At 41.4% G+C, this 141802-nt stretch overlaps 15 protein-coding genes, 2 non-coding genes and 1 pseudogene across 19 annotated transcripts; 8 read left to right on the top strand and 10 right to left on the bottom strand.

Annotated features, from left to right (window-relative positions):
- Positions 1 to 26479: 26479 nt before the first annotated feature.
- LOC128310894 (alkaline phosphatase 4-like) lies at positions 26480 to 30786 on the top strand. The gene is made up of 3 exons (XM_053047642.1): positions 26480 to 26999; positions 28999 to 30135; positions 30198 to 30786. Exons 1-3 carry the CDS (start codon positions 26882 to 26884, stop codon positions 30653 to 30655), a joined length of 1713 nt encoding a protein of 570 aa, XP_052903602.1. The 5' UTR covers positions 26480 to 26881; the 3' UTR covers positions 30656 to 30786.
- Positions 30787 to 46965: 16179 nt separating this feature from the next.
- On the bottom strand, positions 46966 to 48213 carry LOC128298200 (uncharacterized). The gene is made up of 4 exons (XM_053033946.1): positions 47965 to 48213; positions 47658 to 47834; positions 47346 to 47471; positions 46966 to 47215 (listed from the first exon to the last, which is right to left on the bottom strand). Exons 1-4 carry the CDS (start codon positions 48050 to 48052, stop codon positions 46971 to 46973), a joined length of 636 nt encoding a protein of 211 aa, XP_052889906.1. The 5' UTR covers positions 48053 to 48213; the 3' UTR covers positions 46966 to 46970.
- Positions 48214 to 49600: 1387 nt separating this feature from the next.
- On the top strand, positions 49601 to 50465 carry LOC128309343 (protein CWC15 homolog). Its single transcript, XM_053045700.1, has one exon. It carries the CDS (start codon positions 49696 to 49698, stop codon positions 50377 to 50379), a length of 684 nt encoding a protein of 227 aa, XP_052901660.1. The 5' UTR covers positions 49601 to 49695; the 3' UTR covers positions 50380 to 50465.
- Positions 50466 to 50586: 121 nt separating this feature from the next.
- LOC128309342 (zinc finger protein 649-like) lies at positions 50587 to 53325 on the bottom strand. The gene is made up of 3 exons (XM_053045699.1): positions 53282 to 53325; positions 52983 to 53205; positions 50587 to 52907 (listed from the first exon to the last, which is right to left on the bottom strand). Exons 1-3 carry the CDS (start codon positions 53323 to 53325, stop codon positions 52080 to 52082), a joined length of 1095 nt encoding a protein of 364 aa, XP_052901659.1. The 3' UTR covers positions 50587 to 52079.
- A 5323-nt stretch (positions 53326 to 58648) lies between these two features.
- LOC128296896 (dynein axonemal heavy chain 7-like) lies at positions 58649 to 63648 on the bottom strand (annotated as a pseudogene).
- A 3100-nt stretch (positions 63649 to 66748) lies between these two features.
- On the bottom strand, positions 66749 to 67590 carry LOC128297840 (gametocyte-specific factor 1 homolog). Its single transcript, XM_053033543.1, has one exon. It carries the CDS (start codon positions 67410 to 67412, stop codon positions 66888 to 66890), a length of 525 nt encoding a protein of 174 aa, XP_052889503.1. The 5' UTR covers positions 67413 to 67590; the 3' UTR covers positions 66749 to 66887.
- A 1930-nt stretch (positions 67591 to 69520) lies between these two features.
- Positions 69521 to 71011, bottom strand: LOC128302277 (40S ribosomal protein S7). The gene is made up of 4 exons (XM_053039068.1): positions 70889 to 71011; positions 70377 to 70544; positions 69980 to 70312; positions 69521 to 69760 (listed from the first exon to the last, which is right to left on the bottom strand). Exons 2-4 carry the CDS (start codon positions 70542 to 70544, stop codon positions 69683 to 69685), a joined length of 579 nt encoding a protein of 192 aa, XP_052895028.1. The 5' UTR covers positions 70889 to 71011; the 3' UTR covers positions 69521 to 69682.
- Positions 71012 to 71394: 383 nt separating this feature from the next.
- Positions 71395 to 72718, top strand: LOC128308006 (40S ribosomal protein S20). Its single transcript, XM_053045451.1, has 4 exons — positions 71395 to 71535; positions 71732 to 71887; positions 71956 to 72045; positions 72308 to 72718. The coding sequence occupies exons 1-4, from the start codon at positions 71533 to 71535 to the stop codon at positions 72422 to 72424; spliced, it is 366 nt and encodes a 121-aa protein (XP_052901411.1). The 5' UTR covers positions 71395 to 71532; the 3' UTR covers positions 72425 to 72718.
- A 94-nt stretch (positions 72719 to 72812) lies between these two features.
- On the top strand, positions 72813 to 74987 carry LOC128307990 (myotubularin-related protein DDB_G0290005). Its single transcript, XM_053045450.1, has one exon. It carries the CDS (start codon positions 73150 to 73152, stop codon positions 74899 to 74901), a length of 1752 nt encoding a protein of 583 aa, XP_052901410.1. The 5' UTR covers positions 72813 to 73149; the 3' UTR covers positions 74902 to 74987.
- Positions 74988 to 75743: 756 nt separating this feature from the next.
- LOC128299938 (U4 spliceosomal RNA) lies at positions 75744 to 75884 on the top strand. Its single transcript, XR_008287316.1, has one exon. It is a non-coding gene; the product is annotated as a U4 spliceosomal RNA (small nuclear RNA).
- Positions 75885 to 76851: 967 nt separating this feature from the next.
- LOC128298001 (uncharacterized) lies at positions 76852 to 77678 on the top strand. The gene is made up of 3 exons (XM_053033724.1): positions 76852 to 77048; positions 77120 to 77252; positions 77332 to 77678. Exons 1-3 carry the CDS (start codon positions 76909 to 76911, stop codon positions 77626 to 77628), a joined length of 570 nt encoding a protein of 189 aa, XP_052889684.1. The 5' UTR covers positions 76852 to 76908; the 3' UTR covers positions 77629 to 77678.
- Positions 77679 to 77795: 117 nt separating this feature from the next.
- On the bottom strand, positions 77796 to 79483 carry LOC128309781 (guanine nucleotide-binding protein subunit gamma-1). Its single transcript, XM_053046250.1, has one exon. It carries the CDS (start codon positions 79219 to 79221, stop codon positions 79009 to 79011), a length of 213 nt encoding a protein of 70 aa, XP_052902210.1. The 5' UTR covers positions 79222 to 79483; the 3' UTR covers positions 77796 to 79008.
- Positions 79484 to 79814: 331 nt separating this feature from the next.
- LOC128309423 (T-complex protein 1 subunit theta) lies at positions 79815 to 82069 on the top strand. The gene is made up of 2 exons (XM_053045804.1): positions 79815 to 79955; positions 80109 to 82069. The coding sequence occupies exons 1-2, from the start codon at positions 79896 to 79898 to the stop codon at positions 81687 to 81689; spliced, it is 1641 nt and encodes a 546-aa protein (XP_052901764.1). The 5' UTR covers positions 79815 to 79895; the 3' UTR covers positions 81690 to 82069.
- An 86-nt stretch (positions 82070 to 82155) lies between these two features.
- On the bottom strand, positions 82156 to 85730 carry LOC128304063 (tetratricopeptide repeat protein 7B). 2 transcript variants are annotated; one of them, XM_053041193.1, is made up of 6 exons: positions 85475 to 85730; positions 85129 to 85408; positions 83570 to 85056; positions 83266 to 83504; positions 83001 to 83197; positions 82156 to 82938 (listed from the first exon to the last, which is right to left on the bottom strand). In XM_053041193.1, the coding sequence occupies exons 1-6, from the start codon at positions 85596 to 85598 to the stop codon at positions 82806 to 82808; spliced, it is 2460 nt and encodes an 819-aa protein (XP_052897153.1). In that variant the 5' UTR covers positions 85599 to 85730; the 3' UTR covers positions 82156 to 82805. The 2 variants fall into 2 exon arrangements, with proteins under 2 accessions (XP_052897153.1, XP_052897161.1); XM_053041201.1 differs by having other exon boundaries at positions 83266 to 83477.
- A 107-nt stretch (positions 85731 to 85837) lies between these two features.
- LOC128304078 (aminoacyl tRNA synthase complex-interacting multifunctional protein 1) lies at positions 85838 to 87287 on the top strand. Of its 2 annotated transcripts, XM_053041221.1 has the most exons (3): positions 85838 to 86279; positions 86363 to 86602; positions 86633 to 87287. In XM_053041221.1, the coding sequence occupies exons 1-3, from the start codon at positions 86145 to 86147 to the stop codon at positions 87215 to 87217; spliced, it is 960 nt and encodes a 319-aa protein (XP_052897181.1). In that variant the 5' UTR covers positions 85838 to 86144; the 3' UTR covers positions 87218 to 87287. The 2 variants fall into 2 exon arrangements, with proteins under 2 accessions (XP_052897181.1, XP_052897173.1); XM_053041213.1 differs by having other exon boundaries at positions 86363 to 87287.
- Positions 87288 to 87375: 88 nt separating this feature from the next.
- Positions 87376 to 117624, bottom strand: LOC128297463 (DNA fragmentation factor subunit alpha-like). Its single transcript, XM_053033106.1, has 4 exons — positions 117295 to 117624; positions 92299 to 92511; positions 90468 to 90700; positions 87376 to 89780 (listed from the first exon to the last, which is right to left on the bottom strand). The coding sequence occupies exons 1-4, from the start codon at positions 117322 to 117324 to the stop codon at positions 89351 to 89353; spliced, it is 906 nt and encodes a 301-aa protein (XP_052889066.1). The 5' UTR covers positions 117325 to 117624; the 3' UTR covers positions 87376 to 89350.
- Positions 117625 to 121887: 4263 nt separating this feature from the next.
- On the bottom strand, positions 121888 to 121959 carry Trnam-cau (transfer RNA methionine (anticodon CAU)). The gene has a single exon. It is a non-coding gene; the product is annotated as a tRNA-Met (tRNA).
- Positions 121960 to 125681: 3722 nt separating this feature from the next.
- Positions 125682 to 133901, bottom strand: LOC128299043 (glucosylceramide transporter ABCA12). The gene is made up of 15 exons (XM_053034885.1): positions 133802 to 133901; positions 132421 to 132787; positions 131973 to 132337; positions 130778 to 131865; positions 130384 to 130695; positions 129943 to 130280; positions 129685 to 129871; positions 129135 to 129618; positions 128830 to 129056; positions 127994 to 128755; positions 127744 to 127924; positions 126820 to 127683; positions 126256 to 126759; positions 125922 to 126191; positions 125682 to 125850 (listed from the first exon to the last, which is right to left on the bottom strand). The coding sequence occupies exons 1-15, from the start codon at positions 133880 to 133882 to the stop codon at positions 125785 to 125787; spliced, it is 6096 nt and encodes a 2031-aa protein (XP_052890845.1). The 5' UTR covers positions 133883 to 133901; the 3' UTR covers positions 125682 to 125784.
- Between the last annotated feature and the right edge of the window lie 7901 nt (positions 133902 to 141802).

Here is a 141802-nt window from a genome sequence, read left to right as displayed (position 1 = left end):
GTCGCAGGACATCCGATGGGTGTGCGCCCCACCAAAATCCTGTGACTGTCCTTAGAAAGTTGATTCTTTTCGAGCATTTTTTTATCAGCTGGGTGATGTGTACGCTCCAGTTGAGCCTGGAGTTGAACCAAACACCAAGGTATCGAAAATTGTCGGTGATTGATATCTTTTCCCCGTATAAAAAGACATCAATGTTTGGTTCATATAGTCTTTTCTCCCTATTTTTTTCGGTGTCGCTAAAAGGAGAAAAGACTACCATTTCAGTTTTCGTTGTAGAGAACTTGATACCAAGGTTATCGGACCACTCGGCAAGATTGTCCAGAGTGGTTTGTAAAGCCTGTTGTATTTCGACGGCGTCCCTGCTAGCGACTGAAATGACGCCGTCGTCTGCCAATTGTCTAATACTGCAGTTGGGTGCTAGACAAGAATCTATTTCACTCACATAAAAATTATATAGCAGGGGGCTCAGACAGGACCCTTGTGCCAGTCCGTGGTAGCTGGTTCGTTTTAATTGAACGTGACCATTGTTAAAATTCATAGCTTTTTCCGACAAAAGATTGAATAGGAAATTATTCAATTTTGGTCCCAGCCCGGCAGTTTGCAGTTTTTGGCTCAGTTTGTGCGGAGAAACTGAATCAAACGCCCCCTGTATATCTAGAAAAATAGACCCCATGTTTTGCTTGCGAGCACGAGCAAGTTCAATTTCTGTTACCAGAAGCGCTAAACAGTCATTAGTACCCTTAGCTTTACGGAAACCAAACTGGGTATTTGAAAGAAGGTTGTGTGATTCCAACCATTCTTCTAATCGGAAAAGAATCATTCTTTCTAGGAGTTTCCTCAGACACGACAACAAAGATATCGGACGATATGAGTCGTGTCTTGATGGCGGTTTGCCAGGCTTCAAAATAGTGACAACTTTCACTTCTCTCCATTCCTGCGGGACGATGTTGAGTTCCAACATATTGTTGAAGATTCTCAACAGTCGTTTCTTGCCCACGTCTGGTAGGTTTTGAAGCAGTTTGCTACTAACCTGGTCCAGACCTGGGGTCGAATTTTTGCATGAAAGAAGAGCCAGAGATAGCTCCATCATGGTGAATGGTGAGTCCAACATTGGATCACTACCAGGCGCATCTTGGAAGAAGTTTTGCGCTGGAACGAAATCGGGGCAAAACTTGTGAGCAAACTCGTTAAGCCATTCGCCAGAAAAACATTCGTTCTCGTTGGTGTTGTTGCTGTTTCGCATCCTTCTAGCCATTTTCCAAAGCGAATTTAGAGAAGTGGAAGGATCAAGATTATTGACGTATTGGCGCCAATAACCCTTTTTCTTCGCCTTCAGGAGGTTTTTGCACAATCTCTCCAGTCCTTTATATTTGTCATATAATGACCTGGAACCTGTGTCTCTGAAGGCTTTAAATGCCTTCCGCTTCTTGTTAAAAGCCGCTTGGCAGTCCTTGTCCCACCAAGGAGTGGGAGGTCTTTTGAATTTCCTTGCTTGGTGGGTGCCCCTTGTTTGAGCTTCAAGGGCGCACTTGTTTATTATTAAAACAAGGTTTTCATACTCCTTTACAGGGAGCAAATTTTCTCCTACAAGAGAAAGCGAAGCGGCTACTAATTCACCGTATCTTGTCCAGTCAATGTTCCTCGTCAAGTCACATTTGACGGGATTTGCATTAACTGGACATCCCTTGACATAGGAAATTTCTATCGGTAAGTGATCACTTCCGATAGGGTCCTGGATGACCTTCCAACTAAAATCCAGGGCCATAGCTAAAGGACATAGAGACAGATCCAGTGCACTTGCTCTACTTTTCGGCGTCGGCATCCTAGTTGCCTCTCCTGAGTTTAGGATAGAAAACGCAAACCTGTCGCAGAACTCACGAATGATGGGAGCGCGGATATCATCCTTATCGCTCCCCCATTCGATTCCATGGGAGTTAAAATCTCCCAGGATCAAAAGCGGTCCAGGCAAGTCCGTTGCTAAATTTCCAAGATCCTCTTTGAACTTTTCAATTTTGTCTTTTTCATTATTGGCTATCGGGGGGATATAAACAGATGCAATTGTCACGTGAAGACCCCCAAGTTTTGCCTTTATTGCGACAGTTTCAATATATTGTTGATTTGGGGTTGGTATTCTGGAAAAGCTGTGACTCTTTCCTATACCGATCAATACCCCCCCACCCCTGGAGATTCGGTCTTCACGGATTATGTTATACCCCGGGAAGGTTAGATTTATGTCTTCCGATAGCCAAGTTTCACAGAGGGCGAACACATCACAATTATGTTCGCCTACTAGTGCTTTAAAAGAGTCTAATTTTCCCAACAAACTTCTACAGTTCCATTGTATGATGGTAGCCATTGGAAGACTAGTCGTCCAGGCGCACCATCATACTTAGGCACGGCCATTGCGCCAGCCACTGTTTAATCATCCCCTTCAGGTAAGGAAGGGCCCAAGTAGCGATCAGTTGCAATGGTTGCGGTAGGTTTAGGGTCATGAGGAGGGACTGGAGGATCTCGGTTAAGGATGGGGTAGGTATCCTCGGGAAGCTTTTAGGCTCCTTAGAGAAAGCCAGGCTTTCCAAAGGAACCTCGGTCCGAGGGGATCGCTTAGGCTTGGGTTTCCTGGGATTAGGATCAGGGGTAGAAGGAGCAGCGTCCCGTGTCGGAATGATGGGAGATGGATTTTTTTTGGTCATGGAACGCTGTGGAGCCAAAGGTTTCTTTTTTGCCTTTAAGACTTTTCGCTGCACTTTTTTATAAAGTACCCTCCGGTTCTTAATCGGTCTCATGGCCACCTGTGTCAGGACAGCCGGTGTTGATGCATCGTTTGCATCCGAGCTGGACAACGCCGCAAAGGGATTAGCGACATTTGCCCCTTTTAGGGCATCGCTGTATGAGCCGCGTGCCCGCTCGGCTACCGTCTTAACTTGCTCCCTTTGTAGCTTCCGGTACACGGGGCACTGCGCAACCTCATGCCACTCGTCTCGGCAATGCGAACATTTCTGAGACGCAGCTTTGCACTCCTCAGTGGCGTGCGCCCCTTTGCACTTTCCGCAGCACGTTTTGCGGGTGCAAAACGCTTCGGCATGACCAATCCGGCTGCACTTCGAACAGGTGGCCACCTTTGGTACGTATGGTCGGTCAATGGGTATCCGGAGACCTTCGATAACGAGGGCCTGCGGAAGTACCGTTCCCTCAAACGTAACTCGGATTGACGAGGTAGGAACAAAACTCTTTTCTGTTGCTGAAGCGTCAAGCTTATAAAGCTTTTTCGCTTCCAGCACCTTCACTTTGGGCGAATCAGGGGATGAAAATACGCCCAAGCCCATTCTAACAACATCCTCCTCGGGATAGTTAAAATCCTCGATCACGCCAGTGACCTCAACCAAACTACCGGGGATATAAACACGATAGTGCTCCGTATAATCTGGGTCAGCCGCAATAACGTTGGCTTGAGCCCGGTCCTTTGCGGTTACCCTTATCTTGTTCGGGCGCATCCGAAACACATCGGTAACACCCGGATACTTTTTAAAGATCGATGATGCGATCGATCTAACGTCGAGCTGTTTGGTCCGCGGCATGAAATACACGAGCGGCTTACCTTCCCAGGAGGAAGGGTAAGCACGTGCTCTGTGCTGTGTTTCAAGCGTGGTTTCTTCGTTTTGTTTGTCCTTCGAAGTTGAAGGACGAACATCAAGCGCCACCTTTTTAGAGCCAGGAGCGGTTTTAGGCCGTCCCGGTTTACGCTTCGCGCTGGTTTCGATCTCCTTTTCGGAGTCCGAACTCTCTTGCTCTACCGCCATGGTAGAGCCGGAGGTAACGGTCAAGGAAGGAACGGGAGGACAAACTTACCGTTACACACGATAGACAGTTACAGAACAGATACACGCACTACACCACACTCGACAAACCTCGATCGAAACGAAAGCGTCGCTCCGCAACGTATGCGTACGCTTGCTTATCGCTGTTGATCGATAACACTCACAACACAATTGTCTACCGAGCGAAGATCGGAGACAGACGGAGACACCGATTAGCACGCTACAGCCAAAACGAGTAGACACGCTGAGTACGCAATCGCACTTCGGGGTAATGACCATTGGCTGCCGTATGCAAAATCTCCGTAGGTACGCTTTCAAACGAAATACGTCCTCTCGCTACGGAAGCTGGAGGCAGACTGTACATATATTAATGATACATTTATTTATGTATTAGTACCGCATATTCTATAAGATATGTAATTTGAACCTTCTATAAGAAGTACCCTATTTTCTATTATGAAACTGGAACAAGAAAATAAGAATGTTATTTTAATATTTTTTCAAATAATCTATAAAAATAAGTAAAATGCTTCTTTTTTATCGGCATAATAGCCTCAAAAGGTCTAAGCCTAACAGGTGGGCTGATAATTGTTTGGCCTATGACAGTAAAACACTTTTTTTTGGCCAAATTATTTTTTTGTATTCAACATACGTCCCTTCAAGGGCGATACACCAATTATAGCGGTCTTTCAATTTTTCGATACCATTTTTGTAGTAGTATTTGTCTTTTGCCTCAAAAAAGGCCTCAATTTCGGCGAACACCTCTTTATCCGACGAAAATTTCTTCTCAGAGGACATCCTTTTGGGATCTGAGGAATGGGGTTAGTCACTGGGAGTCAGATCTATGAAATACTGTAGGTGTTGAAGCATTTTATGGCCTAATTCATGAATTTTTGCCATTGTTTTCACTGATTTGTGGCACGGTGCGTTGTCTTCATGAAACAAAACTATTTTTCTTCCAATGTGGCCGTTTTTTGGCGATTTCGTCCTTCAAACGCTCCAATAACTTGATTTAGTAGTCGCAATTAATGGTCTTTCCTTTCTCAAGATGGTCGATGAAAATTATTCCTTGCGAATCCCAAAAAATTGACGCCAAATCCTTGCCAACTGATTGTTGCGATTTCCCCGATTTGGGGCAGGTTCATCGCTTCCTGTCCACTCGGATTATTGTCTATTGGACTTTGGAGTGAAGTGGAGAAGCCAAGACTCATCCACAGTAACATACTGACGCAAAAACTCGGATTTATTTCGCTCAAACAGCTCCAAACACTGCTCCGATTCATCAAATCGTTGTTGTTTTTGGTCAAATGTGAGCTCGCGCGGCAGCCATTTTGCACAGAGCTATCTCATATCCAAATACTCGTGAACGATATGTCCAACACGTTCCTTAGACATCTTTAGGGTGTCAGCTTTCTCGATCAGCTTCACATTATGGGTGTTCTTTATAATTTTGTGACTTTTTTTAATGTTTTCGTCAGTAACCACCTCTTTTGGGCGTCCACTGTGTTCACCACCTTCAGTGCTCATTTTACCACTTTTAAATGTAGCATACCAATATCTGATGGTTGATTTTGGTAGAGCAGTGTCCAAAGACTTTTCATCAAGCCAATTTTTGGCTTTAACTATATGTTTCCCCTTCAAAAACTAATAAGTTATCATCACGCGAAATTCCTTCTTTTCCATGATTACTCAAAGCACAAAAGTTGCGTCACACAAAATGCTCTAGCTCATTAGGTTGTGGCCCGAGTGCTGTCAAATTTGGACAGAATTCGTTTGAAGGTTGGTACAAACGAAATTTGATATGGATAAAAATTTTCTAGTGCTATAAATTCGTTAGGCCAAACAATTATCAGCCCACCTGTTAACATTTTTGATTCTCTTTTACCCTTTCTTTTTTTTAACTTTATTTATCCGTAGTCGGATAGCCCGTCCTGCGAACGAATGATAGATCCGAATGGGAATATGGAGCGGTCCTGTCGTGTAAATACTGGCACCGCTACCATTACCAAGAATAAAACAAACACAATTTAATTTGAATAGTTTAAATTAAACAAAAACATTTACAAACACAATCAAAATTAAGCTTACTAAAGTTTACAACTCAATCAACGTCTGATATATGACCGCAAGGTAACATAAACGTAGCCACTTTGCAGACACGATATGTTTTAATCGATCTTTACGATGACCATTTCCTTGGTAGACATAAATCCTCAATCTGCAATCAATAAATCTGCAACGCATGCGAACGAAAAGATCCAAATGGTTTATCCAAACTACATCCTGTTTCATTCGATACATCGAACCAAAAACATTGGACTACCATTACTTCCTCGATTCACTTGACACGTTTCGGATAATATACACATGTGAACGCTTAATTTGCGACCATTAACACCTTAGAACAGACGTGATGCTTAAAATAATACAAAAAAAAAACCTTTATTTAAGGCCCCTATAGGTGGTAAACAAAAATTATCGCAAAAAAATCCCTCCCCTTCAGACACAACTCAATACACATTGCAGAAACGGTTCGACAACACTAGCCGACAGGTGCGTTTTAATTCATGCCCCAAATCGATTTCGCATTTGATCGTCGATATCCTCGTCAAGTATTACCGTAGTTGCAACCAGCAAAAAACCGTTCTCAGGAAACGCAGCACAGGGGTGCGCATATCGGCATATCGTACGATCATGTGGCATCGTTTCACACGCTGCACAACATTGTTCGCTGCTGTCAAGAACCGTCAAAACTGCGGCGCACCTTAAGACATTCGAATCGTTAAGAAATTGGAGTGGAGTAGAAAAAAAACTAATACACATAAACGCACAAGGGACGCATGAAAATGGGAGCAGCCGTTAAGGTACAAATTCGGTCGATTTCAATCGACATAAGACGGTTTCGGTTCAGATCCTCTAGAGTAAATCCGATTATAACTTTACGCAGGTTTGCAAATATCCGACCCCGAAAGTGATGGTACACAATTTAACCCTGACAGTTACTGTGAATAATCGTGCGTTTCTTTGTAAAAGTGTTGTTGAGAATTCATGGCATTATTCATGGCATGGAGATGATAATGGAATGGGTGGAATGAACAACACTATTATGATTCAGTTGAAATCTTGTCGTAAACGATGCAAATAGAAAGTGATAATAAAAAATATCTTTGTTTTAAACTACCGCTTTACCGTTTCCAATAGATTGGTGTAAATGATGCAAATGAGAACGAGTAACGCTTTTACAGTAACTTGAGGATCATGCACAGATATATTACAATCGTTATCATTATCATTACCTATAACACGAATGAATTGAACAGTTGAATGGTTCAATCATAAATACATTTTTTTTTACTAAGTCAGTTTCTTGTAATGTTAACATTAGCAATACCATCGCGGACCACACGAGAATTTTCTCGAGGATTGCATGCGGCCTACTTGCCGTAGTTTAAAGACCTCGGCTTTAGACACACTACTAAGAATAGGATCATGCAAAACGAAAAATTAATCAAAAGCTGGTTAAATCATAAATACATTTTGATCATTGTTAGATTTGTAGGATTTCGTGAATTTGTCAAGTGATTGCTTTTGTGTATTGTTTATATTCATCATACCATTAACTTTAGTAAGTCTAAATGTTAACAGGACCTACAATGTAAGGCATATGAGCTGTGATAAAATAAGATAAACTGTAAATGAACTAAAACTATGAACTAAAAAGACTAAACCAAGAGCTAAACATTGATATGGGTCAACTACGCTATATATCACAAGCTTTCCTCTCTTTGGCGATCAGTGAAATTATTAACGTTAAATGTTATATCTTTACATAACATCAAAAGCCATATCTACTATTAAATAATTATTCGCATCATATTCTATTTAGTTATTTGTATATCTTTTATACTGTAGTACTATGTACATATGTAGTAACTAGAAAATGCTATAAAAACTCCCTGATTGTTACAGAATAACTTGTCAAAAGGAATACTAAGACAAATTAAACATTTCATTATATGATTCGTGAAAAATCGATTTTTGTCACACAATACATTTGAGCAATACATTTAATATGATCAACACAATGAGCCCTGTTTGAACGCGCAACCACGTCGAAGCATGTGAATATTGAATTCTTAATGTGCTTTGCTAAATCTTCTCCAAGAAGATGTACCTGCGAACCCTTTATTCGTTGTGACGCCAAAAAGACTGTGATTCAAATGGAGAGCCTTCATGGAATCGCTTCTAATAACCTCACGTTATACTTAGTTTTAATTAGTTATAATCATAATATTTCTTGATCTGTGGCGTTCTTATGGTACAAGATACACAATAATTGCATACATCTGCAACAATCCACGGATCATGTCACTTCTGTTCAAGGAAATGCTTAACAACTACGATGCGTACTGCACCATACCATTTATCAACATACAACAAAAATGTTTTCATTTTTATAATAAATAAGAATTATTTACCATATCCATCAAACCCAAACGGCGTTTGTGCTGTACTGGGCACGTTAATAAATCATGGCTTTTATTGCTAACCCTTTTGTTACACAAATTTAGAAACTCGATCAGCAAATAACAAATAGCACTAGAGCTACTTTGCTGATCCTAACGAAAGGAAACGATCGTAAGATAAAACAGTGCCCAAGGAAAAGAGTTCAACAAACTTCAAGCCTTCACGAAGGTGTACCTTTCTGCAATCCATGGCCTTCAAGTAATCGTGCAAAATCTAATGACCAATATATTACCTGCCTAACAAGAAACTGAAACCAAGCAAACGTGAAAGAACAAACTGCACGCTAACTAGTGCATTCTTTCGACGCTCAGGCATTGGAGGCCTTGCATCGGATTTGGGTGGAAAACCGTTCCACTTACCTTGACACTCTCAGAATAAATCTCGCAAGCGATCGAAATTTACGTCAATCCATTAGAATTTGAGCGTTCTTTCATTGGCCTTCCTTTCGGATATCGGATTCTGTTTTTTCCCTTTTTCGTTCACCGTGTTTCAGCAAGATCGCATATTTAAAGTTGGGTTCAGCGCAAGGTGTTACGGTTCACATGTTGAGCGATCATGCTTTTTCACTTGTAATCAATTATATTTAAAAATTGAAATTAAACATACTCCTACAATTAAAAAAAAAACACATCAACCAACATTAGAAAAAAAAACATATTACATGAGATTATTTATCGTTGAGAAATTGTTTTCCTTGTTTTTTTTTTTCAATTTCCAAATAGAGCAGCAAACATCCACCTACCACTTTTCGGTGGGTTGCACTCGTTATGCTAATTATTTGTGACATTACTTCACTTGCCCAAACGCACGTGTTATCGGGGAAACATCGAACATGTGGCACTCGCACGAAAATTAAACCAAGAAGCAAAACTACACCACCAACCACTCGCATATTTGTAACACGCAACACGCACAACGTACGAGAACAGTTTCCTTGCTGACATTAAAATATGTTCCCAGCGGTAAGCTGGGAGCATGGCATGTGGATGGCAAATATTGTACCTCCGTTTCCGACTAATGGTGACCATTTAGGAACACGCAGCCATTTTACCGGTGATCATGCATTCGGTATCTTGCAACCGTGCGATATTTGCGAACGAAAAAAATACATATAACTAAAATAAAATGCAATAACGATGGTGCACCGGTTAGAATTGGCACCTTTTTAAACGGGGTAGTGTGTGCAGACCATGCACGATAACGCTGTCTACCGTGAGCGAGAGCGGATTTGCGTTAAAGTGCTTCGTTAAATGGAGGCGTTTGCGTTGCACAGACTAGAACGGTCATAAACGGTGGCAAACGCGTGTACCGAATGGGTCGTTATTTTAATCGATTCTGTGGTTTCCGAAATTTATCCAACCGCTTCCTTTTTGCTTTCAGCTTATTCATTACAATGTTAGCAGATTGCTATGCATCGGTATGGTAATAGTTATTATTGTCCAAATGGTAAAATTGCAGAGACGATTTTAACTTCGTGGCGATGTGCTCCTTTGCAATTAAACAATTTATAAAGAACCTATCAAACAGAGCATCAATGATTGAACGTTGTTATTCGGATTGAAATGATTCAACATCAAAGATAGGCATTTTCTCACTAAATTATAATAAAAAAGAAATGTTTTCTACTTGCAAAAAAAAAATTGATTCATTATGTTTTTCTATAAAATACTATAAAAATATCACATATTTTTACTGTTTTAAACGTTTTAATCTTGGATGTATTGCTAACAATTTACAATACAGCTTCATAGCCCTATTGTAAATATTTATAAAGGTGAATTTTGCACTGAGAACAATGAGGATAGTATAAAAAAAACATCGTTCTTAAAGATTTTAGCGTCTAATAAAGATAGCTCAAAATATGCCAACAAAACCAAGCAAACAAATTTAAGCTATTCGTCAACAACCACTTAAGGTTTAGCTTTCCACCTACGACTAAACCGCTAATTTATTACACTCCTCAACTAAGAATTGATTTACGTTCTCTTTTCCATTCGTTAAACCTCCAAAGCTTTGTGTTTCCCGACATCAGTCTCTTTCATCCTACCTTAAAAAAGAACTATTGAGATCAAAGGACAAATGCTTTCCTATTGCATTATGAGTAATAGTCGGGTGACATTCTTTTCAATGGGTTTCGTTTTCTTACCTCCAATCCGATTGAGTGTCTTCGACAGTGTCGATATAACACACTGGTCCATATCTCCTTCAAGCTTTTCAATGTTTGGTGCAAACCGATGCATAGCTAACGTACCTTCTACACACGTGGATATTATTTATTTATCCAATTCTAAACTGAGTTATTGACTGTTTGATTGCTTTGGAAACTTTTCGTTCCACAAAAAGGCTTATATTATTCACCATTAAAAAAGACACCAGTACACCAAATATCGGCACATAATCTTAACCAGACTGCCACTAGGCTTGCACAATATTGTCCGCCGATGGAATTCGAACCAGTTCCCATCGATAGTTCGTTCACCACTGTCCACTGTCCACGGTAGGGTGGAAGCAACCCTCATAACTCTTTTCCAGCCCATAATTTGCATCGTTCCGAATTGCGGTGCCCTTCCTTTTCCCTATCAGACGGCAGGGAAGGCAAGTTTATGGCACAAATTATGGGACACCTACAACACGTTGGTCGCTTTGGCTGGACATACCGAACATTCGCTTCTTGCACCCGATCGGTTGGAAGGGGATTTGTTTGAGAGATTTTTGACACACGGATAATGCACTTAAATTGCATTTACCCTTACCCACAGCATAGACGGAGCATAGACTAATCGATCTTAAACGGCCCGTACAGTGTGTGTTTGGCTTTAAAGCAGGAAGCTTAGTTAGAGTGTCAGATTGGCTTTAACATTTACCTAATTTTACACTAATTGGATGACGTGAATCTCGCAGCTTTTAACACTGTTTAATGATGCATGATACCATTGTTTGTGTATTTTACCTTTTACATTTATTTCACTTTCTTCAAAAGACACTAAGGTAGACTGGATAATGCCAACGTATTACACAGTCCATACTTACATGGAAATGTCTAATCATAAAGATTAGACTCTTGCACGAAAAGGAATAGTTTTTACATAGGGTTGCGTAAAAATTACTACAATAACTGAAGTATCTTCTGCACATGCATTAGACAAGTATCTTGAAACTCTCTGTACAAATTAACCATCGTAAGCAAACATTCAATTATCCGATGTAATAAGTGCTTTCATTTCATATTTCATAAATGTAGAAACAATTAACAAATAGTCGTTTAATAACAATGTCATTAAACGGTCTATCACGTTTTTAGCTATTCTTTAATTTCAGACATCATTTAAGGGCTAGTATTTATTTATGCATGCTTCTCCAGAGCAATTACCCAACAACAACATACTTTTGTAATGCAAATACCGACCGGTAACTCCTACCATACCAGGTAAGTAAAGATGACCGACTGGAAGCTCTTTTTGCATTTTTACCCCCAGGCTATCAAATAAAACCTTTCAACAAAACGAAGAACTACAACGCCACCGTTGGTGCGCAAGCGACGAACCCCATTGCACGAAGCGTCTTTACGATCTACGGTAGCTAAATCACGGTGGTGGGTTATTTGTGATCGCCGATGGGGAAGCCCTTTTGTTCCCAGAAACGAACCAACGTTCGACGGGAAAAATCGTGCACACCTGTTTTGACCTTGGGCCACGGTATTAGTCCCAACGAAAGCATGCTCACAACACGCCTGATGACATTTATAAAGTGTCTCTAAAAAACACTGTGGATGTGGAAAATCAAGGGAACGGCAGTGTAGCATAGACTGAACTCTAACACACATCCGCTCACACGCCATCGATTTCAAGCGTACGATGGCTTTTAATCAAACCTTTTTGAAAAATGATTTTTCTCCCGCATCACGTTTTAACGGGCACAAAGGAAACCCTACCTCTTCTATCTATCATTACACCACACGCGTTGCGTCCATGTGTCGCGATGATATTCGTCGGTCCAAACTACAACCGAGCGGGCGGAACAGTGATTAATACAGTACCAAAGGGGCATTCCCTTCAATTATCGGTGGATGGAACTGAACTGCATCTCGTGCGATACGCGCAGTCCTAATTGTATCTGTAAAACAGTACACGGCCACCGCGGCTATTCATCATTGGCCAACGTGTTGCGCTGCTTGAACTTAGCTACTCTCAATGTGCCCATTTTTGGGATCACATTTGCAGATCAGCTCACGATCAACGTACGGATCGATGTGCATTACATGAGTGACAGTGAACTTGAGTTGTGACATTTCTCTTTCACGCTCCGCTTTTGGGAGCATTGTAAATCATCCATTTCATGAGCCACCGTTGCTAAACGATCGTTCAAATAATGTAATTGACGTTGCTACTAGCAAGGAAAGCGATAAGTTTCAAAAGAAATAAAGAAATGCGTACAGCTCAAAATGGTTTTAACGATAAAGTGCCGTTGTTTATCACCTTTGCATAAGGCACTTCACCTATAAGGAAATCGTGCAATGATGAAGGTAGTTTGCTAGTTTTGCTGATGAGTTTTCCAGACGTTATAACAAATGGCAGCAAAATCAATCTTATTGTATTATTGCAGCATCTCAACGCTACCACTTCATTATGCTGCACTGAAACAACGCTTTACTTCACATGAAATTAAATTAAATCTGTGCACAAATTTAATCATTGAAAACACTCATCACCCAATTCACAGCGTGCACTTGAACGGCCGGCTAACGACATACGTAAAGAAACCCTCGCCTGTGATTAATCACCGCAAATGAGGTTCGATTCTATAGACACACACACTCACACATATATTCGCTCAAGCTATTTTACAACCACCGGGAAGGAAAGAAACGTTTAACCAGTGCAAGGTTGCCATTGTGACGGATGTTGGCGCTCCTCAATTTTAAAGTTGCTCAGAAAAATAGAACCTAAAATATGGTCCACCATCTCGTGTGTTTGATGTTTGGTTCCGTGATTTGTATGCTGGACCATAAATCATGCGTAACAGATTTGATCTTTTTTGTGTATGTGACCGCGCTGACGCTTTGTGACATTCAGAGCGTTTTTATGTATCGCTAAGCAATTACAAACTGCGTCTAAGTGATAGGTGTGAACATCGAGATTAATTTTTAAATCCCCCGTTTAGGTCGATTTCAGTGCTTAATATAAAAATTCTTTGTATTAAAAAAGCCCCTTAAAATTCACACTCCTGTCAAGAGGAAATTTCTTTATAAAAAAAACATCACTTTTTTATTAACTATTGCTAAACAGATAGAAACACCGGCACCACGAAATTGTAACGCAAAAAAAACGTCCGAAAGCGAAAAAAAACTTGCTGGCAAACATCTAACAACTTACTCACCACCATTAAGCGAGCGCGAATGAGAAAACTCACCACTAACAGATAACCGACGCAGCAGTTGTTGGCGCCTTAATTTATGCTAACACTCCAACACCTACCCCAAACGCTTGCTCACACTAACCAAAGGCGCAAAAATGACAATTTTCCCATCCACCTCGAATTCTTACAATCTCCTGACCCAAAAGGCTGGACCAAAGTGCTCCAAGAGGCTGCACATGGTGCCAATGGTAATTTTTCTCACTTTCCACCATCTCGTGCAATGAGTAGAACTTTTTCTTCTATCCTACATCCTTCTGGCTGATGGCCTTCAGCGGATCCGGGCGAAAAACTTTTGCCCGTTAGGGTACCGTGCGACAAAATTTACCACCTTATCCGGTAAAATAAATTATCTCATAATTTTTACTCACTGTCGTTACGTATAAAGCTACGGATTTGTGTTGTCGCGTGTGTTTCCCCCCAAAGGAAAGCGACAAATGAAACGGAGTTTCCCCACGCTCCAGCACAATGTATCTGGGTGTGTGTGGTTATAAATTAAAACCTGCTGGAGAACGTTGGAAGGACATTTGAGCCGGCGCTTCAGAACGTCTGCTTGGCGCTTGAAATATACTCCCCATACCATCTCCCCAGCACAATCCCAAACTCTCTTCACCGGTGATATTTTTTCTCATTGCCCACCGCATCCACAAGCCAACGCCATAAGAACATTCAGAATCGAAGCTTTGCCACCGCGACAAAGGTCTTAAAGCCAGACGGTGAAAGATGGTGATTTGTACCGGAATAAGTTCGGGCTGAAAAATTATCTCCCCCTACCGGCTGGACTTAATGGGAAACGCAAACGGAAGCGTCTCAGTCGAGCAGTCGTCACTGTAGCAGTATTGAAGATTATTATCATCCTGCGCTTTCTCTTCCGTAAGAACTTCCGGACGTCTTTAAGTGGGCTGCTTCCGAGATGAATTAGTTCGACGACGAGGAAACAGAGCCAACAAACCACTTGCTATGGTTACGAGTGTACTTAGCGATCGTGTCCACAATTCATCATACGCTATGTGTATGCCATTCTTTATCTTTTAATCGTTTCTTCAGTTCTGTAGCGTTTTGAACGTTTCGTTCTTTGAGTTTAGCTTCCATTATACTGATCATAATTTGTCACTTTCAGATGTAACAAAATACAATTTTTTCCGCACCAATACGATAACACATTAGAGCACAAGACATTATTTTGTAAATCTTTGCGCAAAACATAAACATAAATAGATTATATAATCCTAACAAAACATAGCTCAACAATCGATGCGAGCCGGGTGGTGTATTTTGTAAGGGCGCTTTTTTCACACGACACGTGCCTAAAACAAAATCCCATCCGGACTGTTACCCAGAAGAAAGGGCCTACTATAAGGCTGCGCGATGAAATGAGTCTACTAAGTCAGACATAAGACGTTAGACGAGTAAGACGTTAGACCAAACATAAAAAGAGTCTTAACAGTTTAATAATAAAACAATGAACATACACATAACAAATACACCAACTATTCACAACATACAGTCTCTTTACTAAACTTTAGGTTTTACTTAAGATTTTTATGATTTATTAAATATTAAGTATTTTTAACTTAATTTGTGCTTCATGCATTGCATGCTCAAACACATTTTACTAAGATACTAAGTACCTAGACTCATTTAGATCTCATCTTGCTTGTATGAAAAAGTTCGCAAGGTATGAAAGTTTTAACTATATTGTTAATAATAATTGTTAATTAATTATTATTGTTAATTAATTATTGTTAATAAGTAAGAAATATCTTCAAACGAATGTAAATTGTATACTAGATTAAGTTACCTTTTGTTCTAAGCAAGACGGCCTGGTCGTTCTTCTTGTATAAAAAAAGAAGCTATTAATAAGTGAAATTTAATGTTATCCCTACATTAACAAAATTGACAAAATATAATACAGCCATTGTTGTGTGTCATCATGATAAATGCTAAACAAGCATCCGAGAAACAATTACTTTGACACCCGGTTGGGGCAGCGAACAGTTTAATAATATGCACTTACACAGCATCAAAACAATGAATAAATAATAATTCGATAGGTTTAAAATGGGCTCGCTTGTCTACATCACACAATAGTTAATAAAAAATATTCAAAGTTCAATTCAATACCTTTACCTTATTTTCTTGCTGTTCACCACACGCTGCAATTCTCGATCCTTTTTTCCAAATAACACCATTCTATTATTCATTCGAGTGGCAATATCAGAACAAAAGAAAGCTTTAGTCATCATCTCATTTGGAATTTCAGATTACATACGAGAATGAGTTTGATGGACAATCAAATAGGATTCTTTCAGTCCAGCCACAAAAAGAGTTGGTCGCTCAATAATCGCTCTACGAGCTCATGCATTATCATATCGAAATCGAATGCCAGATGCAACAGACTGGTACATCGGGTTGTGTTTGAGTCCTTATCTGTTTCATGAAATGCAGGAAAAATGACAATTCTTATCCTCTTTCCACGAAATGAGTACTACTAGAGTTTATTCCATATCCGGCTGTCCATTTGTTTCCCATCGAACGAAAAAGCTTGTTGCGTGGGCTTTTCTTTAAGCCAGACGCTTTCATAAGAGAATCCTTCACATTTACCCTCCACTTAGGGCCATCAACAATGCTTACACATACCGATGGTATCGCAACAATGGGCCTCCAGTACTGGTTTGGACGCTAAGCAAACGTCTTCATGATAAGACACCCTAATGAATTCATTGGCACGTACTGAGAAACTGTTAAAATGCACCCGCACACTCATACACACGCAGAAAGGCTTCGAAAACAAAGGGGAGTACTTATCGACATAAACATATCGAGCTGACCACCGGGCATGTTTGCTTCCGAACATCATAATCCTACAGTGCAATATATTAACACACTCACTCACAGCCTCAGTGGTAAATGCTGGGCTAGAAACGCCAGAAACGAAATGGAAAAAAAAAGATGTGCCCCGGCACAATGAATGCTGGACAGCACCGTCACCCTACTGAAAGTGCCACACAAAAGGGTCACACTACGTAAATTTTACCATCTTCATTTAAGGATTAGTACCGTCCTAAAACATTCAGCTAAGCGCTCTGCCGCATTAGCTCCAAAGAAACGACGTACAATGAAGCTTTTGTGCTTGTGGTACGATAATCCTTTGGTTGCAATGTGTCCTATACCATGGTGAAATGGATGAGTAGAGCAAGTGCAGCACCTTGGTAGTTCAAATTGATTGAAATGTCTTACTCAATATGTCCGTTCGGTAAAACTTCATGGATTCTGGGGCAATAAATTGAAAATTAACATTATGAAACATTTTCCACTGTTTGTGTTTTGTTACTAATCTTTATGTACATCATTTTTTCATCTAATATACATATGTTATTGAAGCATCCAGAAAATAATCAAAAATATTTTTTTTCAAAGAAAAATCAATAAATTGTAAATTAAACAGTAAAACTAAGCAGCGCAAAATGATTTTTAATATGACACAAAAATGCAAACCACAAACGTATAGTGCACTCTTCCAACCACAAAGAGAAAAAAACTTAAACAATAGAACATATTTTTCCCATTTGACGCAGTTTGGCTTTCCCACTAACTGGTGCGCTTTATCAGATTCACTTTTCGTCTACTGCTGTTCCCATGGATGAGGCAAAATAATTCATCCCTCTGTCTTTGCTCACAAACATCGAGAAGGCGTTCTCCACCATCGATTGTTTAGCAGATGGCGCAATAAACTATAACAAACGTATGGCCATTTTTATGGCCGATACAAAACAAATTTTCCGATCGATTGCACATTTTTATTAAGACTTGGGCCAAGCCAAACCACCCCGAAGGGCAGTGGCCTTACCGAGGACCTCGTTGCGGAGACCATACAAAACCAATTAGCAGTAAAGTTCATAGACTTGGGAAGGGTCTGAGTGCGAACTGAAACGCAACAATAAAAATTCCCCGAAACAAAACTTCCGGTATGATTAGTTTCTACACTTTTGCTTCAAGCATACATTACTGCAATACTTTTCCCCCGAAACGACACACTGAAACTCACTGAAAGCGAGACAGAACTCCGAAAAATCATTCATCACAGCGTGGAATTCTTACCAGCAGCCACAAAAGCGAAACGAGATTGGCCGGTCGTTGGGTGGCTAGAATAGAATTCAAACACATTTCTGGTATCCATAAATCTACGCACAGTGCGTTTCTTGTTTAATGTCTGGAAAACAAGCTGTCGTTTCTTAACATTACTACTGTGCCCATGTTAGCCGAGCATAACTTAATAAAAGTACAATCCCTTCGTCCATACAGTGTGTGGAAGTAGAAGGATAGCAAATGAGTTATTAAAATAAAACAAGTTGTGACTATGATTTACAAACCTATTATTGTCAAAAGATAAATTGCAGAATATTACCAGTTGAATTTAGACTATAATAAATAATGTGGAAAACACAATTATAGATATTCAGTTCATGGTCACTGTATTTCTTTTCAGTAGTACGATATATGCTGTAAAACAATTTGTTTTATTAAATACATAGTTTTCGTCGACTTTTAGTATACTAAAGACACAATCTTTCTAGACAGCTAGTCCACCATCAAATCCTCCTAGGGAAAAACTTCTCTTCTTCTCAGATGCTAAGAATAAGGAAAACGTACCGATCGGTTATTTATGATTCTGTCAAAGATTTATGTTCTGTTCGGCCGTTTCGCTGATTCACTGCGTGGAAAGCAATAAACAAACCAGACACCCGTAGCCGCTTCAAAAACAATACGCCACAAAAGCCCTAAACCTTAAGGTTGGCCCCATTTATGCTTCGCAGGCCAACTTATGCTTCGCAGGCGCAGACGATGTGGTATAGGGATTTCCCAAGGCCTTCTAACCCGGCGGACGACAAGTCTTTAATGTCGTACGAAAAAAAACACAAGGATTTTCAATAACAAAGGAATTGCTTCGAAAAATTGGTGCGAAATGCGGTGGCCTTATCAAACATGTTGTCGTTTCGGAATTGATTTTTATTTTCCACCTCAATTAACACCAATTCCCTAAATCAGTTTGCTTCATTGTAGTTGCTGTCTAACGTCAACGCTCATAACCAGGGGGCAAGTAAATAATGTAATATACGATTTTTATTACATGGAAATTTTAATATTCTTTTTTTTACCAGCACAACAACCTCAAGAGGTGTAGGCTTGCCATTTCTGCTTTTCTTTGACATTTATTTAGTAAGTCCTACGTGCGGCGGATTGATCCGGATAAGATTTTGGAAAGGTCCTTTCATATGAAGACCGTCACCAGTACTAAACACACCACCGGCATTCCCGGTGATCTTACTACTCGTACACAAATGTTGTGAGTTTGGTTATTTGCATCACACCGATTAAGCTTTTAAGACTTCTGAAAAAAACTGTTAAGGGCTTTGAAAAAAATTATCGTTGATAGAACTTGTGAAGAATAATACAATAATTAGAATTCACAATATATTCTAATATATTAAATAATGATTATGTAAAATCATATAATATAGGAATCTTAAAATTTTCAGTAGGTTCAACAAATTGGCAATGTTCGTTCCGTCTATTCCAGAAAAGAACTGTTCCCTCAACAAAACATAGAACTTTTCCATAACAACACTGCAATAAAGCATCGCAATAGGTTCACGCTATATTTTCTTATAAACTGATTAGTTGTTGGCCCATGAACATATGAAACAGATATGTTTTTTTTTATGTTCTTTCTTAATATTCTAAATCTTAAAAGGGTACATGAAACAACTGGTGTGGAAGCTTCACTCAGTGTTGCATACTAACCATTAGTTTATTGAAATTCCCCATCTCATTGTAAACACCTCAAACACATCCGATTCCCTTTTCTCCATTCCAAATCTTGGGCTTTCATCGAACTGCAGGATGACCACAAACAAACTCGACCCTGATTAATCACTCCCGAGACGTTCGATTGTATTGCTACGGCCTACGCGTGCGGTAGCGTACAGTGAAAATTCAATTACACCGACCCCGTGGGAGATCTCGGGCAGGCATTAAAGTGTTTAATGAGGCATAGAAGGAATCTCTCTGCCCACAGTGAGATCCCATAAGACCCTTCGGTTCCGGGTGAAAGAGATTTGTGGTTGAGAGAATAATTCGGATAAGCAACGAATGATCGGAAGAGTGACATAAAAAAAAGATGAAAAAGGACATTCCTCGTTCCAGACCGGGGACAACTTCTGAAGCGAAAAGAATGTGAAACCTTCCACAAAACGGATGAAAAGGAGCAACGCAATGATTCAATGCGACCATTAGGCTTTCAAACGATGAAAATATTGTATAGGAATTATACCAAATCATTTCACGGAAACCTCGAATCAACCGATCCCGGTTCTGTCTGCGTCGAAATTTGACCGCGTAGCTTCGGTGGCGTTTATTAAATTGTTCATCGATATGATTAAGGAATTTAATTAAATCAACAGCTTCAACCACCGCGACACGGTTGCACGATTATATGCGGATGGTGCCGGTGAGGATAATGCCGTGCGACCACCGTTAACGATAAACTGCGCTAACGAACGAGCTCCTAAATCCCGCCATATAAACAGACACACCGAGAGGTAGTAAACACTGCGTCATAAAATTTGTGCGTTGGCGGTTTTAGCATCGCAACATATTCCGCTCATCAGCACGAACACTTGCATCCCTTTTTGGCCGTAAGGTAAGGGGAACGATGTTTCTAATTAAAACGGAAACATATCCTCGAACACTGGGCGATCATAAATCTTACCACTAAGGTCTGACGACCGGCTGTATCGGCTGAGGGATGCTCCAGAACGGATGCTGTAATAGCAACACCAGCTTCTTAAGTTGGCTCTCTCTCTCTGTTGCTCTGTGCCATCACGTTTGGATTGTTGTTATAGGGACGCCCGATTTACTATGCGCCCGTGCGCCATTTTGTGGACGGTAGTAAATCAATTATCGAGCCGCTGTGTCGAGGTGAGAGACTCGTTTGCTGGCGCTTGCTTTAATGAGATATACGGCCATTCAAGCGTAAAGCTCACCTAAATCTATTTCCCTGCGGGAGTTCAATAAACTCAGGATGATGATGAAATTTTTCAAATATTGTGTGAAAATATGCATTAAATTTAGAAATATTTGCTAACATAATTACTTACCAATAATTTTTTCATGCGACGAAGCATTTTGTTTAGATAATATTGTTTTTTTTTTAATATTACTTATTTAACCATTAATTTTGTTTGAATCACTACCGGACCATTCTGCACGTGATTAACCCATCACATCCTACAGTATGAAATCTCATACGCAAAAATACCCAGCTCTAGTAATCCAATTCCGTAATTCAGTAATTAGTATTGTAATAACAGCTGTAGTAATCCAATTTCTATTTGTTTTAGATGACTCTCGATTGTAATTGTAATACTGTCAGTGTCAGTGATACTTCGTGGATCAACTTCAGTCGATTAGTTGTAGTTTGTTTTTGTGATTCTCAAAATTAACCATTCGATTCGGCCTGGCCGTTCCAATGAAAATTTAAAAAAAAATAACCATTGTAATTTTCAGCAATTTAATTTTTAAAGCATTCTGTATTGTTTTAATTCGTAATGTAATGACGCTAGAAAACTATTAAAATTGCTAATGTTCTAGTTTTTTAGTAACAATGAATGATGCAATAATTTTTAATCCATCTCGGTGGCAGCGGAACGAGAAAAGATGACGTTGACGAGATGAGATGACGATTTAAGATTTGATCCCACTCCGGCGATGCGATTCAGTCGACGATGTTCTCGTTACCTGTCCTGGAAATTAGCGATTGAAGAAGAAATCAAATTTAAGGAGAAATCATGCAAAGACAAAACATAAATTACTGATATACTGAATTTCATGAGCACTTCATATATTTTCACTAGCATGAATACAATCCGTCGATGTACTCTCTTATTGCTTTCGAATGTGCTTAGTAAATGCCTACAAACGACTTCCCTTCCACGTGCTAAACACATTAATGAAATTGTTACACATTCACCATCAATTACTTATCACTTTTACTGCATTGTCCCATCACGAGAACGTAACCGTGTGTTGACTCGCATTCCCATGATCTTGATCTTAAACTGTTCGTTGTACTGATTTATGAATAATCATGGTCAACATGACGGTGGTCGGCAGCGGAATGAACACCGTGCAAGTGACACACAATTAGCGACCGCCCGCTAACATGAAGTAATAAATACATCCGCTAACGTGTGATGCTGAAATAGCTCACGTCAATAGCTGGAAAAAAGCAAAACGCCGACCGTTCATCAAACGATAAGCACAAACAGATGGATTCTGGCTCGGTACTTTGCTGATAGGCTTCTCGGCGGCATATACACACACAAACAATCCCTTTACTGTTATCGTTTGCATCGTTTACGTCTTCAAGATGAGTTTCATCTTGCTCTTGAAGGACGCTTTACAAACTATACGGCGATGCACGTGAATTGTCGCCGACTCGAGACCGATTCTATTTTATTTTCTCACCTCATATGATGACTTTGATACAGCTTAAATTGTAATAAACTCGCTCCCTCGGAACGTTCCTCTCACGTTTGGCTCACGTGTAGTAAGCGTTCCGCCAAGTTCTTCCACCCCTCGATCGATGCTCTAGTCTAGTCAGATTCGCATTTTCGCGCCAAAGAGCAGGCTGCTCTATCTGTTTGCTGCCATTCCTGAGCATGGCCAGATCGTGTCAACAAACGGTTAATAGTAGGTCATAATGACATAAAAATGGCAAGCAACTCGACATGCAATTGTTGTTTTGGAGTTGTATCTATAGACCACGATGTGATGAAGTAAGGAGAGAGCTTCATCTGTAGCATGAAAAGTTTGAAAAGTTTGACAATTTTTCGTTTTAAAATGTTCTTAAAAATTTCCATTTCATTTCCATTTGACACCCCTCCAAATAAAGAACTATACCACTGTCCCTCTTTAGAGACTTCTTTGAGGAAGAACTCGTGTGATGATTTAGTTGTAAATCAAAAATAAATATTGATGGATTGCTTAGAAATAAAACACAAATTTAAGGTGAATGGCTCTACCGTTTGCTTACACAAACCGAATTTGGCTTCAAGCTGTCGGACGCTCTTTCTCTTCTTGGCATAACGATCTAATACGTCATGGCTGCCATTTCTGGCTTACAAAACTTATTTTACCACGTAGCCGGATAGTCAGTCCTTGCTACGGGGGGTCATCATGGCACCGGACCGCTTCACTCGTTGTGGGGTTATCACAATCGAATTGGTGTTGAGATAAAATGATTGAAGACTGATAAAGGTGATAAAATCACGTTTGCTAAAGATGTAGGGTACTTATTATACTGTATTTCGTTTATTTGTTTTTTTGTTCTTTGTTTTTAAATATTGTTTGCCTCATCGACTATACAACAATACTGAAACTAGAACTACAATGACACATACAAATTAGACCAAATCTTAATAATGAACAGTACACAGGCCAAGGCATAAGTATGGAATAAACAGAAAACAACAACAGAAAAGGAAGTGCCTTTAGAAAAAATAGTCAGACGAAGAAAAACGAAGACGGAGGAAAGAAACAAAAAAAAATAAATCAAAGTGGTAAGAATAGACAGTAAAATGCCGAAGGTAAGACAGAAGAGGATAGTTTAAACCATAACGCATGTGACAAGAAGCGATAAAAAGAAAGAATAATAATAATGTTATAAAAGTTTAATTGTATACACTAACAAATATTCAATGCAGATTTTTCCATTCTGTGATTAAAAACACAATGAAACTACTCCAGAAACTTTTCAACGTACACAATTAATTAGACATTCCACATTTATTCTCGCTCACTTCACAATGTGACATGTTCCTTCAGCGGCAAAAGCATTACCTGCGCTGATCACGTTCCCGCAAATACTACAGATTGCATCCACCGCGCGGCCTAGAGCAATTGCTGTTTGTTGGCCGAACCATCATACATTCTGACAGCTTCAAAACGAAAGCTCCGGCATGCTTACTGCAATTGACAGCCAATTGAACAAACGTCACTGCGAATCCGTAGCGCGGACGCATCCACTAAGCTCTCTCCGGCTCGTTATCGGTGAAGCGTCAGTGAGATGTGGCGTTTTCTTCGCGTGGTCCACTATGAAGCTGATACCAATGCCAAACAGTGACCATATCCAAGTGCTTAAACCTGTCAATGTCGACGAATGCACAGCTTTCTCCATGCGTAGCGTGGAAATATTGCACCATTCTGCGCTCGTTCTGCTTCTCGTCGAACAAAATACACTTATGCCCGACGGTGGAAGTGCACTGGGAGAACATCAAATCCGTCTCATGCTGTATTAGCACCATTTAGAGAGGAAAGGATTTTCACAACCGATTCCAAACGCTGTCTGCTCATTTCAAACTATGGTATCGTCCTTGCCGGTTTTCTCCTGCGGTCTTGTATGGCTTTCGAATAAACATTTAAGCTTCGATTACGTTCTGGCATTCCGGTGCGATACTCGGCGGTTTTAATAGTGTGACAAATTTGAGGTTTAGAATTAGCGGTTTTTACGAGCTGTCAAAGATTCAACTGCCGGTACCGTGCGTTGCTTGTACTCGGTCAATTTGTCTGCAATTAGCAACGGTAACGTGGCCACTTCGGGTAGATTTATCGAAAATGTACTCTGAAGAACTCCATGGCCCATATTATGGGACTAACGCTGATTGTACGATTTACCTTTTCCAGGTAGTCACAAACACCAGGCATTAAGGGGATGTTCAACTTCAAAGGTTATTGCATCGTTTACGATGCATTATATAGGTGCTACAGTTTGTAATACTTTGTATCGGGTAATTAGTGCGAGTTTGAATACAGAACGGGATAGAGGGTACTTTATGTTGACCACAACAAGGGACAATTAATTGTATGTTAAGTTTATTCATGTTTCATTAAATTAACGATTAAACCCCAAAAGGTTTTGATATGTACCTTGCAGTTCTATTTGCATGTTCATAGAATTATTTTATTAGATGAACTTTATTGTATTAACAAAGTCCAAAGCTTGGCATCGTAGATCGTGAAAAACCAACATTGGACAACCATTGTCGATATACTGGACACCACCTTGCTACCGGTTGGCGATAAAATTCTTTTGCTAATGTGCTTGTCCCACACAAAATATCCCCCTACCGGTCGTTAATGACCGGTACATCCCCCGAAAACCATATACACCTGTTTTCAATATTCAAATCACGTTCTCCGACCGGTGCACTCGTGGGCCACTGCAACTAGCAAACATTGCAAACCCTATTGTTTATTATTTCGTTTTACTCGGCCACCAACTCCACTCGGCCTAACAGCCACCCTTCCCAAGACAGCTCAGACCTTGCCGAGGGAAAATGGTAAGGGAAATGGAAAATGCAATCAGGGAAGGGGTGTGGCGTAGGGTGGAATATTTTCAATGGCGAAACAACCTTTCCAACACGTTTGCATTAAAACCGTTCCGAACTGAAACTTGTTCCAGTAGCACGGTCATTATCAGGGTCTTTTCTACCGTCACGAGTAAAAGATCGGCAACGTTCATTTACACTACACATTCGTCACCGAACGACGTTAATAATTCGTCACTAGCCATCGATCAACGGACAGTTTCAATCTGTTCACCACCACGTGATCATGTTTACCGCCACTCAATGACGTCACGCGAAGGGCACGCACCGTACACGAGCCATAGTGGCGCCCTGAACAAAAGGCACCGCGATGCTTGTCACTTCAAACCGGTGCCGCTTCCAAAAAAATGAAGCGCCAGTTACTATAGAGGGTATATCCCTAAGTATTTAAGTTTAGATACCAACCAACTGCAACGAACGAGCTCGCAGGTTTACTCAGTTTTATTGCCGATCGTTAATGTTCGTAGACGTATGGGAGCAACGAAAAAAACCTGTCCCCTCTTCATTTCTACTGATCCCGATTCCCCAGACGATTGGTACGATCATCGTCGCATCTGCTACTGTCAACCACACAGGTTGTTCAGTTGATAAGCGCCATAAACATGCGTGACACTGGCGGTTGTCTAGCCATATGCGAATAGGGAGAAGGTCGATGTGAACGAAATTTGCGTTATTTGCTAGTATCGGTGCGATACGACTGTACTGTACTAGTACACGATCGTACGCATCTATAAAATTTGTGTTGCATCTCTCTCCCTGTCTCTCTATTTTATTTTCATCTCTCCTTACTTATCTCCTCATGTGGCTGCACATGTTTTCGCTCTTTCTAGTCTAATCAAACGCATCGTGCATCGATCGGGGACCGTTTGATTGGAGCTTTTGTACCGCACCTACACAAAAGCTTTTCGGACAATCGAGGTTGGTGCGCTGTAAACAGCATGTGCCGCACGTGAGTAGCGGACCAAACCACCAAAAGAGAGCAAAATTTCGTCACGGCCATCCATCCGGTCGGTCGGTCTCGATTGTCAAGACTATTGCTTATTGCCCTCCCCTTCTTATCTCGTCTATTTGTATGTGTACGCTCCCTTCCCTACGTGTACGCACTGCAACCCTACTTACCTAACCGTGCACGATCATCGTACAACCCCACTGTTCCCTTTGCTGCTCCCTTTGGCACAGCCAGAACCGTGGCTGCTGCTGCTGGTTCACATACACCATCGGTACAACGTTTTCAGTATTTAAGCACGATCGGGCCTACGAGAAGGTCAGCAGACAGCATTCGGCGATCGTTTCGGGCTGCGGCTACTCGATCGGACACAGTGAAAGTGTGCGCCACGAAATCGAGCAGACGCCAACCAAACTTTACCTGCAGTAGCACCGAGTGACAGTCAGTGCGTTTGTCACATGTATTAAGATCAAACAAAACACGACCAACCGGTTAAATTGATACCGCAGGTATCGATCGGAACCGATCATTTATAGTCGACGATGGCCTGCTGAGTGGTTGTATTAAAGTTCCCGCTCAAACAATAGTGCTGTGCTGGCGCCTTGGCATCGTTCCTAGTGAAAGTGTCGTGCACCACAGCTATCGAAGTTTAACATTGTACACCTTTGCCGAACACGTTCTACACGTTGCTTCCACATTTACACTTGCTTCCTCCGCAAACTATCATCATGGTGCTTTCTATGTGTCGGTGCGTGTTATTGCTGCTAAGTGGCCTATTGTTCGTCCTAATCTGTGATATTGATCGTGCACAGGGTGCTTCCGTCTACAAATCACCTAATCTCGACGGTACGTATCAAGGAGTGCGCAAAAATGTTTCGGTCACTTTGAAGGTGAAATGTGTGCAGTGGTAGTATAAGTTTTGTTCATAAATCGAATCACTAATCGATGCACAAGTTACGAATATAGTTTCGACCGCATTATTCTACTTCATTGTCGGACACAACAACTTCAAAAGATGTAGGCCTGCTATACTCGACTTTCTTTGATTTTATTTACCAACATGATAGTCAGTCCGGGTGTGATTTTAGACCAGTCCTGTCGTTTGAAAATCGTCATTGCTACGAGTACGCTATCGGTAGTCGCCGCTACGCCATATTAAGCCAACGGTTTTGCACTGCGTCATAATAATGAAGGCATGTTGCAATGTTTCAATCTGCATCAAACACATGTGTTTGGTAATATCTAGCACGTATGACATTGTTTATACAATTGGCTTCGTAATTTATTTCACATCTTTTTATGTGTTCCGTAAAATACGAAACTTCTTAAATCAAAACAAGTAACTGCATTTTTGAAAACAATTCAATTTCATGAATATCTTTTTAAGTTTTTACATTAATTGGTGATTGAGCTTGCCTATTTAAATTTTATTAAAGTCGTTTTCGTAAAAAGAAACTGTCTTACAAGAACAATGATTTGACCCCCATTATGGTGTTTTGTTTATTACTACGTAATCAAATATTAAACATTCTGGCTTTGTAAAAATTCCATTATCGGTATTTTAGCTATATAAACTGTAATTCAATTAATTTTTTTTTTAATCTGAACTACAAACAACCCATTTCTGAGTGCTGTAAGAAGAAAAAACCAGTCACGGTCACATGCTTACATTCAATGTTTTGCGGCTTTCAGGTTTCCAATCAAACAATTGTTCGCGGCCGTGACACTAGCCGTCAATTTGGCGTAGTCTGGGGAGCAATTGGGGGATTGTGCTTTTGCAAGCGTAAACGTAAATCTATATACAGATAATAGCTTTAACTATCAGGTTAGTTTTTCTCTTCTACTGTGATAAAATGCCAAAGGCATAGCTAAATAACTTGTTGTAAATTCCTATTTCTTCAATTTTCGCAAATAACCACCGCCATGTACTGTTAACAAAAAAAAATTGCAGTAAGAATCACCACTATTCAGCCTTTAGTTCGTCCCACCTAATAGCCGGTTTGGGCCGGCCGAATGCCATATGAATGGTAATTAATTGCCTACCTCACAGCAGGTCCACGCGCTAACCCAGATAGCAACAGTGTGTTGTGGGCTTCAGTCACTCGGTCGTTGAACAGCTGGTACAACCCATAGAAAAACGTGACCACTGTCGCCTGATTGAACCGATCCGAGCCGGTCGCAAACCGATCATAATCGTATCTCCATTTTCACATCACCTTCGGACACTAATTTCACCGAGCAGAGAAAACATTCCCCTTTTGCAATCATGTGCACAGTATATTGGCATTACATTGACCGGGGAACTCCTTAGCTTATTGCATAACGTTCGCCATTTCCGCCACACTTACATAGGTGCAGCTGGAGTCTTGAAACTAGTTTTACCACCAGTAACGAAATCCATCATGCTGCGGCACGTGCTGGACACCAATGTTGGGCCTATTTTTAGATCGAAAAACTGAGGCTCGTCTTTGATGCTATGGATACTAGACCGGTTTTGTTTTTATTTTTAAAAGCGAAACAAATTGAGCAAGATCGTAACGGGGCAATAGTGCCGGTGCCGGGTGCTGATTGCAGCATCAACATTTAGTTCCAGTATCGCACAATTAATGTAGTTCAATTGCACAATCGTTATCACACATGTAGTACAAGGAAGCAAACAGATGATCTTTGGTATAGTTGTGTAAATAATCAGCTTTAATCTTTGTTCAGGGTCCCTATTTTGAAATCCAACACAAGACATACACAATACCCATTGGCAGTAAACTAATCTCAATTAGTTGTTTTTACTCTCACTTGTTACTCAAAATTAATCATTCTCTCCCCCTGCTTTATATGTCTCTTCCAGATGCACGTTTCTGGCGACGAAATGCTGAATCCTACCTCAAGAAAGTCTTAACGTACGACGAAAACCGTCGTATGATACCCTCGATGGCGAAAAACATTATCATCTTCGTGGGCGACGGAATGGGAATTGCCTCACTATCAACGGGGCGCATCTTCAAGGGCCAACGAGCTGGACGATCGGGCGAGGAAGAACAGTTGAGCTTCGATAACTTCCCGAACACGGGCATGTCAAAAACATACAACACCGACCGACAGGTACCGGACTCTGCCGGTACCGCTACTGCCATGTTCTCTGGCATCAAAACGAAGTACGGTGTGCTTGGGGTGGATTATACGATTACCGAGACAAATTTGGAGGCAGCCAAGGTGCCATCGTTCATAGACTGGGCACAGGCAGAGGGTAAGCGAACGGGCATAGTGACAACGACACGTGTCACACACGCAACGCCCGCCGCCTGTTACGCTCACACCATTAACCGGAATTATGAGTGTGGTGCAAAGATTCCTGTACATCTGAAGAATCGCATCAAGGACATCGCTCGTCAGATGATGGAGGATGCACCGGGAAGGAATCTAAATGTTGTGCTTGGCGGAGGTAGAAACCATTTTGGAGCATCCATGCCAGCACATCTGAAGCCGGAGTATAAATTCCAAGGTGCCATGGAGAAGACGTGTATTCGCACCGATGGACGTAACCTGGTTGAGGAGTGGAAGCAACGCTGGAATGGTACAAATGCTGCATACGCCTGGAAAACCTCCGATCTGAGAGCAGCTGAGTTGGATAAGGTAGAACATCTGCTCGGTCTGTTCAATGACGATCATCTTAGCTACGATTCGGTACGAGACCGATCTCCAGATGGAGAACCGTCACTGAGTGAGATGACAGAGGCCGCGATCAAGGTACTGCAGCGACCCGATTCACCTGGGTTTGCGCTCATGGTTGAAGGAGGCCGCATCGATCACGCACATCATCAGAACCATGCTCATCTTGCGTTGGCCGAGGTTGTTGAGCTAGACAAAGCCGTCGAAACAGCACTCAATATGGTCGATCTTGACGAAACGCTTATCATCGTAACAGCGGACCATTCACACGCGATGACCTTCAACGGCTATCCAGACCGGGGGAACGACATACTGGGTAAGCACTTTTAACCTTCAGTTTTTAGCTCTTTTATACTCAACTCCTCCATTTTGTCGTAGGCTTCGGTAATCGACCCAACGCAACACCTTATGAAACGATTACCTATGCAAACGGACCCGGTTTCCTGCAGCACCGGTTTAACGCCAGTATACTGACCGAAGAGTCTACCGATTGGGCGACCTGGGTTAAGCTGAATCTGCTCAACAGAAGCGAAGTCACCTACCGGCATCTCTCAGCATTCCCATTGCCGGATGAAACGCACGGCGGTGAAGACGTGGCCGTGTTTGCTGCCGGTCCCGGTGCTAATCTCGTTCGCGGTACGTTCGAGCAGAACTATATCGCGTACGTAATGAGTTACGCTGGATGCATGGGTCCGGCCAAACGGCTCAATGTTGCCTGTGACGACGACTTCCGACAGGAGTATACTAAAGCGTCCAGTGCGCAACGTGCCGCCTGCAGTATTGCGCTAGTCATCGTCTTCATGCATGCCATCTTAGGATTAGTCAGGCGAATGTAATATTTAACTGTTAACGTATTGTACCGTTTAAATACTGTCTATAATATTGATCGATGCTGGCGTCAAAATCTTAGAAACAAAATATGCAAACATTAGCATAAAAATAAACTAAACGGTTAAAATAAAGAAAAAAGTGTGAATAAATTCCAATATTTTACTTGAGGAAACCTTCCACTGATAATCAACCAGATAATTCAGCACATATTCTGTACAGTGAAACTTCACAGTGCTTTCTCACGATGGACTTAATAATACTTGTTCAAACATATTTTATCTTAAAGTTGTTGCTTCGCTGTAACAATTATTACCACGAATGCACTGACACTCCGTGTTGTTCATCACCTGGCTTTGCACATTTGTGTCCCATTTTTCCATTTGCCCATCCTCTTTAAAAAGATGAGATCCTTTTTTTCATTTCACCCTTTGGAAGTACGCGCAAAATGCGTTGGTATTTATTTCCAGCATCCCATAAAAGCCACTCCTGGTTCACACATTTGCCCACCAAGGAAAGCGATACTTTATCATGTGCCGCACGCTTCTTCGAAACTGTAACACCATTTATCACACGTTTCGCTTCATAAATAAGGCACCAAGCGGTGCAAGAAATAAATGCACGCATACACTTCCAACTGATGTGAGGGTACGCCACGATGCACAAAAAAAACAATTCCACGCTTTCCTTCTAGCGGTGTCAAGATGATTATAAAGGTGTTGATGCATTGATATTCTCGACGACAAAAGATGCTGGTGTCTTGCACCCAGCTCCATAAGGGTTCTTTAGTTTTCAACCTATAAACATGGTGCAGTAGAATGCGTTCGCTTATGCTCTACTGAACCATTTTCCGCTATCTTCATACAATATCGCGGAGTTTTTCGCGCTTTTTCGAACCGTTCCACAACATCATTTTCCCTCACGGACCGTACCGACAAACTCATTAGTCTAAAGGTCGTATGATAAACAGGTGCATGAACAATTGATAACACTTGCAGTGTGAGAATTTGTATGGTGGTAAGAGTGCTAGTTAGCCTATACACTACATGCTATAGGTTAGCAGAGTTCATAATAACGCTAATTATGCTAGTTGAACGATGTGGAACAGATAAGTGTGTTATTTAGTAGCATTCCAACAATAAATGGTTTCTATTGATGGACAATTTACAATGTGTACAATAATTTTACAATGTCTCTTTATAAAGTATGGCAAACGGAATAATAGGGTCAATAATTTGGCGAACTTCTCTGGAAACAATATACATAACACATATTATGCATTATGTAAGCTATGCGGTATAATGTATCAACTACTTCGAGGAACGAAATGAAATATTTCCATAGTAATTCAGTTCTGGTCTGAGTGAAAATTAATATGAATAAACATGAGAAATACTGATGCACTGAGTGCGGATAATTATTACATTCATACCTTTGCTGTTAGTCCAGGCTGAGTACCACTATATTTTAATAATATTCATACAAAAATATTAAAAACCATTAATTGTCAAATATAGGTCGTAAGAGAAAAATAAATATTCGACCTCTAAATAACAAACGTAAGCAACCCGTTATACGATATTCGACGTAAGCTGAAATTTAGGATACCCGTTTATTCTGTACAGCGCATTAACCGCGTATCTCGGGAAACGGCTGTAGGTGCAATATCTTCTGTAATTGTATCATAACGTTTGTTGAGTGAATTATTGCGCTGTGGAGCGGGAGTGAGAATAGATGAATTATTGCGTTTTTATAGCAACTGGTATGGAACACTATCAAACTCGTCGACCAGCGAACTTAAACAGTCGACCAGCGAACTTAGTTGTATTTGTGAGAAATAAACGAGAGTAGTCATCGTTATACGAACCTGAAAGCACGCAGTTTTGGCTGTTATTACAAAAGTTGAGAAAACTCGTGTTTTACCCTACAACGTTAATTTTGCATTCCTTTAAGGAGCAGAGCGCCTAGTTTAAGAAAGTAATTCTAAAAACATGTGACGTGTTACTTTAACGAAATTTATAAAAATTCTGATCTAAATAACATTAAATTCTGAATATAAAGTAAGTGTACCAATAGTAGTGGAATATATAAACATACATACGTTTGTAACTTGTTGAAGGTGTTTGGAAGGATCTAATATCGTTGTTTCAACTAACTGTGATAGAAAATACATTTCTTTCTTTAAAAAACAACGATAACCACCATTTAACATAGCGAATGAAAAAAAACCTTTTTTGTAAATGTTATATTTTGCCTATGGTGGTATGGTTCTTATTGTGGTGGTTTTCTATGCCAATGTTCGTACGAACAACTACAATCGAATCACCTGCTTTTGGTTCCTCTAGTAGTGCTATAATCAACAATACTGATTAAATTACACTCAAATACCGCATATTCACAAACATCAACAAGTTTTTAGCATATTCGTGAAGACTTCATAAGATTTTTTTCATTTTCTTGTCTTTTATAGCCTTAAGAAAACGGTGTCTTTCCTTTTACAATCCTAAGAAATTCTGCATAATGCTGCAGCCTGTTTAAAAAAGTTGAATATTAAAGCCAATTTAACACAGAATAATGTCGTTAGTGTTTTAAACGATTCGTAGAAGACCAACAAAAAGATCATATTATTGGAAATATATGTATTGCGTTTAGTTTGTCGTAGTGATGGTATTTTATTCCACTACCACCACTATTGGTACACTTACCCTATCTATTCTAAATAGCAACAATTAAATAGTATTGCTAAGATGCTGTTCGTTTGTTCGATCGTTCGTTCGCAAATTGAGAAATTTTTTATAATGTTTTTAATTTGCAATTTTCTTGGTAACAGATCTTCGTCATAGCTATGTTACAATTATAGATGATGTTTGTTTGGCTTAACGACTCCAGAAACCCACCGTTTGATATTAAATATTATATAATTGATGATATTAAAAATTCCTTTAGAAATTATCCACAGAAAATAAAGTTAGATTTTTTTTCGCTAACTACGTTTACATAAATAGTCGCTCTCGATTGTTAATTTTAGAAAAATCTACTCTCGTCACTTGCAATTATTAAGTTCTTGTTAGCAGAATTCAGGTTTTATTATAACATTGCTGCATGAACGTATACAGCTCTATAGAGCTAATAGTAATAGACGATCCCTGTATATCAAAATGTTTGAACCTCAGTCCAACAAGATGATGAAATCTTGTTATCCAAAAAACCGATATAAAAACAATTCTAATTTAAATATTTACATCCTGCTTTATATTTTATGTTTATGTTCCACAAGAAAAGGACCAAATACACTATAATAACCACACCATCAACGTGTTCTATATTTACAACGAACCTCAATCAAATATGAATATACGCGAATCGCATTACAAGTCAGTCGATAAGTCATCTTTTCTTCCTAATTATCAATACTCATTCCAGTTCTTCCCATTTTCGGATATAATTCCATAGACTGTCTGAACAACGAAAACTATAATCATGTGTTCTCTCCCATACTCCAACTGCTACTCCCATTGCTACTAGTTGCGTGCATTCAACGGTAAAATCGCATATAATAGCAATCAACCTACGCTCTACCCAACGTTTGGAGGAATCTTCCCATGGAGCGTTTGTAAATCACATAACCTAGCAATCATTGAAATTTAGCCTCCACCACAGAGGGCATTATTTTCCTCACACCATTTATACTCGATCTACAGTAAGAAACTATAAAAGCTTTTAAAGTGGAAAGAAAGAAAATAGACTGTACGAAAGCAGAAAGTCTCACTCTCACTATTCTTTCCCCTCTGCAAAACAACAAAATTTGCCCATTTTGCTTTCTAATCCTAGATTGGATGCTATTAATTCTCTACAATTTGTATTAACTTTCCTTTCCAACCTCAGAGCTACAATCTGATCGAATGATGCGCCCCGAATGAGAGTCTTTCAACAACAGCGAATCCTCTTTTTGTCGATTGCCATACAGTAAACCTGGCTCCACTGGAGCGTAACAGCACAAAGCCAGGTCGGTAGATAAGATAAGCTTTTCTAAGGCATTTATCATGGTTTTTCTAATCCGAAAGCCATCCCATCCAGAACTCGATAACCGTTTGGTCACTGAAAATGGCAAACCATATTCGAACGCATTCGCAGTACGAACGATTGCCCAAGATTCGGACGTCCCATTCGGCATGGTGGTGCTTATCGTTACAACAACGAAAGATTTAGCGGATCAGCGCACCGTACGAGCGGGACACGATTACGAGCTTCTACCGGTGGTTATTGGAGAATGGACTAAATTCTCGATTGTCGATTTTATCTCATTGCTCGTGTTACTGATGGTTTCATGTTGTTTCTTTTCGCTTTTTGTAACACTAAATATTTGAACGGAATATTCACACGCACCGACTGTCTATTTTGCCCGAAATGGCTAATAGACCTCACCGTAAATGGTGATTGGAAAACGGCATATCGAAGGTTTTAAATGGCTAATGGGGGGAAAAATACAATTTCATTTATCGACAGAACGCTAACAAGATTCGCTAGAAAGAAAAGGTATTTTTGCTAGCTGATAGGTTTTGAACATCGTTTGGGCTGCATTACCTGTTTGCAGGTTGAATGTTTTTCGATCATTGATCGAACAGGAGTGGATTTTAAATAGCCGTAAGCAGAAAAAAACGCTGGATATATCAATGGGAATCAGCATCGATAAAATGAACATTGATAGTTCGATTTTCGACCTTAGGATCCATTAGAACGCGACCTTTTTTCACGTTGGTTTTTAAAGCCTCTTATCATTAAAGGCGATTTTCTGGCAGGCAAAGGAGCATGTAGCCGAACGATTGATTGCATACTCCCCAGAGGCCTTCACTATTTCGAACTCGATCCGCTCTTACTCTACTGGTGTACCGCAAACGTTTGCCAAACGTTTCGGATTCGATTCAATCAACAAACAGCTGTAAACGTATGCCCTCAGGGGCGTTACAAGAACCAAAACGGCCGGTTGTTTGCAGTGATTTTAATCTTGTTTGACCAGATTTCGTCACGTATCCTTCTAATCCCCGGGTGAGGTATCTGTTTCTACTATGTTTCGTCCCAGGTGGAAAGGATAGCGTAAGGGTTAGTGATGGTTTTGTAAACAGCCCTAGATTCGATAGTGTAATAGACGTCTGAAAATGTATTTTTGTATGCAAAGTTTATAAACTTCACTACGGATTATTTGAAAGTTAAGCGTTGTTATTCAACAACATAAATAGTACATTAAATATTAAGTTTATAAGCTATTAAGAAGTATGAATTTGAATATCAACATATTAGATATCGACGAGATATCATATTAGATATCGACATATTTATTATATTGTTGTTTATTATTGTAATGTATTTTCTCTTTTGTTATAATGAACGTATTGTTATAGTAAACATACATTTTTTTCTCTATTATACTTTAATGTTTGTTATCACAGCATGTGTGCTGCATTTCTCATTAATCCATTACGCTTCTAAGGATTTTTTTTTATAATCGTTCCCTATATTTTTCCCCACACTCATCATTCGATGCCAGAAGTGCTTATGATGAATACAACTCGCATAATAAACCCACAACAAAGGCGAACAAAACTCGAACACACTCAATAGCAAACTCAACGATTTTCTATTAATCAACGAGACCGATCAGTCTCGGTACAGCGTGAAGTGAAAACAAAAACTCCTACACGTCCGCTGAAACAATAAAACAGCTGCCGGGTGAGTCTGTGATTGAAAGTATGTAGATTAAAATCGCTGAAAAGCTTCATCGTGAAAACCTATCCATGCGTTGGGTTTCATTGAATCGCACACTTGGAAGCATCACGGTTTTCCGCATTTGGATCGACAGACGTATACAACATCCCTTCCCCCAAGCCTACCGATACAGCTGCATTATATAGCTGCGGGAAAGCGCAACACGTATTCTTCGGCCACCATTTCCGGTCAGCCGGTCAGTTCGCACGTGAACATAAGTGCTACGGATCAACTGTCGGACGGCATGGGACGCGTGAGCAATAGCACTGAGTGGTGAACGAAAAGTCTACCTTATGAAGAGTGTTTTTGTACTTCTACTGCACAGCCATCACTATTTCTCCTATGGCGTGATGAATGCCCAATGCGTTAGTTGAATGGTCAAAAGCCCTTCGATTGCATGCATGCATCACGAGTAGGCACATTGTATACGATTTTCCTGCACTGGTGTTTTTTTTTCCTGACCACAATTCAAAAGAGATATTTAGGTGAAAGTGTAGTGCAGTGTAACAAAATGCATTTTTTTACCATAAAAGATAACAATAGCAACTCTAACGATAAACATAAAAATACAAATGACACACTACAGTGTACAAAGAAAGTAAAAACAGTGTATTCAAACACTCGTGTGTAAAAGCAATTATGTTATCAGCACGTTATCATTCGAGAACAAAAGAATACATTTTCCTGATGGCTAATGCAGACCACAAAATACTGAAGGAGGCGCATGGTCCTTCACGTTCGCCTAAGGAATATATTAGAAAGTTTAAAAAAATCCTGAGTGAAGAGTGAAATATTACATGTTTTGAAACAGTTCAGTTTATCTAATTTTTTTGTATATTTTCTATGAATTGTCTAAAATGTGGATACTTTTGTTTGATTTTTGGTTCAGTTGGTTTGCTTCGATTGGATGATTTGCGTTTGGTAACCTTACCTAGGACGGTTTCCTATTTCTATTTACACTCTCTTTCTCGTATAATTTTTCCCCGTCACACCCTGCTTCGCTGCTCTTATAGCAGCATTTGCTCGTTATAGCAGCATTTGCAGCAATCGTTGTTTTGAGTGCGTATTCTCATCTTAATAGTCGTCGTCGTTACTAGTCAAAAGGCGTCAAAAGTACAATTCCACCTTTTTTTAATCATTGTTATAGCAGTTTGGTTTTTCCTCTCATACAATTCCAAAGGGGTTTGAAGCGAAATTTCGAAAAAAAATATTTTTCATCGCACCGATTAATTCGATATTCTTTAACAATACATTAGAAGTAGCATTACAACTTAAATATTAACACCGATGAACCTACAACATATGTACAACATATGTATCTACATAATGTAAATCGATGGTAAAAACTGGTTAATTCTCGATGTTCGAATTCGCTTCAAATGCATATAGAGCAGCTGAAAATCTGACGTAAAATTAAGAAAAGAAATAGATATCTTCTAGAATATTGAGATGGAGCGGCCCGGCGGAGCCGGTCTTCACACGAACGGACCGGACCAGTCCCCCGTAGCAAATACTGACTATCCAGCTACGTGGTAAAATAAGTCGATACGGCCAGGCCGTTCTTATGAAAAAAATAATAAATAAATAATAGAATATTGAGACAAAATTTGATCACTGCAGAGAGGATTTTTTGTAGTTTTTTTTTTTCAGATATACAGTATATGTTACGTTAGTATATTATATTATATGTTGTTTTGTATACAAGTTGTTATATTTGTTAAATTTAAATTATTGTAAGCTAAATTAGTATGTGTAAAAGGATAAAGTGAATTAGATCAGAACTAAGAAGTGGCCATAATCCTAATTGATTTCTTCAATACGTCAATGTATTCCTGGCTTCATGATTGTATCAAATAATCACAGAGAAATTTTAAATTCCAAACGTTGGAACATCTGCGGTGTGTTAGGATTAGAATGATAAAGGTAGACTACCGCGCAAAGATTTTCTAGTAGTTGCATATAAGACTCAACCATGTTGATTTATGCTATCGATATTCAAAGAAATCTCTTCGCATTAAAACGCATGTAAGTAACAAGAAGTTTTATCTTCAAAATTATGCATTTATTGTTTATCTAAATGAATTTATGTATGCCGAAACATTTAAAAGAAAAACCCGAAACAACCCCATCGTTCGCTAGGACTTAGAAAACTCATTTCTATCTCCCTATCAGATCTTCTTCCCTATCTAGAAGCTTTTTTCCAATTAGTTTTTTTTATGTTTCCTGAAAAAGAGACCTTTCAAATAGTTTGCTATTAAGAAAGCCATTTCATTTAATTGAATAGTACTAACCACGACACAGAGTATGCTTTCCGTGCTCAGTAGTACATGCAAACATTTACCACACGTGTGTTAAATACACCATTTCATCTCCCACTCATCTCCTGGCCTTTCCCAGCATAGGTAGGTAGAACGCATGGGTAAGTTCCATTCTAACTTGAAAGAAGTTGGTCACCATCCCATCGCATCAAACATCAGACGGTCTAAGTGGCTAACGGTTACCCGTACAATCATTTTGTTTAAGGATGTCCTTTTACCCGGACACACTCACAATGCTGGTGGCAAAAGTTTGCCTGTGTCGAAAGTGTGTTTAGATTTTATCGATAAGTGCGCAAAATGTGCCATATTTGTCTAAGCATTCCATATGTGGTCGAACTACGCTGTAGCACCGTACCCGTTCAGGGTACTTGTATGTTGCGCTTTAAAAAAAAAAGGGCCCACAACTATTTCTAACCTCACACGCCCCAAAATGCAGACCGAGATTCACCTCTGGGGAGTGCAAATCAAAAAACTAATTATAAATAAAAGTTAAAAGTGTCTTCTAAACACATCCTAGCTCCACACGTATCACGTAGGGTTGTGTTTTTGGTTTTAGGGTGTAGCGTAAAGGTGATAGCATCCACAGCAAACTCACTCACCTGGTTGACGCCACCTTTGCAGGTATGTTGAAACTTACCCATTCCCTGAAAGGATAAAGCATCGTTTGTGTTAAACTGTGTTTTTGGGGTTAATTCGCCCTTTGGCTCCATGGAGTAGATGAGGTTCGTGTGGTGGAAAGCAGATAAACCCCTGTTTCGAGGAGTCGACAGTTGATAAGTTAATTAGGTGATCTCTAAAAATTTCGTAAATATTAGAGATTTTCCATACAACAACGAATCTTTTGTTTTTATTTTAACTGCAGAAGAGTCAGCCCGTGTATCACCAATAAAAAATATCTACTTTTTCAAAATTTTGCATATTTTAAATTAAAATCTCTCTGATAAAATTTTTAAACATTCCAATTACTACTAGCTTACGGCTTCAGCAAAAATACTCAGTAGCTTCAAAAATATGTACGAATCGGAAAGCAGAAGTAACGTAGCTTTTGAAAAATTAGAGAGTAAAAAGACTGACAAATTATACTATATAATCGAAACCTAGACTATCAGACTTTGGATTAGTTGATGCACCTTCAAAGATTCATTAACATTAGAATAACCGAACGTTTTAGGCGTTTTTCACTGATGATAATTTTTTTACAATTTTGTGGACCTGTAAACAGTTTAATATTTTCTTGCTAAAGAATAGATATGTAAAACTCCAGTCATTTGCTACCGTAGAACTTTTTATCCTCAAAATTTAAGTTAATTAAAATGAAGCGTTCAAACAAAATCACTGGTCCGGACAATCTATTGTTAACCTTTTGAGCGTCGATTCAGGGTTTACATTACTCTTTGCTATAAACTCGTATTAATGACTCATCTCAATGAGTCATATATACTCTTCACACCACACAAGTAAATTTCATAAATTTCAAAATAAAACTCCTCAACTGAGCCCTTCGAAAAATATCGATAGTGTAGTATCTCCAGCACTTATCAAACGGTTCACCAATAGTAGTCACACCCTACCACGGTGACAAGAGGTAAGGTGTTTAAGATAGTGATGTTTGTCCATTGCCATAATGAATGTTTTATGTTTGGCTTTTGGTGGGCATACGGAAGGGCACGGAAGTTTGGAAACGTCACCCAAAGTGAACCACCCCGTGTACCGTTCCAGTGTTCTTGCACCAGCACCAACTTCACCTATATTACCTGTGCGTTACTTGTGCCGTACCTTTCACAAAGAGACGCTAAAAACCTTCCGCTCCAAAGCGGTAGTTAGTAGATTGGTCTTCTCGGCAAAACTTTAGATCCTTTCCCGATTTTCCTTGCCGTAAAAGGTACGTGCTTGCTTGGTTGAGGACCACCTACCAACCCACAAACAGTCCTGTCTGTGTTAGAATAGAAGGTCCTCTCAAGCGGTCTCTGGCTGGTACGCTCCCTTACAGGGGCAAACCGAAACGGAGCGCCATCCGTCAAGAAGCATCGCAACGTAAGCCACACCATATGGCCACACGGACGGAACCGGATGCCGTTGCACTCGATTATGCATACCGAGAAGGTGCACCCATACCATCTCCGGTGCATCTTTCTCGCCATCACCTTCCCTGCGCCGGACGCCATTTTACGTTCGGAAAGAGTGTGTTTCACAAAACGCACCGGACAAGCTGCAGACAAAACATATGCTAAGTATAGTCTCTAGCCAACGCTCGCCATTTTCGGGGCAAGTTATGGGATAATCTATTATCAAACACCCCTTTTGCGTAGAACCCCTTCTGCTATGCGGGGGGGGAAGGTTCGTTCAACGGTAGCGATGAACAATAGAGGAGAATATTTACCAAGGATTAGCGTCTGAAAATCTTCACTAGGTGCCGTCACACACCATACACGTACGCCGGGCGAACAGGTTAACGGACGGATCGGTTATATTCAACGTGAAAATTGTTGCCATCTTCTGCCAGGTGCCGAGCTTTACACGGGCCACCATTACGCCCCGCCCCGTAAGTAAGTGGATGGAATTTATTGCAACAAACGCAAACCAAGGAACACGACCACCTTCAGCACGCATTTCCGTTGCCCCCATTCAGCCGTACTTTATGATCGGATGCTAATTAAAATTTTACGAACTAACTTTGCTCCACGGGAAAGGATTCCATAACACGTTAAGAAAGGCCGGCCATAGCTTTTGGGTGACATCTAGGACTGGGTGCCAAACGGACGGGAGGTAGACGTTGTCCTTAACCATACCATTAACCAGCAAATTGAAACGATAAATAACATTCGGGTTTTACTGTCCGGATGTGTTGATGGTAGGAAAAAGATACGACAATCCATGCGTCCATCCTGAGCGGCCCGATTGTGGAGAAAGCATGGTTATCGGTGTCATTTTAAGCTTTACAATCCATGCAGAGGACTATAGAACGTGTCCGACATGAGTTTCTACTCTACCTTTAATTATATTACACCTCAACACAGCACGAAAAGTAAAAGAAAATGTATCCATATCCGAAAGTGCCTTGTTCTAGGCTTGTTCAAGTGTGCCACGAAGTGTTCTCCTCCGATGTTTTGAACGAGATATTAATAGGATGAAGAAGACTGTCTTGGCGACAATCTTCAAAGTCGAAATCTTCCAAATTTCGTATGGCTTTCGCGCGACATCCGTGCCACTCTTTGCTGCTACCGGTGGAACAAAACCAGGAGCTGAAAAGATCCGCGTTAGTTCCATTATCATTAGCGCGGGATTAGATTAATTCGTGAAAATTAATTAAGCATGCCCGATAACGCTCGGTACCTGCCAATCTTTGCTAACACCACGTTCTCAAGTGCGATAGGATTTTACTTTTCATTTGAAAAAGCTTCCCACTAAACCACACCGCCATCATTGTGTGCTTTAAAACCGCCTACTCAGATGTGATCTTGAATAAATGATGTTTCGTTCACCCTTTTCCCGGTAGCGTAAAGCTGCTGGCGCGTGCCTGCCGCCCCCGATGGCACAAAAAAAAACGGGGAATTGGAAAAATTGATACAAATGACACAGCACCATTGCTGACATCATGCATTTGAAACGAACCGGCAACAAATCACGTCCACGCCGGTACATTGAGAAAAATTGTTCGGCAAACTGTCCGCACGTCTTGGTGACATTGGTTCCACTCCCCCGAGGTTCAGTGTCACAGCGGTAGCACCGAAGCCGGGCTCTAACGTCAATGCTGTGGACACAAATTTGCCCCCATTCGGCAGACGGGGGGGATTCAATTGCCTGCCTGCCTGCCTGTTCGAACTGGGTGCGTGTGTATGTGGTGTAGGTGACATCAATGGACCGCCTTGCACCATCGCCATCGTTGAATGATGCTGTTCCCAACCAAGATTCTCAATAGAGATCCCTATTTTCCATAAGCCTGGATGTCCATGGGAGGAGGCGGCGGGTTATGTTTCTTTTTCGTCTCATTCGGATGGTTCTTCACGTGTAACGAACGTGATGGGAATGGGCAACACAAATGCCAAATGCGCTTGGTCACGCTCGGAAATGTTTCGACGACACCGTTCCGGTGTGTTGGGCGAGGGACGCAACATGTCTGGAAAGTGTTCCACAGCAAATGTACTGGAGTGGAACAGCGCTCATCACTATGCCGATTGCACGCCCAAAAAGGACATCGTTACGTTCCAACGCTGTTCGGTCGGTGCATTGCAGCCCCCTGTGGTACCCCGCCATCGCTAAAAATATCCTGCTAAAGCTGACCCCAGAATGTCCTCCAGAGCTTTAGCAGTGACTGTAAAATAGATCAGAAGAAAAAGTAAAATGGCATTGAAAGGCAGAAAAGGGAAGGGAACGTACAACTATCATCATTTGAATGTTTGCATTTACTTGCCAAAGCATTTCCGGATTCGTGCTGCCTGTACGTCGGAACTTCGCAGGATATGTGGATACTTTTTTTTTTTTGCTTAGCAACACATATCCTTACGCCATTTCGTATGCATCACCGAACCCCCGTTTCTTTGGCGGTTTTCACTTGACCAATTTTTGCAAAACGGCTGCAGGCGACGTAATGGGAACTCCTTAAGCATCCGCTTACTCCAGCATGTTTTGCCCTGCCCCGCCACAACTGTACGGCCTTTTGGGGCCGTTTTTTTTTATTCCAATTTAAGAAGAACACGATCGAACGAACATTTCGGGTTGGAGGTTTTTTCCCACCACAAAGCACCATATCACTGCAGAGTAAAAGAGGTGAAAGTTCTTTTTTTTTACCATAGCCTGGGACAATATAAATGTACAAACCATGTAAAACTGTTACTGCTGTATGGCACTGCATGGGAGACCTCATCGAACAAGGAAGCCCGTGTTAAGGGGAAACATGTTATCGCTTCGAGCGATACTAAAAAAAAAACACACCGAAGGCAAACCGTTGTGAGTCCGTAGAAAAGAAAACCCCGAGCCAATTTGCAGCCTCACCACTGGGAGGGCTTTGCGGAGTTCGTGTATTGTGGAGAGTGTACACGAAAATGGTCACCAGTAGTCGCAATGGCACGGGGATGCTTATATAAAGTACACACGCAGCACACATAGCAGCACTTGCTCTGCTGCACTACATCAATCGAGATAAGCACTACCGGCACGTTGCAGCCGGCCGAATGCCAACCAAGAACCGACTGGCGGCGACCATTTTCGTGTTGACAAATTGAGGCATCACAGCCGTTACCAGTGTCCTGTCCGCATTTGTCGCAGGCTATAAAGCGTTTCGAGTGCTTACTCATGGTTGGCTGTAAAATCGCATCTTATCTGATACACGGTCCAAGCGAAGCGCTTGGGCGAGCTTCCTGTAGCCTTCGATCGATCTAGATTAAGGTAGCCGTACATTAAATCTTGCGCAGCCCAACAAAATACTTGCCATGCTCGCCATTTCTTCGGTCATCACTGCACAAGTGGTTTGTGTTTGCTTTTATTGACGGTGCATTGTGCACCAAGGCACCAAGAGAAATGCCGCCATTTTGCCGCCATCACTTGAGGGTGTATGAAAAATCTTGCACCATAAAACGAACCACACCGAGCCGTGTGTCAGTCGCTAATTGGATCGGTAAGTGAGACACGCGCGCTTGTTGGGTCAAAGGACCGCAAAGAATGCGACCGATTTCCGAAATTCTCGCTGCGTGCGTGTGTCGTGCGCATAGAACAGCACAATCTGCAGAAAATCATACATTTATTCTAGCGGCAAACGTACCGGTGTTTATTGAAAATGTATATTCCAACCGTAAGCAATGGCGGAATGCACGCGCAAATGCGTTTTACGTTATTTGCATAAGCGCTACACCGGTGCAGCGAAAAGTGCCGAATGGTCTATGGGCGATGGCGGATTCGCGGGTCGGGGAAAGATGGAAAATTCAATAATGCCAAACGCTCGTATCAAATAACACTGCCCGCATATGAAATGAGAATTCCATAGCCTCTCCCGGCGGTTTCGCATCACAAACATCACCTCCAACGTTGCTTCCTTGTGCGACTCGAGTCCTCTTCAGGAAAATATACCCACCCATAGTGGGATGCACTGGGGGCCTTTTCGGTACCGCGTTCTCAAACCGTTACCATAGCAAAAGCTCACTTTCATAACGTCAGCCACCACCAACTGGAAGGCGTTCCGGGATACGGATCCGGCGTACGGCAATAGGCTGAGATGTCCTGGAACTAAACCACGCTCCACACAACCACGATGTTTCTGCAAACTCGGCAAAAATGATGAAACCTTTACACAGACGTCACATGCACATCATAAGCAACGAGAAAATTCGCTGGCAGTGGCAGTCAACCCCTCCTTCGTTCCGAGTTGCGGTTTAAGTTTGGAACTTGTCGTTTTTCGAACAAACCGCCAAAAGTCCGCTGCTGTTTCATTCGAGGAAAAACGATATTGCTCCGTATACTGGCTTTGCACCGAAGCTGGCAACCAAACCGAACCGGCCATTAATTTGCTAATGTCAGCGGAAAATGTGTGATGTGCCTTTTTCGAACGCTCGAACTGTCCATCCGTGTGGTGCGTGGCTTGATACTGCTGTATATTGGGCTCAACACTCTCGCGCAAACATGAAGATATGCATCTACGGTGCATCACAATTCCTCGTATCATAAGGTTGAGGCGGATGAATTTATCTTCACGCTGGGCGACCTTTAACCACAGCATCGATACTGTCACATGTATTGCCTATTTGCATCGCATCCATCCAGTCCAGTTTTGAAATTTTCAGAATTAGAGTACTAGCTTCGATGCTATCGTCACGTAATCTGATGCACGATATCAAAACTTCTATTTGGGCAAATTTGGAACAACCATGAAAAAAAATAATAATGATTATTAAATGCAGTTCACTTGAATCCCAAGTTTAATAAGCATTCAGGAATAAATCTTGAACGACCACAGCTAACTGACCAAAACCTTTGCTAACGCCACTTCAAATATAAATGTATAAATGTATAATGTATAAATGAAATTGCCTACCAAATGGCACTTCGTATTGTCCTCAAAGTTATTGAATTTGATTCTTATACTGAAATTTGTCCAATAATATTTGTAAACAGCTTCCGGGTGTCGTTAGGAAGGTTGGTGGTCATCGTTAAAACGCTATAATTAACCATTTTGGAAGTAATTTTTACAAGTCAGACGCGATTGGCCTTAACAGAAAGTTTCATCTAGGCCGAGTATTTCTTCACTGTTTGGACAATTGCTTGCACATGCGGAGGACCAAAGGGATTACTTTGTCTTCGATCTTCATCTCTATTTATTATAGGCGAAGTCTACTTTCGCCGGGTTCTCTGATGTCCTTCACACTCTAGGCGTTCTTAAGATAGGGAAAGACATAAAAGAAGTCAGATCCATCATATTCGGTAATACAATACGAAGAGATTCTAGTTTGTAAAACTGCTTCGATTAGGTGCAATGCGTGCAACTTCAACGAAGCCTTGAAAGCAATTGCCGTGCTGTTTTGGTAGTGGCCTTAGGACGGCTACAAAATAACAGTGCTATGTTCTCATATAGAGGGCAAGATACTTTAATAAAACATTCACGAATTTTGTCGTTTTTAATACATGCGTTATGATGATCGGTAAAACATTCGCAGTACACACCGAAAGGATTCCACTCTTGCTTGGTCTGATGTACCGGAGGCCCAAAGGCTTGAGTTACCTTCAATTAACTCACACAACTCAATTTTTTATCCGTAGTATTTCCCTCTATATTATCCATTACAATTACTGTTTATCCTAAAAGATGAAAGGAGATGAACCGAGAGGTCCAAAATTTCTAAAAATGTGTACAAACACACAAACAATTCGCAGTACACAATCGAACTACTCGAGGCTCTTTAGTGCAGTGCTATCGAAATCGATTTGCATGCAGTTGACCGGAACCAAATCCCAGCAGGAACTCACAAATTCCAAACAAATAATATAAGGGAAATCCTAATTTTCAAAGCAAGCAATTTTAGATGCTCTTATGAAGAACAAACGCAACTCGTCCATTCTACTGCTATTCTGACTTCTTCCAGACTGCTCCTGTCCCACTATCGTTATCAATATCGCTAACACAACCACGGCCACTGATTCGAACTGTATGAGAATCTAAAACAACACATTAACTTGATTAATACAATATGGCAGCGAAATAGTGAACAATATTTTCCTAAAAAACCGAAAATACAAGCTAGAATTCGTGTATACACTACCGCAACTGTAAGCATTTTATTAGTAACAGCTGAATCATGGCTACTACCAGCATCAATGGCGCAACAGGAACACTATCCGCTATTACATTCGCCGATCGGTTGCACGGCGTATGTCCAGCGGCCGATTCGCACACGCACACCTCAATCTCCCGCCCTTGCCGGTCCTCCTTGAAGCAGCTAGACGAGGTAGACGATTCATTGTCCACGTTAAGTTTAGCGCACATGTAGGTAATGTTTTCAACTGTGAAAGAAAATTTCGCACACACCCACAATCAGACTCTCGGCACAAATGTGACGCAATGCTCTACGCCCGCAGGCTCTTCAAGTACGAATTGTTTCAAGCAACAAAGTAGTAAAAGGCCGACACTTACTTGCACCATTGTAGCGGTAAGAGTACCGTGCGCACACCTCACCACGTACTAGCCGGCAGGCAATTTGGGACGGTTTATCCCTGTACTCTTCCCACATATAGTTAGTGTCCGGTACGTTAGTGTTGTCTGCAAGATTCGGGAAGAATAGCGAAAAAGGAGCATGTAAACACGATACGAAGTCAGCAAAGCGAACCATTCCACTCTAGCGTGGAGTTCAAACAAAACCCCAATTCGTGACCACCAAAAAATCAAACTCCAACCATGGGGAATGTGCAGGCAAGCTGCAAGACGAAGAGGCGACCGCATACTCACTCGTTATGACCAGCGGATGAAAACACGGGATGCCTTTCGCCTTCTTCAGGATGTTGTCGCAGCTCAGGTTTTTGTACGGTGTGTCCTTGTTGTACTTCGGGCCCATCCACGTAAACCGGAAACAGTACGGATTGGTTTTGTAATTTTCCACCGGTGCCAGCGTAGTGTTTGGTTCTTCTGAAAAATTGAATTACACCACGTTGAAGCCACTCGTTGCCGATTTTCACGTTCTTGTTGATGGTGTGTCAACGTGTTGTACTACTAACGTGGCACAACGCATCCGCAGACGGTCGGCACTTACACCTACCGAGGCTGGTAGCGGGTTTGCAGAAATAAATCAAACCAAGCGACAGCAAATAAATTGCTTTCATTTCCGAACCGAAGATGATCGACATCGACGTTTGGTGTTGGGCTGGAACTATATCCGGAATCTGACCACCGACTCTGACCGTTGACGTTGGGATATTTATGAGCGGTTCACTTTTATCTTTTCGCAAGATCAACCTTGCATTAGCCCCAAGGCATCACAACACTTTACCCGCACGCGTGACTCTAGATCAAGATGACCGGAATGTGAAGAATCACAGTTGCAACTATTGCCCAAAGAACGCTATTGCTATTTCGCCAAGAAAAGAAAGCTTATCAGTCACTTTCAATACCTGGAGAACTTACAACACGTACACACTCGCGCACCTACACCCGATAACAAAGGTGAGAAAAATAAAAGGCCAAGAAATGGTATCGTGTGTTTTCTCTTGATTGATTATCTTATCACAGGTGCTTCGAAAGCTGTACACCATTTGTGAACGATGACCTCCCAACATCAATAGGTTTACTTCGGCCACCCAGCTACAACCAACAACACACTAGCGTCCTGGTATTGGGTTTTGGCAACGGTAGACTGAAGTTTATTGACAAGATGGTACCGGATGCGCCAACAAATCGACCGCTAATTTCGTCTAACTGCACTCCTACTTGAGAACTATTCCAATGACGGTAGTAATTCCATATTTTACAAGCTCTTGCTCTCTTATCAACGGATAAGTTTCTGCACGCAAAAGGTTCTCGCATATAAAAATACGCAACGTTCGCGACAATGCGGCGCCGACAGTCATCGAATGCTAGTTGAAGTTGGTTGGCACACCGTGTCGCGAGCTGATGGCGCACGTTGAGTCAGCTAATTCACGAACAACTCGCTACTTGTCTGTTGTTAATTTATCGTGTGGATATGAATGGATATAACTGTTTGCAATGTGAAAAGCTTGATAAAACGAAGCGACTACTCTTTTTTGATGGTGATTTTATCAATTTCTTCAAGTTTTTTCACGAACTATCATCTCGATTGGTCTTCACTTCTGTTTTTTCAATTGTGTCTGTCGAAGACACTTTCTAAAATTCTCATAAAAATGCGCGAATAACCAGTTCTCCATTGCCGATCATGTTTTGGTTGATTATCCTGTGACGCTTTCATGCTGATATCGGTAAGCAATCGATCAAAAACAACCAAATGATAATTAAAACCACGTGCACAAATTAAATATTAAAAAAAAAAGTAAAACATCATTATAAGTTAAACAAAAGCCACCAAGCCATCAAATGAGCCACTTAATTTTTGCTTCGCTATCCTTTGGTGGGTCTTTTGGCTCCAATCTCCTTTAAATCACAACACGTTGACGTTCTCGGCTATTCATATCTGATGGCAAATTAACTATAACGATATTCAATAACAATTGTCCAGCTTTGTGGTTTATTTAAAGGTGGTTTTGATAAAAATTAACTTATGAAATGTTGTAAAATAGCTGAAAAGTTTGTATTGACCACCAAACTCAACGCCATTTCTCGGTCTAATTCAAATGGCAGCCTTCACCCCTAATTTGACAGCACAAATGACGTTTACATGGAAGAAGCCAAGAAGAAGAAGAAAACATTGTATGTCACACTCCCAAAACAATCGCACCACCTATCCAGCGTAAAAACAAAATATTTAAGTGTGCTGGATATAGTTTACCATTAAAAAGAATTTACCAAACTACCGACCATGACGACCGCTGCACGCCCAACGTTTGATCCCGCACGCGGTGGTAGTGGCCGGGGCGAGAAGGATCTGAGCGCCCTCTCCAAACAGTACAGTAGTCGAGATCTGCCAGGCCACACGAAGCTAAAGTACCGCGACCAAGGGCAGAGCACCAGCGAAGAGCTGCGCAACCGGGACTTCCGCGAGGAGCTCGAAAAGCGTGAACGCGATAACAAACAAGGCAAGGGATCGGCGGTTCCGACGGCACGCCGCGCTTTGGAGCAAGGTTCGGGCAGTGTGAGCGGTAGCACCAAGCGACAGAAGTTGGAGGCACCACAAAACCTCGATGCAGATGATCCAGTGGATAGCGAAAACTCAGACACAGATTCGGACGAGGATGATACGGCGGCTTTGTTGGCGGAGCTGAACAAAATTAAGCAAGAGCGTGCGGCCGAGACGGCAAAAAAAGAACGAAGCAAACAGCAGGAAGAGGAACGAATCCGGATGGAAAACATACTGTCGGGAAATCCGCTGTTGAACTACTCCGCCACCGCCAAAGCAGAAATGAAGGTAAAACGGCGTTGGGATGATGATGTCGTGTTTAAAAATTGTGCCCGTTCTGAGCCGGAAAAGAAGTCGAACCAGTTCGTGAATGATTCATTGCGTTCGGATTTTCACAAGAAGTTTATGGATAAATATATTAAGTAAGGGTACTGTACAAAGAGTAAATAAATAAGATACTTTTTCACCTCCCGTCACAAGGGCTTGCGACAAATAAATGGTGGATTTTTCGTTCGGGGAAAACAATATTTGAGAATTTTATAGTGTTGTTCCATTAAATCGGGTGTTTACTTTTGAATGAATATGGTACGAGTTCCCATTCTTAGTTTATTTCTCATCTAGAACTTTTGCATCAGTTTCAGTGCCGAATGCAATTAAAAAGGTTATTCAAACATATAAACTAGACCTCCGCCTTTTAGTTCGAATTGGTATAGTTTTAGTTGTTCCTTAAATAATCGGTTCCCTCTCTTATCATGCGTACGCGATTTAAGCATTTATACATCTATAGTCTTAAATTGTAAATTCCTTCGTATATGCCAGCTTCATCACAATAACTCGAACCGCACGGGCGTATGGTGAGCAACTTGGAACCGTAATATAGGTCATCCCACCCAGAAAGGGATCGTATGGAAGATTGCTACACTCATCCCCGGCATTAGGGACACCTTCATGTCTCGTCAAAACTAATATTTAATCTACAAATTCCTTAATAAATTTTAAACATGGTTTTGGTAAGAAAATTCATATTATTATGCCATGTAGGAAGAAACATGGTAGAGCAAAGATGACACCGTTTCGCTATCACACAACTGACTAAAGTAAATGACAACTAGCTTAAGTTACGAACTTTCTGCTGTCCCTAGCCACTCGCAGATACGCGAGCGAGATGTTTGCTCATAATCATAACATTTGCTTCACTCGCGTTACGATTTAAAAGACGATAAAGAGTTGATGTAACGCTGGTGAATTCAACATGGCACACTTCATACTTACATCCTAAGTCTGATAAAATTAGCTGACTGACATAGATATGGACAGTTCGTGCCATAGTTCATGAACTTCTGCTGCTCATTTTTTATCCCTACCTTACGCCTAACATAGGGCTTGCAAAATGTCCACCCTTTGTGAACACCCTTCATACATTCATGCAAACACACCGAGAAACATGATATCAAACGTAGACACTAAGATGAAAGAAGTGGTGGTCCTTTTCCCCTAATCAACCGGAGAAAAGTACTGGCCCTGTCTCTGCTGCACACCAAAGTTAACATAAGAAGCGACTAGCGAAATTGATTGCTTTGGTTCGAATAATTTAACAAATAAATAGAGTACGTACAAACTTAACGGAAAATTATGGTCCAAACAAATAAAAAACAAAGATCGTTGTGTAAATAAAATAAAAACCTCACGGTGGGTTAAAAAATTCAAATACCTATCTTTCCTACGTTTTGAAATGTTGTTCATCGGTTACACTAATAATTTGGTATCGACACATTAACTTAATCTAACACAAGCAGACTAATTCCTTCCCTATGGTATGGCCATCGATCGACTAAAGCAAGTTTAATTTCTTTGGAACGGTTGCGTTATATGACACTGAACAAAACGTTATTGTTTGGAAATGGTATCTCCATTATTCACGCATTAGATTGTGAAAATCGGCAAGCAATGAATCACCAATTCGCTTAATCTATGTACAAATACAGAACTAAGTTACCCGCTAGGAACCGATATCGGGCCGCCTTCCTTTCCATAAGCCAAAGCACCCCTACAGATGCGTGTTTTGCACCTTCCTACTGTAATCGCAGAATGTGCCAGGAAGTCTTACTTACGATGCAAAAAATACCTTAGCTGGCATTCCTGATGCCACAGTCCGTGAGAGATCCCAATTCCGGTGTGCACTGTAATGGGAATGGCGACACGGAACCGAGCGAAGGTGATCCGCTGGTACGATCTTTTGCCGTACCGTTCTTCCGCCGACCGGTGGAAGGTGCAACTCGTGGCAGATCCATTCCCACGGTCTGTGGAACATCCCCCGCTAGGAACGGGTCCAGTGGATTGGTCAGATCGATCGAAAACTGTGCCTTGCAGCGTTTTAAGTTCCGGTGCATCAGATAATAGGATTTGTGCTTAAATAGCTTGAAGCAGCCCTCGCACTGGTGCATACTTGGCTTCTTGTGGCTGCTGATGTGCTTGTCGAAATCGTACTTCAGCTTGAAGCTAAGGTTACACTCGGTACACTCGTACGTGCGCGGTTTGCGCGGATGCTTTGGCAGCTCGATCGTATCTCGTGGCGCCGTCTGATGGTGACTGCGGATGTGCAACCGGAGAGTGGACTTGAAATTGAAAGCTTTCGAGCAGATGGCACACACCAGCTCATCCTTGTCAGCATTCAGCGCTTCTACGCCGAGCTCGGTTACAACGAATGTACCACAGGCGGCATCAATGTAGTGTCCACCGGAGCCCGATGTCGGTGATTCCGGATTCGCTTCGCACGGTACGGCCACGTGCACCGGTATACCATTGTGCATTGTGATTGTGGGTGGTTTACACTGTGCTTCACTGTTGTACATCTGGCTTAACATATCGAAGTACGCATCCTCGTCATAATCATAGCCCAATTTAGCACGACATCCATTGCACAGGGGTTCAATTTTCCCATCAGCTGGTTTAACCTATAACAAAAAGAAAAAATATTATTACAACGATATGCAACGTAAACAGTCGCAATACAAACATAAATACACTACCTCTATTTTGGCAATTTTGTAAATATTATCCACTATCCGTTTTAACTCCTCCACCGATTCGCTTCCGATCGAACTGAGCTCCTCGAAGGGTAACAAACACATTAAACATTTTCTGAGCGGTTCTTTGGTGCCTTTAATCCAAGGGGAACTATCCTGCTGTATTTGGTACGATTCGTTGGCCTGTGGTAGCAAATGTTCCGCCTGTTTGATCTCATCTGGCGAGCTGAAAAGAGGAATAAAAAGCATCAGGTTTGTTCGAAATCATCGCAACATAGAATAAAGCAAAACAATAACATTACCTTGGCATTGTTGCAATAGGTACATTTCCACTGTGCGTCTCCATACCCCAGTTAGGAAATGCAGCACAAGATGTAGGGGGGGAAACACTGCGTAAAGGACGACACAAAGCAAAACCCCGTAACACCTCTGAGACCAACACACCCACAACAACAATGGTACCACAAACAAGGAAAACGATCACCTTTTTTGCTCAAAACAAACCGATCGGTAGCATTTCGTGTTTGGCTGTAACTTTATCGCTAGCAGAATCCCGCAGGAGATGGTAAACCCCCACCGAACGCATCAACGCCTGGCCAGGGACAACTGAAAATTAGTAAATAAACTAACTAAACCCCAACAGCAGCAAATGTTGATGGTGAGGCCAAATTTAACGGTTTGCGAGCTTTGAAAAACAATTGCCGCCGAAGGATGGATTGATGCGGATGCGATTCCACTTTCCGTTCACGCTGGTTTTACGCAAATTTTCACAAAAATGCAGCAGGAAAAACTCCCACCCCCCTTCGAGGAGTGCTGACTTTTCTTTCTTTTCTGTCCCTGCTTCGTCGTCGTCCTTCTGGTTTTTCTTTCCTTGTTTTGAAGGTTTTTTTTTCTTCCCAGTAAATGTCAAACGACTTTTTGAAAGCCGAACACGGTCGAAGTTTACCGAAGAGGCAGCACGAACTGAGTTTCGAGCCGAGAACCAAATTCGAGCATGAAAACCGTAGTGATGCTACTCTCCAACAGATGGCATTATATAGAAAAATCTACCCAAGTTACAAAATATCACTGATTTATGGCCGTACAGGCAGTGCCCAAGATACGCTATTATTGCGGACCGCTGTAACCTGGGAAAAATCTGCATAATTCGAATTTCCGCGTGCATTTCGCGATTCCTGGTGCAATTTCGTGTATACTTAAAAGGCAAGCGTGCAGGCAGGCTTAAAATGTAAATTTAAAAAACTCGTTACATGCAATTATTAATTATATATGTTCATAGCATTTTATCGTGATTCTTGAAATAAACGTATACATATCAATTTTGAACGGGCTACGTAATATGGAAATAGGTATATGATCCCTTAATACGCCATATGAACAATATTTCAAAGGAAACTCGAGATACGCGGATTTCTGTGGAACTCATTACTCGCGTATCTCGGCTATCGACTGTATTTCCTTTGCCTTTTTGCATAGTTAAAATTCTTAACGAAATTACGATTCAAAAAGAAGACCCATCTTCGTGCCGCGTATGTTGAATTTCTCTCAGAAAAACGGTGTTTGCAATTGATAAATTTAAGTCATTCGTTGATGACTTTAAATATATCCACCGGATAGGTTTATGACAACTAGCCTGATAGGCTTGGCGTCATCGCCGCTCTAACTAAAAATGCGTGCGAAATAACAAATCCTTTTCACTTTGGGTCTCCAAAGAGTTTTCAGGTGGTCCAATCGGAGTTGGATTCTACTATTATTTCCCTCCTGGTTGCTGCGAATAGTTCACATTTTTAACACTACGTTGGTCCCCTGCGATACTGGAACAAAAGTCAGAAAATGGTCAGAAATGGTATTCTAAGAACCATGAGGTTGTAATATCAAATGGAAAAGAGAGTTCTAATGATTGCAATATGATTTCACTCATATTCTATGACAATGCTAGCTATTTCGTAGTACACTGACAGATTGTGTCGGTTATAACATCATTACCGGCTTGCAAACTTGCAAAAATTGTGGCAATCGGAATTCTAAGCACAATGCTCCTCCACAATACTGTTCCGAAACACGCAGGCAAGTCATTTTCACGGTACAATCGGTGAGAGAAAAGAATACCACTCCACGAGTATCGCAATGGCAATAGCTGGCGAATATTACGGAAGTGAAAACAAGAATGGTTTCTATTCTAGCATCTAACTATCCCACGGGTAAATAAAGTAAAAAAAGTCGATAATGGTAGGCTTCAACATCCTGAGGATGCCGCGCCGATAAAGAAAGAGTTTGAGTGCACTGCATACTTTTCTTGCGTAGTCGTGTAACCGGGCCGATATAGCTAGTCAAATAGAAACAATTGTTTTATATAACCTAACAATATAACCTAAACAATTGTTTTTTATATAATATAAGATATTTTCGATAATTTTTTTACCTTTTTAATTAGATTTTGTGCTATAGCACAATTTATAAATTAACTCTGCTCTTAATTCGCGGAGTACCTTTGTACCTTTTACTACTTCACAAATTTTTTGGGGCCCCCGACACGGCGAGGCCCTAGGCGACCGCCTAAACCGCCTAACGTTTGAACCGCCACTTATAAAAACAATCTTAGCCTACGAGTAGAGAAAATATACACATTCAACATGATGGTGTTGAGTGAAGTACCTGAAGGATTCGTGTTGATTCCACGGATTCCCGCTGGATTCGTTTACAAGGGCGTACTTCATCTGAAGGACGCGTATATAAATGATTTCGATTGCGCTGCCGGAGATGGTTCACCGGTGCAAGAGCAACTTTTCGTACACGACGCCGACAATGAAGTGGTGGGAACGATAACGTTGATGCGGCAAGTCGTGCATGATGTTGCGATTGAAGATCCCACGACTACTTCCGACTGTTTATTTTCGCAATATTTCAAATGTTGTGAACGTTGCAAGGCCTGTTTGAAGTGGCTGTCAATCGAGTGCTGCTGTCCAAAGTGTGGCGACAAAACTCAAAAGAATGAACCTTTGGCAAAATCAATTCTGCCAACCTGCTTCAACGACCCGTCCGAATTGGGGCCGGCACCCAATGGAAAAACGCCATCTATCTACGGTTTGGACACAATGGAAGTTCCGAATCGTGTCGATGGAAGTTCCCAATCGTGTCGATTGTGCCACATTTGCGAAATTCGTTGTATCGATTGCGCATACCAAATGAGCCTGAAGGATGAGTCCAAATCGTCCAGCTCTTTCAGCTCTTTCAGCTGTCATCAGATTATATCTGCAATCGCTCCAACGACCAGACCTGTTACCCGTCGTCCGTGGCGTACCGGTCGTCCATCCCACGGTCCCAAACACGACTCCGTTAAACTGGGTTCGACTAAAGGGAAAAGTACGAATGAGATGCAACAGACGAATTTAAATGGAAATGACAAAAACGAATCTACCAACCAGCCGACTGCCGATGGCAAAGATCGTGTCAGTGCGGCCAGACCTGTTACCCGTCGTCCGTGGCGTACCGGTCGTCCATCCCACGGTCCCAAACCCGCTACCAACCAGCCGATTGCTGATGGCAAAGATCGTGTCAGGGCGGCACAGATTTGCAAAAACAACAACGACAATGTACCCGTTTCGACGAAAAAAACGGTCGGCTTCCGTACGGATGATCCTGCACAAGGGGATCACAAGCAGAAACCAACGCTTCACCAACGGAAAGATGTCAAATCCAAAGCTCCCGGAGTACGTGGTGGAGTATCGAACCATGGGAAAGGTGACGCCACCTCCAGGGCAGCTACTGGACCGGGTGCGAAAAATATGACCCAAAAAGGAGGACCCGGGAAGAAGGCGAGTGCCGGTGGGCCGGAGGCTACGAACACTAAAGTTCGCATATCGGTCACGAACGCTAAAGGGTCTGGAGCTGCAGCGAAGGAAAGCAAACCTACTGGAAAGGGCAGCAAAAAGTAAATCACACCACAACAGTTAGTGTTTCGTTTTGAAGCCTCGATGCCGTCAGATGGCGATACTGTTCGGTTTGTTGGATATTTCTCCAACATGTCCGGCTAATCGCAGCCGTTCTTATACAGCTAATTCTTTATCTTATTTCTTTATACACATATTTCGTTATCTTGTATCGTACCTTTGGAACTAAAAATAGAAATTCGCGTATTCTCGGATAAAAAAAATAATATTTTACATCGAATTAGTGAAATGGCAAATATCACACATGTACTTTGTTACACCAATCAAGTAAATCTGGAATGTATTAATAAAAGATGAAATTAAAGATACTAAAAACAAAGTACTGCATGAAGGTTTTTTTTATTAAATAATGTAATAGTTATTTTTCTGCATGTTTCCATTTTTAAGAAGCGTTTGTGCTACAGTTTACAGCTACAGTAAAGCTAAACACGGCTTTAGATTCGGCACATTTAGTTGCCAGCAGTTACAGCAGTAGTAAATGTGGAGGGGAAAGATAATTTCTCGGATAGTGCATAATTTCGTAATGGAAATTAACGTGAACCTCGTGACAATTAAAAAGGGTACGGTGACACATGTTGCCATTATGTCATCGCTTTGCACTCGTCAACAATTAAATGATGCAATAATGAGTTGGAGTGCACCCTTTAGTAATATGTTTTCATTTTCTTAAGAGAAGGTGAATTAGTATTGACGTTGTCGAATAGTTGAAATTAATAAAAGTGTGTTTTAAATCACATCTGTTTCAACGAGAACATATATCTTCACTGTACTATACCTATGATGCATAGCTAATTTTTTACTGAAAATGTTTGGCAATTATGCAAGTCAAGCGAAGACAGCTAAGGCTTTAATAAAGTTATAACAAATTATCTTACCTGGTTTTTTACATAAATTTCAATTTTAATGGTAATTTCTTTACATTCTGTTTGTTAAATTTTGTTTTAAATTCCGTGGTAACCTAACCTTAAAGTAACCTTTTTTATATTTATATTTATATTGCAAGTTGTTTTCTCTTCTTTTAGCTTCTTTTCATACTTTATGAGCCATTGTTTTGTTAATTGTGTAATGCTAAACGTTACAGTGATTTTTATTCTTTTGTTACATCGTTCCTCATCCGAAATGCTGTAGATTTTCTTTCTTGGTGAACTGAATTTACAAGTCCTATAATAAATTGTCTTTCTCTACATCTTAAAACACTAATCTAACCGTATTAATAGTCTGAACAACAATTTCGTCAAAAATAAGTGGCAAACATTTTCCGATGAAAAACTGAACAATTTACATTCTCGCTCACCAAGTTTCTTCGAAAGGAAGAGGCAAATTTTGCATAGTGCAAAGTGCAAAGTGGAAAGTTACTACTACACAAATTTTTTGGGGCCCCCGACACGGCGAGGCCCTAGGCGACCGCCTACACCGCCTACCGTTTGATCCGCCGCTATACTCACTTTAATAGTTTCTTTGACTCAAATCAATTTACCTTGCTCTTGCAATGGGGTATGATCCGAAGCCACTTGATGATCCTGACAACCCCAAGTAGATGGTGACGCAGCGCAGAAAAGGAGGGGATTGAGTCCTCCAACGTTTGGGAAGATAACTAAACGTAAATTCTAGCTGTCACGAGAGTCTATCACTTTGACTTATAGAAGATGGTCCCCGAAATTTGGTCGACTTTGGTCATTAGCGACTTTGGTCATTATCATTCGTACTAGTATGGCAAGTTTGTCCGGGATTCCAACAGAGTTCATTGCGTCGTAACCGTTATCTGGCTAACCTGACTATCGTATGCGGCCTTGAAGTCATTGAAGAGATGGAAAGAATAGAGTTGCTGTTCCGTCATCTTCTCCAAGATCTGCCGCATAGTGAGAGCATCTGATCAGTGGTTGATTTCCCGTTTCGGTGGTTGATTCGGTGGTGGTGGTTGATTTCCCTGTGTGATAATTTCCAACTACTATTCCTGGCGTAACGACCTAGTTAAAATGCGATGAATTTTGTTTTCTAGTGCTGCAACCTCAATTTTTATCAGTCGGTGCCTGGTGCTTTATTATTGTTGAGTCGACGGAACGGTAGCAGTACACGTGTAGCTTATATTATGTTTTGCAACTCAAAACATTTTTAATAAGATATCCATGAAATATTTGTAAAAATTGAATTATTTTGTATATATTAGACGTAAAAAAGTTGCTTTTGTTAAATATGTATATCGTGCTATTTTCGTATCATGTCTTAATTTGCTTGTAAAATGACTTGTAATTCTGAAAAACCCTCATTAAACGAAAATCCCCTACGTCATTGATCGCAGAAAGGGGCAAAAAAGCATTAGGAGCCTATTTTATACTTCATGCTTCTTCCTCCGTGCTGTGCGTTGAAACCGGTTAGTGACTAAGCTGACAAAGCATAGCCGCACCACGCAAAACCCAATGGTCCGGTTTCACATTGGGATCACAATTTAGCAACAACGCTATGACAAAGTTAGTACTGTGGCCCGTCGTGGAAAGCGTACCGCGCCGTTCGGCTGTCTTGTATACCGGACAGCGATACGTGTGCCGCGGAACAAAATCGTCTTTTTTCATCGGTTTCAGCAGAATCTAAAAGAGCAAATATGAATTTAGCGGCAGGAAAATCTTACCATCTTATGCAGTACTCACGTATGGCACGGTATCAAACAGAACGCGTGGTATAGACTCCTGCAGATCCCATCCTGCCCTTTTCCCTATCCCATTATCGAACACTAGCAGATCGATCGGTATGACGTACTTGCGGGCAAAGTTTTGCTGTGCGCCGGTCAAAAATGCCTGGGTGAAGAAAAAGCCCGACACCCAGAATGTTGCTGGCGGGCCTTCGTCGTACCATTTTTGCAGGAATTCTAACCGCGCGATAAAGTCCGCAATGTACGAGCCGAGCGTTTTCAGGCTCGGGTAGGAACGCTTCGCCCAGACGGATGGGATCTTGACGACCAGTATCGCGCTGACCACCTCTTCCACGGTTGGTGACATGGCGACAAGACCCTGCATGGCTTTGCGAGCCGTCTGGAGTCTACCCCGGATGCAGATGAGTAGATTGTTAAACGGTACCATCTCCTGCACCAGTACCGTATTCATGCTCTGCAGAAGATAAGGGAGTATCGTGTATATAACATTCCTGTAATCGAGAGAAATCTCAGTGCGAGAACTGACGAGTTACCTGATGATAGTCGGTCGGATACTTCTCCAGTGCGGCGTCCCGATCAAACTCTGGCGGAAGAAGCTTCAAAATGTTTGACGATACGCTAATCACAAGCTCGGCAGGAGTTTCCCTGAACACACCGGTTGATGTGTTCTGTGCGAGAATAACATACTCAATTAGTAGACTACTTACGTTACGTTAATGTTTTAGAAAATCAAGAATTGGTTACAGTAATTTAATGAAACTTAAAAACAAAATCAAACAGTTTCCAATTTTTTACAAACCTTTAAATCCTCAAGAATCTACCATTGTCAATTGAATGTGGAAATCCAATGGAAATTTAGCCAATTAGTAGAATGAAACATAATCAATTTTTGTTTAAAATTTTTTGAACCAGGTTTGGCAATTTAACCTAATTTTACATTATCTTCATTTGCAGCAAATGCTAATGGTGGGTATTTTGGGAATGTAGCATTAAATTCAGATAATAAAGTTACTTAACATTGAAAAGTAAATTGTTTTAAAGTTCCAGTGTGTGACAGTCAAGGCAGTTTAAATGTATTTCACCTATATTTACTAATCAGTGAGGTACTGTGGGAATTAACCAGAAGAATACCTGGCATACTTACGGTACGATCCTTCAGTTTGAATCCGATAAGAAAATGGCGTTACTGACTACAGATGTACTACACCTAACAACCGACATACCTGTGTCTTGAGCGTATTGGCCAACAAAGTGTCCGTTCTCTCGTTCTCCAGCACCTGCGCCGTGTAGAACTTTGCTAGAAGCGTATTCAAACACCGACGATCCCAATCATCCGTTACACGGCCACCGTAGTTACACTCTCCGGTTAGGTAGCGTAGTGCCACATACGGTACTTCTTCAAACTCGTCCAAAAACATTCGCAACTGCGTCAAGCTGATGCTCAGATCGGTCTCGTTAAACTCGTACGGTATGTTCCAACCGATCGGGCCAAACTGGCGCCGCTCCTGCACGACACCGTGGAAGAAGCACAGACTGAACAGGAGCTTTTTGAAGTTGGCCGATTGTTTGCACGCCTCGAACCATTCGACGTTGGATATTGGATCGCTCATGAACGAGCGCGACACGTTCATGCGTAGACCTTTCGGTGGTTCGTTGGTAATCTTGATTCCATTTTGTAGTACCACCACCGGGAAGTGTTCCGTCGGATAGGAGGTTAGCCAGAGCCGAAAGTCGGGATGCGTTGTGTCCGGTTGGAAGCTTTCGCAGATCTTCTCTAGCGTCGGCATCCAGCTCTGGGCGAGGTGACAGTTTTGCAGCAGAACCCAATTGCCGAACTTGGTACCTTCGTCGATCATTTTGGTTGCGATAGGTCCCTGACCCTGTCCGAGCGATAGTGAGAAGAGCCGATTTGCCCCCAGACCCTGGGCGTCAGCAAATTTTATCAGCGTGGCCATCGGATCGGTACCCGGTGTTAGCACGAAGATCAATGGCACACAACAGTTCGATTCGTCGTACGATGCAGCCAAATTGAAGGCCGGAGGTTCCACGTATTTCGGTTCCATTGTTTCTGGAATTGATTGCTTGATTGATTGGAACAGTCAGTCTACAATAATCAAATCTCCGATATCCTATAGGGTAACTGTTCACCTACCTGCCACATATAACACGATCGTGGGAACCAACTTATCCGCCCGGAAACATCGAAGTACCAGCAGCTTCTGGAACGCTGTCACCGTGGAATTCCACGGCTCCGGAATGGATGCCTCATGTGGTGTATCGTCGTCAAAGTACCGCTTCCAGTTCTGAACCACATGTTCCTTCAACGGGGCGAAATCTTCAAACGACAGATCTCATCCCAATTTTTGTCCGGTAGCCAAACGGCTGGCGGGTAGGGATCAAGATTGTCCAATCCAACACCTCCGGTAAGCAAAAACATCAGCTCGGGCGACCCGAGCTGGCCGGCATCCTGCTGCAGATTCGTAGCCAGCAATAGCGAGAACAGTATCTTGTCCTTTTCAAACAGGCTGCGGCAGATATTCTCGTAAAGGCTGTACGTAAAGTAGGTCCTAAGATCCTCCAAGCGGGCTGGTACCTCATCCACCTTCTCGGTATTGTCGATAGTCGCGGTAAAGAGGTTTACGAACCAGTTCAGGCTGTACTGATACATCGGATCGATGCAGGCCAAGTCGGCAATCGTGAAGAACAGCACCGTCGAGTGGGCCGCTATCGGCGTGTACTGCATACGGGCCGCATTGATCTGACATTCGGTCCCCTCGGCAACGATTTGCTTCTCGTTGATCTCGATGGCCAGCGTTTTCGACGAGCTTAGGACCGATCCAGCGGTTTCATCCTCGAGAATGTTACCCTCGGACGAGAGGACCTGCAGGATCTTGTCTTCGATCTCCTGCAGCTGCCGCTTGTTCTCCGCCCTTACACGATCAATGCGTTCTTTTCCGTCTCGAGTTCGGGCCGTTCGTGCGCCACTGTTATCGAAAGCAGCTGATCCTGCAGTCCAGTCTGGGTGATCATGAAATTGAGTAGCGTCACCTTCACCGCTATTTCCGGCAAGTAATGGGGACTACGGAGTTTTGTTGTGATGTAAAATTTAAACGAATCATTGTACTCTATGATTGAGTCACCCAGCTTGATACACATTGTTCTCCCCGGTCGGAAGATTTGTTTCAAAGGAATCGGTTCCAGCATTGGTTCGATCTCTTCACCGACATTCTCCAGTAGCACTGGTAGACCAAACTGTATGGCGTTCTCCAGTACGCGTGTATAGTCAGGATGTGAGAGACGTATTATACAAATACGGTTCGCCTTCTCCATATTGCGTACCCATGTGTTAGCCTGCCCTTGGGGATCGATCATCAGAGGCCAGCGTCGAGCATTGCTAAAAAGAGGAAAAAGAGCACACATTACACTTCACATCTCGAGTCTTACCATCGCATCGATACAAAAATACGATCGCTATTCTCTAAATATTCCCAAAGCCCCTGGTCAATTCTTACTGAATGATGATAGCACTCTCCACCGAAAATGCATCACTTGGCAAACCGAAGATGTTCCACGCCCGAATATCGACCGGGTTTCCCAGTACGTTCACGAGCTGGAAGTCCTGGGAACAGATGGTTCCACGATCCGTACACCGTTCGATCCACTGTTCGATCTGCTGTGCCCGGAACTGCATCGTGAAGGGTCCCAAGTACGCAACGATACCAGATGCAATCAACACGTCACCGGTGAGCGTGTCGTAGATTAGTGCCAGCGTTTCTGCCGCCGTCTGCCAGCGATCCTTCTCACCACCCAGACCGGTAATGATCTCCGTAGCGCGTTCCAGCTTCTTCATACACAGCTCTACATTTGCTTGCAGCTTTGCATGTTGAGCAATCTGTTCGTCCAGCTTACGTTGGAGATCCGCAAGATTTTCCTCGACGATACGTAGCTGTTCCAGCTTTGCATTCAGTATCGTCATAGCGGACTAGGAGAAATAATACACAATAGTTTGTTAATGGATGCTAATGTGGTGTAGTGAGATAACCGGAAAAAGAACTCAAGAACCTACATTATAACTCGCTTGAGCTTCAGCTAATGCTGCTTTCTTGAGTGCTATCTCCTTTGCTACCTTATCGTACTTTGCAATCGCAATGACCCATTTGCACAATCCTTCCGCAGCCGTCGACGCCGCCTTCACCTTCTCCGGATCAAAGTTTTCGTTGGTAAAGACACGCTCCTCGAGCTTCTGTATTACCTTCAGAGGAATATCATCCTTCTCGAAGTTTAGCACCGCATCGATATCGTAACCTTCCACCGTCCGATATAGTGACCCGAGCAGTGTCCACAACAGATTGACGTCTTTTTCATTTCGTTGATTGGCTGCAAAGAAGCGTGAAGGAATTTGTTTACGACGACTGAAACTTGTTAGGAAAGCAAATCCTGCACTATTTGACAGTTCTACAAAGGCCTGGGGCCAAATTGGGGCCGGCACCCAATGGAAAAACGCCATCTTTCTACGGTTTGGACACAATGGAAGTTCCGAATCGTGTCGATGGAAGTTCCCAATCGTGTTGTTCCCAATCGTGTCGATTGTGCCACATTTGCGAAATTCGTTGTATCGATTGCGCATACCAAATGAGCCTGAAGGATGAGTCCAAATCGTCCAGCTCTTTCAGCTCTTTCAGCTGTGTTCCTCATCAGATTATATCTGCAATCGCTCCAACGACCAGACCTGTTACCCGTCGTCCGTGGCGTACCGGTCGTCCATCCCACGGTCCCAAACACGACTCCGTTAAACTGGGTTCGACTAAAGGGAAAAGTACGAATGAGATGCAACAGACGAATTTAAATGGAAATGACAACGACGAATCTACCAACCAGCCGACTGCCGATGGCAAAGATCGTGTCAGTGCGGCCAGACCTGTTACCCGTCGTCCGTGGCGTACCGGTCGTCCATCCCACGGTCCCAAACCCGCCTGCGTTATGCTGGGAAATGACAACAACGAATCTACCAACCAGCCGACTGCTGATGGCAAAGATCGTGTCAGTGCGGCCAGACCTGTTACCCGTCGTCCGTGGCGTACCGGTCGTCCATCCCACGGTCCCAAACCCGCTACCAACCAGCCGACTGCTGATGGCAAAGATCGTGTCAGGGCGGCACAGATTTGCAAAAACAACAACGACAATGTACCCGTTTCGACGAAAAAAACGGTCGGCTTCCGTACGGATGATCCTGCACAAGGTGATCACAAGCAGAAACCAACGCTTCACCAACGGAAAGATGTCAAATCCAAAGCTCCCGGAGTACGTGGAGGTGCAGCGAAGGAAAGCAAACCTACTGGAAAGGGCAGCAAAAAGTAAATCACACCACAACAGTTAGTGTTTCGTTTTGAAGCCTCGATGCCGTCAGATGGCGATACTGTTCGGTTTGTTGGATATTTCTCCAACATGTCCGGCTAATCGCAGCCGTTCTTATACACCTATTTCTTTATCTTATTTCTTTATACACATATTTCGTTATCTTGTATCGTACCTTTGGAACTAAAAATAGAAATTCGCGTATTCTCGGATAAAAAAAATAATATTTTACATCGAATTAGTGAAATGGCAAATATCACACATGTACTTTGTTACACCAATCAAGTAAATCTGGAATGTATTAATAAAAGATGAAATTAAAGATACTAAAAACAAAGTACTGCATGATGATTTTTTCATTAAATAATGTAATAGTTATTTTTCTGCATGGTTCTATTTTTAAGAAGCATGTGTGCTACAGATTACAGCTACAGTAAAGCTAAACACGGCTTTAGATTCGGCACATTCAGTTGCCAGCAGTTTCAGCAGTAGTAAATGTGGAGGGAAAGATAATTTCACGGATAGTGCATAATTTCGCAGTGGAAATTAACTTCTTTTAGCTTCTTTTTATACTTTATGAGTTATTGTTTTGTTATTTGTGTAATGCTAAACTTTACAGTGATATTTATTCTTTTGTTACATCGTTCCTTATTCGAAATGCTGTAGATTTTCTTTCTTGGTGAACTCAATTTACAAGTCCTATAATAAATTGTCTTTCTCTACATCTTAAAACACTAATCTAACCGTATTAATAGTCTGAACAACAATTTCGTCAAAAATAAGTGGCAAACATTTTCCGATAAAAAACTGAACAATTTACACTCTCGCTCACCAAGTTTCTACGAAAGGAAGAGGAAAATTTTGCATATGGAAAGTGAAAAGTTGCTACTACACCATTTTTTTGGGGCCCCCGACACGGTGAGGCCCTAGGCGACCGCCTACACCGCCTACCGTTTGATCCGCCGCTGGCACTTGGGCGTTTCTGGCGACTCGGTCTACCTCGTAAAAATTGTTTTTTTTTATGGTTGGGCATATGATATCCCGAGGTCATCACCCATTTCCGACTTATGCTAACTTATCGAGACCTTTTTAATTTCTTCCTCATCTTTGGCTGTGGGATTCTCCAAAGTGTTCTAGTTAGATGGACCAATCAAAGGAGACAGGAACAGACACAGTTTCGAACAAACAGTGGCCACTTTGCAGAATGCCGGAACCTTTCCATCCAATTGGTCTGGCGCTCAGGCTCGCTCAAGCGAAATGTACTCGCGCCTGGCGCAAGGTGCTCCCTGCACATTTTCCTTTCGCGCCCCTAACGACCTCCTCAAGACCGCGGAAAGCATAATTAATGTCCACCATGGAATGAACCTCGGTGGTCGCAATATCGCTGTCAATCAATCTGCCAAGTCGCATCCAACACTAACATGAACGTAGTTTTTCCTGCATAATCGTCGGTGCTCTGGAATCGAAGCATAGAGCATCGGAGCATCATAGAGTGAAGGTAGATAACATTTTTTGAAGTTACTTCCATGCAAAGTAAAAAAAATCATAATGAAGGCTTTTGTATCACTTCATTCAAGTATGCTTTGAATCCATTTTGAGTCTTTGGCTCACAGCTCTAGAATACCACAGTTACACAGCTGTATGGAACAGGCTATAACGATCACGTCGATTGAAACAAACCAAATCACATCCATGATTCGCTTATCGTAAACTATCAATCTACAAACTCGCCAACGTCTTCTATTAAAACATCGAACGTAATTCAACACTGTAATGCAAGAAAAGTAACAAATAATAAACTTATTTTTATTTTTTATTAACCATCAAAGGATCAAACATAATATGAAAATAATTGTTTTTATATCCCAAATACCTTACTAAAACTTTGTTATCTATTGTCAAATTATTTATTCCATTATAAAAAAATAACAAACGTTTGTAATAGTTTTGGTAGTGTTACTTAGAAGCTCCGAAAGCCGAACCCTTGCTTTCCATAGCTTTGTTCAACGTAGCGATACGAATGCGTTCTTTCTCTCGGAAATTCCGTTTCTCGGATGGTGTCATGTGCATAGTCTTTCGGACGACGGGATTTTGTTTGCAGTATTGCTCTGGATCGTAGCGTGGAGCGTCCATATCATCCCAGTTTTCATCCTGCTCGTTGTACCGTGCCGCAGCAACTTGCTGTCCCGGATCTTGCTCTTCCATCGGTGAAGGATTGTACAAGCTGGCAGTACCATCTTCTATGACGTACTTGCATACCTCAATTATTGCACGGTCAGGGCAATTTTTCTGATGCTGCTGTAAGTCCTTTTGCGGGACGTGGTGCGCACGGTTAAAGCAACAAATGTCGATGTTTGCATTCGGGTATTGGCGTCTGCATTTGAACAAATGCCGTTGAATACGTGCAGCCGGAATAACATGGGCCTTGTTGTAGGGACAAATGATTACTTCACCGTAATGATCGATGTGCAATTCGTCCATTTCTGCACAAATGTTCACAGCGCCAGGCAGTCTTTTAGAACTGTTTAGGTCACCTACTAGTTTACGTTTGCTCGTGTGCGTAGTGGGTTCTTCGTAAAGAAGCTTATCAAATTTAACTTCCGAGTCTTTGCACAATGTAATTTCGCAGAAAAATAACTTTTTGCGAAGCTGCGACTTGTTTTGACGATTCAACAGTTTGTTGTTATTCGTTGACGCACAGACCACTTCTGACAGGGAGAATAGGGAAACTTCTACTCATAAAAAATGGTGCTGTGTGTAAATTTGAAACGAGCATAAAATTATAATTTATTTATCAGGCCAAATCGCGGTCGAATGGAAATGCTCAAGGCAAGTCATAATTATTTAATCACTACGTTTATGATGAAAACCACAACTCAACATAAACTTGTAGGCACCCAGATGGCAGCAGAATGTAAAGCATTGGTTGTTATTCATTTAGACCGACTATTAATTCAAGTGGATACCCGAGATAACGCGGATATTAAGTTCCAAAGAAATTCGCGTATCACGTATCGAATATCTACGAATCTCTGAGATGAAACATCTTAAACATAGTTTTAATGTCGTATTAAGGGATCGAATAATCATTTCTACATTACGAATCACTTTGGTATATATACGTTTATTTCAAGAATTACAATAAAATGCTACTAAAATTGCTAAATAAATTTTGAAAATAATGGCATGTAACGTATTTTTCAAATTAATAATTGAATTCTGCATAGAGAAATTCCCGAAATGTTTATAAATTTTTAAAACCCGCGTATCTCCGAATCTGCGTAAGTCGAGAACCGCGTACCACGTTCTGTACAAGTATTTATTATCACTTTCCTTTCTGCTTCAGTTCAGATGAATTTGAAAAAATGTGTAACGAATTACAAATCCATATTGCATCTTTTCATTTGTCTAGAGACTTTCCAAATGTATAACGCAGCGTATGATTTGAAGAATTTGATTTATATATTTGAAACGATTTTTCCCGAAAGTTACACAGGTTATTAAAAAAAAAACAAGTCCGGCATATAGACAAACTGGACCAGTATTGCTCGGAGAACGCCACAGGCATTGATGTTTCAGCGAAACTAGCAAAGAAACAAGTTGGAGCCGATGGGCTCAACGTGTAATAAGCTGTTTCACATATCGCCTCATATGGTTCCCGTCTCAATGTGTAGTTCAAGTTAACGGGCAGGTTTACAGATTTACTAGCGAAAACATGCGCCAGAGAATGTGTATTTTAACACTACCCAGCAACGATGGCAGGACATGCATATGGCAAGCTGTTTACTAGGGCTTGGTTTTGGCATTGGTTTCAGGACTCTCTCTTGATTATACATGCATCAGAATGATTTTTCGATTCATACCCAATCCATTTACTCTGGATGCATGTTAACCTATAAACGTCGAATGCGAATCACTGTAGAGTAGAATTTTGTATTAGGGACCATTGCAAATGGGATTTTCGACACTTTAAACTTCCAGTTATTCCTTCCTGGGATGTGGTTTAATTGCAGAGTACTTCAATATACGAAAAACTCATTTTATTATTCAAAAACTCAGAATAATAGATTGTGAAGGTTCTAAAAATTATGAGAGGCACTTTCCACTGACTTACTCATCTCTTCTGGCATCCTAGAGGGCTTTACATTACTAGAGTGATCGGAGCTGGAACTCTTGAAAACCATCTCTAATACAACTGCAATGACCCTGTCACCATAAATCGACCCCGCTTTAAAAATAAAATTATCCCAGCCCACCATTATGACCATCCAAAACAACGCATTTCAACATTTCACTGTGATAGTAAACCTATTACAACGGAATAATTCTTTAGCAATTTAATGCCTTACCAAAATAGTATTTAAGATTCCGAGTAAGGTGTTCGTTTTACGGTACGGAGAAGGTACGGTTGCTTGCCTAATAACTGCGTTAATATTATTATGCACTGCGGAAGAATCAAGAATTCGCACTTACCATGAAACAAATCCCCATTAGCCTTCATTGTGAAAAGGTACTCGAATTCTCTGGTCCATATTCATGGATTCATAATCTTATTCTCAAACCGGTTGTAAATCAACTCACTGGCACTATTAATTTTCCCTATCCATACGTTTTTATTGATGGATATTAGTAACGGCTTTTCTGCGTCCACCCTTTTATTCCTTCATCTCCCACGTAAAGTAGTAGCACAAACACTCCAAAACCAAGTGCTGTTGCTGCTGACTCTGGCTATCCTAGTGCGCCCTCTTATTTTACAGGTAGTTCTCAGGGAATTCGAACGTAACGTCACGGCCAGTCAGCTTCTTGTACACCGACGCAAACGTATCAACCTGCAATGCATGAAAAAACACATTAGCGATTTAATCTTGAAAATAAATAGACACACGCATGGCCTATATTATGTTTCTCGTAACATAATTCTCCACGACAAACGAGACATTTGTTTCCGTCGGTCATATCCGATCAATGTGATTAAATATGCACTTTGCAACATTCCACTTGCAACAGAAAAAATGCACTGCTCACTCGATATACAGTCTCATACTCACTTTGTGTTCGATGGTGGTCTGCTGGTTCTTATCCAGGTGCACCTTGATCAGCTGGGAACCGTCGAGTTTCACACGGATACGCTTGCCGACTACCTCCGCGGGGAACACCAGATCCTCGAGGATGGCATCGTACACGGCAGTAAGAGTTCGGGATCGCGGTCTCTTCTGCTTGTTAGGGTCCCGGCGACCACGCATTGGCTTGGGCAGAATACGACGCTCCGCAATGAACACGACGTGTTTACCGGAGAACTTCTTCTCCAATTCGCGCACCAGCCGGGTTTGAACCTTCTGGAACGCCTTCTGTTTCGGCACCGGCACGTAGATGATGATCGCCTAAAAGTTTCCAAAACCGAAATGAATAACCATGGAACCGTGACAATCTGCTGGTATATCTTACCTTCTTGTTGTTAAACTCGACCTCACGGGCGCGGGTGATGTACAAATCACGCAGCTGCGGCTTGAGATCTGAGTTCATTTCCAGCTCCAGGATAGCCTGGCCGATTTGCGTCTCGAACGCATCGGGTTCGCCGTTACCGGCTTTGATCACCTTGGAACCGAACACCATCTAATTGGACGAAAGAGAAACCATCATCGTTAATATTATTTGCATAATCATTACTGTACAACGTGTGAGACATTTCCATCCTCAAAAGCACATGCAGCACGGTATCGGCCTTTCCGAGTTACGGCGCCGTTGCTGGTGTCATGTCATCAACATTCTACCACCACTCATCTGACAACATCAACCACCGGGAAACCGATTCGCATCAGCCCGAACACAAAAGGCACTCATTCAAATTAAAATCAACCACAGCATACAACCATTTAAACTCCCTCGCACGAGGCAACTATTTAGCTATCGTTTTGGCACTATTTCGATGGTATTGCTTCATTTAATACGACACTTACAGCGATTTTTATTTGGGTTCACAACGAAATGTGTCCACTAGCACATCAAAGATGCCCGGAAAAAGAGCGAGAGGAGTCCGAGTTTGACAGTTGTTACCCTTCTGGTCCGGAAGTCCGCACTGCGCTTCTGTACAGCTGTCAACTGTCATCAACAGTTCAGGGTTGCGCGCTATGTTGGATTTATCGAAATAATCGTTTTATTCATCATAGACCAATTAAATCCCTCAAACATTGATCAAAATTATTGAAATTATATTTTGGTAATTATTACAACAATACTGTACTACAATTCATGCATACAGTCCTCAAAAAATGAAAATAAAATACGACAGAGCAAAACGCCAACTGTAGTGTGTATAAATCGAAGAAGACTTCAGAAAAGTGTGCGTTTCGAAACGGCTGTCTGTTTGTAGAATTTATTCCGGAAACCCCTGTGCTGTGTCGTACAAAATAGACTTCCAACAGATAACATTCATGCTAGCCGGTCGTTTCCTATGCAATGACAGCCGATCATGAAGTGGAAACCCGCACTCGTCCATTTCGTCAAAAGTTGTACAACAGAGTGGTTTGGACTGGTTCAGCGCTGGTCAATCGTTTGTTGATTATCTCGACCAGGAAACTCTTCTCTTGAATTGACGATTATCATGGTAAGTAGCGTATTGTGCTAACCTCAATGATGTTTAAATTAATCCAGTTCCGTAGGCAATAAGGCGGTTTTCAAGCGATAACACCTTCGTGTTATTATGCTAGGTTAGGTTACCCGTGTCGCTCGGGAGGCTTGTGATAAATACACGTGTCATAGATATTTCAGTTGCTTATTGTTGCTGTATTTCTCTGTTTCAGGCTGCCGTAGCTACCAAGGACATTGAGAAACCGGTCGTCGAGACTGCGACCGTTCATCGTATCCGCATCACGCTGACCTCCCGGAATGTGCGCAGCCTGGAGAAGGTGTGTGCCGATCTGATCGCCGGGGCAAAGAAGCAAAAGTTGCGTGTGAAGGTAAGTTTCTTCTTCCTATGTCGGGTCATGAATGGAGGATATTCATTGCCTTCGCTTTACTTTCACAGGGTCCAGTCCGCATGCCGACCAAGATCCTCCGCATCACAACCCGTAAGACTCCTTGCGGTGAGGGTTCGAAGACTTGGGATCGTTTCCAGGTACGTCTAGCAGCATTTATAATCTTTGGTCGGGCAAGTTTAAACCAAAGTGTACGTTAAGGGGTTTTTTCGACCGCGGATAACTGCACTTTCGAAAAACGGGCCCAGATTAAACCGTCCTACGTCATAGTGCTTGATCAATGGTCCATAATTTTTCAAGTCTCCATTTGGTTCGGACATTCTTTTCATTCGGTAGTTTCAAATATCATGTATTACAATAAGCAAGCTATAATTATGCATGTTCTTTTTTGTCTATTCGCAGATGCGCATCCACAAGCGTATCATCGATCTGCACTCGCCATCGGAAATCGTGAAACAAATCACCTCGATTAACATGGAACCCGGTGTAGAGGTCGAAGTAACGATTGCTGACCCTTAGGCTATCGCTGCTAAACCTTATTCACGGCGATCGGTATGTGATCAGTTCTCTCTGTCTCACTGGTCGCAGGACCATAAAGCCCCATTGCACTATGTGCAACTAACAACTAGGCATTGTTTTGCTCTAGTTTGCGTTACTTCACTTCACGCTTAACATCAAAGAAGTAACGAACCACGTTCCCGTATTGTTTGTTTTTGTACATCTGGTGAAATTACCATCATTAGAGTTAAACATCTATATGGAAAATAACATAGAAGTATTTAAACGTTTGAACGAACGTGTCAAGGGGTAAAACTTGTATATACAATTCTTCATTTCCTACGAAAGAAAATATTTGCTTACCGTAACTGTAGTTATGATCTTTGCGCCCTCGTTCCTTCAGACATTCCCGTACAAACACTATCCCCGATCCGCTTATATTCCTTTACATGTGTAATTATCTAATTATTCCGTATGAGTTAACACCCCAAACGGGGAAAAATGTTTGTGGAATAACGATAGGGACCAGCTATGGCATGCCATCATCGATGGGTTACTACGTTACCCGTTTCCAGGTTGCCATGGCAAAGAGAAAGGGTTTTGATAAAGAAAAGCGTCGTTTCCAATCGTTTGGTCGATAAAATGCGAAACACTCGAAACCCATGTTATTGTTGTCGATAAGTTAGCGCACAAGTTTGAAAGTGCAAGTGAATTCAGTCGGTATTTCTCTCCATTTGCGAACCAACATGTGGAAGCTTAAAAGTAAACTGAAACGAAAATTCCGCTCATCCAAAATAGATTGTAATAGCAATCATGTAGATTACGATGTGCCCTCGTTTGAATCCGAAAGTCCTGCAAGACCCGCATCGGAACAATCCGATACATCGGTGGCAGTCCCTGGAAATAGCGGTTACCATAGGCACGCACGGAGTTGCTGTAGTGCACCGGCTGTGGGACGTGGCACCGGTGGTGGTAGCGCCAGCAGCGACAATTCATCCCTTTTCAGTTACAACTGCTGCTATAATTACAATTTTCACATCAATTACAATGTGCATCATCGGCTGCCGCACCATTTGGGACATCATCACCACCATCACCATAATCGCGTTCGCCACGGAAACCGACGGGAAGGGACGGACGATACTGATGGAACACCGTTCGGAAGTACGAGCTGTATGACTGGCTTGGGGTCGGAAAGTTCAACAGAATTGTCACGAAAATCTCGTTCGATGTCCACCGTCCATCGGCAGCAACGGAATCGAGCTGGATCCAGTGCATCCTCAGCAAAAGTTTCTTCCGAACCGGATGTCGGTAACAAAAGACAGCTGGTGAGTGAAAATAAAACGGCTACACGGTGCCTATCGACCAGTGATCTTTCCTCGTATAAGAGCCGTTCCGAGCAAAGGTCACGCAATGAAGAGGCAGGGAAAAAATGCAAAGCTCCGTCTGACTCACGAGTGCGGCCACGTTCGGCATCTCAGCGTGGCAGGACCGATTCTAACGAAAATACCGGTACGGACTCGGTGTCCGGCGATTATCATGCAATTTGTCGACGGTTACATGCAGTCTCACTACAACGGGAATCCTCTCCTCCCACCGATCCTATTTCAAGCCGGACTGATCTTACCGATCACGATCGACGCATCCTGCACTGCATGGTTCTCAAGCGCATCAAGGAGCTGGACCAGCTGGAAGAAGCGGTCCTTGCAAAGCAGTGCTGGGAACAGGAGAAGGTCTTCCGCAAGTCATTGCTTGATCAACAGGAAAGAAACTACCGGAAAGCAATACGTCAAAAGCGTTCGATCGAGATGATTGAGGTGCGCAATCGAAAACAACGGCTGGCCCGTCTCGAGCAGCAGCAGATCGAAAAGATACAGGACGAAATCAATGAAAAGGATCTGCGATCGGCAAGTTTGCTAAAGAATATCGAAATAAAGAAGGGTATCCGAGAATGCGAACGTAGAAGCCGGGAACTGAAACGCCTCGAAGACGCAACGGTAAATCAGGAGGAGAAGGTACTCGATCGGGACATCTGGCGACAGTCGTTGGTAGAAACGCTTGAGGAGCGTGCCAACCGAGCGGAGGGTCTGCGGCGCAAAGTGATGGACGTGTACCGGCGGCGTCTGAAAATCGACAATCAACTCGAACGGAAGATGCACGCACACAATTTGAAGCAAACTCTCGAACAGGAACGCTACAAGCTGTCGCTGCTAAAGGAACGTATTCTGGTGCGTGAGAGTCGATTTCAGAAGTTCAAGGATAGCAAGAAGCGCATCTTCGATCAGCTGAAGAATCGAGCCAAAACGACGGCAGCGCTTCGTGACATGGTGCGGCATACGATCGGTCCTGGCAACTCAGCAGTGGTATCAGTGTCGGCCAGCAACACCCGGCCAGGTTCGGTTCAGCAGCAACGGTGTGGTTCTTCCGCTCGCTCCACCGGTTCGATTGCCATAGATGCAGTCCCGCAGAGGTTGTTGGATGTTGTACGTATTAAGTAAGCAAATGGGAAGAACCATGCGCATGAAACATTTGCGATAATTCCTTTTCATATGGTTTTACATTTGAGCATCGTCCTGTGCAATAAAGCCCATCACCACGTATCCTTGGAAACCGATTGTTGGCTGTTATCTGGAAGGATGTAGAAAGAACCTTACAAATGTTGCAGGTACATCCGACCGAAGAACTGCTTCGTTGTAGAGAAGATTTGTTTGAAATTTGCAACGTACTGCAACGTGGTACGGTTTGAGCTTTGCTTGCCTATATCACAGAATTATAACTAAACATGACAAGTACTGTACTGACATGACAAGTACAAATACTGTATGTTTCTACTGATGAGTTAGTTAAGGATATCTGTCCTTATAATGTAATGAGCAACATTATTTACAGCAAACACTTAACAATTGGACAAATATTCGAAGAAGGCTATTGTATCCGGTTTTGCTGCATTTTTACGTGTTTCCTTTTTCCATAAAGCTGATTGTCCGTTGTGATTTACTCCGTTGCTCACTGGCTACACCATGGATTTTGCGATTCGTCCTTGAAGCTAACCCTTAGCTCATTTGTAAAAGGGTGCAAAACTGCATCCTTAAATGCATCTACCCCATGGATAAATGCAAAAATTTGCATTAGGGTGGCAAACGGGTTTTCTCCGGACAGCTTAAACACTGCAATTCCCCGTTTCATTTGAATGTAGCAATGCGTACGTACGATGAGAATGACCGTAGCATGTAGGAGTGTGTGCGCGTATACGTATGCTGCGATTGATGCTGAAGATCTGTATCGCTAGTGTAGCATGTCTGTGCGTGACCAGGACGGTCGGGAAGAGCAGTGAGAGGTTAGCTTTGCGCAGTGGCGATATCGTAACCAATGAGGTTCAACCGAGGTGCGATTATTGCTAGTTGAAAACTAATACCAATACCCCGCCTTGAGGACGTGAAATACCGTCCGCTATGGCAATTTTTGAAAACCCCGAAAGGGGTAACAGTTCTACAAAACAAAACTCTTGGTTATCCAAGCCATGTCACTATCGTTCATGAACGTCCCGCTGATCAAGATCAGCATCATGATTCAGTTCATGATCAGTTGGAAATCTTGTAACGCTGTGAGTCAAATCTCCGAAGTGATTGATTCATGATGCTGTGGCGTGCCGTAGTAGCCTCTTTGCAAATGCTGTTTTACATGTACATGTACTTTTTTCAACAATTACATAGCTCATCACAATTAAGGTAGGGATTTTCTAGCATCGTACCTTATTGCCCAGAACTGTTTACTAGTTTACCCATCTAAGAGTATTTTTCTTCTCTGTGAAAACCTACCCATGATATAAATATGGAATCTTTCGTTCTTGGCTTCGCTTTACTACTCTGCCGTTTAGAGCACCCTTTATTCAACTATCTCGAACTGCTTCGGGACCGGTAATAAGGTGCTATATGTCCTTCTGTTCCTTTGACACGAAAAATTTTCTTTTCCCAATCCGGTACATTTCTTTTTTTTTTGTAAACTCCGGATGGAGTCGAATTTTTGTTGTAGATTGTTTGTTCATCAACTGCCCCTTGACATCCGAGTCAAAGTTTTGCAACGAGAAACAATAAGAAAAATCAAATTTTTATTCTAGGCCTAAGATAACAGTGTTTAACTGATTTTAGGTTTACAGCTTTCATGAAATTGATCGCATCCATGTGAGTTAAATGGTGGTGATGAAAGAATTCCTACCTGATTCCTTTAATACAAATGATAATATTCCACCCAAAAACAATGGATAAAGGGTCGCGTTCCGAAAAAATGCGTTACTATACGGACATTCATCATGTTCCCTCTGTCGAAGTACGATTTTTGTGCCATATCAAACGAAAAGGGCGTTTTTCTTTTGCTTTTCTCAACCCGTCATTTTAAATCGCACCGTCAAAGTTCCTCCGGCGAAGTGACAGATGGCCAAAACGCACCAATCGAAGCAGGCGACACGGTGTTGTTATGTAAAATAAACCAACTTGCCGGCCACAATAATGCTGAAATTGTTCCAAAATTCCACCTTACTAGCACAGCAGCTCAAAGGATTAGTATCGGTCCGGCACTATGGCAAACCGAACAAAAAGTTCCTCTACAAAGGCGGTATATTGAAGGACCAGATCTATTACTACCCAAGGTTAGTAACACACACTCTCTTTTGGACACGCTACTCCAGCGAAATTCATTGGTGTAATTTTGTTGTTGTAGGGACGGCAGCGGACACGAAATACCGGCACTAGAAGGAGAACCATCCAAGCTATTTAGCGTCCGGCGGTTGAAACCCATCAAGGGATTGCCGTATTGGGAAAAACGGATACTTCGTGGGTTGGGTTTGTACGAGGTAACAAAAGAAATACTTCGATACGTTTGCTTTTGAATCCCACACTATCCGTTTCGACTTTTTTCATATTGATTCTTAGAAAAACGCCGTGGCCGTGGTGAAAAACATCCCGGAAAACAATGCTCGCCTGTGGAAAGTGAAACATTTGGTGGAAATTCTTCCAATTACGTACAAGTACGGTGAACCGACCCAGGATGACATCGAGCGAACGTTCCTGAAGGAGAACGGCGAGTGTGTCGTGATTCGGAAGTTGGAAGCAATCGAAGTGGCCAACAACAAGATAACGGCAGCCGAACAGATCCGCAATGCAAAGCAACGTATGGATGGAGAAACGTTACGGAAGGATTCGCGGCTTAAGTGGTTAAATGCTTGGTAGAGGAGTCAATCGTTCGTGTACTAGATTATTTGAGAAATGATTAATATAAGCACCAGTTAACAAAAAGAAACCAATCGTTTTGTTGTTGTTTTCCTTCAATTAATGCCTAAAGTTCGGATCGTACGAATTAACTCTTCCGTTAAAGAAAACATACCGTTCACTTTTACACGACACAGTTAAATAGTCCACTGTTTATTAGTTGCACGTTATACATTATTTCCATCCGTTCGCAAGCAAAGAATCGCATTTCCGGCGTTCCAGGTCGAAATTCTGGCTAGCCACTTGTAGGAACCGGTCGTAAAACCTCCGGCCTCATGCTAATATCCCGCTCGATGGACGAATGCATCCGAGTGAACCAACGACGACAGTTGGGTGTGTAATTCGGTAGTGGTAAATATAATATAGTAGTAACATTGATATAAGATTTGCTTTTTCCTTTGCGCTTTGTTTTCCTAATATGCTTGTACAACACCGACGAGAGTCAGCAGCTATATAAAGTCTAATTGGCTACTACATCTTGAACGAGAGCAGTGGTTACCTTATTTGTCCTGTGTTTCTTTACCCTTGTAAGTATTGTGAGTTCTTTTTTTGTTTTGTGTGTTACTAAATATTTGGTATTCAATTTTGTGAGTTCGCTTGAGATTCCCCTTTCAAAATTATAGGAAATGCGGAACTAGCTTACATTCCAGCTATCCCTCAGTATACATGTAGGTTAAAAACGAATGGAAGCGTACGAGAAAACTCCAGTCTGTCGTAAGATTCAGTAGATGCCCGGGCGTTACTATGACAACGGGTATGTTGGTGCTGGGGTAAAATTTCTATAAAAACACGTTGGCATTCTTTCGTGGGAATTTCCCCAGAGGAGTATACCTTCTACGGATCTGGTTTTGACAAAGTGTTCCATTTGGGATCTGATCGCGGTCGGAGTTTATGCGGACGAGGTTGTACTACGACAGTAGTAGGGGTATGATTTTGAGACTTATAGTTCTATTGCATGCTTTACGCTACGTTCAGAAGCGACAGATATGGGGAGATGTGTGATCAGTGACATTCGGAAACAACAAACTGTTGCTTCCCTCCTTCACTACAGGCAATTTTGATACGTTTGGCATTGTATAGGTTGCGTAGGATGGTACGTGTTAGTTTGCCAGGGCGCTGACTCCAGTTTCAAATAGACACTTAACACATCAAATAACTTTGTGGTACGGTGATTTTGAGCTTGCCCCCTACTACACCATCACCGATGACGTCATTGGGCCTTCCGACGACAAAACTGTCCATCTTCCAACTCGTTTTACCCATCAGAATTCCAAGCGCAAGTGAATTCTTCCTTCGGTACAAGGCCATGGTGATGGACGGGAGGCATCTGCGCTCCCCAGCTTACAGGATACTGCAGGAGCTCTTCTCGCGGAACGGGTTCACCTTCTGGCTGGAGAATCCTACCAGCAGGCAATCCTCGGCTTGATGTTCCGTCACATACTTCACGATGTCCGCTACGGCCTGCGAAACCGTAATGCGCTGGATGGCAGCTTCACGCCGGAGCTGCTCAGTGATTGCTCGTTGCTGCTGCAGGTTCGAGGCCATTATATCCATCACGGCTGTCTCCGATAGCCCTATGGTGAATGCTTTTACGGTAGCTTCCGCGCACAGAAACACAGGAAAATTGGTTCAAACACACCGAATCCGTAGATGGATGCAACACGAAAGTGACACAGCGCACGATAAGGCAATCGTTACGATCGAGTTATTTTAGGGTGTGTGAAATTCGCTGCTTTACTGACTTTTTGCCGTGCGAAGAGATTCCAGAAAGCTTTAATTGGATGATCGTTTCATTCCTAGTTTTTTGCTTAAAGTTTTTTTGCCGTTTGACAGCCTGTTGGGAACAATTGGGGCAATTGGGACCAATTCGAAAGACTCAGCTGTGGTAACGACGAAAGCTTCAACTGTGGTAAATACACAAAATATAGGTTTCAGAAAATCAGCAAAGCACACATATATGTTTAGAAGAGATTTTTACGGGCAAAATTATAAAAAACTTAAATTCTTCGATAATAAATAAATATCATACTGGTAATCATAGAATCTGAGCGTTCAAGCTGCGAACGCATAAATATAAACAAATTGCTAGAAGAGGACCAAAATTGACAGTTTCGAAGATAACCTCACCAGGTAGAAAAAGAAGAAGAGCCCCTTTCGCGACGAGAGCATTGCGTTCTGTTCAAGTTTTAGCCGCTGTTTTCTGAAACGAGAAAAATCTGTGCACAAAAATGGCTCTACATGTTCCAAAAGCCCCCGGTTTTGCGTCGATGCTGAAGGATGGAGCTCGGGTAAGTGAAAAATAATGGCAAACGACAAAATAACATCCTTCACCGGCAACCCAGTAGCATGTTGGATGGTTGGATGGCGAACAAAAAAAAAAATGACAACCTCCCCCGGGTGCAAGATGATTCACGTGAGGAAACACACATGTTTGTTTGCAGGCATATTCCGGTCTCGAGGAAGCGGTGTATCGCAACATTAACGCCTGCAAAGAGTTCGCCAACTCGGTTCGGTCGGCGTATGGGCCAAATGGCATGAACAAGATGATCATTAACCACATCGAGAAACAGTTTGTCACATCCGATGCCGGTACGATTATGCGCGAGCTAGATGTGGAACATCCGGCCGCGAAGTTGATGATCGAGGCGAGCCAAATGCAGGAAGCGGAAGCCGGCGACGGTACCAACTTTGTAGTCGTTTTCTGTGGTGCTTTGCTCGAGGAGGCGGAGGAGTTGCTGCGTTTGGGTGTAACCAGTAGTGACATCACCGAGGGTTACGAGAAGGCACTACAGAAGACATTGGACATACTGCCCACCGTCACCTGTCACGAGATTAAGGATTACCGTAGCTTGCTCCCAGTGCGGAACGCAATTCGTGCGACAGTAATGTCGAAGCAGCTCGGCAACGAAGACTTCCTGGCGGATCTGATCGCAAAGGCATGCATTTCTATCATGCCCGAAAAGACAACGTTCAATGTGGACAATATCCGTGTGTGCAAGATTCTTGGCAGTGGACTGCAGATGTCGGAAGTTATACCGGGCATGGTTTTCAAGCGGTTCGTCGAGGGCGATGTAACTTCTGCAACGAAGGCAAAGATCGCGCTGTACTCCTGCCCTGTGGATATCATCCAGACGGAAACGAAGGGTACGGTTTTGATCAAATCGGCTGAAGAGCTCAAAACTTTCAGCCAGGGTGAGGAGAACTTGCTGGAGGCACAGATTAAGGCGATCGTGGACACGGGCGCGACAGTGATCGTAGCCGGTGCCAAATTCGGTGATATGGCTTTGCACTACATGAACAAGTACGGTCTGATGGCGGTTCGATTGAATTCCAAATTCGATCTGCGTCGCCTTAGCAAGGCAGTGAATGGTACTGTTTTGCCCCGTCTAACTCCACCGAGCACAGAGGAGCTAGGCTATTGCGATAACGTGTTCGTGCATGAGTTGGGCGACACCTCGGTCACGATCTTCAAATCGGATGGCACGGAAAGCCGTATTGCGACGGTGGTTATTCGCGGTTCTACCGACAATTACATGGATGATATTGAGCGTGTTGTCGATGACGGTGTAAATACGTTCAAGGGATTGACACGTGATGCCCGTTTTCTTCCCGGTGCTGGTGCTGTAGAGATTGAGCTTGCACAACAGTTGTCCGAGTTCGCCGACACGCTCCCCGGATTGGAGCAGTACGCCGTGCGTAAGTTCGCTAAGGCACTGGAATTCTTCCCGAAGGCTCTCGCCGAAAACAGTGGCGTCAACGCAACCGAGGTTGTGCACCAGCTTTATCTGGCACACAAGCAGGGCAAGAAGACGGAAGGCTTTGACATCGAATCGGAACAACCGGCCACTGTCGATGTCACTACGAAGAACATTTTCGACCTGTACACCACGAAGTATTGGGGATTGAAGTACGCCGTTGGTGCTGCCTGTACGATTCTGAAGGTGGACGAAATCATCATGGCAAAGCGAGCCGGTGGTCCAAAACCACGCGCTGGCCATCCCGGAAGCGATGATGAATCGTAAGCTACCGGAAGATGGGCTGGGAGCTTGTCACATTTTCATCTTGAACATTGTTCGTTCTATCAGCATTTTGCCTTAATTTTCTAATTTAATCTTCGTTGCTAACACGCGCGACACGCACTCGCTCACAGGATATAAGAATCATCCATTATAAGCTGCACTAACCAAACCGCACACGAGTTATCTATGTTGACACGGAGCGATGGAGATTTGATTTCTTCCCTAAACCCAGCAGTGTGTTGGCATGTTCTCGTTTATTTACTTTGAGCTGCTGTAACTGCTAATTGATTCACTCATGGCACACATATTTTTACAACGAAATTGTGTGCTATAAAAGGAAATAAAATAAAGCTCCTAAAATCACCTCCTGACGCAGGGAGAATAATCTATTTATGATTTTTCAATAGATATTCAGATTTTATGTCATCCGAATTAGTGAAATCATGGTATGTTTTCATTTAACCATGTCCGAACTTTATTGTATACTTATTTGGTTTCCATTTCCTTAAACATGACTATTGATAATACATCATCATTCCGCAGTAGAGAAGTTAACAAAAGGTGCTATCTGCAATGTATGCACGCGTATTGAATACCCGAGATGAATTAACCTTCTCAAACATGTGCCCCATAGAAAACACCACATCAATTTTAACTAATAACGATACGATCACAGAGTGATAAAGTAAAATTACTTGGGAACAATATTATTATGACTGAAAGGTATAACAAATACAAATGCACCGCGCAAATTATAAAACAAGACAAGAAATCTTAAAAATGCATCCCACCCCGAAGAAAAGGAACCACATGTTTACTCTACCAAAGAATGACACGCAACGTGACATAATACTTTTGTTCTTCCAGAGACCGTCTACCGTCTTTTTTGTCACTTGCGATATTAAAACTGATATGATTATGCTCACGCCAAGATACAAGGGGACAATGTAAAGGAGGGTGGAGAGCATAACACTGGTTGATTATCTGGATCCTAAAATTAGTCAACGATCGATGAAGAATAGTCAAATGAACGAACGTCTTCACTGCTATACATTATGTACCCGTGGTGGTGGTGTTAAGTTAGCTGTTACGAGCAGGATTAAATATTTAGTTGCATTCTTAATCGAAAACCAAGCCGATTGCATTGAACGGTAGCACCGGGCAGTACGGCTCTAGCTGTAATGCCGTCGACATACAATCAGCCGAAGCCGTATAATCACCAAGACTTTCCATAACGCGCCCGAGCAAGAACCTACAAGAAAAAAACGTTAGTAAAACTATTCGAAGGGAATCGTACAGAAATTTGATACTCACCATATCTTGGGACAGTTAGGATCAATTTTGGCTGCATCCTTGAGCGTCTTTTCCGCCAACCGGGGTTCACCGAGTGTCAGATGTGCTTCACCGAGAGCACGCAAAGCGTCCGTGTGGTATGGATTGGCGGAAACGGCATTAAGGAAGCACTGTTTGGCTTCATGCCACTGTGATTGGAAGATATGAATTTGGCCGCGCTGAAAAGAAGCAAATGTATAATACAGTAAGCTACAATTCCTACATCTGGGTGGCGTGCAATAAGTACCATGTACATAACTTGGTGCGAAACGGGATTAATTAGACTTGCTTCCTGGATGCAGTTGATTGCTTCATTTGGTTGTTCGATTGCTAGATACACATCCGCCAGCAGGAGCCAAATCTTGAATTGAATCATCCAAGCCTTCTGTGGTCCGGGCCGAGGACTGAACGAACTAAGTGAGCTAGCCGCTTCGCTAAGTGCATGTTCAATGCGCGATGCTGCCAGCGATGCAGCGTGGATAGAATCTGCAACGAAGCATGCAATTAATGTTGAAACAAACCAAATAATCTATAGAACATGATAAACTTACTTGAATCCTTATCGGACATTTGGGACGATTGCATCTGGATAACGCTACGCGTATCCGAATGCTTCTCGTTATCATGCTCGTTAGCCGCGTTGGCAAGCTGTACCTCGTAAACCTCTCGCCAAATGGCAAACATCTGCTGTACCGTTTCTAGGGCCGTCTCGACATCGCGCAGATATAACTCAAGGTGTGCCTTTACGTGCAGCAGATTCAAATTGTCCGGGAACTCTTCGACTGCATCCTGAACCACAGCGAGTGCTTCCTTTGGACGACGGTTTGCCGTTAGTAGTAGAGCGAACAACAATAAGCTAGATGCATGTTCGGCACGCAGCGACAGTGCTGTCGTTATGTGCACCAGTGCTTCCGTAATGTTGTAATTGTGGGCATGCTGGCAGGCCAAATAATACTCAACCAGATGATCGTTTGGATCCTGCTGGACAGCACGCTCTAGCGCCTCGTACGCAAGCCGATTGTAGCGATCCCGCTCCGAAACCAAATTCGATGATACGGCCATCTGCTGCAGTCCAATACCGACGTAAAGCTGAGCACGCGATCTTCGTCCAATAGGACTTTTCAGCTCTTTCCGCAGAGCATCTTCGGCGAAAGCAAGTCCCTCCTTCACCTGATCCAAATGCTCGTAGCAAACGCGGGCAGCCATTAGGCATGACACACTATCCCCAGGCTCTAGGTTGGAATGTTGTTTGAGAGCACAAACGGCATGTTTGTAGCGCCCGAGGGCCATCAGACAGGTGGCGTACTGCTTCCACACGTGACTTTCCCCAAACGCAAATTTCAATGCTTTCTCGAGCGAATCGTGAAGCAGTGCAACTTGATTCCATCGTACGGTGGCCAACGTCATTAGATCGTATATTGCCGTCGCATTACCAAGCGAATGTAAGCGTGCATCGCGGAATTCGGGCGATTGTGACAAAACGGCATCCCGAACGGCGAGGGTTTCCGCGATAAGCAATAAAAGGATCGTTTCTTCGTGTTGATTCTTCGGGATGAATTGTTGCCGGCCGGAATATTTGCGCGGCTCCCAGAGACGTTTGTTACTACCCGAGGCACTGCGCGTCGGAGTGTTACTAGCCGGGAGTGTGTAAATAGTACCTGATACGCCACGCAACAAAACTTCCGCCAGCTGCCGGGCAAGGGTAAGCCGCAACGTTTGAGTTGCCTTCGTTTCGATCGCACTCAACATCACCCGGTAACGGTCAATGGCGTTTTGCAGTTTGCCTGCCTTTATCAGTACGATCGGTGCCCTCTGCAGACCTGTCTCGAGGATTGCACCCATTCGACGCACTTCGCCCTGATTGTTATTGTCCTGACCCTGTAGGTAAAGGATACCGAGATCGGCCGCTCGTTCAAAGCAAGTTATCATTTCCGTCTCCTGCTCGGCCTGCTTAAACTTGGACGGTGCTTTGGAGCCCTTCTTCTCCAAACACATGCCCTTGATGGCGTACGATTCAGCAAGAATTCGTATGCTTCTTCTGCAATGATAGAACAAAAAAAATATAGACCTCAACGGATGTTCATCAATATCGGATATGCAAATAGCTTACGACGAAAGATGCTTCTCCGAAAGTGTGTTCAATTCCGCCAGCACAAAGTTCTGCAGTGACTCTTCATACTGACCGCATGCGAAGTACAGCTTAGCTAGTAGCAAATGTGCATCCAATGCAAAGCCAGCCTTCTTTCCGTTCTCACCAGTGACGGAGTTCAAATAGCGCTTAGCCTCGGATAGTCCCAGTTTGGCTTTGGAGTAGTTGTCCTCTATCGGCGGATGCTCTTCAAGGTAGCATTCAAGCTTTCCTTCGCCAGTGAGAAAGTTGGCGAGACATTCTGCAAATGATATAAATATTCGATCACAATACGGTAGGTTCCCTTGGGGATGACTCATTCTCAAACCTTGCGGATATCCCGTTTTTAGTTCTTCGGCCAGTTCGATCACTCGTTTCCATCGTCCTTCACTGCGACACTGCTCGATGGTACTTTCGAGCTTCGTTCCTTGGTTACGGCCACGTCCAGTCATGTTGCACAGTTAAACACTTTATGTCTTACAAATTATTCGAATGTTCTTCTGGCCCGGTTCTGTTCCAATCAATCGATAAAATCCCCAAGGGAATTGAGACTAAATTACAAAACAGCTCAATTCTCGCGGCCGTATTTTGTGTTTTCTATAAATTCTTCTTTCCTATCGGAATGACACTGATGACAGCAGTCTGTTATCATCGAAATCCAACAATAGCAACGAAACCCGTTGACATTTCGTCGAACGTTTGAAATGTGCGTTCGTTCGTTTCTACGAAACATTACTCCAAAAAGCAGCCAAAACTCTAAATCAGGAATCAATTAGAGTTTGCTACCATTTTATTTCCGCTTGGCGTACGACACTCCTTGCTTTCCTCGTTCAAAAACCGCATGTTTTGTGAAGTGGAAATGAAAACAAATGATTAACATTTTGACAGCTTACCCAACTGTTTCCACGTTTCACAGCGCTCATCCAGGCAAAAAAGCGGAGGTGTTTTGGTTAAAAGTTTACCGATACCGGTTTTACTGATTTCGGACAGTGCACCGAATGTTTGGTATCACCTTCGGCGCAGTAGTGAAACGAATAATCGCAGTGCCACGTTTAATGAAGATGAGTGATTTACAGCACATTCTGTCCAACAACAAGGCAGCAGAGGAGTTGCTCGAGTCGCTGAAGCAGGAGGTGAGTACAGATTTATTTTCGTACCTTTCCCTCGGTCAACAACCCGAATTGTTAGTTTAACGCAATTTTTCTTTATTGCATAGTTGAAAACAATTAAAAATGAACAAGTGCAGCGCAAGATTGCTGTTCTGCAGGCGGAAAATGAAACCCTCCGCCGTCAGGTGGATGCTTGCTTGAAGAGATTGGTTTCGTTGGAGGTAGCGCACGGCAAAGTACAGATTCCGGTACCGACGCCGGAAGAGGTACGGGCTGGCAGTGGTCCAGTGATGGTTAAAATGGAACCCGTTGCTCAACCACCGGTGGTGAAGGAAACTCCCAAGGAAGTACCGGCACAAGCACAGCAGCAGAACGAGAGTAAACCACCGAAGGAAAAGAAACCCAAGAAGGAAAAACCAGCCGGCGAAGCTAAACAGGTTGGAACACCAGCCACGGAAGAACCGCCAATCGATGTAGGACGGTTGGATATGCGTGTCGGACGAATCGTGGAGGTTGCACGCCATCCCGATGCGGACAGTTTGTACGTGGAGAAGATCGATTGTGGCGAACCGAATGGTCCGCGTACCGTCATTTCCGGCCTAGTGAAGTACGTTCCGATAGAGCAGATGCAAAATCGCATGGTAGTTGCGTTGTGCAATCTTAAACCGGCCAAAATGCGTGGCATTCTATCGGAAGCGATGGTGATGTGTGCTTCGTCACCGGATGGGGTAGAAATTCTAGCCCCACCGGAGGGTTCTGTACCGGGAGATTTGGTACACGTGGAGGGGTACCCACGCGTACCGGATGTGGTGATGAATCCTAAGAAGAAAATCTTCGAAACCGTTGCACCGGATTTGAAAACGAACGGTGAGCTTGTGGCATGCTACAAGGAAGGATCGTTCGTTGTCCCCGGCAAAGGAACGGTGAAAGCACAAACGCTGAAAAACGTACAAGTAAAGTAATTTGTTGCCGCCCAGAGTTGCGATGAGAATCACTCATTATTTCATTAATAAAAAGTTTGTTAGAACCTTTACTGAAGCATAAGGTTTTCTCTATTTTACGAAAAATCCGTTTTCTCACGAATAATGAAGCACTTGTTAAGGTTTTGTTTTTTACTAAACGTATGATTAAAACCTGTTTATTTAACTTTCAATAGATTGCAGATCGGCATAAGGATCGATACGGCGTACGGGTTGAGCAGGGGGTTTTGGTTACTGTAGATGATGCACTCATGTTAACATACCGTTTTCGTATTACCGTTTAGAATCCTACTTCCGCCAGAGCTACCTCGAAGTTTCTGGCACTACCCGAACCGTTACGTACGATCAGTGGTGGTTGATAAGTGACCTAGTTCAACGGGATGTATTGCGCCTGTTCCTACAGATTAACATGTTCTGTTGCATTTTGTGTTGTGATAAAGTCCGGGGAGGAAAAAACCTACTTCTGGTGATCGTGTCAGAGTGCACAGTTGGTATCGTGGAATTATATAATCCGTTGGAGGACCGATTTGGTGCACTTTCCTTAAAATCGCACCTTCATTAACGAGTTTTCGTATCCCTGTCGATGTGTGATGGCAAACTGGGTGTGCATTTTGTGCGGAAAACAGAGTACTGCTAATTAACGCTTTTATCAAACAATTATCCTCAGTGCGCCAAACTGGCAATTTAATGACATAAATGTCTGTGCTATACAACAGACCCTTCGATTTTGGTTTTGATAATGCTAGCCTATACAACTAGTTTTTACCACAATTTTTCGCATATTACAAAATTGAAATGTTGAACAAAACGCATCACTCGAACGCTCTTACCTCATCCTTATCCTCCGTACAGCGCACCGCTAGTTACATATGCTTTGGTGCTTTATACCTCTATGTGTTTAATTTTGCGTATCATTTAATGTTTTCTTTAGCGCGTACTTTAACCGTTCGTCTCCACAATCAGGCTTTCAGGTTACATTCACTTCTGTTTTCCACTTTTCCCCCTGTAATTGGAGTTGTAATATTGTAGGTTTCCTATCCCAACTACTCGTTAGTTTCTTACCCACACTCACATACGCCTTACTGCACATCCGTTCAGGCAAAATTGTTGCAAATTGATTTTAGTAAATTACTTTAAATGTTTTCGATTAATTTTAGACAGTTCATTTCCATCATCCGTCGCAGCCGTTTCCGTTCGTCCATCTCTTCGATGCGCGTCGGTCCGTGGAAAGGGTGACGTTGTCTTGCGAACAACTTAAATGAACTGCTCAGTCTTTATAATAATCACCCCCCAACCAGACACACAGCACAGCACATAATTGTTTTGCCTTACGCTTGTTATAAGTGGTCTGTGTTGCCGTTTTGGCGCGCTTCGAGTTCACGTGCACGTGGGGTGTGTTGTGTTATCGTTTTACATTTAAACATGTGTAGTATTAGGCGTTGTGTGCCATGTGTGATTTGTTCATATTTGGCTCTCTTTTGCAAACTATTTGTTCTGTTGCTCACGATCGTAGATCAGTTTGGTTGTGCGAAGAGGGTTCGGATCTATGTAACGATCTATGCTAATAGTGCAAAGATGGCACATCTTTTAAAATGTAGTTATTCTCTTGAGCGTTGTTTTTTACCGCTTCGTTAATCGTGTTGTACTATAGATGTTCAACGTTCCTGCTCGCTAGTAATGTTTCAATGCGGTTTAGATAATTGGGTTTGTCCTATGGGTACCACCAGGTGTCGAATGCTATTTTTTTCCTATTTCACGCTAGTCTATTGATTTCGTTTTAGCCGTGTTTGTGTATGCTATTGCGCAATATTATTCTTTCTAATAGTAATATTTTCGTCATGTACGTGTCACCTTTATAAGCGGTGCTTGGCAGTTTAAATGAATGTTAATCATTTGGATTTGCTTAAACGCTGTTTACTCTGTTGCTTTACGGTCACTTTTTTGTTGCGATCATGGCTTACGTCTGATGATCAAACTTATAAGAATGTAACGGCACAACATTTTCCGCCGATAACCCTAAAAAAAGGCTGCTTTATACTGTTACAACCAAGTAAAACAATCCGACGTCTGACGTGTCGTCTACTTATGACACACGTTGACTTGATACATTAAATATCAAATGGGCTTGCCGTGCTCCGGGTTGCTGTCCGTTGGCATGCGGCAGGTGTCAAGTGTGTCTTCCCCGGTACTGCTATCATAGTTGCTGCCTACGGTCGGTTGCAGGTGAACGGTTATGTTGTGCTTGCCGTCGCTGTAACGGTTGACGGTAGCCGGAATTGAAACGATCGTCGTGGAAGGCGTCGTGGAAGGCGAGGAGGACGATTCTTCGGCAGCGGCGGCCGCGGTCATATCCGCACGCTGAGGTTGATTAACGATAGGGCCGGACCGTACCGTTGCGGTTAGAAAGGAGCGAAGCTGGTGCGTGTTACCGCCGTCATCGTATTCGCGTTCTATGCTGTCGGCGTCATTTGATGCGATTGGTTGCTTCGCGATCAGCTTTAGCAGCTCAATTGCGTCAGCAGCCTTTCGTTTTTCATGCAAGATTCTGTACAGAACGAAAGTGGAAACGAATTCGAAGAGAATGCAATATTCGATTCAATTGATGTGAATGAAGATGAGTAACAGGGGTTAAAGGTGCAGTGCCTCTATAACGTGAACGTTTTTTTGATAACATAATATTAACAAAATCATCCACATAGCCCAAAAACAGAAGATTAACACAACATAAAGCCCCTTAAATTTCATTTTATACGCAGATTTAAATTTCATTTGTACATAAATAGAAAACATGATCAAAGTTATGGTAAATTTAAATGTAGAACCCGTAATGCAATGTTGCTTATGAGGTAAATTCGAAAGCTATTAATTTTGATGCTGAACACTAAGCATGTGCTACGAATTAAGTTTTCTACTTGTTATGACTTAAATTTAAAATAAAGAAACAAATTTGTCTTCAATAATGAACTCTCAACAATGCAATCAAAACAAAGTTAAAAAGCCCACCCAACCTTATCTACATATCAGTAATGATTTAGAACAGTAATAATTTAGAAATTAATACGCGAAACAGAACAAACCCTAAAACATCTTGCCATATAAACGTACCAATCTAACGAACAAACGAGTAAAGCAAATTAAACGTAAAAAAACGTAACACAAAAAGTCCAGAGACGTATTTAGATGGGGGTTTCAAGAAACCAGAACCACATCCCGGTCTCTTTTTCCCCCTAACCTGCCTGAAGCTTCCTTCAGCTGCTCGATGAAGTCCTTGCCGGTAATGTCGGCTACCGAGTTCGGGTCCATGTTTGACAGCAGTTCTAGGTCCGGTTCGCTCAACACCGACACGTTGCACAGGTTGGTTTTCATCTGCGCGACCAGCTTCTTCAGATGTATCCGTTCCACATCCGGGCTGTCGGTGATGTCGGCCGAATCCCGGCGCGTCGTTATTGTGACGTAGTGTGTCGGCTACAAGAAACGAACAATGGAAATCAGTAAATGAAATGAGCATTTTCACATTATTATACATTCTTTACTATGGTGTCGTGTGTAACTGTTTGAAATCTCATCCGTTCCCCAGTAGCAAAGACGACTGATGAAAAGAATCATTAGGACCAAGTCAATTGCGATGACGTTAATCGTCAAAATGTCAACATGAGGATTTTGCAGAGAAAATATGAAGAAAAACGAACATTGGTAATGGAAAAATGGAAGATATTTTTTTGAAATGTCATACAAAAATTCCTTTATGTGATATGTATTATTCCCATATTTATAAACAACTCGTTTGCATATATTCAGCTCTATTAACAAATTGACTGCCACATCAACCATTCGTGGGTGACAGAGGTTCATTACGTAAATACTTAGTCACTTAGAAGTATTATAGATGGTGTGAAATGGAGAAGCATACTTCACACATCTGTGGCTGAGTGGCTTACATTACAACGATCCTTTCACTGGACCTTGTTATTTCTTCGTAAAGAATGTCTGACAGTAAAAAATAATTAAGTATAATAGAAACGGAACAACAATATAAAAAGAAAGAAATCGAGATAGATTTAGTATAATAGGCTAATTCAACTCCCAGCTTTCTCGACGGACACACAGCAAACATTTTATTAACATTTGTTTAAACTTTTCCGTAAACCCTGTAATATTTTTTTAACCCTGCAATTACAACCATATTTTTTGACTGCCATAAATATGGATGGAGGCGCCCAGTATTTGATGCAATTTGAGACGTGGATATAGAGTGTAAAATGTATGTAAAGAATTTTGAAATTTTTATGATCACTCTGTGCGGAGAATGTTAACTATAAAAGTACGTCACGAAGGCAGTGATTAGTCAATCGCCGTGAAGTAAAGATTTCGAAGATATGATAAGTTATTTTATCATAGTCGAAAGAACTGTATATATACTTTCAGTCTCGTAACTGTGACGGTCTATATAAAATCTGCCTTTACGGCCTGGCCGTTCGCACGAATACTAAAAAAGGGTCATTCAGCCTTTTTCAAACCTTGATAAACACACTGAATTGGAAATTAAATTACAGCAACACCCATCAGCGGCGGCGTTCGCTTATTGCCTTTATCAAAGGTGTCAACTTGAATATCAAATTTCGACAAAGTACATTAGGTGCCCCAACTGTTCTATGCAATGCTTTGTCTAACAAAAAGAGCACCATTCCGTACTATGCAACAAAGAACAAAAACTTTTCCCAAATATGGAAAAGTTACTCCGGCACAGACATTCTTTGTGTGTCTGATGATGAGGTGAAGGTTCGCCTAGCTTCTTGTTCGCGTCCTGCCACTCGGAGACACCATTAATCAATAAGGGCATCTTGGTTGCCGGAAGACGGGAGGTGAGCAAATTGAATCTACTCTACAAGTTGTTAATGGGTTTGATTTTTTCTTAGTTGTTATTTTAGCGCTTTTTGTCCAACGTCCCCGCACAGCTGAGATCGGTCAAATGTGGAAAGATTTACGAGCGTCGTACAGCAAATCCGGTCACAACAATAGAACCCGAACCGATTGGTTCTACAGTTGAGGGTGCGGTAACTTACATCTATCCACTGTTCGCCGGAGAAGACCGCAATCAGCTCGGCATTTGGTTCGAGCGTCTGGAAGTAGTCCTCATCGTCCACCTCGGTACCGTCCGAATCGAGATGAATGTTGGGTAGATCTGTGCGGCCAAACTTTTCCGCCGCCTTCGACCGAACCTCGTCCAGGGTGCCAGCTACTACCGCCTTCTTAATAGCTCTCGTCACATCCTTAATCTGGAACGAACGTTGAAGAGGGGTGTAAATTAGTACTACCGCGTACTTATATATTTTTTTTCATTTTGTAAGAGAAATTTCATTATATGAACCGAAAAAAAAGCAATAGCACAATTGAACTAGCTCACGAGCAGAAAGGTGGCTACAGGTTCACTTGGAACTTAATGGAAGTGTTTTCATTGTATGTTGAATGCAGAAGCTTCAAGAACAGTATGCGAACGCAATGTTTAGCCAGAGAACGAATGTTGCATATTGATCGATATTCATACAGAAACTCCGTATCCGCCGCAAAACCACAAAACTGCACCACAATTCGTACGATGCAAATGGAGATGCATGTACGTTAGGAAACAAGCATCGAACAAGACAATGCTGGTGTTTCAAAAGACAAGCAGTACGTCTGGATGTGTGCCTAAGTGTGTGCCTTTGTACAGGTACGAAAACATTCATCCCACTCTGGAGAACTCTTCCTTAGGCCATGTTTAATCCTGTGCACCTTGTGTTCGCAAGTGGATCCAAATTTTGCCAGAACACACAAGACGTGGCATTGTTAGTTTTGAGTGGAGTTCGTGAGGTTCATTTGTGGCTCTGATAGCATTTCCGTCCATTGAAAATGAGCATTCTGTCACTTCAATCACCAGACGGGTTGTTTACCTTACGGTAGCAATTATCGAAATGATTGAAAATATGCGCACTGTACAGCCGTAACAAGTGCTGAAGAAATGTTCCCATGAATAAGATTAAAACGAAATTTAAAACCGATTGGATCAACTGATCTGAGGGCATAACGAGTTATGGTGCTTATTGGAATGCTTGATGCAATAATTGGTTTTATATTTCGAAGATATGGGTGATTGTCAGTACAACGGTAGAATTGTTTATCAAAGAATCATATTTATGTATTAAAATATTAAGAGATATTTGAGGAGATATTAGAACTCAGAAGGTATTGAGTTGGCTAGATTCAAAGAGGAGGCACCCACCTCAGAAATAGTGAAACAGTATAAATTATCAGCAGCTTTCCAAATTCAAAACAGAGTTGAAAAAATAATATAGCTGTACTTGTTTTTTCTTCTTTAAAGGCATTACAACCTCAAGAGTGGAACTGAAGTTGAAAAGTTGAAAAGAACTGAAATTGAAGATTATGTAAAAAGCTAGTCTCGTTCTTTTCATACGAGACATTTTAATAAACTGTCTATTCACGATAGGTTTCAAACTCAGGTACACAGAGTAAACTATTCAGCTACGAGTAAATAAGGCCAAACAATCCATTGGAAGGACAGACCAATTCAGGCAATAAAAAGTATTTAAACAATATTTTCGAATTTTGGCTGTTATCGGAGCAATTGGTAAATTTCGTTGCCTATTTGTAGACAAATAGAAGTTCAGATTTAATTGCCACCTAATATTAATTCAGCCGTAAAAACCGAAGTTCTGTACTGACTGTAAACCTAAAACAAATCAGGGTAACTGAAAAAATGGCAGACTAAGGCCTTCAAAAGACCAAAAATAAAATACTGCAGAAATTCTTGCTGCAAAAGCCAAGTTATTATTATTACGTTTATTAATCTCTAACGAGCCTTGATGTCTAATTACATCGATGTAAGAGATATGTTAAAAAGAACCTAATTAACAAAGCATAACGAAAATTAGGATGAATCCATGGATACCATGGCATCCTCCGATGGCCAAGGCAGGAGACGAAATCTACCTATGAAGTGATGTGATGAAATGCATGATATTGTATATAAATGCAAGCCAGCATGAGCATGGATGATTACTCATTAGAGATACATGTTAATTAAACATTAGATTATAAAAGCCATTCAAATGTGAATAGACATAAGTGGTTCTTATACATGTTTCACTAAAATATTATACCGTTATGCTTTAGAAAGCATGAATACAAGTATCAAAATGAATACCTAGAAGATTATGATCATGTTTTCATTTCGGGGAAAATTGATGCCGGCACACATTGTATTCTACCAAAATCCTTTTAGCTCTAACGATTTGGTTTGTCTTTGGCGCACAGTTTTTCAATAGAATAAAAGCTCAACCGTCTCATAGTACTGTCCCCAATGCGGGATACAAGCTACGCCACCTATCGGTCCTATCGGTAGGACATTTTGTTTCTGAGAAAACAAGGACGCTCCGCTACAAACGCTTTTCTATTGCCTACATGCAGGCGTAAGTTCGGCGAATGTTATGGGACGTTGTAGTCCCAGCTGGTGGGCAGAACTGTACCACTGGTTGATGGAGTGGCTTGTGCCGGTATGTGTCGTACCTAATGTATTATTAAAATTCATCACCTTACCGTATCGTATGCCGGAGGTCCCTTAGCATGGTGCGCCCTTACTTTTTTGCGTATGGACCAACATGGAAGGTATTCGATTATAAGGTTACTGAAAGTGCAGCTGCAGTCTCAGGAGAGGCGTGTCGTAACTCTCTCATCCCATAACTGTTTTCTTGCAGTACAGATACCAGTGTGAAATAAACCGTTCGCCATGACACGTGACAGTGTTGCGAATGGCGAAAGCTCTCCACCGAAGGTGTTTTATTGGTCAGCAATAAAACAACGGTAAGTTATTTTCCAAACCGCCCAATCAATCATTGGCCGACAGCTGTGACAGCTGAAGTGCGATGGAATGTTGACAAGCATTTAATTCATTACTGGTTTGGGCACGTGTTCGTCTCGCTCCTGTTGCGGCGTTGCTGTTTCGGCAAGTATTGTAGCGGAACGGAAATACTTAGCCAACAGCTAACACGTACAATGGCGACTATTCACATTCGGAATGGATTGGTATGATTATAATTAATGGCACAGGCACAAAGGTAGACTAGACAAATTGCTTGCAGCGCTAGTGGAGACGCCTGGTCATCGAGCATAACGTTACCGCGCCAAGAGGCGTGCATGGATCGAGACCGCGCGGAGGTAAACAATGGTACGCTTTCGAACGAGTTTATATAGCGTGCAAAAGCTTACCGACCGGTTTGCTTGAATCCTTGACGTAGTAATCAGACGTACCTTAGGGAAATGCCTTAATTATGATGAACGGAAAATACACCTTCTGGGCATTTCCCACGAACAAGGTAATGGCAAGTAAACGAATGGTGAAGATTTTGCACGAAATTTAAGGGCTAGCATTGAATGCAGAAACTTTATATTACTTTAAATTTAACTTAAAACAAAATTAAAAGCCTAAAACATATAATATCTAAATAATAATTAATAATAATATAATAATCTAAAACATAAAATCATTTTATTGAATTAGAAACAAAAATACATATCATTAAACAAATTCAAATATACTTTTAAAAACTGAAAATGTTTTTTGAATTCCTTGTCAAGTTGAAATGAAATATTTAGAAGCAGAAGTAGAACCGTTCATCGTTTTTCGACGTTTCAAACGCCGTTCATAATTGAAGACAATTTTATACTACTCATACATTTGAAAAGCTTTCCGATATGGCGGACGTGTGAAAGCTGTTACAGCATAAAACCAATTTCATTTTAGACAAGAACAAGAGAGTCCGTGAATCCGTGAATAAAAACTATATCAAAATAACTTACATACTCATTAGATTTGTTATCAAGAAACTTAAATACGCAATTCTAGAACTAATTCTAACAGTTGCTTGATACTTTAAATATGCAATTAAGCATTCTATCTGTCGTGAAATAGAAGTTTGATCTGTACGCATTTGAAGGGGCTAGCTGCATGTTCGATTACCAAACATATTTGCAATCATTTCTGGTCTGTTTCGCAAAAACACACGTCACGCTTTTTCGATATCAGGAAAGCCTTTCGAAGCCTCCATCTTTATTGATGTGTTAGGATGTAATAAATAATGCCTAATTCGATTAACGTTACCACAGAAATGTTTGGCGCCAATACGTTTGAAGGCTGCTAGCATGAAGAAACAACTGTACGATTCGATGGCTGTTAGAGGAACCATCACGTACCACATAGCCTATCTCAAGATGAAAGAGCAAAAGTGATGTGGATATGATCTTTCCTTCGATGGCATCTTGGTGCTGAATTTGATTACTTATTAATGCAATAAGTTTGTCATTTTTTTGTATATCTTCATTCGCCCCTAAGCGAATCCAGTAATGCAGTGTCGGAAAACAGCTGAACATTACCACATCTCTCTGTTCTGAAGAACGATTCAAAGAAAAGCATTTTTTGTGTGTTTTACGATGTTATCACTTCGCGCCAGAAGAAAGTGTTCGGCGAAGGAGAAAACCGAGCGCAATCCGAGTATAAAGTGAAACGGTTTTTTCCACCTGCCACCTGTCAATCATCGGTTACAAACACGTGTAAAATTGTTTTTTTCTTACTCGCACACTTCTAGGTCCATTTTGCCCAATCGTGTCGGCAAGGCTCGTTAGGCAATGGGCACTTTATGGTACCAGATGGGAAAGTAATTTAGCAGAAGAAGATGCCAAAAGTCTGGCAGGACATCATTACTCTACCGAAAGGCATCTTCTACCCTGAAGGCTGGCAGAAAGTTTACAGAAAGGTATTAGAGCGTATTATCCTACGGTAGAAATTAATCAGATAATGGCCATTGGTGAAGGTGTGAAAATGTCACGAATCCTTAATACCGAGTAAGTGATCCGGAACGTTCCGCTGGTACGGTCAAATGTTTGTTTTTTTCCCCGTTTGGTCCTTGAACATCGATGTAGTGATGGAAAGTTAATTCATTAGCGTAGGTGAAGAACGGGTTGATGGGAAATTAATTTGTTTTCAAACACTTTGTTGAAGGAAACAGCATGAAACGAAACGAATAAAAGGGAAAGAAGAAAAAACACAAACAGATGTTCTTGGTAAAAAGGATCAACTCCTCCTTGGTAAAAAGGATCAACGAACATTTTACCGAAATTGTTGGGTATGAATAACTTTCATACAGTAAGCCACCACCCTTGTCCATTTGGGTAGCATGAATTTTGTATGCCCATCATACTGCACCCAGTTGGTGCGTCGATACAAAATGTTTCGCATTGCGAGTTTAAAATATCTACATCCAACTTAATATCGGCCCGGGGATAACGCCTCTTATTCAAGCATTGTTGCATGCCCCCCAAATGAAATCCAATTAATCGACGTCTAGCCTGACAAGCGCCCACTAGCACTGTGGATGAAAACATTAAAATTTAAAGCAATTTCTCCTCTCCTAACTCTTTCACAATCCCGCAGCAGATCGATAAAATGCTCCACCAAACACACCTCCAAACATATCGCACGTTGGTTTGGGGGAAGATCGTGCGACATAAAATAACCGAATTATGCGCAGAGAACACGACGAATCCACGAATCAAATATTCATTCGCCATTTCCGCTTCATTTTTCATCGATTCTCAATCCATGGCTGTGGGAGGCTGGACTGGTTGGTGTGACTGGTTGTTCCGATCGATGCTGTGCCATTTTCGTTTCACTCCAAACTGATGGCGTTTTGATGACTGGTTCTGGTGGTAATATGAACCATGGTGGTGATGATGAAATTGTGCCAACCGTTTTCCACCAACCATTTGCCGAAACAGTGGTGACACTGTTGTTTTGACTATGTTTTGACATCAGCAATTTCCGATGTGAATTGCCAGTGAAAGGCGAGTGACAGATTGGGACAGGAAGAGGTTAAGATCATTATCCAAAACAGTGTGCTGATGTGGAAACCCCAAAATTTGGGGTGAACAACAGGGAAGTTATATATGTAGTTGTTGTATAGTATTCGTTAGTAGCAATTCTTTTCAAAGCATTTTAAATTTATTCTGAAGATCTCAAAACGTTGAAGGAGCAAAAGATACCTTGCAAACTCATGGTAAATTTAGACTGTTTGGTAATGGAATTGAGTATAACTTGCACTGCACCTGACCCAAAGGAAATTCGATATTGACCAAGTAAATCATGAATTATGGCTAAAGACAGCCTAGAGCAGTACAATTTCATCCTTAAAAGCGTGACAGCACACTCAAAACTTCATGCACGCTATGCAATAGGCTTCTGCAGCTTCAAACAACCGATCGAGTAAAAAGTTTTTGCTCGATTCCATTACCAAAGTTGGGATCGAGTTTCCTCGGCTCTCGTAGTGACAGTCGGGAAATTGTTTAGAGAAATGTGCCAATATATTGTGTTACAGTCAAGTGCAGCTTGCTTTCACTCCGCAGACAGTACAATAGTACATCCAGTGACAGTGGTCCAGGGCTGGAGATATTGCATTGTTTGAAGAAAAAAATATGAACAATAACCGCCTGCGCTTTGTTGTCGCGGTTCATAACGAATGTCGATGGTTGGGTGCTTGCTTTCATGACCTGTTTTGTTTGACTGCCTAAGAGGCCGTTTTTGGGTTACCAAATGATAATTAAACCGACGGTCTCGTTAGTAGATGGAAAGTAAAAGGTGTACTAGTTGCTGGACGTATCCCGAAACTAGAATTCTGCACCAAAAATCCCCTAAAGTTTCAAAAGCGGCGGGTAAATAAGACCATTCTTACGCTCTTTACACACGGGAAATAGGAAACGAGATGAAAGATGCTGCTCAAACGCTTTTACAATTCAAAAGAACAATAAACTTCTTGCCGGGGTGACTCGGTACGGGTTGTTTGAGTAATCATAATTAGAATGAATAGCCTAGTAGACCGAACCGTTGCACCGGTACCGGTAGGCACAAGTGGATGGCAAGTTTTTAATTGGAAACAAGTTTGCCTGGCTGAACTTTTGCAACCACGTTAGCATGGTACGAAACCGGTAGCATAATTCAGCCGGCACAAGTCGTTTGCAGGATGAAGATAAACGGGTGAAATTGTAGATAAACCGAGTGGTTTTCACTATCTTGAGGGAGATTTTGGAGGATGAGAGGGTCGCTAGCAATGCTACGAGGAAAACCGTAAATCTTGCTCCAAAAACGCGGGCAGATAGATGCGGGTTGGGTTGAAAAATGATAAAATCTAATATAAATGCAAATCGATACGCTTTGTGTGTGTGTTTTGCTGACAACGATACAGATAGGCAGAAAGATAGTGTTTTGTTGCAAGAATAAAAATGACTGAGCCTGACTATTTTCTGCTGTATTGTTGGTATTGTAATGGTTAATAGCCTAGGCACTATGCTGTTATTGCATAGGTGAAAAATTATTCTTTTGAAAGGTTTTGTAGTATTAAATTATTTTCCATGCATTTGTTACGAAGCACTTGTTACGAAGCACTTGTTACGAAGTGTTGGTAATTAAAAATTGGAACTAATCGAGGATTTTGTATAAATTTTGTCGGAATATCTTTCTAGGCATCTTTTTACCAAAGATCTCAATAGAAATAATTTATTAGTATAGTATGCAATAAATATATAGCAGGATATTTTTTAAGTTATATACTAAGTCTTAGTATATAATAAGTAAATAGTAATCTTAGTGGCAAGAACAGGACCATAAGAGTCGTGTACGAGTGATGATTATGATGTCGTTAAGCTCAACAAACGTAAGTAATGAGCGAATAGATGAGATTTTTCTTGTAATGTTTAAGTAAATTCTTTTAAAAAAATGTATACTTTGTTTGGAATTGTTGAATTAATCAGTTCCTCGAATTTCGATATGACTTGACAGTAGATCTTTGGGCATTTTTCCTGTTGATGGCAAAGACATACTAAAACTGACCTATGAAACGATTCGGAATTGTAGTAATGGTTGAATAAAACAAAAACAGTAGAGTATCTCAATCGTTGAGATTGATGAACTATTGCTATGCATGGATTAGGTTTTTACAATTAACTACAAGTCCTTTAAAGAATCCTGTTGCATCTTGCTGTATCGAAGTGTCCTTAAGTGTGTTCCAGAGCTGCAATTTTCTCATCAGGAACTTAATGACAAGGACTGCATCAATTCCAGTGTTTGGCGTGTCTGCTGGCATAATTATCGCTAGCTTGTGTTTGTAGCTAAGTTTGAAAAGATTCGATCATACTGCCGACTTCTATTGGTCAATCAAATTAATTGAGTTCTGGAATACGTAATACGTAATAAATAGAATATTATTTCCTTAGTGAGATAGAGAGAGTTGATTGAAAAATTTTAAGCGTTCGGTGTGGTTGAAGTCCTGGAAGTCTTCGATTTTTTTACCTACAAATCCAAAAACATAGATTTGTTTTCAGATCCTTTGTACATCAACAACATTTGTTAAAATTGTATTCATTTATACGGTAGTCTGCTGTTTGCTTTCAAATATTATTTAAATGAATTAAAGATTCTTAACTTGCTGTCATTTTTAAACCCTTTTTGAAGGACCTAAAAATCAGATTCACTTTCTTTTCACATAAATATGTGTTGAAATTACCATAGAACGCAATTCGCCAAATTCAATAAACCAGTGATATAAATTTGTTTTTGAAAAAGTTTTTTGCGAAAGTAAACTCAAGCTAGCATTAAAATCAATCACGACTTTAAATAAAACTAATACTTTAAAATGCTCCCAGTTTAGCTTTACCTTGCGACTATAAATTCAAGCTCATATTATATGAACCAAACACATAAAGTGTTTAACCACCAAGTACGAAGTGTTATTTACACATATTTAATAACAAAAATACAGTAAAAAAAATCACAATATAATATCATACGTTATGACGACAATGTTATTACTTTTCATGTTTGAAATAATTTAAATAATAACTTTTAAATAATAATAATAAACCCAAACAATTACATAACCATAGGCAATTCATTGCTTTAGTTTGAAGGCATCCGGTTTATCATGCGAAAGCCCTGATCTGAAGCACAACATTGTTTCGTGTCTGCGCATTACCACTAACCACACATTAATGCAACCACATATCCTTCTTTCAAACTCTTTTTTGATCATTTTTCTCTGAAGATAGAGAATATTTCCTACATCACTCGACACAAGCGGATTATCGTTGCGAACGAATGCCACCGCTACTGCATATTGCATGAGCATGAGCGTCAAATGGGGACATAAAACATGAGTGTCCGCATCCCAACAACGCTTCACCCGACACGGTTCGGCTTGGCGTATTGTGTGAGTATGGCAATTACATTCGTCATGATTTGCAGCATTCATTTTATTATCCCACTCGCCCACTCAGCTGGGTGCTTGACGGAAGATGTTTCCAGTGATAAGGCAACAAGGAAACAAACACACCTCAACCGACATATATGCAAACGAAGCTCACACTTTGGCGCGGAAGGAAATTGTTGCCCAAGGCTTTTCAATCGCGTTGTACTATTTTTGTGAAGCGGACCAAAGAGACTTGAACGTACGGTCTACGTCCACTGCGGTGGCCTTGTTTGTGTCCGCTGCCAAGCGCCACTAGCACTTATATGCAATTATCATAACCCCATCGCTTGGTAGCCCACTAATGCACTGGATTATGAGCAACATATAATGCAATGTACTTTCATGCTTTTCGTGTCCCAAAACATCGTTAAAGGTTGGGTGTTAAGCGGATGGCTTAAAAACAATTTCACTAACCGGAACATGGAAAAGAATCCTCAGCTTACTGCAGAGAATTTTTGCTATTTTCTTTTTTCTCCCTCTGTTGCTGTACATATTATCAACTACCAGCAGAGCAACTTGTTTTCTTAAAAATGTCTGAAAAAACGCCTTTTGGGCGAGAAAGCAAACCATCAGCATTCTCGACTTGTTCACGCGCTCCACGAGAAACATTCCACAGACACACGTTATGTTGCATGTTTTATGCTGCGGTACTGTGTACTCTCGTCCCTGCCATGTGCCAAAGAGACGCAGTTTTCGGCACCGGGGCGAAATTAAATAAACACGCAAGATGACAATTTGTATCGTAGCGATGCAAACGAATACCCGGCAGCAACAGTTTACATCGCTTAAGATGCATATTTTAAGGACGATGTTGAACGTTTTTCGAAGTGTGAGCTTAGTTATGCGGCATTTGGTTCCGTTTTGTGTTGCTTCCAAAAATAATTAGTGCAACTTTCGCTAACTTAATTGTGGCCAGCAAACAATTGGTTGCGGATAATGTTAAAAATTTTGACAAGACTAAAAACTCCTGAGAATTGTTTCAAATGAGACAAAATTTCAACAACACACCTATGCTACTGGGAAATTTAATACAAAACACTTTGCAACGTGTTACAACGACGTGGGATACTGGAAAAAGTATGCTTGCGGTTTGTCGATCGATCGATTTTTCAGGCAAAATTTCATTTCTTTCACAAACATTTCATTCCAAGAACATTTTGCTCAGTGTCTCAGTCTCAACGTCAGAAGGTTCTGAATCGAAATTCTCTTTGCCAACTATGTGTAGAAAGAATTTTTATTTCTCCTCGATTTGCCCACTCCAACCGAAGGTTCCGTTTTAATGGATTTCCCACCGTACAAACACAAACAGTTCAGGGAAATTACGAATGAATGCTACATCAAGTTGGGCCAGAAAAGTGGCATATTCCTCGAAAGCATCCTCAGGGCGTCGCATCGTCGGCAGCAGGATCATATAGGTCGCGAGTTTTATTGCAACGGCAGCGTGGTTTCTTTTTTTACCATTACACGTTAGTTGTTATTGCTTAATATTCTGTAAATTGGACATTGCACGATCTTGTAAATTATGGAAGGAGGAATATTGTTTTCTTTGCATTCATACGCAAAAGTATACGAAAAAAAACTGACGTATCCGCTTTCACAAACATCATAAAACGACAAAATTTGTTCAGTTTTGAAGTAGAGAAGTACTGACTGTTTATTGTGGCTAATGGTTCATGCATTACGATTGTTTTATTTGCATTTTTCTAGCCAAATGAAAGCCAAGTACAGAACAAGTGACAGATTTAAAAAAATTTCAGTAAATATGAGTATGCAAGTTTAGTAAATTATTCCTTAATCGAACACAATGCAATAGTCATATTCAACCCTATTCCCAATAAATGAATGAAACCTTTTTAACAAACGTTGGTGCTGTTGACAGTTGAAAATGAGATAAATTTATATCACAAGAATAAAATAAAGTGTTTCAGGTCAGGTCGATTGCCGTTCATTTATAATACGATGAGCTGGTCATATCATTTCAGTAGCACTGAACAATCTCATCTTTTAGCTAGATTTAAATTAGGTACATGAGTGCACAGGATTAACTGATTTTTTTTTTCGTTAAATGTATTTTTATTTTTTCCAAGGTTTATACAAAATACACAAAAAATATACAAAAACAAAAAAATATTGTATAAACATTAACATTGTTAAAACTAAAAATTTATTTATTAAATATTATTAAAATATCAAATAATAGCTTTTTTGTTCAATAGTCTTCTCTAATTAGTAGAAACCAAAGAAAATACTTGCTTCACTTTGTCAATCTCATGTTCCGAAAAAAAGAAATCTTCATTCACAGGAATTTAATATCTTCTAACACCGTCTTCCAGCATTACAACTTCCGAAACAATTTACTTTGAAAAAAGATTAATGTACGGTACGAGATAAAATCGTTTCATTGCTCCCTTTTTGATTCTCCACTTATCCCACCAATATTTGAAAAGGTCTTACTTTAGTTGCTATATTATGAACCAGAGGGCAATTCGCAGCTGTGCCCTACCGACCAGCACATCGTTGTGGATTAAAGTGTTTTCCACGATGCTTTTTTATCAACCATTTTGACCATTCGGCATGATCTTGCGTAAGCACCCAACTACGTGCCGATGACACGACAACAAAACAGACTTGCGGGTTCGGTTTGGGATTCAACTATCTAACGACGGTAGGTATTATTATTTTGCTCCAACGTCACGGCTATGGTCGGTAAATGAAGAGCACTTGCGGGCTGACTTCTTAAACGCAAGAACGAATATTACGCCAAGAGCCCACGTTTCGCTCGCTTGACTAAACTTCAATTATGATCGATTGGTCAGTGCGCATGAATCAACCGAAAAAGTCGAACAAAGTGATAACACACAAAAGGTTCGGCTCGGTGATGATGCAAAAATACCAATTCGAAAGGAAGCAGCAAACGTCCCAAATACGATCAGCGAAAGGATGTACGTTCGAGGTTGATTTGATTATGTGGTAATTTGATTTGACGATGAATAATGGCCATTGCCTGGAACGGATGGTAAAGGGTCGTTGTTACTATGGTTATTGCCTGATGTTGGTAAGTGATTTTGTTCCTTTTGTAATAGCATCGACATCCAAGAGCCCCACGAGAACGCAAAAGGATTTTCCGGCAGATAGAGGATCTAACGGAAACTTCGCGTAAAATAGACGAAAAGCATAATCAATCGTGTGTACAATCGTTTGGTATTATTTTGTTAAAATCAGCAAAATGTTAGCTTATACTTAGCGATATTTGGCCTGTTAATTGCACAATCATCATCACAAATAGTTCGTTATGGTGCTGCTGACTGGATCCAAAATGTTAATCCGTTGAGCATCAAAAATCACGTCGTCGCCATACTTGCCTCAAAAAAAAATTTGTTTTGTTTTGGGCGGCGAGTTTCAGGATAATCACACATTCTTTGCACGTTGTCCAGTGAAATGGATGGAACGAACCAAAGTTTATCTAGTGTTTTTGTTTGTTTCATGTTGAGAAATGTTGCCTGCATTGGACACATCGAAACATTTCGTGAACCACGCCTTTAGGTAATTTCGTGAATTTTTATCATTTAAAAATGAAAGCTTGAAGTACTGTAACTGGAAATAGCAAATCCGTCAGGTATGGTTAACGTTATAATTAATATGTTGAACGTCAAGAATCCTTAGTGTATCTTATTACATGTGTCATGCCTGTATTTATCAGCAATATAGTTGTGCGAATGTTTGTATTCTTACCTTAAGAATGATTCTTAAGGAATGATGAATGAATGATTCTGAGATTTCTTACCATAAGACAACGTGTTGTTAAGCCATTTAGAAGCACAAATTTGGCATTGTTTAACGTTTTTAACAGTAAACTTGTTACATCTACTGAAAGTACCATTTAAAACATGGTTCAATGGATCGTTCACTCACATTCAACAATAGTTTAAACTAGACTATTTAAGCAAGAAATCTCTTACAATTTACTGTTGTTGCTTAAGTGTTACTGTTGCTGTAAAAAATGTTTTAACAATGTGTTTTTTGTATCTCATTTTATTTGCCTTACTTTCATTGTCGTTGTCTTATTATTATTTTCTTCCGGATAAAATTTTTGTACCAATCCTGTTCTGTGGATCTGCGCCGCTTCCAAACACACTAACCCAATGGAGCTAAATTTAAGTCACCAAGAAAATCTCGTTAGCCAAGCAAATTTGTTGGCCAAAAAGGTGTGACAGTAAGTGCAAACTCGTGCGATAAGTACCTTCATATCACACATACACTTTTTCCGTCTCATTAGCCGATCAATTTGGACTATTTTTCCAACTCCTCCACAAATGTTTTTTTTGTGAACACTTTGTTGTTCGTGCGCCGAAAGGCATGAACAATCAATTGCAATTTTACACTTTCTTCAAAAATAATCCGGATTCTGGAAAACTTTGAGCTTATTCATGAGCTTTACATCATTTGCCTGCGGTTATCATTGCCATAATAACAAATACTAACTTATGTTCGTGCATTTTAAATTTGTATTATGAATTTTTTATTTGTTTAAAACTTCACTGATCTTGTTTTTTTTATCAAATCTATAATGTGATTTGAGTTTGGTCAGATTCTGGTAATTCGGAATATGGCTCCACTGACACGGACTCCGTCAGTGATCATAAATTAATTACCACAATCTAATATCAACTACTAATTGCTAAAACATCATTGATTCCCACCCCAGTGCGGTCTTTAGTCATGCAATCAAAGATAATTTCTACACAGAACATTGCCACCTCTAATTTGCTTAATAGTATGATGACTCCATAACAACCGAACAGTCCTTGATGTAAAACCATTACAAATAATCTATTTACGAATCATTTACTTTATTGCTTGTGCTACCCGTGCTCGGCATGCGTTACTTGCGAGCCCTTAAAGTTGTATCGATCTAAACACAATCATTAACTAACGGTTCGATTAAAGGGGAAAACATGATAAAACGCAATCAATATCGTATACAGATTAACTCGAACGCCTCCGAAGTACCGTTCGGCACTGTTGCAGGATACGAAAATCAAATAGAACTGAATACATTTCCACTGAAGCAAAAGCGAAGTCGGCTAAATAGCGAAAGCGCTACGCTATCGACATGTCACGGTAATTATTTATCACACTAGGGGACGGTTCATTTTCGCCAAATGTACCCGAAAACGGTACAAGGACCAGCACGGGAAACCTCTGAACTTTCCGCATTTCGTTAGGCTTTGTTGCCGTCTTCACCATTTTACCGTTCGTGAACGTGGTGACGAAAAAACGACAGTAAAATTGAATGAAGTAAGCTCTCGTGGTGCTTATTAGCGTGGAAAACGCGCAGCGAAACAAACCATTGGTGCTAACAACATTATTCCGCACAGCCGGACAATGCGAGGAAAGAAAACCTGCCCTTGCTTAACTGGGTTTACCCAAAACCCGATGGTAAAGAAACGAAAATGAAAATGAAAATGAAATGTGATTTTAATTACATTTGTTCGGCATAACCCCGAACCGAGCGAGCGTCCATTTCAATGCAAGAGTTAACACGTTTGGTTGTGAAACTTGTGAACGAATCATTTAATATGAAACAAAATGTGCATACCATATGGGTGCAACTTTTGTCCGGTCAGGCCCGCTCAGCACCCGGAGCAGGCGTACCGAAAATTGACAGAGACAATTTTGTTACATAAAAAACTTTACCACGGTTTCAGCACAGCGTCAGCGGACGTCCAGCTGATGAAATATGAGAAGAAAAACTGACCAACGAAAACTGAAAAAAGTTACATTTCAATGGCCTTCATTCCTTTATATTGCTACACGTGGGTCACTTTTCCCCGAGTATGCTGTTCGCAAAAGTATATAAAAATCAACCGAGTAAAAGTTATAAATTAGGATCTTCCTGTAAGGCTTCCCGGTCCAACCACCCTTAGTGGGTTTTCCAACTGGGAAAAGTGCTAAGTGAGTATGACGGTAACGGTTATTGCGCCATATACACTAGCGCACTAAGCTAGGACCATAGGCAGACTGCACACCTTTAATGATGTTGCATAATTTATCGTTTTCCATGGCTTGCACCGTCATCGTGTAGGGTGCAATTTTAGCTTTTCCTAGTTTGTATCATTTTTTTTTCGCAACGAAAGAGCTTATGTGTTGAAAGGTGGAAGCATTTTTTTTGCTTAGCATATTTGGAAAAATTGATCTTGAAAATGTGCCTATAAAATAGGCACACGTTGGAAAAAGGAAATACTCAGCCTATAAAATGTGAAAGTGTGAAAAAGTTACATATATCAAATGAGGAATGGTGGGGAACAAATTCTTAAATTCGAAGTGTAAAATTTCAAAAACGGGTGTTTTTAATCCGAGAGGCGGCTCGGTGGTTTTATTGGTAAATATTGGTAGAGGCGCGGGTCTTCACACGACAGGACCGGTATAAAATCCTATACGGACCAATCCCCCGTAGCAAGGACTGACTATCCGGCTACGTGGTAAAATATGTCTAATAAGCCAAAAATGGCAGGCATGACGCAGTAGGTCGTTATGCCAAAAAGAGATGTTTTAAATAGTACAGTTATAACTTATATGACTTAAAAATGTTTTAAACATTTTTATATCTTTAACCTCAAACACTAGTAACTTTTTTTTATTTCTTCGTTACTGTATTTCAAACAAAATCAAGGAAGAAATAATGCGCGGCTTCTTCACATTTGCAAAGTAAAATTGGCTTACCAAAAGTGACCCTTTTTAATAAACCCTATCAGAGAAAGGTTCTTCTTCTTAATTGATACAAAACACTGTAGTAAGTAAGGAATTAGCTTCATAGTGCCATTTTAAAGCCATCTTAATGTAATTCCCTGTTTTTAATTGTCAAGGAATTTTTTTTTATATTCCTCCTCCCACTTAAAATTCGGTCCTTTACAAGATGACATTGACCAAACTTTCCACACAAAAATCGGTTCGTCTTTCGACATTTTCGATCAATTTTGTGGTTGTTTTTGCTTGAATGGCAATAATTTCTCTACGTTTATTGGATTGAGCTTTCATAGAGTGGCTGGTTTATTGACAAAAATCTTTCCATTCAATTCGTATATTATGCAACGCGCCTCAAAAGGAGGCAGTTACTTCGGCTGCAAAAATTAGTTGACCCTTACAAAAGCACATCAAATATCTTTTCAAATATTTATACAGCAAATGTGCCCTAACGCAACATGAACACAATATTTTGATTATTTCTTAATAACCAATGGAATATTGGTCGGTCTGAAAGCTTACTAAGGTTACTACTTCTCAGTAACGTTCAGAAGGCATCTTAATGGAAGTGTGCAAAACGACCAAGCCGATAATATAATCATGCAACCTAATATATTTGATTAAAAATGTATACGCCCAGCAGCTTTAGAATTTTCTTTGGAAGGGGCCCAATTTGGTCGCACCGCTTGGGGTTGCGAAATGGATAAAACCGCCACTTATAAGAATATAAATATTTAATCTAAGATTGCTTATTGCTATCAATAATCAATTGACAGTAACTACCGAGCTATTCAAATGTAAATAATTGGCTCAATCCTTGTTGGAACAACTGGTGCGTTTCCGTAAAGTTTGTCATCAAAGAATCGTCTTGTATAACCCCTTCAAAACATGTCTCCGAGGTATTTCACCCCGATATATCGCTCAATCCGATGAAATGAGCTTTGTTTGAAATGGTTAAGAATTCTGAAGCACCAATCCAGTCAATTGTTAAATATAAACTAATATAGTGATCTGTCACCTTTCTTTCGAAATGTTTTGTTAAAAAAAGAATTATCGGTTTTAATATGATCTAATGTGGAATCTCATTGCGATACCATTCAGGACATCTGGCCACCTAAAGCATCTGATGAATTGAACTTTTAACCTTTTTTGATATATTTTTGTCATTCTTGGTTGGCATTTATTTTTCATTTCTGTTTTCGATCAAAGATCATACGTTAAGAGTCACTTGCAAAAGAGCAACCGTAAATACCCATTTTACTGTTGATGCCGTATAAGGACGTGCATTAATATTAATGCCCTTTCGCCGATTTCTATTATTTTGCCAAACTCTAGCACACACGAAGCTGTCGCTGGAGCGGTCTATATAGAAACAGGACACCGCCAGTGCTAACAAACAGCGAGAGTGCTACTAACCTCGACAGAAAATGCTTCACAAAGTTTGTGCCTGGTTTGTGAATACCCAGCGGGATCACATCCATAAAAGCGGGTACGCACAAGAATGACGGATGTTTACCGTGGCAAATATTGACTCAATTTGGTGGCACGGAACATTTACCGTACCAATCGAATGCGACCGAGTTGGTAACCAGACAGATTTGTTTGATAAGAGATAAGAGTGAAGTGGTGACACACAGAAAGGGTCCTTGTTAGGATTTTTCTTCCATTTCGGACGTCAAAGCCCTTAACCATGGTCATGATCAAAGGACATAGAGTAGAATAATCTTTATATAGAAAAGCATGGATTGCTACCTTATTGCAAAACCACCCTACCCTATTGCACAATAGATATCCCCTGGACATACTGCGAAGGAATCCAGATGTTATAATCTTCTTTCCTAACAGACAAAACCCAATCGTACGCGTTATAATCGTTGGCATAATCTCGCTTTACGAACGAGTGTTTCTGCTAAGCCGTAGCCTGGATGCTTCTTAAGCCCTTACGGATCGCATATCGCCATTCCGATATTACTGCAGCACTTATTACTGCTGATCCATCGTTTGCGAAAAAAAAGGCAGACTGCGGAAATGGTAGCCAAAGTCCGGTGGAAAGTAAATAGCACGGATGCAAAAAAGAATGGTAAAGAATCGTTCTCTAGTCTGCCGCGAGCGAGAGCAGCACATGGAAAAAAAGTAATATCCGACAGTCGTTTTGCAGATTCATGGTTTCATTCCATATTTACCGAAGTGCAGCAGACCCTCCGCCACGCTTCCGTATTCCGTGGATGAGGATGACTTTGCGGAATTTTACAAGGAAACAAACGATCGATCAACTCGTGAGCAGCCTGCAGCTAGTTTGTGTCACTTTGATGGAAGGTATGATTTGCTTCCAAACCTTCCGGCGATTTATTCCGGCGAACGAGCCCGAATCAGATGCGTTGCATATGATTTTCCCTGCCCAGGGTAAAAGCGTCATTATAGTCTCACTGCCCAGCTGGGTGTCTCGTTAGGTTGATAGGATGCGGTTTGGCGCACACTCGAGCAGCAGCTATAACACCCAAACAAACCGCAACAAACAGTGTGACAGTGTGGTGCGTTCCAAACATGCAATGACGCAAACGAAACTCAATTAATAGCTCCACAACAATTCCATCCCACATCGATAAACGGCATATACCAAGTAATCGATCGAATAAGGGTAAAAAAGCGGACTCGCTTGAAGTATTTCAGCATTATGTAAAGGATGTGTAGCGTTATTGGTTTTATTTGGCGGAGAAAAGATGTTTCTCCAGCTGTTTGTTTCGCTGGGATTCCATTTCTATTTTGCCGCTGGTGGTTCGAGAAAGGAATCTGCCATTGATGGTGAACTTCAGCATCCTTCGGCTGCAGCGCACCAGCACAGTGCACTGTTTGCGTAAATAGGGTATCAACAGCAGAGCACATTAGCTATTACTCAGAATCGAAATTATACGCATCTATGGCTCGTAACCCTTAATTTGGATGTATTATTAGACGTTTTGCAAAATCTTGACAGCGCCATTGCTTTGGTTCGTTAAGGAAGAAATTGATTTTTTGTCGACCGTTTTGCTTGCTTCTTTTGCTGGGAAAGCCAAAAATAGTACAACTCAAAGAGAATGTGTGTGTGAATGTGAATGTGAGTGTGTGTGTGTGTGTATCCCAAAATGCAAAAGACAGCCGGACGGACTAACATTGTCGATTTACGCTACAGAGTTCAAGAGTGCACGTGTTTTTAAGGCATTTTTACTGCATTATGGTCAGCAATTTTATCTTATATGACTTAAAGAAGATTTTAACTAATTTTACAAATACGTTTTATTAACATTCAGACGATTTTTCAACATTTTGCAAGTTTTAGCCCACCTTCGGGGGCATTGCTATTGTTGATGTTGGTACCTTGGACAGCATATTGGTTGTCACACCTTCACCAAGAAGAAGAAGAAGAAGCTCACGTAAACAACATGAGAGAAGCCGCTGCAGAAACGAACGAGTTTTATCTGAATTTATATGAAATGCAGTTGTTTACATGTTGAAAATAACAGTGAGGAGTCTTTTGCATCTTCTGCCATTGCGAATAAAGCCTTATTCGCTTCTTTATCACCGTCATGTTCGTGCAACCGGTACCACCGTCATGATCATGCTGCCGGCAGAACCAAAGGAATGAAAGAAATGAATGTGCTTTTTTACCATGATTCAGGTCCATCTTGTACTAGAAGAGGGTCCTTAACCTTTAGATGATCCTTTTACATCGCACAACAGCTCCAGTGCCATCTCGCAGTGGTTAAAATAGGTTACAATTTTCATCACCGCATCCGACCTATGAATGTGCATGTGATATTCTTCGTCGTGAAAGTTAAATTATTATCGCACGTTTGGTTGCAAGCAGAGCTCTTGTTACATTATATTTGCCCCTCTAATATATTGACAATAGTTTACGTTACAATCCCAGGAAAACAAGACGAGACAAACTCATGATGGTTTGATGACGGTAATGATGATGCTGTTCCACTGGAATCAGTGTCCGAAAATGCATGTAAAATAGAGACTATTTATACCTCCATTCAATTCAGGAAATACTTTTCGCTGAGGCCGAGGCTTCAACGAAACCAAAATACATACCGACCTTTTACTGCACCATCAATTTGGTGCATCTAGCGCAAATTCATGACGAAGACATACACAGCAGTGCATATATCGCTTGACTCGATCATGGGTGCTTTTATAGCCCTATTTTAACTCCCAACTCAACACAGACGTATAAGACAAATACATAACATACTGAAGATTGAGACACACGCAATACGAGTTCGATTCTAAATATAGACGGTAAAATGATTGAGGGATGCATAGAAGAAAAAAAGAACCAAGAGGGAAGGGTGAGAGGGGAGGGGGGATGGAGCTGAAAATTTTGTTTTTGGCAGCGTTGCCAATTTTTTGGCTGCGGCAAATGTCAAAATCGGTCTAAACCCTCGTTAAAAAGACGTCTTTCGGCGGTCTAACGGCGGGCGGTAAGACCGCCAAAAGACGTCTTTTCAGTGACATTTGCGATCTGGGATGTGACACACGGAGTCATCGTGGAGTAAATCTCCTCCATCGAAGAACATTTCGTTTCCCACTGCACTCGCCGGTGACAGGCGTATGACTAACCTAGGCCGAACCGAGTGACTAGCACACACAGACACAAAAAAAAACCGGAATCCTCACCATGGCTTGTTGGCTTTCCTTTTAGTACCGCACGGGGATTTTAATGGAAACATAAAGCCTTTCTTCCCACATAAATAAGGGTGGTCCTACGGAGATCCATCAACCATCAACTGCGAACGCTATGGAACCCTGGTTCATCGCACTACCGGCAGGTGCGGAAGGTCCCATGAAGGGAAAAGTATTATGGTCGACCAAAATGTGTCCACGAGGATGTGTAACCCTTAGCCGGGATGTTCCATCATCTACCGAGAGTAATAGCCACGCGGGTCACCAGGATCATGACGACGGCGATGATGGGCAGTGGCGGTTGTTTGGACAAGGATGCCCGGCCGCCGAAAAGCGTTTTAGTATCCGTTTACTTCTTTCTCCGTTCCCTCCCGTCCTCAAGCTTGAATGCGGAAAAGCTAGAGACGATGCAAATGAGACGCGTCAGTGACAGCTTTGTCGCATCCTTTTCATGCGCTTAGGTCCATTTTTTTGAATGGTTTTAGGATGTTTGTTCTTGAGAGATCTTCGTGTGACGGTTTTCGATTTTTATCTGTGCTGCTTTTCTACGGGAAATTTCACGACAAAATAAAGTAAAAGAAAGAAAGAAAGAATTTGAATTTTCAATCAGATTAGGTCAGGGATTGTTCAGCTACAGATTCCGTTCTTTAAACGCTAAACAAGATGCAATAAAAATGCTATTAAAGATAGATAGACTCTCGTGGGGTTTTTTAAATAAAAGGTATGATCATTTGAGTGGTGTGTTATTCAATTAAGACAACAAATATTATTATTCTTTTTAATATTATGATTATTTTTGAATAAAGTGGAATGTGAAGGGATATATGTGGGATCTTTTCTGCTTTTTTCACATATTTTTGCCAATTTTACCTTATCTTGATGTATTTGCAAATTTAAATTCATACATAGCGAAATATGTCAAATGCTTGAATAGGTATGCGTAGTAGTAGGATTAGTTCAAACCCTTTCTGGAATTTGTACTAATCTGAAATACTTCTCATTATTCGGGAACATTTACGACCAAAAATTAGCAATACAGCCTGGCCGTTCTTCTTGAATTAAAAAAAAAACAGCTAAATTCAATTTAATAATAATTATAACCAATTCTTTTCGAAGCTTTCACTTTCCAAAACGTTTTCAATAAAGTGGAAAGCTATGCTTTAAAATGTCATGAATCTGAATGTCATTTGTATCTGTTTATGTACAATCGTGAAAAACAATCGAAACATGTTTTCAAATTTCTCTTCCCTGAACACGAAAGCTCTGCAAGTAACTTTCATAAACTTTGCACTAAACTGCACGTTAAATAATGCCAATGCCAATAATGTAATCACAAAATAGTTCTCCGAGACGCACCATGGACGACATAATTTATTCATTTCCTTCCAGTACTGTTTACGAGGAAAGTTTAATCAAAACGGTTTAGACAAAATCGAAGCCGCGCCATCCAGCCCACAGATCGAAAGGAAAGCAATTGATTGTGCCTGTGATTTACGCGCGAAATGTGAACGGCCCATTCAGAGCCCATTTCGCGCGCGAGGAACATTTATTTCAATTGTGAAAAACGACGCTCGGTTCCGCCGACGCGCTAAGCCGGTATTTCATGAATGAAGAATCAATTCTGGCAAGGGAAAACAACATTCTTGGAACGACACCGACCCGCACGGTCTGGTGTGTTTACGGTATGTCTGGTTTTGCGTTGCGGGAATGCGACACAACACCGGTGGCAGTGCAATGTCCTTATTCTAAAGGTCCATCCTACGCACGATCCGATTGCCTGGCCTTGGCTGGTATGGCGCGTGTCATGGCCGCCCTCTAGGCTAGCAGTATGTTCAATTTCTTTAAAGGTCAAACAGATGCTTAGCTCAACTACGCTTCTCATTCAAATGGATGTTTTAGATTCTTTTTTCCGAAAAACCTTTTCATCGCCTCTATATTATCCTCATACGCCGACATATTGGCGTCCTACTGAAGACGATTGTTGGTTACAGTTTGTATGGTGTAAAGTTGTCAGCGCCAACAGAACGCTGTTCCTTTACGGGGTTCTTTTCAATTTCAATATTTGACAAAGTACTATGTTGCCCACATGCCTTCAACAACTTCCAGCACTCGAAAGTTGGTAAAGATGTCTTCACGCTATTGTACTTTCCGCAGCTTTTATGGTTCATCGGAACAAACACAGAAAAAGATCTATAACAAACTCGAGCATCAAAACAAGTGCAAAAATTACAGCATCCATAACTTTCAAAAACAGAATTCTTTCGAATGTGTAATGCCACTTTAAATTAAAACTCTTCCGTTGAGCGTACCCTTTTGGCTGTACCTACCATTTGGCATCATAACACAAGACGGTAACATACATGCTGCCGGAAAAGGCGTTTACTCATTTAGCCGGTGCGTAGATGTAGCGAGACCAGTGAAAGCGAGAACGTAAATAAGAATGTGTTCATTTATGGTTCGGTGCAAATGCCACGTGCTGTTGGAAGGAACAAATGTTTCGTCTGCCGGAAAGTGAGCCTTTCCCTGTTTGCAGAGAAGCAAAGGAATATTTCGACGCGATAAAATTTTACGAGCTGTGTGCTGTTTTCAGGAACAAGAGATACGAAAATATGGCAGAATATGTACCAAATGCTTTCAGGTAATGGATGTGTAAAACATTGAGGTGAATAACGTAACGGGTCTGGTAGTTTATTTGCTACGTTAAAATAATTAGCTTGAATAAATGTTATGGCCGGTGGTTTAATGTTAGCAAAATCAGTCTTCCCTTGGTATGACTGGTACTAAATCCCATCCGGCCCGTTCTCACTTAGCGAAGTTTATCTTTCCGACTGCTTGAAAAAACAGTCTAGTTCCTAACATGTGGCAGACATGTCTTAGGTTGTCAAATCGAGAAAAAACAGAAAAAAATGAAGACAATAAACTTGACAAATTTAGTAATTTTCCCAAAAAACCAGATAAAATTTTAGATTACTACGAGTTCTAATTTTTTAACCCTTATACTTAATATCTAAAGATAACTTTGTCCATCTCAAAACTATGAATGGGAAAGGGTGGAACCAACATCATCGTTTTATCGTTTTGATACGCATATTAAACACTTGATCAAGATTTCGGGTTCCTTTTGAAAACACAGATTTATGTAAATGTGTGAAATTAATTAGTTAATTTGTTATCAAATGTTTGTTTATTCGTTTGATGCTAAAATTTAGTTGTTATTTTGTATTCAACAAATAAATATTACCGTAAAACGTACAATTGAACTTAAATATTCATGTATTTTAAAACTATAAATATTTAATGAACTGTTATTTAATAAGTGTAGTTCAATTATAGGCAATGGTCAAACTACGCGTAATGGTTAAACTGCGTAGAGGTTTGTCTACCTTGACATCCACGAATATATCCGCTTGTTTTATAACATAGAAGTAATTAAATTTGTTTAAGTTGTACATTGCACGTTAATAACCATAATTCATTTATTGGGTTTCGAAAGTCACACATATTTTGCACTTCATTTGAAATGAAATTATTTCTTAATTCTTTATTAATTTTCCTTACTTTGAATTGAAAGAGTTGAATGACATATTGTTCTGTATCGAATAACCCAATATATTGTAAATAATAACAACGAATAATTAAATATGGTTGAGGATCATGAAGTTATTTTCATTCTACTAAAGTTGTGTATATTGTCCTTTACTAATCTTAATGATATGCTTTAATAAAACTTCGTAAAACGTTATTCCTTTTCAAATCATGTTTATGTTGCTGCTGTTTTAGTCGTTTATCATTTAGGTCACCCAAGTGCGTGCATTAAATAACAAAAAGCCAAACAATTTGTTAGGACGACGTTTCATGTCTCGTTTTGAATAGCGCACGTTTGCTTCCAAATAATGAAGCCTAATAAAGGGGCCACCTTGAGCCATATTTCCAGCAAACAAACCATGTCGTCCTTCGTGCAATGGGTTGTTGAGATGCGCCATCCTCCCTGCACGTTCACTTTCTTTTATCCCATATAACTTTCCGCCCATGAAGCACACTCGACCGGGATAAGAAAAACGGGTCAGTGATGCTTCCGACGCGAGAAGGAAAGATCATTTCCTTCCACAACCACCAAATTCCTTTTTGCATGCGAATTTGTGCACACAGAGGTGAAGATGCTTAACAGGGAGGAGAACAAATTGCAGCATATCTTCTATTCACGGGACACGAAGGTGTCCTCATTTTCGCGTACTATCAACTGTAATCTGTTTCTGGGGGCTTGATATCATGAAGGACTGGTGGTCGCATTGTTTTGCCTACCTTATATGGCTTTTTGTTGTCCTCCTCCATGGTTTCCTTGTGGCAGCGCGTTAGAAGATATGTGTTTGTGCCTGTATATGTTTGTGTGTGAGTGCACAGCAACGGCGTCCGTAAGATGAACGAAGCGCGACCTGGCTTTATACGATTGAAGAGTCTTTATATCACAGACACTGCGTGGAGTGCACTTTGTTACGATTCGTCACCACACACCCGTCAATAACACGCGTAATAAAACGTGCTGATTACAGCGAAAACTTCACGCAAAAACACCACAAACAGAAGCAACACCAGCGCACCTCTTTTTTGACAGCTGGCTGGTTGCTGCAAACAACAAACACGACCGCCCGTACCAAATGCACAGTGAGTAATGCGAGATAAAAACGTGCGTGAGTTGGACGATTCGTGCGAGGCTCCACCTTTTGTGTGAGCGATGAGAATCGGAGAGTAATTTTATTGGTGAGAGAATTCTAGGTGCATCGCAGCTCTCTCACGGAATTGTTTGCAAACAATTCACGACCCATGTAGAAAAATTCTATTGGACCCAATTCAAGGCAATTATCAAAGGTATCCTGGAAAATGCTTTGACCGCTCATTAAAATATTTTCTGAAAATATTTCGTTATTGCTTTTCTTTCGCTAATCGGTCTTTTGTCGATCTCTCGAAAGTCTTCATAAATATGGTACTACCGATTGCGTGATAAACCTAACAAAGATGCATGTGAAATGTGTTTCCCAATCACATGAAACTGCCCATGAAAGCCGCCCTGTTCCAAATGTTTGAAGAGATGCATTCTCAGCAAGTGTTATTGTCAGGATTTATCGTGTGTATAGTATAAGCGCACCGAAGGCCTAGGCTAGGCTATATTGTTGAAATAAGTATAATCAAAATTTGTATTCTAGGAGTCTAGCGTCCAAGACGAGAGTAGTCTTGTTGTCTAAGAGAACGCGGTACGGATTACCCTACGATAAACTCCAGATCATGTTTTAACGACATCAATCTTGAATTTCTTACCGGTTAGAAATACTGGAATATTGATAGGTGTATGTAATCTATGCTGTTGGGAAATCAAATTCGATGTTTGAAACGTATAAAAATAATAATAACCATACGTGTTAAAGCTAAGTAGATAATCATCTTATACCAATATGTTTGTTTATAGATGTTTACAGGTACGACGCGAGAAGCTTAATTTCTCGTTTGTGAAAAGTATTTCTATTACTGTAACCAGTTTCTATTCCAGTGGAATTCTGTTTCTTTAAAAATGACTTTCATCATATTATTGCCCAATTGTTACATGGTCTCTTTAGAAGTTTCCTCTGCTGGTATGGTTATCTCGACTTGCTGGAAAAAGGTGATGAGACAGGCAATTCTATCTCTGTGGCGTAGCTATTAATAAAGGTAATAAAGGTAATAAAGAATCTTGTCAATTTCCCACGTTAGGAGAATCATATGTTGCTAGTTCATCCATCGCTTGTACAAACACTGTTAGCTTATACTATGGGCTTAAAACGCTTATATGATATAATACAAATTATAATTTCTCGTCATATAATTATAATCAAATTATAATGGTCATAACCATTGAAGATCGTTCCCTCAAAGGCTGCTTAGTCCACTCTTAGGAAGATCAGTTTCTGGGTGCTTTTCACGGTCATGTTTGTTTCGGTTGGGCATGTATGTTTCATTAATACATTCTTTCGTTTGCGATTGTTAGGCAAACCATGGCGTACATTTCATGTACGGAAAAGTAACGGAAAGAATTATCGATAACATTTTTATAGAGCATGTGTATCTTTCTAGTTTTCCGTTCGCTCGATATCCAGCGAAGATAATGAATAAAATCTCATCATGAGAAAAAATTCACGATGAGATGAATAGTGAGAAGATAGCGCGAGAGATATACATTCGCATTTTTTCCTTCATTTCACAGTTAAAAGCTCTTCTCGACACGTGCCAATGCAGTTCTTTTTTTCGTCTTTTTCCATGCATTTGAGCATTCTCCTCCAGTGCAACTTATTCGCTACTGAGCGTACAAGCGGGCACCGTTTTACGACCATTTGCGGAAAACTGTTCCATTTTCTAAAGCGATGAACACAGCGCATCGTGTGAAGGACAACTTCACATGCTGTTGTGGTTATCCTTACCTTTTGGGGATGGATACTGTCAACCTTGCCGACCACCTGGTACATGGTTAAAGAGTGAGTTGATACAATTGCAACTGCAACTGATCGTTGCTTTAACATTGAGAGTGCAGATAGACTGTCAGTACCAAGTGCATTGAAATGGAAATGATGGAATGATGGCGCTAAGTAGACCGTAGGATGTAAAAAAGTATAGACAAAAGAAACTAAAAACAATTTAAAAAAGCACCAAATAAATTTGTTTATTTAATCACTACTATAAAAAAAATTAATGCGGGTACTGATGGCATACAATCGTTATGTTGAGTATAATGTACGTGTTATTTGATTAGCCTGACATGCTGCTAGCATGGCTGCAACTTTGCAAGCTGCTTTCAATCCAAAAATACCTTGTCAAAACAAAAACCCAATAAAACTTTTTATTGCTTTAACATACTTAACCCGAAAGTTGAAGTGCAGTAGAACGAGGTTTTCCTTTTATACGTGATATGTACGGATGTTGTATAAAAAATGTATTATATCTGGGTTGAAGGGGATGATAGTGTGATGCGACTAAAACGAATACTCAGATGGATCCTCACGTTGCAGAAAGTTGTGGCAGGACGTGCTCAAAGCGCAAGTTCAGCCATGACCACCAAGCATGAGGTACACTAACACCATACACACACCCATGACACAGCCCATCCAGACGGCACAGATTGCTCAATGAACCATTCGGTGGCGTCTGCAACGGTCCTCGCGATGCCCATCTCGTCCGGAGAGCAAGAACACAAGAACAGCGCAAAAAAAAACAAAAAGGTTACGCGAGTTCATAGTTCCACTTCACCACCATTTCGGAATAGTTGAGAAGAGGGGGTGAGGAAGACTGGTACCGATCGGAGGATAAATTAAATTAAGCGTTTGGTTGGGACGGATGGGTAAATCACACGACCGTCGTCTAGAAAGTTAGTCCTGTCTGTGTCTTGTCAGGTTAACGAGAACAAAAGCATGCCCTTATTTCACCCACCACGATAATGCTGATGGCAAGGATGAACCAGTGTCGAACGCGGTCGTGCGAAAACCAGTTGTGAAGGTCCTGGTTGCAGAGCTGCACAAGAAGCGTACCACTAGATTCAAACGGAATGAAGTAAAGGACGAAGGACGATGGACAAATTACAAAACATCTCGCAAATCGCATGCGAGACTTTGATCTTGGATGATTTGGTTTACGAACTAGTTTCGGAAGTTGGAGATAAGGATTTTGACATTTGATGTTGAGGTAGTGTCACTGCAACAGCTTTGAATTTCATGCAAAAGCAGTGTGAGAAGCTTGAACTAACATTTTAATTTTCAAAAGTCTCCCTCCCATTAAATTCTTCCGTGAGCGTATTTGCATAAAATATGCTCTGATTTATCATCTGACCCTACCAGCTCGCATCACACCCGTACGGAGTTGCTCATTGAATTGATGCAGCCCATACTTCACATTGAAAAGCTGAAAGCGGAATAGAATTATTATGCTGTACCCCGATGGTGGCACGATGAATGATGTGCTGCTGTGAATCGTGCGGAAAACTTTACCCCATTTGCCAAGCACCGTGAAAAGCTTTTTCAATTTATGCGCTATCGACCAAATCGATCGATTCGTTCGAAAGGAGTTGGTTGGCAAGCGGCAGAAAGAACCCTCTTTCTGCATTTATTTTGAAGCATATTGAATGATTCGGATTTATTTGACGAGAGTGTTTTCATGTATGTTTTGGCATTATTCGTTTGTATTAATTCTAGTACTTCTTCACTTTTTGAATGCACATTACGTTAAATAAATGGTTTTTAACCCATAATTAAGCCTTCTCTTAACACAATATCTTAACACAAAACCTTTCCATAACGTCTCCAACAAACAATGCTGCGTAGCTAATATTACATTTTTCAAATTTTTAGGCAACCCCTTGGTACAAATCCATACGAATGTACGGGACAAAATTCTTACCGACATTCGAGATGATTCCAACCTCACAAAAGTTTTTCCTTCTTTCGTTTTTTTTTCGTTCGCGTTCCACCGAAAACCGGCAAAAGTTATCTGCAAGAAATGCGTATATTTATTTATTGCTCTTCATCGTAGATTGCGGCTACCAACAGAATAGAAAAAAATAATGAAAAATTGTTGAAGTTCAATAAACGAAATGTTCCTTTCCCTTTTGTTTTGTGGTGCAGCGCCAGTTTACTACCGATATGGTTTTACTGCAAAAAAGTAGCGTGTTTGTGTGTATGGATATTTCTGTTTGATGAATTTTGTTGTCTATTAGCGAAGTATAGAAATATTTGTTAAAATACCTTTTTTATATATACCAAGCTTGTCTAACTTTCCCCCTCGGGTGTCAATTGTTTTACTAATCTTAAGTTCAGCAGAGAGTATCTATCTTACCTTATAAAAAAAGCATTCTCCAGGAGGAATGAACTTCTTCGCAATTTCTAGCAGAGCGTAGTTTCGATCTACGGACCTCTGGGTTATGGGCCCAGCACGCTTCCACTGCGCCACTCTGCTTGCTTGAAGAGAAACTGCTGCTGTAGCAATACAACAGACTAATACGTACCCTTTCGCTACTGGATATCTATTTGCTCTCATTCAAATTGTTTGCGTCTACGGTCTAGCAGAGCAAAAACACACGCAAACTAATTTTTAATATCACCATACAGCGTGGCCGCTGTTTCATTCCAAAGGGTGCATAAATTGCAAAGGAAAAGCTGACAGTAGAAAACGGAAAACCATTAAGGATAACCGGTCCCAATCGAGTTGGAACCAGAACAGCGTCCATAGCATTAAACTCCCCAAAACATTCGGCACGTTCAGTGAACCCTGCCGGCACCTGACCGGTGTTAGCGGTTTTGAGGACCAAAAAAACGGCACAAAGTGTAAAAGGTCGTCTGGGTGTCCCATCTGATTGCCGGGAGCATAAACGACCGAGAGTTCATTGAGCAAAAGATCCCATTTTGAGGCAGGTTTGGAAAACTGTGTGTGAACAGTGGCTGGCGAGCACAGCGTACAGTGTGCAAATAATAAAACGCGCCAAGGGAAACCCAAACCAACGGGTGAAACAAACTGCACAAACAAACCGTCTGATGAACGAATAGAATCGTCCAAATGTATAAACGACTGTGAACATAATAACAATTTTCATATAAGCCTGCAGGAGTTAACGTTTCCAGGAATCTGGTTTGCCGTCTCATTGCGGGAATACCGAGAAACATAAAATGAAAGTATATTATTTACATTTGCAAAACGGAAAATATGACGGTCTTCTGCATCCGTCAAAGTTGCGGTACTTGTTATTCCCAACACCCACAACGCTTTGTGACGCAAGCAATCAGGACTAGACGAGGCTCCTTGTTTTTCTCGGTTCCGATCTTTACTTCTTGCTATCGTTTGCGCGTTTTTGATTTGTGTTCTTATTACGACCGTCTAGACGGGTGTGGTTTCCTTGCTTTCTTACCTTCCAGCTCGCATAAGCTACTTGTAGCTTGGTGAAAGAAACCCCAAAGTGTTCGATGTACAAAGTGGAATTTAGGTAAGAACATCTGGAATACTCCAGCACAAACTTTGACTTGGAGAGTATGAAAGAAAACAAGAAACTTTTATCACCTCCTGGAATGCTACCGTTGCTGTTGCCATTGGTGATGGCGCCAAAGATGAAAAGCCACTGAGATGAGATCAAAGAAACCAACCGACAAACATTACACAATACGGGGTGAAACTGCGCGAAATTCTTTGGCCAAAATTTAACGCATCACACGTTTTACATCAGGTGCTTTGTATTTTTTTTCTTTTACACAAAGGTGAACTATCCAAACGAAATAAACACTTTGCTTTGTTTGGGTGGATTTGTGCTGAGTTGTGAAGTTTCACAACACTCGTATCAGATGGTTTCGTTCGTATTCGTCGGGACCATTGCTCTGAAAGAGGGGTAGACGATGGAGAAAACTGACGTCGTTTATCGTTCTGGAATGGTACGGTTGAGATGGAGATTTGGCAGAGAAAATAAGCGAAAGCGTGCAAATCCACTGTTTTGACTAAGCATTACCATTTGCAGTCGGAAGTTTTTGTTTGATTTTCGTTTTTTATGTAACCCCAATCGGTTTACATTGGTGCGAGTTGTGGCAACGTATTCATTCGTCTGGAAAACATACGATGGTTACCGGATGTATGACGTTTTGTGTTGAGTGAGGTAAGGGTTAAAACAGCGTAGCATAAAGGGTGTCTCACATCAAATTGCATCACAGAAAAAATCAGTAAATATAACCGCTAAGAGTATCCTCTCGATTTTTTGAGTAGAAGTAGTTTTTCAGAAATTGACTACTGTTCTTCACCATCAAGCACAATTACGGAGAAACACGTGATTTGGCTATGACTGGGTGGATCTACCGCAAGGACTGCCTTCCGATGTGTTTCCTTTCCTTGAAGAAACAACACAATGATCCTACGTTCTTCTGGTCTGATCTAGTTTCGAGCCACTATTCAATTTTTCCATTGTATTGTATCCAAACAGAATACTTTCGAGGCCTAACGAAAAAATACTGAAGTATTATAAAGCTGACACTACGGTAGAACAGTGAAGATCTTAAATCTAAAGCGTCAGGGGCGAGCTTACCGTTATGGTATTGAATATGAATGAAATGAATATGCCAAAACCTTACTAATAGCTAATAATTTATTGTCTAATCACTAGGTAATTTTCTACAGCGTTTTCTTCGTAATTCAATTTGTTGTGGGACACCCTTTAATTTATTCAAGACCTTTTTTCTAGGTAGGGAAATTTGCAATGACTAGAATGAATTCTCTATGTATTCTGGTACTATCACATCCTAGGATGATGGGAATTAAAAGAAGGAAAACAGATTGCTGCCCAAAATCAAATATTTTTCACAAAAGATCAAAAAGACAAAAAACCTTTTGTTGTTTTATTGGAAAATAAAATTTCATTAACTTACAATTTATTTTTTTTCTGAATCATTTACACAATTGTCAATTCTGTGTAAAATCAACTTAATAAATAAAAAAAACATCAACTTACTTAATTTTTCTTAAAGTACAATAAACCTTCAAACGAAGAGTATCACCTTACACACTCCTCCGCGATGGAATTTGTGACCCATTTCAGCGAAGGCACCGACCAGACGAAACCTCACTCGGTGTGGTGTAGATCAGGGCTCAACGGACCGGACCCCGTAAGTGTCCTTTGTTGTCTGGAAAGCTGCACGGTAGATAACCAGCGCAGCATTTTCGCGTTCCGTTCACCTTTTGTCTTCGTTCCATCTCCCGCGTTCACCTTTTACCCGCGACACCCGCGACACCCACGCCAGACACGTGGCGATGTACATAACGAGGTTAAAAGGAATGAAAACTCCTCCCGTTCCTCAAACCGGATAACTGTTCACGAAGAAGAGAATAGCACTGAATTCCAACCTTCGTATGTGTTCGTTGCTAGTGTATGTGTATGCAACTAATGTTACTGACAGGGATAAATTCATGAAGTGTCCTTCGTAGTCTTTTTTTAACAACATTGCAAAGCTCACTGTACATCAAAGCTCATTTCCCCTGTTTTCTCACCAGGAGAAGCTGTGAGCAAAAATTCGACAGGACGCTCACAACAACTGGGAAAGAGAACATAACGCTCTCGTGGAGAAAAAATTTACCAGACGAAGTTTTCCAGCGAGAATCATGGTAAGGCTCCATGGTGACCTACTTTCTTCGCTACTCACTTGCGGTTGCCCAGGAACACTACTAGCCCACATTTCTTTCGTTTGGAGTCCAGTCTCCCCCAGGGTTTACTCGATACGGATATTTTAATCGAAACCCTTCGGCTACTTGCTTCGTGTTTTGGAGCGATGAATTTGTTTTTCCAGGTGAGTTCTTTCATTTTCTTCCAAATTTGCTTTGCATCTATACGCCAATGTAAAGCGTGTACATATGTAACCAGACAGCAGGTTAATGAACCTGAGAACCTGTTTCCAGTTATTACGTAAAATGTTCCCTTTGGATGAGTGCATGCAATTGAAGCTTTAGACATTGTGGATGGCAGGTCTGGAAAAATCCATTCCTATTGACGTCACACGTCACGCAAAAGCAATACAAGTCGGTGACGTCATGGAAGATTAATGGCACACACAGTCTGTAATTCATGTGTACATTAGATTAAATTATATTTATCAAAATACTGACCACAGATTATATACATAACAACATAGTTTCTACACAAAAGTATAGATATTCACTGTTTCCATGTTTTTTTATTAACATTACCAAATTTAAAAATTTAATCCTAGCAGTACCTATATGTTACAACAAAAGAGGATTGCACAAATCATCCTTTTCCTAGCTGTCGACGAATCCCGGATTTGCGTGGTCTTCTTCATGACTTTGTAGAACATTTTCAAATACCTAGAGCATAAAAAACCAAAATAGAACACTTTTGATGGCTTTATGTCGCAAAGCATCGCGTTAATTCTCACCTGATCCATCTGACAACGGGAAATCGTGTATCGTAGTTTATTTGCTTGGGCAAAGCGCTGTAGCTTTAGGAAAAGTTCACTGGCTGTACGTGTGGCGGATGTACCCGGCGCTACCACAATATTGCCGGTCTCATTTAGCATGATCGTTACGTGACCATTTTTGTGTGGTTTTTCTTGCGCGTCAGCGTCTGGACAGATCTGGCACACAAACTGGACGGAATTCTTGTGCAGGATGATATTACGCGTTACATCAAATTCACGCTTGATAACCTGCAAGTTGAACAAATGCTGCGTCAACAATATGTACTACGTGTCGTTGTTACAAAGAGCTTACTCGCAAAAAGTCCACCTCGCGAATACCCTCAAGATATAGCGTTATCTGATAGCTGTGGCCGAAACGTTCCTTCAGCCGGTCTGGTGTATCAACCGTAAGCAGCTCACCGTCCTTCAGGATCGCTATCCGCTGGCATATCCGATCGATCTCGGAGATACTGTGGGAAGTCAGCAGTATCGAGCGATTCTGCGCGTTTAACCGTTCAATTGTACTGTAAACGATAGAGCGCGTGACCGGATCCAGGTCGCTCGTTGGTTCGTCCATTAGGATAATTTCAGACTGGCCAAAGCAAGCAACAGCCACGCAGAGCTTCCGACGATTGCCTCCACTTAGATTTTTCACCATCACCTTCCGATATTCCTCGAGATGGTATTCTTTAAGTGTTTCCATTACCAGTTTATCGATGCATTCGATGTTACGCAGCTTACCATAGAATACAATCACCTCTTCCACCGTGAGCAACGGATCAAGGAAATTGCTCTGAGGACAGTACGAAGGGCCATGCTAGAATGGAGCAATGTGTAAGTTATTAAGGGTTCACAAATATGTTACTAAATTACTTACATTACTGTAGAAAGTGAAACTGCCTCCCGATGGAAGCAGTTCTCCAGATAGGATGGCAAAGATGGTGGACTTTCCGGCACCGTTTGTGCCGAGCAATCCAAAGCATTCTCCATAGTGCAGCTTGAAGGATACATTCTTAACTACCTCCTGACCTTCTGCACCGCCGCCCCCTCCACCACATACACGGTACTTTTTTCTCAGGTTGTCCACCGATAGGATCTGGTCAGCCGTGATGGACTTTTTCTTTCCATCGACACGACTTATTGAATGACTTATTGTACTGTAGTCCGTCGTATCGACCCCGTTCAGCTCATGTGTTTTGGGGCGAGATACACCAGCTATCCGGTTGAACAGACGCTGCAACAGCTTATACTCGATGGCTACGTTTAACAGCATGAAGATAAGCCCCATTATTACCAGGGCGATTAGATGCGGTCGAAGGAGATCACTGTGGATGGGGGATTTGTACGAGTCGATGTAGTATCGTTTGAAGATTTCAGCCGTGATGTAATTCTTGGACAGCTCTATCAATCCATCGGAAAGAGCGTGTTGTGGTAGCACAAGGAACGCACGGTTTAGGAAGTTTCTAATCTTCTCCGACTGATCGCTGCCACCCAAAATATCGAACAGCAAAACGATGGTTAGCGTACCCAGCGCCGTAACGACGTTCAGACAAAACAGAGACATATTCGCAAAGCTGGCATCAGTGAATAACTTCTCAAACAGATGCACCGTCGGTATGCTTGCAAAACCGTAGAACACCAACAACAAAACGATGCCCTCGAGTTGCTCTCTTGCCACGTATGCTGGCAGAGCGAATACCTTGAACACGATCACGGCCAATCCAACTGCGATGAGGAAGATCTACAAAAAGAATCATCGTTTAATGGATCTGATCGTGATTTTAAGTGATCTCTAACCTACCATAGCATCCCAGACGTACGTTACAGTCCAATAGGTAAAGACGTTCACGCCGGCCAAACGCTGTTGCAGTTTTTCTCCACGTATCCGTTCACTTACGATGTACACCGAGGCCCCGGCGACCACCAAACTGAAGGCCAACAGCATAATCAGCGATATTCCGGCATCAGCGATTTGCTGTAAACTATATAAAAACGATATGGAAGAAATGGGTTAATGGATGCCATAACCATGCCGAGTGTACAAAACCTACATTGATGATATAGACAAATCATCTTCTTCGATCTTCAACGGGTGATTAATGGTGCGGATTGTGTAGCTTGGATCGTCCATTTCCGCTCGTAATACTGCCGTATCGAGCATGTTTAACCACGTTGGCATCGAATGGTAGCCCTTATTGTTGTACCAAACGATATTTTTCTCCTTGTTGACCGTGATACCACCATAGCGTCGCTCCGTATACTTGTCCGTGGTAGCCAGAACCCATCGATAAGCATCCAACGAGGAGTTAAAGATGGAGCACAAGTCGTCTGTACAGTGTTCTAGAAGGTCAGAAACGATCGTGTTCCGATACTTGTCCCCATCGGTAGTATTGGTGTAAAACTCGACTGATTTCGGATACAGCGCCGTCGAAAAATTGACCATCTGATCGTATTCTCCGGGCGGACGAATTGTCATGAAACCCATGGCAATGATTTCAAAAATTGTCGGTAGCACAAGTAAACACACCAACAGGCGATAGTTACGCATGAAATGACGCGTGCGCTTACTCAACAGTGCACACATGATGGACAGTGTGCCAAGCTTGGAGTCATTCGTTTTTGGTCCATGAAACCCGTTTGGAATGTGCGAAGAAGTGTTGCCGTTCCCATTGAGCAACATGGGATCGTCTAGCATCGATTCACTCGCGTTGACTGTGTTAAAGATGTTGAGCAGATTTTCGTTGCGAATCTCGAACGATTCAATTTGTTTGTTTTGTTTCAGCTGCGCCAAGTGCTGCAAAAGTTGTTCAATGCTAAAAAAAATATCAATTGAAAACAAACGTTCAATATGTGGAAGATATACAAGACGAGAAATATGAGTGCATACTTTAACACCTGACTGTCGTCAGTTGTAGAGGTGATCTTGAAGTCGAGTTGATTCAGCGTAGCACTCATGTCATATCTTATATCTGTAATGCTATCCAGTAAAATTGTCAGCTCCGCAGTCGTAAGTGCACGACCTATATCTATCTGGCACAATACAACTTTCAAATAGATTGTGTTAGTGAACCGTTTCTTCAGCTCTTCTTGTGATTGCTCCAGTATAGCTTTTCCCTAAAAAGATGCGTTCATAAAGCATATGAATGTGTTTAGCACGGTTGACAGTTGACAGCAATTTTCCTGCAAACATACATTTTCCAACATGACGATCTTATCGCTCAAACACTCCGCTTCGTCCAGATGATGGGTTGCAAGGATAACTGCCCGATCTTTGCGTAACGTTTGGATTAGCTCCCAAATATATTTGCGCGCTTTCGTATCAACGCTACTGCATGGTTCGTCCAAAATTACCAGATTCGGTGAACCAAGAAACGCAATTGCAATGCACAATCGCCGCTTAAATCCTCCAGACAAATCAGACGCTCTGTAGTGCTGGTAAGGGCCCATCTTTAGATTATCCAGCGTACGTGAGACTTCCGTGTCGAACCCACGTGTCAGCTTGATACGTGCGTACAGCTGCAGATGCTCCTTAGCCGTAAGGTTCGGAATGAGCACATCATTTTGCGGACAAAGGCCGATCTTCTCCGCATTGTTCCTTATGCCGGAGATGAAATCGTAGTCCAGTGGCAGATGAACGTCGCCTTCGATGGGCAATACCTGGCCAGTCAGCAGTTTTCTATAAAAAAAAAGGTTGAAAGACAATCAAGGCCACGATATACGAATGGATGTGGTTCGTTATTACATGATTGTGCTTTTGCCGGCACCGTTCCGTCCGAGCAGACAGGTCACTTCATCACGGCGGAATGTTATCGATACGTCACTCAACACCTTCTTGCCGCCCTTCTCATACGTGACGTCCACATTTCTGAGATCCGCGCCAATGCTTTTGTCCAGTTTAATGCGCTTTACCGTATGGAATGTTGTTTCATCTGGAATGAGAATAGCGCAACAGCAACGCTTCAATAAATCACCATCCGAATTATGATGCAGATTTGAATACCTTTCTTCAAACACTGGTACAGGTAGCCGATAGCAAAGTAGATCACGGCATCCAGCAAAATCATGAGAATGCCAAACTTCAGATCATTGTCGGCGATCGCACCACGGAAGGCGCTGCTAAAATTCGCTCCACGATGCTGGAGCTCCATGCGCATCACGTGACGCCAGGCGTAACAGAAAGCCGTTGAGAAGGAAAGATTCGCGATGAACTTGCCCACTGTGGACAGTGTTGCTCCTAGTGAGATGATAATAATGTACGGAAGGAATGTTATCAAGAAGAGTATCACACTCGACACCGAACCAATGCTGGCCGAGCTGAAGAACATGGAGCACATGTAGCTGTAAAAGAGGAGGAAGAAAGCGAAAGGTCACACAAAGTACCAACCGACCAATAAATAAATAATTTATGAATTATCACATCGAGCCTTAGTTCATAACTCACCAGAACCCGATTAAGCAGATGCCGAACACAACCATATAGAAGAAAAGGAAGATCTGACTGGAGTACGCTAGAATGCCTCCACTATAGAGGATGATCAGTCCAAGCAGGAACACGATACAAATTTCGATGAACGTAGCAATGACCCAGGAAACGGTTTCCGACCCAGACTTGAGGCCCATTGAGCGCATCAGCATCGAATTGCCACTCTCCTTCATCCAGATCTTTTGCCGCACCGCCGCAGCGACATGCACAATTAGTGCTATGAAGTAAGCCATTTGTATAGATTGGGCAAGATAGAGACCTTTTTTGAAGCTATAACGAGAAGTGGACAGCATAAGTGAAGTAAATTGTACACAACATGTACTAGTGAATATTTTGCATTTGCTCAACTTACTCATCCTTCGTGTATTTGGGATAGGGAAATTGTTTCGTGTAGAACTTCTCATTTGCAACCTTGTATTCTACTTCATTTTTGGGTTTTTTTTCTCCACCACCGAACAACAAACTTAGAAACGATTGTCTTTTGCGTCGCTGGAGCGCTGGTGCTGGTTTCACAGTAGTTGTGGCAGATGATTCGAGATTTGAGTCTTCCTCTTCATCGTCCTTAAAGTCGAGAAAATCTTCCAGTGCACTACTATTGCTTCCACCACCGAATCGATTCAGTACTTCCTGAGATACGTTTATTCGTTTGCTCAGATCCGCGAATACTGATGATAAATTTTCGGTAGTAGTTTCTGCTGGAACTGACGTAGACGTAGACGTAGAAACAGTTGTACTATCCAACTCCTCATTACTTTCAGTTTCAGCGCTCTTATCTTCAGTATCCTGATCGTCCTCCAGACCCAAGTCATCATCCAGCTCCAGCTCGCCACCCGAGAGTGAACCGTCTTCGGTTTCTCCCTTGCGAGCTTTGGTAAACATTTCTTTTTTCCTTTGCTTGATAATTCCTATATCGACCGCATGCTGAATCTGTACGAAACCGCGATGATAACGCATGTCCAGCTCGAAGCTTGACTCCGGGTCGGGGAACCAGAAACGATTGCGATTCTCCACCGTCACCGGCGTATCGTCCGTGCGCATACGAATTTTGTACGTGATTTCATTTTCCGTGGTGCCATTTTCGAAGTAAACACCAGCAAAGAACAACTTTTTTCGATTCAACTCAAACGCACGATCTTCCAGGTCTGTCTCATCCACCACCGGGATAAAACGATCGGCGGAGAAGCAATCAAAGATGTTTGCGATCGTATTCACCGCCTTGGCAACTTCTTCGTCATGCAGGATGCCGTTTAACATCCCTTCAATTAGCTCAATGTTCACGTTTCCACCGGCGATCATTTGCACCAATGGACTTTTAGCAAGATCGATTAAACCCTGGAAGCTGTCCTGCATCTCTTCGTCAGTGCGCAGCAGCTGCAGAGTAGTATCGAGTGCACGGAAAAACTCTCTCAATCGATCCATATCCGCGAACGTTTGATTGGCCTGAAATTGAAAATTGAAAATAGTCCATGCTAGAATAATATCCAGACATATATCGCATACTTCTAATGTTGAAGATATTGCTGCTTGATGTATCATGCCACACTCACCAGCTTCATGATTTCATCATTACGCTCGCTTGCTGGACCGTACAGAATCTTTCCCTGCAGGATTGGCTTCAGAAAACGCCACGTGATCTTGCCATTGTTTGTGTTTGTTACGTCCAGATACAACTGCTTGCAGTAGGCCGTCGACATCACGTCCAGCTCGTCCTTATCTGCCCCGGCGTAGTCGGGCGTGTAGAGAATGTTGTCCACGAACCGGATGTTGTTACTGCGCGGAAACGGCCGACCGCAGAGAATGTTGCCCGACTTTGAAAACGTCTGATCGTCGGAAAACAGTTGCAAAATGTCAAACGAACCACCGATCTTTTTGCGGATCTCTGGCACCATCTTCACTAAACGATCCGCATTGCCTGTGGTGAAAAAAATGTTCATTTTATTTACATGTTTAGCATTAAGCGCCTCTGAACAGTTCACGTTGCCATTGAGAACGTACGTTCGATTTCTTTAAACTTTGGATGCGTTACTATTGTGGTAACGCTAGTGATGAAGTTCCGATCGATCGGAAGCGCTATGATCGCATCGTACAGGGGATTGTTATCCAGAATGATCTGCACGATGTTTACCACGGGTGTTACCGGCGCATCGTTGAATTCTTCCGTTTCGGCAAAATTTTTCGCATCTTGACACTCGTTTTCGAACGTACAGATGTATGACTGGAAGAAGGGCAGGATACCGTTGGCCTGTAGGTTACGGGTTGGAAACTGGCAGTCGTTTATTTCCACCGCCTGGAACCGATTTCTCAGTATGTACAGAGCGGTGAAGATCATGCACGGCCATAGGTACTGTATGAAAGTCATCCACTAAAAGTTTAAAGTGCCGAAGAGAAAGATGGAAAGAGGACACGTTTGTATTATTCAGCTTTATTCAACAAAATTAGCTATTGGAAAAAGGAAAAAAAGGAAAGCGTCGAATAATTGTAACTATTTGTAAGGATAAATTAGTATTAGCAGGTGAATTGACTTTTTTTTTCATTCTTTGAAACCAAACGATTTCAAAACTAAAGGAGGCACTTTTGATTTTTTTATCATTGTTGATTTGTTGTTTTAATGCTCTTTTATATATTTAGCAATAATTTATTCTCTTTTTCCACTAGGGTTTACAAACTCAAGAAATACCACTTATAACGTTTCTGAATTTGAAGTATCCATAGTTGGTTAATTATACATGTTTGGTCTGGATTTTTTTTATTGAAATTGAACTTCGATCCAGGAATGTGAAGATTAACGTCTTTACCATTAAGCTATTACTTTAACACTATTAATTTCTAGTAGAAACATTTAAAACAGCAATTTAATGCAATTTCTAGTAGAAAAAAGAGTTCTCTAATGAAACGGAATGCGGTTATTTATCATAACTTTTAGGTACTAAAATGAACAACTTTCTGATCACAATCACCATAATATTCGCTTCCAAGTTTTAATTTCTACATAGTGCACAAACATAAGCGATCATTTAGTCATGCAGAGCTTTTTTTCAAATCTAATTCATTTTCATGGCTATGAAACATCTGACGCTCATTTAACGAACCAAACAAATGATGGAATGTTTTGTGAGCTGAATCGGTGCTTATCAAAGTATGTAGAACGAACGCTATTACGCAAAACGGTACTGAACGCCGGATGTGTCATCACGATGCCCGAGTAGCACAATGCGTAGAATATTGTTTACTATGTGCGAGGGAACATTTCATACACACGGGACTTTAATGTAAAAAATTGACCTACATGGATGAAACAACTTTTTATGGTTGAATATTAAATCAGTCAGTAGATAGGACACGAGTTTTATCAAATGGCACAAATGAAAATACTTACTGGTTGTCGTATCCGGACGAGATAGTCCTTCTTTAGCAATGCTCGTATTTGCATGCAGTCGGCATGCTTGGACAATTTCATGTTACCGCTCCCGTAGTGAAGTGTTCTCCGGGCGATGTCAAATGCGGCAAAGCTTGCACTTTCACCCTTAGATGCGCCACTTACAGGTGTTACTGTGTGGTTTTACCTTGATGTTTTACCAAATGTTTGACAATTTGTTTCTTTGTTTGTCTGTTGCTAACCCTGCGTAGCTTAATCTCTACACCAAACCATGTTGCCAAAATATGGATTGCTACGATAAATGTTTACTGTACCGTTCTACCATTTGAAGGTTAGGAATAGTTACACTTTTTTGGGCTGTGTTTCTTTTACACTGCGATACACTTTTACACCCCCACTTGATGGGATCGTTCCGTTATTATGCTACCGGTATCATTGAACGGAAGTTGCTTACATGGAAAAGTAATAATTCGCACTTTCTTTTACAAATTTATGGTTACAGGCGAGTTACAGGTGATGTTACAGGCGTCACAATCACTAACACGCGATGCACTTTCCAACAACAGTGCAGAAGCTTCGTTTATATTTTCACTTTAACCGATTTAACGAGCATTCCCGCCGGTTGATGCGAATTTTAAATTAGTCTCCAGTAAAACCTTTGGTACGCCGATGGTAAAGGACAGCTGCCAGCGAGCACTGATTCCGGAACACTTTGTCGACAAATGCACTTTATTGCACACCTTATTTACGAAAAATGCACACTGCACACACAAACGATTTTCAGGATGTTATTATACAGCTTAAAACAAAACACTACACTTCACTGTGGACGATTACTTCACTGGGTTTACAAATTTGATGTTACGGCTAGTGCGGGCACTGCAAAAACTGAAAAACAAAAAAAAAGTAACAAATTAAAGCAAAACGATACGTTGTTGCACAATCGAAACATTAGCACTAACAACTCGGCCCAAGAGGAAATGGAACACAATAGAAAGGAAACGCTTTCACGGTAGGGATGCTGGGCGTCCGTCCAGCGTGGGGTTTTTGGTTTTGTGCTAAGCACTGCCTTTTTTTCCGACGACTTAACGTAATTAACGCTTATTTAATGTAATTCACTAATAGCCCCGGCGCACGGAGCAAAAGACGAAATGTGTGCGTGTTTTGATAATTACACTGGGAACCGATTCACGAAATGTCTCTCCGGTGCCGGTCGTGGAAGCTCCCCGGTAAGGGTGGAACGATGTGTGCCACACTTTTGCTTTAAATGTGGTTTCGGCCGGCTAATGATGTGCAACAGTGATTGATCGTTTAACAGATTACGAAACTGCACGCAATAGCACGGAAGGAGGGATCTCGGAACAAGCGGAAGCGATACCCGATCGCGAATGGTAAGGAAGTAATGCTAAGTTTTCGTTATGGATAATGAATATCGATAAGATTGGAACGCTCACATTCTACATAAATTATCACTCGTAAGGAAATTGGCGTGCGTGCTGTGCGAGAGGAATGATCAAACTGAACTAAACGAAGATGCTCCTTGATGGCGTTGCAGTGACCTGAAAACTATTTCCCCGTGAAGGCATCTTTGGCGATGACTCAAATCGATCAATCAGTGAAATAGTTCCAATAGTAGCATTCGGACCATAGAACTCTAAAGTTAAAAGGAAATTCCACGATCAATTCTCAGCTTTATCAAGCTCTCGTACCTCGTCAGTAACCCAGATACGTCACTGTGGGTGATTCCCTGAGTAAGCAGGAAAAGGCAGGTAACGACAGACAAGTAATGCTTAGTTCGCATTAAAATGTGCTTCGATTTTGGTTCACACGATCGATGAGTAATCTGGTTCTCATGAGCATAAACTACTCCCGTATGCACCGCAGTGTGCTGTACGTTCTCACTTTACGAGTTTACTCATAGTGGAGGTACTTCTCATTAACCACCAGCGCCGTTCCGGAGGGCAAATGACCCGAGCCAAGGTGCAGGTGAAGCTTCTTGTAACGGCCTGGATGTCTAATTCCAGCCAGTTTCGATCAACTTTCGAAGTAGGTAATGACACTTGATACCTCCATCGAGCTTTGGTCAATTTGGTCAAGCAGTGGAATAAAAACAACCGATCAAAAGCGTAAACACGCTAGGGTGCCTTATTTCCATTTAGTGCTTTTATCGGCTGGTTGGGTGGAGGGTGAAAAAAAATGCACTTACGATGTCATTGTAATTCCGAGACGCTAATCGCGGATGGAATCATTTGCATATGCAACCGGCCAACGCTGACGGTGCGAAGCAAATTTTTACAGGGAATCGTACAGGTGTTCCCGCTGACAGAGCAAACAAAAACCATCTTCATGTAAATAGCTTTTTTTTTGTGCAAATAAAGATTGCTCAACATGCTCATCACGGTTCTTCACGGTAAGATGTTACATTGGGTTGTAATCGCACTAAAAAGTACTAGTTATTCTCTCTTAGTACTAGTTTCTTCTTGAAGCTATCCAATGGCGTAATAGGCGTGCCAGACTACGAGTCGGAATCGGTTTGTTCTGCTCACATGTGTATGAACGTTCTGTATGAATCACACCACATTGTAGACCTTTCCGGATTCAGCCCAACGGTCACGCATTGCGCAATGTTCCCGTGGATCTAGAAGACCCAGTGCGCTCCTTGTCCTCGTCAGCAGCAGCGCAATTAATCTCCTCGTAATTGATCTCCTATCGCTGGTGCAGTGGAAGTGCAGACCGAACTACACGTACCCCAACCATACCGGGAGATGGATGAAGCTGCAACCAAAATCGAAAACGAAAAACCGGTTCCCGACATGCAATGTATCGGGGTGATGGGGTGTTGCGTTGACGTACACCTTATTTACACTCGCATTAACGATCGTTCATGGGCAAACCGCGATGATCGTCAGTTGCTTCAGGAGTGGTCTTGATACAAGTGCTTACCGCTTCAACGGTGACCCGCTGTTTCGACATTGACCATCTGTGGTATGGCATTTTTTGATGAAAAATCATCAACCCCAATTCCACGTTGTATCGTAGTAAGCGACCGTTGCAAACGAAAACCTACCTTTAGCACTATCGTCATGCTCCAATGAAGATCACTCATGAAGCAAGCGCTAGAAGCGATACCTTAACCACCCATACCCGAAAAAGACAACTTTTCGGACGTTTTCCGGTTCGGTTCAAGGTTAAAGGAGGATTATCGAATCATTTGCGATTCAACCGAGGATGACCGTGTGGGGTAGGTACGAAGTGGGTACGAGTGGATACACATCAGGAAAATACGCAAACGCTTTTTTCCATTCTTGTTGTTTTTTTGTTGTTGCTCTAGACATTCTTACGACTTCAACAGTGCCATTCCATTTCGGAAGCGACGAACCGGTTCCTTTTGCTAGGGATTGATTAAGGAACTCGTTTGAGCGACGGCGTCGGGGTTGAGGATAAATTGGGTAGTGGTGGTGACGACTAAAGATGCTTTCGATTTCGAGTGTTCATTTCAACCGCGGAATGTTGCCTCCATTTGGCGTCAAACATTCGCATGGAGCTCGCTCGGCGGGCACCGTGACTCGATGGTTGGTTTCCATTCTCGTGCTTCTTCTACGAGCGGTTTTCTAGCAGAAATATTACCGATGGTTAGAAAACGGCATGATTTACAATGATTATTACAAATTCTTGTGATTGTTGTGACGTCCGAACGAGAATCAACACCTCCGGATCTAAGATGGCATACTGTTCATGTTTGCAATCGATGCACCTTCACCCATCATCGAACGGTGGCGGGGTTTGAATCGATTATCATCACAAATTCGTTCAACAGACTTTAACTCAAACCTCATTGTCCACGGTACATGGGGGATCTTTCAAAGTACTTAAGTTATTATCGTTACGCTGGCGAAACGTAGTTGAACGTAGCGTGAAGCTTTGTATCGTAGCTTAATCTCGGAGATCAGAACCATTTTGAAATACGGACTTTGATGGCTGTTGTTTGTGAATTGAAGTAAACTTATTTTTTTATTCTTTTTGTTTTCCATTGTGTTTTTTTTCCTCTTCTGAAGGAGACCCATAAATCTTGAAAAGACTGATGAGTAGATCTGGTGAATTGAAACGAAACAACATAAAGTTGGTACAATGGGCCTGCTTGACCTTTCCTAGTCAAAGTATCGTTAAGTACATTTGACTGAGATATCAAAATACCGAAATATCGTTAATGTTAGTTTTTAATTCATTTCATTATATTGATGTTCGCATTTCATAGCATTTCATTGATAGATTTACTACCAGTGTAATGGCTTTTTAACACCAAAACCCATTGGGCAAACGCTGTAGACGGTTGCTGCGACAACACAATTTTACCTAGCGGACGTAGTGTGCTTCTGCTGGAGGGCACGTCCAACATAACCCGCAGCAACACGTACCGGTCGGTAACCTCGGACGAATAGCAGTTACGCTTGAGTAAGCAACCCAACACCGTCAAACAAGTGGTAGACTAGGGAGTGGTCACTAAAAACCGGCAAATGTGTAAGCGTACAATTATGTTGGGACAATTATTAGCGATAGATCTGAACCCATTTCCAAGCCTACAATACCACGCGAAGGGAATATTCTCAGTAAAAGATATCATTTTCTACAAGAACGACAAGGAAACAATGTGTTCCATGCCGGGTTGAATATACCATTAAGAACAACCAGCGCGTAACACAATGGCCACGGATGGATCCGATACGTGACCTGCTAGATATTAGCTAAGGTCCGAAGAAGACACTGGAAGACACAGAATGCAGTACGATTCAACCCTTCCGGTGAGTTCCCGAGACACGCGTTCTAAAAGTAGGTCGACACTTCGTGGGCTACTTAGGCTAATGTTATGCAAAAGGCGGCAAATTTGAAAACTAGCCTCACGCTGGTGTGCCATGGATCATTGGAGAGAGTACCATTCCATCTTCGATGGCTACTTTCAGCGATGTAATAGTTCCTGGTTTTAACAATAATGCTCTCCACCAACTTCAATTCACCGGACAGTCATTCACTGGTTGGTTATTCAACCGGTGTCCACTGGAGCCTTCGTGTGCAATCTCCCCAATAAAATACTCTCAAGTCTCGACGATTTATGTTTGATACCTTTTGTTGCTGGGCATGCGCTAGGTTTGCGTGATCCGTTCGTTCGTATCGTGTAGTGCACCGTTACTGTGTCCACGATGTAGGGTTGTTAATAGTAACCCGGGTTAGTTATCAATCTAGACAGCAGCCGGAAGTCGCGATTAGCATCGACATTTAATCACGTCACTAAATAACAAGAGCCGGTGAACATCGCGATCGAGCAATCAGAATGAATACTAGAATGAAAATTCAACGTTGGAAACTCAACTCAATCCCAGGATGATCCGAAGCAGTGCTAGTATGCAACGACTAACGATAATTTCTGCATACTTATTTCGCACAGTTCCGAGACATTGTCTCCCTGGCGGGGTAAAATGTATTCTAACGACGTTGCATCTGTACAAACATACAACTGTACAAACAGTTCAGCAGACGGTCCCGCAGACACTTGACACGTACCCATTACTTTATCGATAAAAGTGTCTCCCACGGTGCCGGTACTGCGCTGTGACACACGAAACAAATCTCAACCCGATATTCTCATGCCGATAATGCCTTCATTACATCGACTCAACGATTGGTTAGGGCCGGGCCGGAGGTAAGATTTTCCACCCATTATCTATCTTTCCCCAATGGGGAAACTTCCCCGTCGACTAATCATGTGCCGGAAGCTGTGGGGGAATTTTCTTCATAGATTATTTTCCCTACACGCCACATTATATCGTTATATGCCAGTTTTCTACAATTTTGTTTGGAAAACGATAAAAATTGAGATGGAAAAATTAGAGTGTTGTTCAGATGAAACAGCAAAGAGTTCTAGGTCATATTTATGCAATATTTAAAGGCATAACAAAATCGTCATGTTCAAAAATTTACATCTAATCAATTTCTCTTTGCAATGAAATATTCCGTAAAGATTTACATCAATTCATCATTAACATGTTCGCTACCCAGCGTGAATCACTGACGTTTTCTGTGGACCCAAAATGTAACTATCGATATTGGCAAAAAATTCCCGAAGATAGAAATCATACTCATGTATTGACTATTTTCCTTGGGATAATGATTGTAAATGTACTTGTAATTATCTAAAATACTGCAATTATAAAATAATCATGCATATAAAACATCATCGAAATGAACGATTGTTTATCGCATAATGATTGCGATGAGCAAAAATGAATGAAAAGTGTGCAATGAACAACAGATAACATTTTCCAACAGAACAAACAAAAACATTCTTTTAATAAAATCTTCTTAAACTTAAAAACAAACCATCACAGATGTGAAAAGATTGTTTGAACACTAATAAAATTGCACACATAATATAACGTACAATTTAACATAACGTTTGACCATAACAAAAAACATTTATTTATTTTTAATCTTATCTTTAATCCATAGAAGTTAAAATTTTCTGTGACAATTCTTTATTTACATTAGAAAACTTGTGCAATCGATTCCGTATCAAAAAATGCAAACGAATATTTCATTGTAAGTGCATAAGAGTGTCACTAATATTTGGGTGAAGCGAGCCTTTGCAAACATATCTCGTCACACATATTTGAGTGAAGTTAGAACCTGAAGAGTAAAGTCATCCTGAGGCAAAAACGCATATGATCAAAATTCGAACGTGTTTTTTTTCTGAAAACCACGTTTTCCCGAATTCTACGAAGAACAATAAAATAATTGGCTTCCAAATTCCTTCAGACACTCTTTAAACAAATTAACTTTAATTAAATTCGTTAAGTAAGTTGATTTATTTTTGTTGTACAGGCAAAAACTTGGCAAATCTACGGATTCGCTTTAGTAATTATATTTAAAATTACTAAATCCTGCTACAAAAACAATGACCAATATTACTAATATTACTAAAAACTAATGTTGATGCAGTCTCTTCCATTATCGTTTAATGTTAATAACGATGTTTTTAATACACTCCACTAAACCCATTTCGACGGGCATCAAACTAACATTAAACAATTAAAAATAAATGTTTGTTTATCAATTTATCCCAACGTGTAAACATAAGCGCAACGCAACCACCGCCACAATCTTGTAGTATGACGTTGGGTAAAGAGAACTCTCGGCTTTGTTTTACTTTTTTTGTTCGTGGAAATCACCAACTTTGGCGATTTATCGCAGCAACCACCAAACGCAAGCAAATGCAAACGAAACCAGGAAATCGGAACTTTGGCCACCCAGAATTGAAACTGTTCTTGTAAAGCAGAACTGGCCACGTTGCGATACAGGTACTGCATTTTACGGCACGAAAGGGAAGGAAAATGGACATCGAGACCAAACGATTGGAAACGTTCAGTCGGCACATACATAGCGCGTGTGTCGTGATTGCGCACACTAGCCGCGCAACCGGTAAACCACGGAGTATCAACGGCCCTGGCACCGGCTAGTGGCGACAGTGGTGGCGGATTTCGTAAAAATAGCATCGATCCGGCGACCGCACGCGTCTGGCGAATCAACCAGTTTTGCTTGGCCAGTTTCAAATCGGTCTCTGGCCCAACCACGCACCGACGACTGGGGCTAACGTCCCAGGGTGCGTAACTACTAGAGCGGCATGCTGTTGCAATGTACCGAGTGATCTTACAGAGAGAAAGAGCGAGTGGGGATCGTTTTCGACAGCTCGTGTGTCCTCTAAGATGGGCGATAAACAGAGGGAACAGTGTCGGAAAACTCGTGGTGGATTGATTTTTTTTTGCCTTTCAAGGTTCATGTTTTTGATTAACTGCAGTAAGCATGTTTTTTCTGTCAACATTTCATTCTGGTCCATCATCAACCACCAATTGTGAGGATTCAGAGACTCATCCTCATGGCACGTCGTGAATGATCGACACATTAGACTTGCTGGGAAGATTCGCAACAAGGTCTCGCCTTGTGTATACATTT

The sequence above is a fragment of the Anopheles moucheti genome, chromosome 2 (assembly GCF_943734755.1).
Source record: "Anopheles moucheti chromosome 2, idAnoMoucSN_F20_07, whole genome shotgun sequence".
NCBI lineage: Eukaryota > Metazoa > Arthropoda > Insecta > Diptera > Culicidae > Anopheles > Anopheles moucheti.
The sequence above is the reverse complement of the archived record's forward strand: the minus strand, read 5'-3'. Positions and strand labels throughout refer to the sequence as shown.

Bases quoted from the DNA above. Each gene is read 5' to 3' on its own strand.
- LOC128310894 (XM_053047642.1), top strand. From the start codon at position 26,882: ATGGTGCTTTCTATGTGTCGGTGCGTGTTATTGCTGCTAAGTGGCCTA. The intron at 27,000-28,998 runs GTACGTATCAAG...TGTCTCTTCCAG, and splicing joins CAAATCACCTAATCTCGACG to ATGCACGTTTCTGGCGACGA. The intron at 30,136-30,197 runs GTAAGCACTTTT...ATTTTGTCGTAG, and splicing joins CCGGGGGAACGACATACTGG to GCTTCGGTAATCGACCCAAC.
- LOC128298200 (XM_053033946.1), bottom strand. From the start codon at position 48,052: ATGTCGATCATCTTCGGTTCGGAAATGAAAGCAATTTATTTGCTGTCG. The intron at 47,835-47,964 runs GTAGGTGTAAGT...TCAATTTTTCAG, and splicing joins CAAACCCGCTACCAGCCTCG to AAGAACCAAACACTACGCTG. The intron at 47,216-47,345 runs GTAAGTGTCGGC...TTTCTTTCACAG, and splicing joins TTACCGCTACAATGGTGCAA to TTGAAAACATTACCTACATG.
- LOC128309343 (XM_053045700.1), top strand. From the start codon at position 49,696: ATGACGACCGCTGCACGCCCAACGTTTGATCCCGCACGCGGTGGTAGT.
- LOC128309342 (XM_053045699.1), bottom strand. From the start codon at position 53,325: ATGGAGACGCACAGTGGAAATGTACCTATTGCAACAATGCCAAG. The intron at 53,206-53,281 runs GTAATGTTATTG...TCCTCTTTTCAG, and splicing joins CCTATTGCAACAATGCCAAG to CTCGCCAGATGAGATCAAAC. The intron at 52,908-52,982 runs GTAGTGTATTTA...TTTTTGTTATAG, and splicing joins ACAAAATTGCCAAAATAGAG to GTTAAACCAGCTGATGGGAA.
- LOC128297840 (XM_053033543.1), bottom strand. From the start codon at position 67,412: ATGGACGAATTGCACATCGATCATTACGGTGAAGTAATCATTTGTCCC.
- LOC128302277 (XM_053039068.1), bottom strand. From the start codon at position 70,544: ATGGTGTTCGGTTCCAAGGTGATCAAAGCCGGTAACGGCGAACCCGAT. The intron at 70,313-70,376 runs GTAAGATATACC...GGAAACTTTTAG, and splicing joins TCGAGTTTAACAACAAGAAG to GCGATCATCATCTACGTGCC. The intron at 69,761-69,979 runs GTGAGTATGAGA...CATGCATTGCAG, and splicing joins AGACCACCATCGAACACAAA to GTTGATACGTTTGCGTCGGT.
- LOC128308006 (XM_053045451.1), top strand. The intron at 71,888-71,955 runs GTAAGTTTCTTC...TTACTTTCACAG, and splicing joins AGCAAAAGTTGCGTGTGAAG to GGTCCAGTCCGCATGCCGAC. The intron at 72,046-72,307 runs GTACGTCTAGCA...GTCTATTCGCAG, and splicing joins AGACTTGGGATCGTTTCCAG to ATGCGCATCCACAAGCGTAT.
- LOC128307990 (XM_053045450.1), top strand. From the start codon at position 73,150: ATGTGGAAGCTTAAAAGTAAACTGAAACGAAAATTCCGCTCATCCAAA.
- LOC128298001 (XM_053033724.1), top strand. From the start codon at position 76,909: ATGCTGAAATTGTTCCAAAATTCCACCTTACTAGCACAGCAGCTCAAA. The intron at 77,049-77,119 runs GTTAGTAACACA...TTGTTGTTGTAG, and splicing joins CAGATCTATTACTACCCAAG to GGACGGCAGCGGACACGAAA. The intron at 77,253-77,331 runs GTAACAAAAGAA...ATTGATTCTTAG, and splicing joins GTGGGTTGGGTTTGTACGAG to AAAAACGCCGTGGCCGTGGT.
- LOC128309781 (XM_053046250.1), bottom strand. From the start codon at position 79,221: ATGGATATAATGGCCTCGAACCTGCAGCAGCAACGAGCAATCACTGAG.
- LOC128309423 (XM_053045804.1), top strand. From the start codon at position 79,896: ATGGCTCTACATGTTCCAAAAGCCCCCGGTTTTGCGTCGATGCTGAAG. The intron at 79,956-80,108 runs GTAAGTGAAAAA...GTTTGTTTGCAG, and splicing joins TGCTGAAGGATGGAGCTCGG to GCATATTCCGGTCTCGAGGA.
- LOC128304063 (XM_053041193.1), bottom strand. From the start codon at position 85,598: ATGACTGGACGTGGCCGTAACCAAGGAACGAAGCTCGAAAGTACCATC. The intron at 85,057-85,128 runs GTAAGCTATTTG...CTATCATTGCAG, and splicing joins TCGGAGAAGCATCTTTCGTC to AAGAAGCATACGAATTCTTG. The intron at 83,198-83,265 runs GTACTTATTGCA...GCTTCTTTTCAG, and splicing joins CGCACCAAGTTATGTACATG to CGCGGCCAAATTCATATCTT.
- LOC128304078 (XM_053041213.1), top strand. From the start codon at position 86,145: ATGTTTGGTATCACCTTCGGCGCAGTAGTGAAACGAATAATCGCAGTG. The intron at 86,280-86,362 runs GTGAGTACAGAT...TTTATTGCATAG, and splicing joins TCGAGTCGCTGAAGCAGGAG to TTGAAAACAATTAAAAATGA.
- LOC128297463 (XM_053033106.1), bottom strand. From the start codon at position 117,324: ATGGAGGAGGACAACAAAAAGCCATATAAG. The intron at 90,701-92,298 runs GTAAGTTACCGC...CGTTTCTTGTAG, and splicing joins CCGGCGAACAGTGGATAGAT to CCGACACACTACGTCACAAT. The intron at 89,781-90,467 runs GTTAGGGGGAAA...CGTTCTGTACAG, and splicing joins CTGAAGGAAGCTTCAGGCAG to AATCTTGCATGAAAAACGAA.
- LOC128299043 (XM_053034885.1), bottom strand. From the start codon at position 133,882: ATGAAATTGTCCAAGCATGCCGACTGCATGCAAATACGAGCATTGCTA. The intron at 132,788-133,801 runs GTAAGTATTTTC...TTAAACTTTTAG, and splicing joins TCGTCCGGATACGACAACCA to TGGATGACTTTCATACAGTA. The intron at 125,851-125,921 runs GTGAGAATTAAC...TTTATGCTCTAG, and splicing joins CCCGTTGTCAGATGGATCAG to GTATTTGAAAATGTTCTACA.